Genomic DNA, 135,305 nt, shown 5'->3' with positions numbered 1-135,305 from the left:
ATAATGTTATTGTTTTGCATAGTGTTATTTTTTTGCATACTGTTATTTTTCTGCATATTGTTATTGTTCTGCATAGTGTTATTGTTCTACAGTGTTATTTTTCTGCATACTGTTATTTTTCTGCATGGTATCATTTTTCTGCATAATGTTATTTTTCTGCATAATTATTTTTCTACATAGTGTTATTTTTCTGCATAGTGTGATTTTTCTGCATAGTGTCATTTTTCTGCATAATTATTTTTCTGCAGTGTTATTTTTCTGCATACTGTCATTTTTCTGCATAGTGTCATTTTTCTGCATAGTGTTATTGTTTTGCAGTGTTATTTTTCTGCATACTGTTATTTTTCTGCATACTGTTATTTTTCTGCATAGTATCATTTTTTTGCATAATGTTATTTTTCTGCATAGTGTTATTTTTCTGCATAATGTTATTTTTCTGCAGTGTTATTTTTCTGCATACTGTTATTTTTCTGCATAGTGTCATTTTTCTGCATAGTGTCATTGTTCTGCATAGTGTCATTGTTCTGCATAGTGTTATTGTTCTGCAGTGTTATTTTTCTGCATACTGTTATTTTTCTGCATACTGTTATTTTTCTGCATAATTATTTTTCTGCATAGTGTTATTTTTCTGCATAGTGTGATTTTTCTGCATAGTGTCATTTTTTTGCATAATGTTATTTTTCTGCATAATTATTTTTCTGCAGTGTAATCTGCAGTGTTATTTTTCTGCATACTGTTATTTTTCTGCACAGTGTCATTTTTCTGCATAGTGTCATTGTTCTGCATAGTGTTATTGTTCTGCATTGTTATTTTTCTGCATACTGTTATTTTTCTGCATAGTATCATTTTTCTGCATAATTATTTTTTTGCATAGTGTTATTTTTCTGCATAGTGTCATTTTTCTGCATAATGTTATTTTTTTGCATAATTATTTTTCTGCAGTGTCATTTTTCTGCATAATGTTATTTTTCTGCATACTGTTATTTTTCTGCATAGTGTCATTTTTCTGCATAATTATTTTTCTGCATAATGTTATTTTTCTGAATTCTGCAGACATGATTTTCTGCATAGTTCTGCATTACTTTTCTGTTGTTAGCAGGGGGTTAAATACCCCTGTTTGAGATAAAGAAAGAAAAATTATTGTGATGCATGGTTCTACATTATTGTTCTGCTGTGTTTTAAATTATTGAATAACTATAAATTATGAATGGACTTTTACCAAATGAATTATTAGGTATAGAATGTCAATGTATGGTAGAAAAGGTGTTTGCTTTAGGCTACATATACTGATTTACTAAGCAAATAAGCTTTGTTCAATAGTTACAGTTGTGTTAAAAATGACCAATGATCAAGATAGTATCTAGTGTAAGTTTACAACTAAACTTGAGTTGACAAACTTACCTAAGGGTTTGTCAACTTATATACGGCTTTTTGTTGTCTCAATTTTTTGGAAACTTAGTAATATTAAACTTAGAAAATTTCAAATTCCAACGAAGGTTCACATTAAATAAAATTAGTAATGCTTAGAAATTTAGAATTACAAATTCCTACGACTAGCCTTGTAGTTGTCATAGATGCTCAACGAGATCTGCTTGAAGTTGAGAATGAATTCCTCTATCTCTAATGGAATTATGACGTTCAATGAACTGCATAAGGTTACAAGTGGGATTATGTGACACCAGTTCGGGTCCATTATCGTTGATTTGATCATAATCAAAGTCATTTGCTCCAAGGTAAGTATGTCGCTCATCTTCAACAATCATATTATGCAATATTATACATGCCATCATAATGTCCTTAAGCGTTTCAAGACGGAAAAAATGTGCAGGCCCACGCACAATTGCAAATCGCGCTTGAAGTACTCCAAATGCACGTTCGACATCCTTCCTGACCGCCTCTTGTGCGGAAGCAAAATGTTGTCTTTTACAGTCTTGTGGTGCTGGAATTGTTTTGACAAATGTTGCCCATGATGGATATATACCATCTGCAAGATAGTACCCCATCGAATAGTTATTACCATTTATCGAGTAATTAACCGGAGGAGCACGCCCTTCAGCAAGCTCAGAAAATACAGAAGACTGCTCTAGGACATTGATGTCATTGTGAGACCCCGGTAACCCAAAAAATGCATGTCATATCCAAAGGTCATACGATGCCACGATTTCCAAAATTATCGTTGGATCACGTGTATGACCAATATATTAAACCTTTCCACTTACTTGGACAATTCTTCCATTTCCAATGCATGCAGTCGATGCTCCCTAGCATTCCTAGAAATCCACGATATTGGCCAACTGCTAACAACCTTGCAATGTCATTGTTGTTTAGTGACCTCAAGTACTCTTCAGAAAATATTGAAACTACCACTTTAACAAATTTTTTTAAGCTTTTATTGCAGTGGTTTCTCCAATCCTTATGTATTCATCCATGAAATCAGCCAACACTCCATAAGCAAGCATTCTGATTGCAGCGGTCATCTTTTGAAGGGAAGATAACCCAAGTGTGTTAGCCACATTTCTTTTTTGAACAAAGTATGGTTCAGTAGCTTCAACTCTTGAAAGGATACGTAGAAAAAGAGAACGACTCATTCGAAACCTCCTTCGAAATACATTAGGAGGATACACTGGTGTTTCAACAAAATAATCATGGAAAAGCCTATCATGACCTTGCAAAGGATTACTCCAGATAAACCTGCGAGGTTGAACCGAACGACGACGTGATGTTGATGCTCCTTCATTCTTTAATTCTTCTATGGCAATAGCTAGAGTAAGTTCCGTCTCATCATCATCAAAAGATGAGTCAAATGGAGACTCATCATTTGGAAAAATAAAATCAATGTCATAATGGAAATTAGAAAGAAAATGGTCATATTTATAGAGCAAGAATGTGACTTGAGTTTGAATTTCAAAAATTTGACCTTTAGGTTTGAATTTACCATTGGGTTTAAAGTTAAAAAAAAAAATGACCTTTAGGTTTGAATTTACCATTGGGTTTAAAGTTAGGTTTGAATTTACCGTTTGAATTTCAAAATTATGACCAGTGGATATAACAATAAAAATTATGACTGTTGGGTCAAAAAAAAAAAAATGACCGTTGATCGAAGACATCGATTCAACAGCATCAATTCGGTCACCGATTCTAGTAATACGATGGTCGGAGACATCGATTCAGCGGCGGTCGTCGGAGACATCGATTCGGCAGCGGTGGTCGGAGACATCGATTCGGCGGCGGTCGTTGGAGACATCGATTTGGCAGCGGTCGTCGGAGACACTATTACAATAATCGGCCCACTGGTGATGGCGGTACAATGGTCGGAGACACCAATCCGGTGGGCCATCGGACCTCCACCACAAGTGGCTCTATTGGCCGAGCCACCGGTGTTGGTAGTTTACTTAAAATATAAGTTTAAATTAAAAAAGTATAACCATTAGGGAAAATAAAAATAAATTGATGAATAATGAATATTTTATTGAATAGTCTTGTAAAATAGATAAACTGATGTGGGTGTTTTGTAAAAGTAATGGTGTAAAATAGAAAAAATAGGTTTTTTGTGTAAAATAGACGGAATCTTTTCCACGAGCTGATGTGGTTGCTCTAATACTTGAGGGATGGATAATTCACTTGAGGGATGGATAATTCTGACTTAAGATTTGTTACAATGTGCATTCGAGTACTTCTCAAATGATATCATTCAAATCATTCAAGAAACTTTCTTATCTAAATAGTCAATGCCGCTTCAAGGTGGTCATTAAAAAATTTAAATTAAATAAAATTTAATAGAAATAAAATTTGAATATATTGACATCATAAAAAATAAATAAATAAAAAGATCACATGCAAATATATAAAGTTTTAAAATTTTATTTTACAAGTATTTCATATTTTAAAATCATTGTATGATAGCTTCATTATTAATACTGTAGGGCCACATTTTAAGTCCTAAACCCAAAAGATAAAAGGATCTAGGTCCAAAGAGCTCAATACAATGAATTTGTAGAGAGTGAGTTGGAAAATTAGGCTCTAACGAGTTGGGTAACATGTATAATAGATCTAGATAGCAAGAGAGCAAAGATATGCTAGTTTTATATAAAGAAAAACTGTCATTCACCCGATCCGAGGAGATTAGTTCTTGTATATACTTCTTGAATTTGATTAACAAGTACAGTTTTTAGTGCTACAGTATTCTTTTCTCAAATTTTCGATCTCCTTCTTTCAAGGCCTCTCTTCTATTTTATACTATCTTTTACCTTTCATCTTTACCCTCCACGTATAGGTTAGATTGTTGGTGTTGATCCTTGTCACATCAGCACCTTCTTGAAATCTTTGGGGAGTAGTTGTAAGGCTGAAAACTACTGTTCAGATATCACTTTCTCATTAATGCAATCAGAGAGTAAGCTGCAAAGCATTCAATGCGGTGGTAGCAGCTTTCCCTTAGATATTTCTCAGCTCTCATTTGTCTTGTACGATCATAATATATATCCTTATCAACAGAACTTCCTAGAATGTCACTCTGTATGACAGAACACAATTTCTGATCTCTGCTTTGTTTAGCCGAGGAGATACTCCTCCTCAGCCTACCTTCCCCAGCCCTCTCATTCGTAGCTTACTCATGGTATTCTGAGTCTTACATATTTATTATTGTTTATCTGTTCTCGGACTATCAAGCATCTTTAGATAAGGCCCAAGGCCCAACATATATTCTTGGGCCCCTTATCCCTACAAATACTATTAGCAAAATGCATTATAATAAGTAACAAAATGCATTATACTATTACAAATAATCATTATAATATTAATCTTTCATTCAAGTGCTAACATCTTACTTAAATAGGTAACAATATAAACAAAATGCATCATCATTTTTTATGATCTATTCTAACCAATTTTTGTATTTTCTAAACTAATTAGGATTAAATTGATGCAATGCTCCACTAATTTATTTTTTAGGAAAATCATGGCCAAGAGGTTGACAAAAACCTTTGTAAATATGGTTTTTTTTTTTTTTTTTTCCATCCTGATCATTAGATGAAAATATGAGACATTTTCTCATAGATGCTTAGGATCTAAAAGAAGATTATTCAAGTCAATACGATTTTTCTTAGAAGATGAATCTTGCAATACAAGTGATAGTAAAAAATAAAAATAAAGGGTAAACTATAAGTTCATTCAACATAAGCATTAATCATGCTTAATAAAATATTGATGCATTATTTTAGATTTTGCACATATGTATGTACAAGATGTATCACATAAATCCAACCAATTCAACTAAAGATTAAAGCAAGCACTTACCGACTAGCTATTTGAAAATATGCATTTAAAAAAATGATTTTAAAATATGCCTTTTGAAAACAATTAAAAATATCAAAAGTAAACATTTGATTTGGGCTTTTAGGCTAATTTATTTGTTTGGGCTATTCATTTTCCTAAGTGGAAATTTGTTATTGGTTCTAATTTACATACCACTTAAATTTATTTTTTTATCCATCAATAACAGTCTGTAACAACCTGCCATTTAAAATTTGTTGTAAAAATTTTGTAAATATAATATTTCTCACAATTTTTTTGTTCAATTTTCAACCGACCAAAATTTTGGAGAGCTCAAATTTTATTTTTTAATGGGCTCAAAATTTTTGCTTAGAATGTTCAAGTTTTTTTTTTTTTTTTTTTTTTTTTTTTTTTTTTTTTTTTAGGGTGGTCAACAACCAATATTAATTTGAAATTCATTTTTTTAAGGTATAATTTTTTTTTTCAAGTCAAAGTGGTCTTGTAGATGATTTCTTAATCCAAATCTATTGATCAAGTAAAATAAAATTTAAAAAAAGAACCTGTAGGGTTGATAGGTCCAAGAATATATGTTAGGCCTTGGGCCTTGTTCGAGGACACTTAGTGGTCCAAGGACAGATAAACAGTAATGAAGATGTGAGACTTAGAACTCCATGAGCAAGTTGCGATTGGGAAGGCTGGGGAAGATAGGTCAGGAGGAGTATCTCCTCAACTAAACGAAGCAAAGGTCAGAAAGTGTGTTCTATCATCCAGAGTGACATTCTAGGAAGTTCTATTGATAAGGATATGCATTATGAACGTATATAAATGGGATCTGAGAAATATCTAAGGGAAAGCTGTTACCATTGCATTGAATGCTCTGCAGCTAACTCTCTAGCCGCATTAATAAGGAAGTGATACCTAAACAGTAGTTTTCAGCCTTACAGCTACTCCCCAAAGACTTCAGGAATGTGCTGATGTGACAATCATCAACACCAACAATCTAATTTACACGTGGAGGGCAAAGATGAAAGAAAAAAAAAATAGTATAAAATAGAAGGGAGGTCCTGTGAGAAAGGGATCAGAAATTTGAGAAAAGAATACTGTAGTTCTAAGAACTGTACTTGTAATCAAATTCAAAAAATATATATAGAACTAATCTCATCGGATTGTGCTAAGGACGGTTTTTCTTTAGATAAAACTAGTCTATCTTTGCTTTCCTGCCATTTGGATCCCCTAGACTCACTACCCAACTCATTAGAGCCTAGTTTTCCAACCCACTCTCTACAAATTTATTGTATTGGGCTCTTTGGGCCCAAATCCTTTTTCTTTTTGGGCTTAGGACTCGAACCGTGTCCTTACAATTGGCACCGTCTATGGAAAATTTTTGTGTTCTAGTGAGCTTAACATTTAGTTATGATAGGTTCAGGTCCAAACCAGGTGGAATCCATGGGGTCCTAGCGTCAAGATCATTTCCTCAATCTTGAGTAGAGAAGGGACCGAGAAGTTAGTGTGTATATCACCCATACTAGTAGGAGCCACTCTTGAGCTGGGAGTCACATCTCTCATAAGGAAAATACTAAAGCCATGCAGCAGGAGATTAATTGTTTGAAGAGGAAGTTGCACTACAAACGGTGAAGGCAAACTCCCTCCAACTCTGATGTTTCTTCTGGTGATGAGAGGGATGGTAGCTACAGACCCAGGTTGAGAACTTCTCCTAGTGAATCCTTCTTGTGTGATGAGGATTACCACCGAGAGTGTAGGAATAGGAGCTCGTCTCACAAAGGCCTGGGAAATGACGCTATGAGCAAGACGTTAAACCAAATTTCCAGGTCCCTTTTACACGAAGGATTGAAGGAGGAAAACTTTCTCAGTGGTTTACTCAGCCAACGTTCACCATATACAATGGTCGAACAGATCCTGTGGAGTATGTAAGTCACTTCAACCAAAGAATGGTTGTCCACTCCAAGAACGAGGCCTTGATGTGCAAGATATTCTCATCCAATTTAGGGCCTATGGCCATGAGGTGGTTTGATGGCTTAGGAGCAGGTTCTATTGATTATTTTAAAGAGCTAACCCAGGCATTTGGATCTCACTTTATTACATGCAGTAGAGTTCCTCGGCCTTTAGACTCCCTATTGTCTATGACTATGCGAGAATAAGAGACCCTGAAGACGTATTCGGATAGATGCTGGGAGATGTTCAATGAAATTAATGGGGACTTTGATGATGTGGCCATGAGAACTTTCAAGGTCGGCCTACCGGCCAAGCATGGTTTGAGGAAGTCTTTGACTGGGAAACCTGTTAATAGCGTATGTCAACTCATAGACCGAATTGACAAGTATAAGCGGGTCGAGGAGGACCAGCAACAGGGGAAAGGGAAGGCTAATTTTATCCCTCAGGAAATAAGGGATTTCAGGTTGGATCAATACAATAACAACCAACCCAGGAGAGACTTTACTAGACAATCAGGGTCTACCGCTACTAAAATGGTTAACACGGTGATCTGAGAACCAATACACCAAGTCTTGGAGAAAATCAAGAGCAAGCCACTCTTCAAATGGCTAAACAAGATGGAAGGCGACCCCTTGAAGCACAATCAAAACCTTCATTATCAGTACCACCAAGATCGAAGGCATACCACAGAGGACTGTAGAACCTTGTGGAATCACCTGGAGAGCTGGTCCGAGAGGGGAGGCTAAAGCAATTTTTGTATCATCTCAGTAGGTAAGGGGGCCAGGCAGGTTTGAAGCCTCAGAGAGATGCCTCTTTAAGAGCCACTTTGGGTACAATTAATATCATCCTCGCTACCTCAGGAAGGACTGGTTTTCATCCCTTCAGAGTGATGTCTGTAACTCAGCCACCTACCGAGGACTCTAACCATGAGCCAAAGAAGGCTAGGATGGAGATTCAATCGGCATTGAGCTTCTTGGATGAGGATAAGGTTAGAACCATACAACCACATGATGACACCCTGGTGGTCACTCTTAGGATAGGGGAGTATGATATGAAAAGGGTGTTAGTGGATCAAGGTAGCGGGGCAGAAATTATGTACCCTGATTTGTACAAAGGGCTAAACTTGAAATTGGAGGATTTGACAGGTTATGATTCACCTCTGTTGGGCTTCGATAGGAAGATGGTTATTCCAAAGGGTTTAATCAGAATACCCGTGCAGGCAGGCTTAGAGGTAGTGGAGGTGGACTTTATTGTAGTGGATGCTTATTCTCCCTACACAGCCATTGTAGCATGACTATGGCTTCATGCCCTAGGGGCTTCTTCTTCCACCTTCCACTTGAAAGTAAAATATTCGTCTGGGGATCAGATTGAAGAGCTGGTTGGGAGTCAGTTCATGGTTAGGCAGTGCTTAGTAGCCGCAATTATGTATCAGCCTGAAACCGGGTCCTCAGCCCCTACTGATAGGGGTTTATAGCAATCAAGGACTCTGGTGTCACCAGTGGACGAGACAACTGAGGGGGCGAAGTGTGAGGATTTAGAAAAGGTTGTTGTAGATGATGATTCAGAAAAGTTTTTTCAAGTCGGAGCCCAGTTGCCTCATCAGGAGAAGGATGAGCTGGTCGAGTTTCTCAAGAGGAATATTGACGTGTTCGCATGGAATGCTTACGAAACTCCTGGGGTAGATCTGAACTTCATCTGTCATCATTTGAATGTTAATCCATCTGTCATACCCAAAAAGCAACCACCTCGACGCTCATCTAATGACCATTCTGATACTGTCAAGGACGAGGTGATCAAACTTAAGCAGGCTGGGGCTATTAAAGAGGTGTTTTACCCTGAGTGGCTAGCCAATACTGTGTTGGTGAAAAAGAAGAGTGGGAAGTGGCTAGTGTGTGTAGACTTCACAGATTTGAATAAGACCTATCCAAAAGACCCTTTCCCTATGCCTCAGATTGACTAGCTAGTTAATGCAACTGTAGGCCATCATCGGATGAGTTTTTTGGATGCCTTCTAGGGATACCATTAGATACTACTGGCCTTGGATGATCAGGAAAAGACAATATTTGTTACTCTTACTAGAAACTATCACTACAAGGTGATGCTTTTTGGTTTGAAGAATGCAGGGTCTACCTATCAGAGGATGATGACTAGGATGTTTGAGCCACAATTGGGCAAGAGTATTGAAGTTTATATAGATGATATGGTGGTGAAGAGTAAGGTGGAGTCCGAGCATGTGGGAGACCTTGGAGATATTTTTGAAATATTGAGGAAATACAAACTGCGCCTTAATGCTTCCAAGTGCTCTTTTGGCATGAGATCAGGCAAATTTCTGGGCTATATGGTCACTCATCGTGGAATTAAGGTTAACCTTGATCAGGTTAAGGCAATTAGTGGTCTGCAACCACCTTGGAATCCTAAAGAGGGCCAAAAGCTAACTGGAATGACTGCTGCCTTAAACCGGTTTATCTCTCGGTCAGCAGATAGGTGCAGACCCTTCTTCCAACTGTTGAATAAGTGGAAGGGATTCAAATGGACAGAGGAGTGTGCCTTGGCCTTTCAACAGCTTAAGGAATACCTTTTTCGGCCACCTGTCATGTCCAAGCCCGAGGTGGATGAGGTCTTGTTTTCCTGCATTACTGTGGCTTCTCATGCTGTAAGCTTGGTGCTGATACGAATTGACAATAGTGTGCAGAAGCTAGTTTACTATGTAAGCAAGTCTTTGCATGAAGCAGAAGTTCGTTATCTACCATTAGAAAAAGCCATTTTGGCAGTGGTGCATGCTACACGTAAACTCCCTCACTACTTTCAATCCCACACAGTTGTTATTTTAACCTAACTTTCATTTCGATCACTACTTCGAAGTGTTGACTTCACTCGGAGGATTGCCAAATAGGGTACGATCTTAGGGGCTTTTGATATCAAGTATATGCCTCGCACCTCTATCAAGGGTCAGGTCCTCGCAGATTTGGTGGCTAAATTTGCCGAATCCCCATTAGAAGAGGAGATAGAGAGGCAAGACATGGATGGAAAATTAGTTGGCGTGGTCACCTTGTAAGAACCTTTATCCTGGAAGGTATACGTTAATGGTGCAGTAAATCAAAGAGGATCCGAAGTGGGGTTGGTTTTAATATCTCCTAAGAAGATCACTATTGAGAAATCCTTAAGATTGGGCTTTTCGACCACAAATAACGAAGCTGAATATGAAATTCTATTAGTAGGGATGACAATGGTTCAGAAAATGGGAGGAAAAGCAGTGAAGATCTTCTCGGATTCAAGGTTGGTAGTAGGCCAAGTAAAAGGAGAGTTAGAGGCCAGGGATATGAGAATGCAAGGATATTTAAGTCAGGTTAGGCACTTGCGATCAAAGTTTGAGTCTTTCAACTTGCTGCAAATCCCGAGAAATGGAAACACACATGCTGATTCCCTGGCCACTCTTACAACCTCCTCAGCATAGGGCTTGCTTCGGGTTATCCTTGTTGAAGACTTGTGCAAGCCTATTGAGATGAAGAAAGAGATGGTTCAAATTCATCAAATTAGGGTGGGACCTAGCTAGATGGACTCTATAGTACTATTCCTGAAAGAGAATATCTTACTCAAGGGGAAATCCGAGGTTGATAAAGTGCGAAGAAAGGTTCCTCGATTTTGGTTGTCTGAGGACCAAATGTTGTACAAGCGTTCTTTCTCTGGGCCATATTTACTATGTGTACACCCAGAGGCATTAGAGCTACTCCTAGAGGAATTACATGAAGGGATTTATGACAGCCACACAAGAGGCAATTTTTTGTCTTATAGAGCCCTCACTCAGGGATACTGGTGGCTGAACATGCAGAGGGAAGCACAAGAGTATGTGAAGAAGTGTGACCAATGCTAAAGATTTGCACCAAAAATTCAGCAACTAGGGGGAGTCCTTAATCCTCTATCAACCCTTGGTTATTCACTCAATGGGGCTTGGATATTGTAGGACCTTTCCTTAAAACAACAAGGAATAAGAGATGATTGATGATTGGCACGGACTACTTCACCAAGTGGGTTGAAGCAGAATCATTAGCAAATATCAGGGACGTGGATGCCAAGAAATTCGTTTGGAAAAATATTGTCACTCGGTTTGGAATCCCTCATACCCTCATCTTTGACAATAGTCTTCGATTTGATAGCAAAGCCTTCAAGAGGTATTGTTATGACCTGGGAATTACGAATAGGTATTCCACCCCGGCGTATCTACAGGGGAATGGATAGGCCAATGCTATCAACAAGGTCATAGTGAATGAACTCAAGAATAGATTGGATGATGCGAAGGGAAAATGGGTGAAAGAGTTGTTGCACATCCTTTAGACATATTAGACCATCCCTCGCAGGTCAACAAAGGAGATCCCCTTTTTATGACTTATGGAGCCGAGGCGATTATTCCTTTGGAGACTGGGTTCCCAATGCTGAGAACGAGCTCTTTCACTTCAAGCAAAAATGATGGACTGTTAGGGAAGAGCTTAGACTTAATTGAAGAGCGAAGAGAGAACCCCATGGTCCAACTGACGTATTATCAACACAAGCTCAAGTAAGGGTACGATGCCAACGTGAAGCTGAGGCCATTGGTGCCTGGAAACTTTGTATTAAGAAAGGTTTTGGGTACTGCAAATAACCCAGTATAAGAAAAGCTAGGACCCAACTAGGAAGGGCCATATCGCATCACCTCAGTGGCTGGAATATGTGCATATTATCTTGAAGATCTATATAAAAATGTTGTACCACGCCCCTGGAATGTAAACAACCTGAAAATGTATTATTATTAATGAAAGTTTTCTCTGCCATATTTTGGTTCATTACATTATGTGTCCTACTATTTATTTGAATATCAAACAGAACATTGGTCATACCCGGATCCTCGGACCATATACTTTGGGTAAATTGATATTTTTAATCATTTTTCTAAGTATTAAACAGAACCTTAGTTATACCTAGCTCCTCGGACCATATGTTTTGGGTAAATTAATGCTTCATGACATTTTTCTAAGTATAAAACAGAACTTTAGTTATGTCTGGCTCCTCGGACCATGTGCTTTGGGTAAATTAATACTTCATGTCATTCCCGCTAAGTATTAAACAGAACCAGTCATGTCTGGATCCTCGAACCACATGCTTTGGGTAAATTAATACTTCATGATATTTTTCTAAATGTTAAACAGAACCTTAACTATGCTTGGTTCCTCAGATCGCATGCTTTAGGTAAATTAATACTTCATGACATTTCTCTAAATATCAAATAGAACCTTGGTCATGCCTAACTCCTTGGATCACATACCTTGAATAAATTGATATTTTAAATTATTTTTCTAAGTATTAAACAGAACCTTGGTCATGCCTGGCTCCTAGGACTGCATACCTTGGGTAAACTAACACTCTCTATCATTTATCTAAGTGTTGAGCAAAATTTGGGACATGTCAAGTTCCTTGGATCACACACGTTGAGGAAATTAACCCTTGGAAAGCTTACCCTAGGTCTTGATTAAGGATTCTAAGGATACATTAATAAGATACTTTTAAAGGGAAAAGCCTCAGACGCCCTCTTTTCCTATTAAACATTTCATTTGTCTCTTAGGACTTAGTCATTTTTCTCACCATGTACACATGTTTAATTTATTTAAGTTAACAACTAGTTATTACTACTAGCTTTTGTCAAAGTATGGGTATTCACCTTTGAAGGCAACATCAGTTTAAAGGTTTCAGCAAAGAGCAAAATAAGGATTATAGTCAACCAAAAATAAGTATTGCAAGAAAAATAAAGATTCAGAAAATAAAGTTGAAGTTTTTTCAATAAATAAAGGAAAAATACATTATAGACAATGGCAAACTGCCAATACAAAAGAAGAGCTACAAAAGGAAAATAAAATTCTAAAGCTAAGCCTTGGAATTAGGAGGAGGGTCTTCTTTGCTGTCTAACTGGGAGGCAGGAGCACCTTTGGTCTTGGGATCAGCCTCCTTGGACTTGTCCTCGGTCTCCTTGGCCTTAGCAGCGTCCTTGGCCTCTAGCGAAGGCTGGACCTCCTTACCCTTGCCCTTGCCTTTATCCTTGGCCATCTCAACCCCCTGGCCCTGGTCACCAACTTAGCTGGGCCCCTTGGGGACCTCGGGAAAGGGAAGAGAGGCCTGGGTGATAAGGGGTGACTCCATTGAGAGTGATGCAAGGGCAGTGGAAGGTGGGAGTTTGACTGGAACCTTACGAATGTCAGGAGGGTAGTAGACGTTCCTAGCCTCCTTCCACTCCAAGGTAGCAAGAAATCCTGCAAGGTTGAGGGCCTCTAGCCACACTTCCTTACAGTAGTCCCTGCAGACCTCGGCCAACTCATCAGCTAGTGAGACTTCGGTCTCCTGCACCCCAAGTTTGTAGAATGCTTACTTTGAGGCCTCCGCGGCTTTCTCGGCCATCTGAGCGGTGGCTTTAGCTTTCTTTAGATCAGTACTCAACTCCAAGACCTGTTGCTTTGTTATGGCTAGCTCTATTTCAGTATGGTATAGCCTTTTACGTTGGTCCTCAACTTGGTCCTGGGCATTCTTCAAGCCTACCTTGACACTCATATGCGTACTCTTCTCAACAATCATCTTAGTGCTTAACTCTTTATTCTTTTGCTTGGTAGCGCCTAAGGCCCTATCGGTCTCGACGCAGAGATTAGCCTCAACCTTAGTTTCATTCCGGGTATCCTTGATCCATTCCTCAGCCACAGTGACCTCCTGGATAGCCTGCATATAGGCAACAAAAGAGTACATTAAAAAAAGAAAAAAAAAAGAATGAGAAAAGAGAGAAGAAAGGGAACCACTATTGGTAAAGTATTCCGAGGAGCTCACCAAGGCTAGGTCCCTTTTTAAGGACATGAAAAGTTCTGGTTGCCTCAAGTGCTTTAAAGCATCCATATCCTTGGGGAGAAGGAGAAGACGCTCCAAAATCTCGGCCACGTGGTATGAGTGGCCTCTTTAGAACTCCCTGATGGAGGAGTTCCAAGGCACCACTGCACCATCCAACTTCAACTTGGGATTCTAAGTTGGATGGCACACGTTGGCCGCGTGCTTGGCCTCCCTGCTTTCCACCGAGGAGGCCCGCCCTTTGTCCTTAGCTATCTTTTGCTATTTGGGCTCCTTCTCGAGGACCACCTCCCCCTCATTGACAATCTTCTTCTCTTTCCTTTTCTTCTTCAAGTTTGGGATGGGGAGTAGGCCGACTGTGGAAGAAGGAGGGGGAGGGGGAAGAGCAGGAAGGGGTTGGGATCTTGAGGCATCCTTCGGGCCTACCACCTAGCCTTGAGGAGATCGCGTAACCCTTTCTTTTTATTGTCTAGCGGCATCTCGTCTTCCTCTTTAGAGTCGTTGTCTACACACGCAATGACGAGCTTGGGGGAGCAGGCAACAGAGTATCTATCTATCTCGCCCTTGGAATCCTAAAGTTGGATTACAGGTTCTCCCTGTTCCTCTCTGTCCTCTTCAAGGTAGAATTGGTCTATCTTGGCCTCAAGGGACAAGTGCAAGGAAGCAATATCTTCCCTTGGAGTCGCTGCTTCAGGTAGAGCTCGTTGGAAAGGCAGCTCAACGGGCACGACGTCTTTTCAGGTAAGGAACCCAGGTATAGAGACATCTATCCTGCGTAACCGAGGGTTGCCTACCTTGATTGCGTGGCCCACGTCCTAGAACATGTCCGATAAAGGCTCGAAGTCTAAGATGAGGTTGACCGCTCTTAGCTGCCTATCCTCGCTCACGAACACCTCAGACCTAAGGACTCTGTTGAGGTCTACAACGTTGACAAAATTGAGACTGGACACTACATGCCTTTTATCTACAAAAAGAACCGAAGAGAAAAATCACAGTCAAACCGATAAAATCCATGATAAAAAAGAAATGAAATGTTAAAGGTAAGAGTAGCAAAACTAAAGAACTAAATCTCGTGTCAAAAGACCTAACCTTAAGGCACCCCACCTGGCTCTCCCTCCCGAGTTGGGCAATGAAAACCATCATGCCATTCCCTAGAGGCGATTAGGTAGTCATCTTTCATGTTCTTGTTGGACTTGGGAAGATATGATGGTCTCAAGTGAATGACAACCGTACATATAGACGACGTCGTGCCAGGTGAGTCTCAAACCCATTTGCTCATTGAGAGCATTGATGCTGCCTAAGACTTTAAATAGATTTGGCGCGCATTGGTGAGGACACAACCTATGGGCAATTAAGTAGTCTCTAGTTACCCTACCCATGGAGAGCGTCATTCCTCCTTTTATGAAAGCTATGATGGGAATGACAACCTCCCCTTTGTTCCTATGTGTGAGCACCTAGTCTAGAGCACAATACCGTAGGGAAACTCCCTAGGGAATGTGGTACTTGGCCCTGAAGCCCTCCATACCGGCGGGAGAATCTACGAGGTGTTTGAATCTACCTATCTAAGCAAGCTAAAGGGAAGTGGGGGAAATGTTTTTGAAAAGGAGCTAAAGATTAGAAGGCTGAGGAGGTTGGCCGAGAAGAAAAGAACTTAAGAATGTAAAGACTTACAAAAATAAAAACATGTGACACTTCAGAAGCTTCTTGAGAGTTGGGAGATTTAGGAAGTCTTGAAAGCTTGAGAGTTTGAAAGGTCTTAAGATTTTGTAGATTTGTGAAGTAAAGGAAAAAGTAAACCCACCAGGCGCCTTATATAAGAGGCAAAATTAAGGCGGAGTTATCCCACTCAAAATTCAAGGAGAAATGTTAGTTGTAAGATCTACATCTCACCGTAGGATGCAGGGAATAAGACACCGCCTGGAGCATTTAATGAGATGTGCGGACTCCGAAGCGTCAAAAATAGTTATGGGACACACGAAGTAACGTTCTCACGTATGGAAATCAAAGAAACATATGGGTTTACTTATCCAGAGTCAAAACCCCATTTTTTCTCCTTGGACAAGAGGGAAAAGACCGGAGTTTTGAGGGACTATTGTAGGGTTGATAGGTCCAAGAATATATGTTGAGCCTTGGGTTTTGTCCGAAGACACTTAGTGGCCCGATGACAGATAAACAGTAATGAAGATGCGAGACTCAGAACTCCATGAGCAAGCTATGATTAGGAAGGCTAGGGAAGGTAGACCTAGGAGGAGTATCTCTTCAACTAAACGAAGCAGAGGTCAGAAAGTGTGTTTTGTCATCTAGAGTGACGTTCTAGGAAGTTCTATTGATGAGGATATGAATTGTGAACGTACATGACAAATGGGAGCTGTGAAATATCTAAGGGAGGGGCGAAATCGGGCCCGTCTACCGCTATCACCGCATTAAATGCTCTGAAACTAACTCTTTGGCCGCATTAATGAGGAAGTGATACCTGAATAGTAGTTTTCAACCTTACAGCTACCCCCCAAAGACTTCAGGAAGGTGCTGATGTGACAAGGATCAACACCAACAATCTAATTTACACGTGGAGGGTAGAGATGAAGGAGAAAAGATAATATAAAATAGAAGGGAGACCTTGAGAGAAAGGGATCGGAAATTTGAGAAAAGAATACTGTAGCACTAAGAACTGTACTTGTAATCAAATTCAAGAAATATATATAAGAACTAATCTTCTCGGATTGTGCTGATGACGGTTTTTCTTTAGATAAAACTAGTCTATCTTTGCTTTCTTGCCATCTGGATCCCCTATACTCGCTACCTAACTCGTTAGAGTTTAGTTTTTCAATCCACTCTTTACAAATTCATTGTATTAAGCTCTTTGGGCCTAAATCCTTTTTCTTTTGGGCTTAGGACTCGAACTGTGTCCTTACAGAACCAATTTTTATTGTTTTGTTAGAAGGATAAGTTTACACTTAATATAAGCCAAAAGTAATTAATACACTAATTTTTAAACATTTGTGGTAGATTTTAGCATTTTCCTTAGGACAAATCGCATTGTTTCTTCTTCCCCCCCCCCCCCCCCCACCCAACCCAAAAAAAAAAAAACTCATTGTTTGTGATGATCATATATTTCTTAAGAGAAACAAAAAAAAAAAAATTCCCCACATTGTGATTCGTAATGAAGAATTGAAGCAAATTGGATGAACTTAGTGGTCCTAACATAATCACATTTCGTATTTGTAGGGCTGATTTGTGATTTATAATCAAGAGTTTAAAAATAGTGAGTCCTGACCAAGTTGGGCCAGGCTTTTTTCAGTAATGGGCCTAATAGCCAGTACTACACTATATCACAATTCAAAGCCTTGGGCCATTCTTTTGTCTTCCCTCCACGTGGCCACTACATCATCCAAGGCCCAATAACGCTAACACTAGTTAGGTTTTGGGAGTGCCATTAACATAGTCATAGTTAGAAACTTTAAAAAAAAAAAAAAAAAAAATTTTAAAGATGGGTCATAGTTAGAAAGTAGATAATCTAATGTGAGTGTTTTTTAAAAGTAATTCTGTAATTAAAAAAAAAAAAAAGTAGATTCTTATATTAAAAAAAAAGTACGAACTAATATAAATGGCGAACTAATATAAATGGTCTAACATAGTTATTGTTGGAAACTGATGTAATTTTTGGCCATCCAATTATTTTGAAGAAAAATAAATGACCTTCAAACTAGTTTAGATGAATCTCTTTTAACTAGTTATGTAGCGATTCATAAAATCATAAAATTGTATTATTTAAATAAATAAGTCACAAAATTTATTAAAAATGTCATGTTACTTAAAGTACACAAATGAGGTTTTTAACTGGCATATAATGGGTTGGAAAATTTTCTAAAACTTTCTTCCAAACCAATTTGGAGTTGAACTCTTTTCCAAAACATGTTGGCCTTCTCTTTGAAAGATCAAGTAGATAAAAGCACTAATAATTCCACAAGCAATGTCATTTTCATGTGCACGATTTTTGTTTTGTTGTCATACAATGCTTCTATAGTTCTATTGTTTGTAACCCCATTTTGGATTCTTCTCTGTTCCATAATGTAACTCGTGAATTGCGTGATGCATTTCATTCTTAATAAATTTCAAGTTTCAGATCAACATAGTTTAGCATATCAATTACTCTTTAAAATTATTTCTCATATTTATTTTTCTCTTTTGTTGATATTGCTACAATTTGATGCATTGTTATTATTTTTACTTAAATAAATGAACTCATGCATTTAAGCAGGATCGAGCCCATTATCAAGGATGGATCATGGAATGCCATTTGGGGACTAAAATATGATGCTTTAAATAAATATTTCTATAGATAAATAAACAAATCACACTTACATTTGAAAGTGGAATAACAAAATTACAATACTCTAATGGTAACATTACATCTCAGCAGTCAAACAATAACGTTTAGACTTGAAAATAACTTAACAGCATCGTTTGAATTAGTGACTTAAGTTGGATTACTCGGATGACAATGTTTTTGGTAACTGAGATATTACTCAAGCTATGACACCATTTTGTATATAAAAAAAAGGTTGGAGGCTTACGCTCTGTTCTTCTCCTCCACACTGCAAGCCTGAGATCCAGTTAGCTTAGATATTTTCTTGTTATCACGGTTGTAAACTTGTAATCACAGAGGTATTCACTACTGTAATTATGGAGATCGTTAGAAAAATTGTTTTGGGTTAGTTAGGTTGGGAATCCAAAGCTTATAAGTTACTCTTATGAAGCTCTATAAATAGAGAATGATTGTATTGTATTTCATTTAGTGCCTTCCAATATAGAGTTATTCAGAATTTCTCTCTACTTGTTAGTTTTGCCATTTTATTTATTTATTTTCTTTGAACCTTGAGTTCTTACAACATTTGCATATAGCTTTAGTCCATGTCTTCACCCTATATTATTTAAATGATCCCTTTAAAGACTTCATTCCCATTTTTTATTACCCTTTAATAACTTTTTATAGAAAAATTTAAATTCTAGATGTCTCATTTTTCACACTAAGAAAGTGCCAAATCGAGCAATAAGATTCTCTAATAATTTTGTTTCACAACTTGTTGAAACACAAGTTACAATCGATGGATAATAAATTTAATACCATTTTTATATAAACTTATCATTATAGTTGCTTTTATTGTCCACTAACCATTATTTGTCACCTAAAAAAAAGGAAAAAGAAACTAATGCTAATTTAAATTGGGAGGAGTTAGCATAACTTACCGAGGACACATTTCCGAAGTGTGCGGTGACTTTTTTTTGTGTGGCTGAAGTGTGCAAGGACTCCATCATGAGATGTGCCCTACACAATAAATGGGTCACTGATTTGAGCATGTGATTAGGGGTGCCCTTCTGAGTGGCGCTGGGCCCTTAAGGCCATAATGTATTCTTGAGCCCGTCAAATGGATCAATGGGGTTCCCCTCGTGTAACACAGGTCAGATTGACTGCAGCCTTGTGGACCCACAATGTATTATTATTAAGCACATCAAATTGAACAAAGGGGATCCTCCTGCTAATGAATGCAAAACTTGTACTCGTAAATATAGAAAAAAGAAGTTTGTAACTTGTTAAGCTAAAAGAATGCATAGTAGTGAGCATTTCAATCTTGGTTTGTCCGGAAGGGAATTCACTTGGGGCGCTTGATACGGAAGCAAAAGCTTTTGAAGCCGACTTTCAATTGCTAAAGACATGGGTATTCATGATTTCATCTTGGAAGGTGACTCTCTCATTATCTCTCAGACTTTGAGTGAACGTTCTCTCACTCTTTCTTCAGTTGCACCCATTGCTTAAGGAATGATATTCTCTATGCATAAATTCGCTGGATTGAAATTTCCCACGTACATAAACAAGACAATTGCCCTATTCATTTGTTAGCTAAACATGCTTTAGGTATTGTTGATTTCTCTGTTTGAATTGAAGAGAGTCCTTATTTTATACAACAAGCTCTTCTCTAAGATGTATTGTTGCTTTTTATTTTGAATAAAGTTTGATGCTTTCCTTTTTTTTTTTTTTTTTTAGATAAAGACTATAATATCCATGTGCTTGTCCTTCAATCCCAAATTTTCTTTTTGGCAATATATATATATATATATATATATATATTTGTTTTTGTTTTGTTTTGATTTTCTCATTTCATTTTATTAAACTATAGTGGTATTGAAAGCAATGTAATTGTCTTTTTTTCTAGATAAATTGATATTGAGAGAGGTGGATGTGTACAAATATGTAACACCATAAAAAGATGTCATAATCAATGACACTAGGTACGTGTTTGGATTGTGTTTTGCGTCTTGCGTTTGCGTTGCAACTTTTTTTTTTTTTTTTTTTAGAATTGTGTTTTTGTGACTTTATGTCACATCAATGGGTCCTGTGTACTGTTCACAAAACCTACAAACCTCTTTTTTCTATAACTTTTTCATTAAAAATAGGTCACACGGTACTATTTACACATTTAAAAATTATTTTGTTACAGTGTTTTCAATTTTCAATTTTCAGTAAAATAAGCGGTATTTAAACGAACCCTAGGTTAGTAGGGTTGATTAGTCTACCAAAAACTTTTCTTTTGTGCTTAATTGGGTTTGCAAAGAAAGGACTACCCCAACCCCCAACCCACGGATAAGCAAAGATGGACTAAAAGTTTTGCTAAGTCAATTTCTATTCTTCCTTTAAAAAATTCTTGACAGTGTCAAAGAAGTAGTGAGGAATGAGGATAGATAAGTTTGGCCTTAACTTGACCGTTCTTCCTGGTCGTCTTGTTTTGTTTTTTTGGTTGTTTTCTTTGTTCTTTCTCCAAAAAAAAAAAAAAAAAACGAAGACCAGGACTTTGTGGGTCAATAACAAAGGATTCAATTGAGAAACTTATTTTGATTGGTCATAGGTTTAACCAAACCCAACACCAAAGCTGGCCTACTCTTTATAGCATGGCATTGTTTAGGAACCTGAAGACACTTGTTTAAGGCTAACTTGAACTTGATGTGCCATGTTGATGTAATGTCAGGGCATGCATTAACTTTACAGGACCGGCCAAAGTCCATTTTTTAATACATGTCTAGCTAAGCTGTGTGCCCATGACTTTTTCAAAACTTGACCAACAATGAGCTTTTGGACCTAAGCTTACATTATTGTTTTGTCTCTTCATTTTAAGGCAATTGCTTTGAAGATGCCAAACCCAATAATTCCATTATGCATCTAAGGTCCACCTTAATAGTTAGTGACTAAGAATTCCACCCTAAACATTGATAGTCTTTGAATTCATACCTAAGCTGTTACTATACAATTCATATTGTTTTCTTCGTTTCATACTACTTTTTTATTTTCTATGTTCTCATATTCAACAATAAGAAACTTCATTAGCCGAGCTAATTGAAACCATTTCTTGTTTCATAATTCAATGAATACAACTTATGAGAATTTTAAAGTAAGAATTAGTTAAAGAAAAAGAGGAAATTATAAAATAAGAAAGATACTTGTGAATCAAATTGGCTTTCCTTTAAGCCTTAATGGTACTTGCGTGATTGGGCAGAAGCAACATTGATAGGTACTGATAAGCAATGGCAACTAACTTAAAAAGAAGGATAAGGCAAAAGTTAAACAATGATATCTGTAGTTTCTTTGAGTTTAAGACAACTTCTAAAGATGCCATCATGAATCATGAATGAAGCTTAGGGAGAAAAAGAAAATTGATTATTTTTTTTGACAAAAGCTTAGAAGATAGCTTTAAGTAATTGTGGTCCATCATAATTCTTAACCACCCTCTTACGCATTTGGGTTCTTGTCGTTTCACAGTAACATTTCTTTTGTTATATCATAACCTACCAATCAAAATCTACTCTATCTTGAATTGATACACCACCACGGTGGTTTTTATTTATTTTTATTTCAAATAATAAGGAAATTATAGAAGGTGAAAATTGAACATGGTCTTTTTTCGTTGTTCTATTCTATTTTATGCATATTTATCAGCTAAATTATAAGTTAATTTGGGGATAAACTATATATTAAATTACAATAATGAGATAAAAGTTATAAGTTTATTGCATAAAAACCGAATTTTAATTAAATTAAATAATAAAATCTTTTATAGTCGAGTAAAAAGTTTAAGATTTATCTAAACAAAAGATATATATATATATATATATAAATCTTGATACGATGATAAAGAAAAAATGGGAAATAATTCTCTTCAATTGAATTCTCTCTCTCCCATTTTTAGTTGAATGTCCGATACCTAACATTTATACCATATGTCCATTGTCAAAATAAAAATTAAAAGGAACTGGAGGATAACTATCATCGAATTGACATTATCTTAAAAAACTAAAAAAAAAAAACTAAAAAAGTGTATGTTCCTTTCTTTGATGTCTATCCTAAACGTTACCAAATATTAAGAAAAGAAAAAGGAAAGAAACAAGTTGTAGGATGCCTTTAAAAAAAGTCCTTGACTTGTTGTAAACATGAACACACGACTACACGAGCTGTCCATTATCTATGTATATGTTATCTATGTATTATAAAATCTAGGACTATAAAAGTTTAAAGTTAGGAAATGTTATATATTATATATATTGTGCCGTTTATAGCCCGCAATCGCGAATTGCGGTGGTTGTCGTACAAAAGGTTAAAGAATGCAAAGACAAATGAGAAAAAAAAAAAAAAAAAATCCTAATTTACGAACCAAAACGTTATTAAAAATAAAAAATAAGGGGGCAATGAACTATTTGCTATCGATTTGAAGTGGTACTTCCTTGTCCCAAATGTAGGTTCATCCAGGGGATTTGTGATTGTCTCTCCCTCCCCCCCCCCCCCCCCCCCAAAAAAAAAAAAACCTCATTTGTTATATTGTGCAATATTTAAACTCAAGGAAATTTTTTTTTTAACAATATATGGATGTATATGAGAAATGCTATGTTCATAATGATTTTACAACAAATCTTAGATGACAAGTTGTTACTTACTGTTTTTGGTGAGTAAAAAAGCAATTTAAATGGTGCGTTTAAATTAAAACCTAAGATTTGTTGTGAAACTGTTGTAAAAAATTGTGGACATAATACTTCTCTACATATATTGATGCTTATTATTTTTTTAATATAAGAGGTGAAGTCAATAGTCTATGAATGATGATAATGATTGATGAATACAAGATGGCTAAATGAATGGAACCTTGGGTTAAATCTTTCGTATTATTAACAAATCTTAGATGACATTTTTTCAACAAATCTTAGATGACAAGTTGTCACTTATTGTTTTTGGTGAGTAAGAAAGTAATTTCAGCGGTGCGTTCAGATTAAAATTAGTAACAACTTATCATTTAGGATTTGTTATAAAAGTGTTGTAAAAATGTTGTGGACGAAACATTTCTTTATATATATTAATTTTTTTTTATAAAATTTTTAATGTAAGAGGTGAAGTCAATAGTGTACTAATGATGATGATGATTGATAAGTACAAGATGGCTAAATGCGTGGAACCTTGGGTTAATCTTTCGTATCATACTATTATTAATATTATTAATAAAGAGGAGCCCTTATTAGCGGCAGGCCATCAGTTCCCCTTAATCTCATTCTTTGGTTTAACAAATTATTATATTTAATTTAACAAACAAGTCTCATGAAAGAGGATTTTAATAATGTCTATTCAAATATAAATTGAATTACTATTATTATATTATTAATTAATGAGATAGGGACTGATGTGAACCCTTATTAGTGATATGATTTGAATAGCTTCTCCAAATAGATAAAATTAATTTTTGGGTCATTTTCCCTTTTTAAGAAGAAGATTTGATTACAATTAATTGTCGAAAACCACCTTGGGAGACTTTAAATTCAATATTAATGGTTTCAACTATGGGAATCCGGGTCAATCGGGAGGAGGTGGGCTCTTGGGAGATGGTAAGGGTGAATAGATCAAAGGTTTTACAAGAAATTTTGATTACCTATATAGATTTTTGGTATAAATGTGAGCGCTTAAAGATGGCCTCTTGTTTGCAAAGAATTTAAAAATTATCAATTTGATTATAGAACTTGATGCTTTTACCGTAGTTCATCATATGAAAAATTCTTCAATTAATCATTTTGTTAGAGCCTATACTCATTGATTGCGAGAACCTTTTGAAAACCTTCTCCAATTGGCTTCTTGATCACACACATCGAGAAGCCAATTGCTATGCAATGCTTGTCAAAATTTGGAAACTTTAGTGATGTCGCTTTTGTTTTATTTCTATCTCATGTAATGTATGATAATTGATATGCTTCTTTCAAGAAAAAAAAAAAAAGATTTGAAACTTGAATAGTACATGTTGAATAGTACATGAACCCAAAAAAAAAAAAAAACAACCCACAAGACACGCTTTCTCTAAGGAAAGAGAGCTGACTTCATGGGAAACTCCTTAACTATTGAGCAAAGAAATTAATGGCAGGAGATATTATTGTCTTCCTACGATGTTCCTCAACACGTGTCCCCACCATTTGATGCTCTCTAAATTCCCTTTGATGTGAAATGGAGAATTATCCAACGGTGTAAATCTAAGGATGATACAATACAGAAGTGGATCCCACCACATAGTATTTAATTGAAGAAAAGTTCAACTATGTCCGAACTAAAGCAAAGCCAAAATGGCAGACGTGGAAAAAGGGGGACAATAAACATGGAGAAAGCAATCTCAGAGAGAGAGAGAGAGAGAGAGAAAATTAAAAAAAATATGAAAAAAAAAAAGAATATAAGAAAGAGAAAGAGTCAATTTTTCGAAATCCAACCGCTCCAATTCCTCAATTGGTTTCTCACCAAATCCCACGAATTTAAAAACCCATCTCTGAAAACCATCTCTCTTCAATACCCAGATCCCATTTTCTCTGAATTTTGATCCTTTTCTTCATTCTTCACCAACTAACAAATATCCTCTGTTTCTTCAGCCAGAAATGAGGAAAAAATATCCAACCTTTTGACAAGTCTCTGCCCAAACATACATAGTTTCCTCCCCGTTTTCTTAGCTTCTTGCTTTTCTTTCGTTTTTTGTTCTCTCTTCTGGTTTGATCCTTGAAGATTACTCTTTTCCTAATTATAGTTCTTTCATAAAATTCAAATAACCCAAAAAAATCCCATAATTCTAGGAAATATAGTCATTTCTGTTCCTCAAAATCCCCTGCTGTCTCTGAACTATTTTTTTGGATTTCTGACTCAAAATTGTCTTATCCAATTCAAGTCCTAGCTGTCTCTCTGACCTTCCACTTCAAAAATCCCAGCTGGGCTTCTCAATTTTGATCGAAATTCAATCATGGGAATCCAGAAAGACAGAGTGAGATTCAATGTTGGAGGTAGAATCTTTGAAACATCTTCAACAACCCTTGCCAACGCTGGCCGAAATTCATTTTTTGGAGCGATATTTGATGAGAATTGGACTCTACAATCTGATCATTCCGATGAATACTTCATTGATCGGAACCCGGATTGCTTTGCAGTCATTCTTGATCTTCTCAGAACTGGAGAGCTTTACATTCCTGCCAATATCCCAGAAAAGCTTCTCTACAGAGAGGCTCTGTTCTATGGCCTTCTTGACCATGTACGCTCTGCGAAATGGGGTCAATTTGATGGCAATAGATTGCAGCTTTCGGAATCAATAACAGGTCAAGCACCAGGAGATGGAACGGCAATTCGAGCCGGTCCAGATGGTGGTTGCTGTGTTGCACATGGTAGCATGGTTCATGTGTATGATTGGATGCTAGAAGAGCATGCACCAATTACTCTTGATTACCAAAGAGTGAATGATGTTGGTTGGATTGACTCGGAGAACATTGTGATAAGTGTGTGTGAGAGATTAGGCCGTGGAGATGGTGGGATGGGTTTGTTTAGTTCATCAACGGGGGAGCTGAGGGACAAGTTTCAAGTCAGTCATGAGAATCAAGTTAAGAGCTTTACAGCTGGGGCTTTGAGTTTCAGTTCAGATTATAAGATATTTTCTAGTTGCAAAGGTAGGAGCAATGAGTATGGGATTGGAGTTTGGGACCAAGTAACTGGAAAACAGATTGATTTTTTCTATGAGCCACCTGGTTGGTCACTTGGTGATGCTGACAAACTACAGTGGTTACATGGGAGTAACTGTTTGTTGGTTGCAACTTTGTTTCCTAGGAAGGACAACTGTTACATTAGTTTGTTGGATTTTAGGGACAAGAAGATGGTTTGGTCTTGGTCTGATAGTGGAGCTCCTATAACTGTGGATGAGAAACGGGTTAGAGATGCAATAGCAATGGAAGAGAATAGCTCTATCTGTGTGGTGAATGAATTTGAGGATTTGGGATTCATGGATTTGAGAAGCACTGCTGGGAGCATAAGGTGGAGCTCAAGAAGCCGGTTGATGAAGGGTAATAATAATATGCCTGATGAGCCTTGTTACCCTAAGGTGGCATTACATGAAGGGCAGCTATTTTCATCAATGAATGATTGCATATCAGTGTTTTGTGGTCCTGAATGGGTATTAACATCTCGGCTACGACATCGACGAAGCTCTGGAGGTTCAATATGTGATTTTTCGATTGGGGGTGATCGCCTTTTTGCACTGCATAGTGAGGAAAATGTGTTTGATATATGGGAAACCCGACCCCCGCCGATTATATGATTCAGTTAAGGGGGGTTTGCTAGTTTTGGTGGTTGTGTTTCTTTCTTTTTGATACACATGGTTCTCCTTTTTGTTTTCTAGGATTATAGAAGATTGAGTTGCAGTAGAACCCTATAGGTTAGGACACATAGAGGTTCCAAGCTTGCTAAGCTTGATAGAGTTTGCTAATTGTTAGAGAGATGAAAGTGAATACTTAACAAAGTACAACCTCATATCTATATAACGAGTGTAAATGGGGGTTTCCCATTATTACAAAAGAAATGAAATTGATTGTTCAACTACTGCTAGATACAAATTTTGGTTTTTTTTTGGGAAGATGCAAATTGCATGTTAGTTATGCCCTACTTGCACATTTATTTTAACTGACCAGGAATGGCTCTTTCATTTTTCTCTTTTTGACAGACCCTCTTTCTCTTTTCTTCTTTTTTGACCTGTGCATTCACAAAGTTAATTCTCTGATAGTTTTGATGCATCCCAATGCTCTCAGTAGTCAGTACAGATTCCAGATTCGATAGCAAGCACACAGTCCAACACACACAGAAAGAGAGAGATGCTTTCGCATGTGAGCAGTTGTAACTGCCAAACCTGTTGACAGATTTATGAATTAAATCACTCTGGCATAAAGTTGTTAGGTGTAGGTGTAGGCGTGTAGCTTTAGTTTCGGGTGTTCCAAAAATTCTAAATTTGTAACATAGAATATATATGTACTTATGAGCTTTTCTGGTGCACCAAATTTGCTGAATGATCATACCCACTAAAGCAAATCCAGCTCCTTTAACCCTTTGTTTTTTTCCTTTGCATGCTTGAACTTAAATCCGCCATCCTTTGTTTATACTTCCCTCTGTTTTTTTTCTCAACTCTTATATCTAACTACTAATTAAAGATAATTTCCTCTGGTTCTGCTCCAGTATTAATCTCATCGATCAGCGCCCACGATAAATTTTAAACTCTTAAGTAGTATCAAATCCCAATTTAAGTGAAGACCCCAAAAGGAATTATATAATACTAATTCAGTTGACTCTCTCTCTCTCTCTCTTGATGCCCCTGCGCTAAAGACTACTTAGAGAACAAAACAAAACAGGGAAAAACATGATTTACCACTGCCCTATCCATTAATAAAAAAATAAAGTGTTATTTATGTTTAAATAATCAGTCTACTTTAGCTGTTTAGGTTTATAAATTGTAAACAATAACAAGAGCTTAATGTCAGAAAAATATCAAAAACATATATATTTATCTGAGAGATACTCTGAAGAAAGACACATGTCTGTCATTAATAAATAAATAAATAATGAGCTCCAATCAATATCATCCTGATCCTCCTGGATTTAAATTTTCACTAGCTCAGTCAGTTCTGACACATCTACCCAATCTGAGTAGAAGACAATATGAATTCAATATTGTGTTGATAGTAGAAAGGAGATTTTGATCATCCAAGGAGAATCTCACTGTTATCACTTTTACCTAATGAACCCCAATCTCTCGCCTTAAAAAAGAAGGATTTTCGCTAGATAATCCAAAAAAAAAAATGATATTATCACCCTAAATACAGTCCCATCTAGCAAAAAAAAGGGAAGTGTGAATTTCTTTGAAGCTTCCCTTCCTTCAATTAACTTTCTTTATTAATCAGAGATCTTAAAAATGTGTTGTACAACTTAAGAAATACCAAAAGATGATGAATGAAATACCAAATCTAATTTGCCCCAAAAAAGTAAAAGATAACAGATAAGAAAGAACCAAAGAGAAATGGACCCCACAAGGCAAACGATAAATTAAGCATAATCAGGCAATGCTTTCCTGAGAAATGTGATTGGCTGAGATTCTTCAGGGGCAAGTTTGTCAAAAGGAACATAATTTTGCTCCTGATCATAAACATGGCATTCGGTCAATATCGTCTTCATCAAACGCCAATTCCAAGTAGCCTCATTCAGATACTGTCGATGACATGGGAGAGAAAATGAATTAAATGGCATGAGATAATGGTCACCATGAATTGTGTGTCTGTGTGTGCGTGCATGCGCATGTGTGTATGAAGGACTTATCAATCCTACCTTTCCCCAATTTTCTTGAAGAGACTTGTGGGCTGCCCGCAGATTATAGCTTGGTATCCTTGGAGAAATATGGTGGGGGATGTGGACACTGATATCATGACAGAGAATCTCAACCCTGTCCAGGAGAGAGAGTTAGCAGATTACTTATGACAATATAGTAAATAATTAACTTTAGTTGTTCAAACACTAGAACAAATGTATTGGTTTTCTTTTTGGCAATTTTTAGTAGCAAGTCAGAAATGTATCTCAACTTCAACATTTGTTTCATCAGAAATCACTAAAAGTGGCTCCCAAACTAAATCACAGTCAACCAATGATATGAAAGATAATATCTTCAATGACTTATTAATGGCTTCGTACTAGCATGCATGTCATTCTTTCTCCCTTTAATCAGTGAATGTGAGTATTGATGAAATATTTTTCACAGGAAACATTTTTGAAACAGAAAAATATCCCTTTCTGCCCTGGCCTGAACACAATAAGGTCTGGATGCTCTTAAGAGTAACAGCACACCAAGAATGCAAACTACTTAAAAATCAAGAAAGGATCAATTAAGATGTCCCATGGCCCAGGGATACCCAAGGCAAAATCCTTGAGCAAGCTTTGGACAGATAACAAAGTAAGTGTCTACGGCAATATGAAAGCTGTCAAGTATAAGCTGCATTTTACCATCTAATTGCGTCAGATTTTGTGCCAATTAAAGAGGTTATAGATACACACACAAAGGAGAAGGAAAGAGTTGGTACCATCGAGGGTAATCACAATGAATTGTTCCATTAAGCTGGGCCTGAGCAGCATTCCACTCATTTGAATATCTGAATGGTATGTGAGGAGCTGTATGATGGACCATGGTGAAAACACTCATCTACAAATACACAAAAAACAAAAACAAAATTCTTAGACACAAATAGAATTTATAATCTAAGTAATCAGGTCAATGAATTCACAAATGATTGTCAGGGCATCATGCAAACTAAATTTGGGGATTCTAGAATTATTTAGGGCCAGTAAACAAATGATTGTCATGGTGAACAAGGCCTTGCTTGGCTACTTTCAATGTTCCTAAGTTCAATCAGAAAGCTTTTTTTTGGGTAACAATTCACTGAGAAGCATTGCATAATACTATCGTAGTATTCCTGAATAGTTTATTAATTTATTGATAAGTAAAACAAGGGATGCAACAAGAGTGCCTCCCAGCAGAGTGAATAAATTATAAATTTATGAATGAAATAATAAATTAAAATTCAGGTTGTTGGCCTTAAGGCACAGTTGATTTGAGTAGAGCACTATTCAAATAAGTAGCAATAAATCACCCATGATAAATTTTATTCATATAATTTATTGCTTTCAAATCTGTCCTAATGTGCACTACAGTAACAGAGGGAGCCCCCATTGTGTAGTGTATATCACGATCCACTAAACATTCAGGCACCAAAATCTACGGACCATCTGCCAGTATAATGGATTTTCTGGATACATACACATATAGATAGATAGAGGATATGGAAAGATGTTATCAATTTAACATGATAAACACTGGGTCCAAATACTACTGCAAGAAAACAGGAACCGGCATTACCCAAAAGTGATAGCCCAACCATGGCATCAACCAGAACTTGACCCATCCCATGATCCCCGTCTTGTAGATAATCAATGGCCATCCAATTGCGATAAAAGCAAACACACAAGCCAAGCTTATCTTCACCCTTTTCAATTCACTTGGTCTGAACTTGTTCAAATTGAAGTGCCACATCAACCTATTAGGATGCTTGTTAACGTTAAGACCAATATGTATCAAATCAAAACATATGGATTATTGCTCAAGTCATTAGTGGCAATTGTTTCACTAAGGGCTAAGGGCCAAGAAAATTTGAAATACTGAAAATTTTGTCCCATATTATTTCTAGTATTTCATAACGTACCAGTGAGCTATAGACATCCACGGTCTAAGTGGCCCATATCCAATTATAATTGCCTTGCGCAAAATAGGAGATGATTCAAATTCCTCTTTCCAAACAGGGTGCCAAGCTGTATCTTCACTCAACCTATAGATAAAAGATGGGTGAGAATAGAGATGAAATTTTAGAAAATGGAAGAAGTAAGAATGGCAACTTCATAGAGGTTGTAAACCTACCAAACCAACAAACAACAAATAAATGAAATTATATATGCATATATAAACACACATGACAAGAAGTTGTGACACAGCCATAAAGAGGATAGAGCTGCCCCTCTAACATACATATATACAAACGTACATACATATGCACACATGGATTAGGATCAAGTTACTAAAAGAAAAATCTAAAATTAAAATAAATATTTTTTTTTTCTATAAAAGAAAAATCTATAACTTTTCAAAATTGCCATATAAAATTTTAAAAAAATTAAACCCAAAATAAAATAAGGGCAGGGAGATATTGGGTGGTTAGTAAAATAATGAACATTGACTTAAATTGGACAAGGATTTTCAGATAACTAAAAATGGAATACTGGACAAACAAAACAGTACGGATGTTGTAAATGTATTAGGTATATTCCGCATATCACATGTACCATAATATATTGGTGAGAATGTATGTCTGAAGGTATATCCTATATATGTGAGATAATTCAATAAGAAAAATTAGAGGCAAAATTGTACACACATGTTTGTTTTTGCATGATGTTGATCGTGCTTAAATCTCCATGGCTCATATGGGTATATTAGCGGCAAAAAGGCCAAGGTTCCAACAATGTCTTCCACTAATTTGTTACTTGAAAATGCTTTGTGAGCACAATCATGTCCTATAACAAAGAACTTTACAAAACAAGGATAGAAAGAAATATGAGTTAGATAGCATGTACAAGTGATAATATCAGGAAAACAAAAAGTGTGGAGGAGGGAAGGACCCATAGTGAAAATTCATAAGCAATATACATATGGTAAAGATGTATATGGAACTAACCCCTGTTGCTGCAGTCCCAGTCCATGCCCAAGCCAAAGGAAGTAGATACCATGGGGCTTTTGAAATCATGAGGAGTCCCAATGCATAGGAAGTGACTGATATTAACACTGATTTCCATGCTTTCACATCATCAATCTCAAAAACCTTCAATATTTTTGGAAAAGAGAAAATTATACAGAAATATCACCAATTTTTTAATAATTATGTTTACATATCCAGCCTCAAGTGAGTTCAAAGACAGTCTTGCTCACTCAACAGACCAATGTTTGGTCCATAAATCTCCCAAATAATGTCCAAAATCTTGTTCATAAAAGACATGTTGAGCGCAAACAATACAAAAGAGATGGGATGCAAGATGCATCTGGCATGAGCATTACCTTTTTTGGAAGGGTATTAATGATATCCTTTATTTTAATATTGTCAGGAAGTGGTTCTCCAATTTGCTCAAAACCATAGCTTTCAGCTAATTGTTTTCTATACTCAGCAGTGTCTGCTGGAGATGGTACAACTGGAATTGCAACAGCTTGTATTACTCTACTCTTTCTCTTTGGAAGTAAAAATTGCTGGTGCCTGATTCCCTTCTGGATAACTCTTTCCCCCTTCAGATAACATATGCCTGTCTATCAGAATATGCAATATAAGGTGTCTACAATAGTAACTTAGGAAATACCGCATGCAATGATAGTTCAAATGAATATAAGTCTCACGTAATTTTGACAATGAATAACAATCATACATACAGAAAAAAGTGTCCTTCATAGGATCAAGAGATTGCTTGATAGTACCAGTAGAATAGACTACTTACAATTAGTGATTTTTTCCAGTTTATTGCTTGCATATTAATATAATTGGAGATAACATTTGAAAGCACATCAGTCCAACAATCTAATGTCCTTAAGAAGCACCCAGTCCTCATAAGGAATTCAAAGTTTTATTCCCTATATAAAATTATGGTTCTAGGATTGGGTGATAGCCAAAACAGGAACAATTGTTTCATCCTCTTGGCTGACAAGATATTTTTCCATTGTAGAGGAGGTTTACAATTATCAAACATGCATTTCATGGCCTTGACATAACAAAGCTCTTGTTTTTATTTGCATGCAGTATGCAAATGAGGTTCTACTCAATATAGTTAAAAGTATACAGGGGATCATGATCCAAATTCTTTAGGTTCTTCCCTAGAAAGCATCCAATTCAGGAGGTTATATGTTTTCCAATTCAGAAGTAGTGTGATTCAATAAAATGAGGAATGAGGTGGTCAAGTTTTGTATATACATTATTAGCATCTTGCTAAAATCAAAGTACAAGTTTTCACTGTCCTATGGAAGCCACAATAACTATATAGATGCTAAGAGAAAGCTTTTACTTTTTGGTTTTATCTTTGTCCTTTTTTGGGGGAGAGGGGGGGGGGGGGGTGAGTACTAGACTCTGAGAAAGATTTGTTAGTATTGGAATGAATACCAGATTAGAATGACAAAACTAGACTGGAAAATGCAAATGATATATTTCCATATAATGTGTTTTATCTGTCCTTTCTGTGTGTGTGGGAGAAGAAGGGGGGGGGGGGGGTTGGTTGGTTATGCAAGTATTACGACAAATTTATTTTAAACGCATCTTCTGGAAATTTATAGGAGACCAAGGCAGTCAACAAAAAGTTGTTCATTTGGGTCATGCAGCCATCCCAAACTTCGAGAAAGATTGTTAGTATAGGAACCAATACTAAATTTGAATGACAAAACTAGATTGGAAAATGGGAAAGATATATTCCCATATCATGTATGAAGTACATAAAATGAAAGAATCAACTCCAAGCTTCATCGAAGGTGAAGTGAATTAGTGGAAGGCAGGATGAGAATCTTGAACTCTTAATAAAGTTCAACTATCAAACATGCTCACACAGCTTGAGTTTACCTACTTCAGATGTTTTAATAGTTTATAGATGACCATGAGGTACCTATCAAAAAAAAAAATAGATGACCATGAGGTGCCAGTCAACCTGCAATATGGTTGATGCTAGCTTAGTGAGCCAAATACTGTTAACATGGTCATGATTATATGAACATTAAAGTATCTACCCGATTTTATTTTTTCTAGGTCAAAATGCGTGGGATTCATTGAACCCTGGAACTAGACCACTACAAAGGGTCCAGTTGCCACTTGGGCCGTAGGCCATTGGCAAAGTATCTACCAAATAAGATAAATATTTGATTATATAATAAGTGAGCTTTTTCCATTTTTGCTAAATCATTACAAGTGCACTTGGTAAAGCCAAAGTTACCAGTATATCAAGTGGTGCAGTTGTGACTCTCCCCATGGTTTAAGTTTGGAACTAGTGAATTCCTATGGTGGCAGTATAGTAGAGAAAGTTGCTACTTTGAGTCCATATCTTGTAACAACTTACAATACTTTACAGAAAAAGGTTGTAAGTAGGAGCTATGTAAAACTACAGAATATGCAGAACAGCTTAAGGTTTGTTCATGATGGATACACCACAGTACTGTTTGAGGTTAAGGGAAAGTTGGCGCTAGTTGATTATCTTCCTAAAACTAGATTGGTGGCTGCCATCATAAACACAACAACCACCTGATGTTTATTTTAAAGGTCTAGATGGAATATTCCCAAACAGAGAGGAAACTAAGTGCAAAATGGCATTTGATTAAAGCTGATAAAGAAGTTGATTGTGCCAATGGCTTTGGGTCTAGTGGCACTTCCACCCTCCAAAAGGATGGGATGGACGGTGAGGTCTTCGATTCAAGCCCGATGGGGTGTGTGAATTATTAACCCATTAAGAAAAAAGAAAAAAAGATAAAGAAGGGGGCTATGCAACAGAAGCCGATAGGCTTAAAGAGAGGGCTCGAGTTAACTTGCTCCTATATCACTCTCCCCTTAATTCCTTGCCTATTCTTGCACAAAACCCTTCAGTTTTCACACTCGTTTCCTAAAGATAACTAGTTTGATGCAAGCAAAGTAAGTCTTTGAAGCATTTTATAAAGCAAGTTTCAGCCTTTTCCATTTCTAAATCTAATGTGCTATATGCTAAATTAAAAAATGCAAGTCTATAATTACTCCAACATAAGAGGTGTACAATTAAATAGAACCCAAATCTCCATTTGGGCCAAATAACATGAAGCACTTAATTAAAATCAATCTGAACCAAAGTAAATAATCAAACTTTACATTAAATTTGAAGAAGCAACAACTCCAAGAAAAGACTTATCCTACAGAGTGAGAGAGAAAGAGTTACATACCTGGAGAACAATGGGCTAAAATTTTGTGACTTCCACTTGGCTTTTGATGGGGGGCCTGAATTCCAAACCAGAAAGAATGAAAACCCAAAAGAAGTATTAAAAAAAAGGCAGAAACCAAAAGGGTGTCTGAGAAAGAGAAAAGGGATAGCAATAGCATACCATGAAAAGGAACATAGAGTCAGCAACTCTGCAAGCCATTCTGAGCAGAGTTGCAGAAACTCCTATGCACAAAGGCCCCCCCTTATTGAAGCTCTGTGGGTCTTTGAGTTTGAGTGAATGAATGTGAAAAAGATAGGCTTTTTTTTTTCTTGGTATAGATAATAGAACTGGGTCCTGAAAGTCACTTGTACCTCTGCCTTTATATGACAAACTTAAGCTGCCTAATTATTTTCTGTACCTTGTTCCTAGCCGCCAAGTGTGGATATATTTTTAATGCCACCCACATTTGTGAGTGGAAGAGGAAAGAATTTCACTAGCTTTTAAGGTTTCAATTTTATTTTTTTCTAATTTATTGTTTTACAACTATAATAGAACACGGATATGTATGAAATTTACTTGGGAAGTTGTTGAGATTTATTTATTTATATATATTTATTATTATTCTTTTAAAATAGGGTTGTGTGATTTTTTTTTTTTTTTTTTTTAAAGAAACAAACACATACGGCCATGACCCAATCGCAAGTCGCAACCACCAACACCATTGCAACCACCGCTTTGGTGATCGCATCTCACCCCAGCGATTGCAACCCACCCTTCGCGAGCCCCTTGCTAGAAATTGTGTTGAGATGATTTTTTTCCATAAAAGTCAAACACCTACAAATATTTTTCGGCACATTTTCAAGAATACAACCAAATATATCTATGATTTCATACATCAAAAGTCTTGTAACTCAATTGTTTGGTACTTCCTGACGTTTCTAACAAAGACATCTATGATTCAACAATGTTGTGTTGTTTTAATCATTTTTCATTAATGACGTCACTACAAAGGTATATGATTTGAATTGGAAATTTGGAATATTACGAAAGTGTAGGTTTATGTTTAACTTGAAATGTCTAAAAGCGTGATGTTTAATTACACCTTTAAATGTAATTTACCCAAAATGTTTTGTTTTAAAATTTTGGATGATGAAGTTTTAATTGAAGTAGTATCTTAAACTTTTTAGAACTTTTTTTTTTTAACTAGATAATTTTTAGAACTTTGATAATAGGAATTCATCTCGTTATAATGCTATAGGGCCATAGGCCGCTACAAGGAACCATGGTTTTCTACAACATTTTGAACTATTTGGTATTGTAAAGCCACCAAGGTATTAAGATTACAATTAATAATAGGTCTACTCTGCTTTTATATATACTATTTCATGGATACACGTAAAATAATAATAATAATAAAGATATGGTTTCACTTTGAAATTTTGTTGCCCGTCTCTGAGGCCAAATTACCTTAATTTATTGTTTTCTCTCTTATTTGCCTTTATATTCTTCTTAATATTTTTCAAAGGAAACACATTATACAAGGTGACATAAAACTATATGCATAAAACGTAACTTGTATAATATATGTATATATGATAAGTTTTATTAATTATTAATCGTATAATTAGATATGATATATTATGTGATTACAAAGGATTATTTTTTTTGAGAAAATACAAAGGATTATATGATACTCACACTGTGATAATTGAGTAATCATGTTTTTTTTTGGACATATAATTAAGTAGTTGGAGGTAAATTTGAACCTTAACTAAAAGCGCTAACCAATTAAGTTATAAGATTTTTGACATACAAAAATTTTTAGACCCCATAAAATCTTGGCACCAGTTATATGATCACCGACAATTGATAATTCGATAGTTACAAATACAATGAGGTGGGGGAGAAGATATTTAAACCCTGAACATCTTCATTAAAAATATTAGAAGGTGGCAATTGAATTATAAGACTTTTGACAGTTGTAGAGCAGCTTGGTTGTAATTTTTTTATAATTAGTGATTTATAAATTTTTTATCTTCAAATTGTACTTTATGAGCTTTACAAAAATAGCTATTCTAAAGATGTATTCATGGATTTTTTTTTTTTGGGGGGGGGGGGGTGGGGAACCACGTAGCATTGAGTTGAGTATTGAGTAGGGTTATAAACAAGTAAAGTTGAGTATTAAAGATTCAGGTTTGTTCATTTTATTTAACTTCGAATACAAGTTAAGTTTGAGTTCATCACCAAATAAGATTACATGTTCAAACTTAATTCATTTTTTTATTAAAACAAACACGAGCTTGTTCACAAGTTACTTGATTAATTTTTTCCCCATATATAATAGAATGATGACTAAAATTTGTTACCCTTTCACAAATCTAATTGTAGTTGCACGATTTTCCTGGCCCAAGTTCTATTGATCAGGCCCTGGCCCAAAGCGCAACCCACAATAAATATTTGTAGAGGATGGGTCAAAGAACTTAGCTTCAGTGAGCCTATTCGGTTTGATACATGGCAAATCACTACATGAGGCCGAGGTGCGATACCTACCTTTAGAGAAGGTAGGTATCGCACCTCGGCCTCATGTAGTGATTTGCTCACACTATACATTTTACTATGAATATACTATTTATATTATCAATAAACCACAAATAATAATTTATTATCATCAAATGAACTTATTTTACAAATTCATATAATCCATTATTAAGTCTATATAAGTATATTTTTAAAAATGTACATATAAATATATAATATTTTTTATATATAGTTAAGTCGAGTCTTATGTTCACAAGCATATTTACTAAACATATTAATATATTATTGTATTTGAGCTTGACTTGTTAGTCTTGCTTACTAAGAAAATAACCTTAACAAATGTTTACTTGTGCCCATTTGTTTGGTAGGGTACTAAGCCCAACCCACACATGCATAGCCAAATTTGGCCGTGGGCTTGGTCTTGCTGAAGTGATCTGGAGGGTAGGTGTCGTTGTTGATCACAAGATTCATGATAAGGCGTCCATGGACAAAGTACTTGGAGGCAACTGACAGAACCCAAATCTTTCATAGTAGAATTTTGGCCTTACTTGATAATTTGGTGCTTGCTAAAGATTAAGGAATCCATTGATTACATATTGAAATAGATGCCAAGGAACTAGTTATACTTCTTAATAGTTAACAACATCCGAACAAGCTCTTATTAAATGTTGCTATTGAATGCAGGAATTTCATCTAAGCATTCCCTCGATGTTGAGTGGAACATAGCTATATGGAAACAAAGAAATGCGCAAGAAGATTTGGCGAATTTGGGGTTATCAACATAACAAAAGTTCATAACAATTTCACAACATTCTTAAATTAGCCCTTCACACACTGAGCCCACAATATTGTGAAATTTAAAATTTTGTTTAATACTCATTTGAGAATGTTGTGAAATGTTGTTGTGTCTCTAGCATGACTCAGTTTTGAATTTGTCCAATGACATGTTTAAGCATATCACTACTAATTCTATTTTCTTTTCCCAAGTTGATGAAAAGAAATTTAATTTGATAAACCATTAGTGAAAGAAATTAATCTCCATTCAACCTTAACTAAGCAAAATCAGCTTTTTATGGACTTGGCAGATCTTTCCTGTAACTTATTGGTTATGACTCATTTCACCAAAAAGAATAGGAACAACAACATTTATATCTTTTGCTCTTGGCATTTAGTTGGGCCGGCAACATGAGACAGATGATGCAAATTAAAAGATAGAATTTCAGAGAGATCCACGGATTCCACACCAAATATAATATAATTGCCAAGAATCTAATAATTGCATAGTTATGACTTATGATAGGGGTACGTAGTAATAGTTCAAAGTTCAAAATTCAAACACAAATTTTGGTCTAAATTTTGAAGGTCTAGATTGAGTCAATACCAAATCACATTGGGCCGACTTCAGACCCAGAAATACAGGAGGAAAAAGATATGCTACAGGGAAATTGACCTCTAGTGTTTGGCATTTTATTATCCTGACAAGCAAGAGCATGTTCTTTTCTTTTTATTTTGTTTTGTCTTTCATTTTTTTTATTAAATTTGTTATTTGCACAACTTTTATTAGAAACAAGGCCGGCCTAGGCCTAGGCCATTTAGGCCATGGCCTAAGGCCCCCTAACATGGAAAGGCCCCCAAATATGGGGGCAGTAAGTTTTTTTTTTTTTTTTTTTTGGAGAAACAAGAAAAATGTAAGTTAAGCATATATTAGAGTTATGCTAGTAAATTACAAGTTTTGTTATAAAGTCATATAAATTGACATGTCACCAATCACATGAAATAATTCAATACTCATTTATTATTTTGTTGAAATGTCACTTCATTGTCACATTAGTTTGTAAGCTTTTTGCAATAAAATTTATAGTAAGTTTAGCATTTTCTCCAAAAAACAATATAAATTAATAGAAATGCAACCTAATCTCCATTAAGTGAATGAAAAATGCTAAAACTAATACAAATTTTACAACAAAAATCTTACAAATTAATGTGACATTAATATAATTGGTGTCACTTAAACTTAAACGGTATAATAAATGAATGTTAGAATATATAAATATATATATATATATATATATTTTAAATTGGTGATATGCTAGTTTGTAAAACTTATATAGTAAGTATCATTAGCTCATTTTGGGTGAATTATCCATATTAATAAGTATGAATTAGTAATAACTTTGAAATAAAAAATATCATAAAAAATAAACTAAATATTGTATTATTTAAGTGATATTTAGATGTAAAAGGGCCCTTTAAAATTTTTGCCTTAGGCCTCAAATTATCTTGGGCTGGCCCTAGTTAGAGATAGTGGTTCAATTTTTTAATGAGAAATAACATTAGACTCTAGTTTGGGGGTCTCATGGGTGGCATGGAACCATGGTACGGTTAGGGTATATAAAGAAATTTCAATATACCAGATTAGGGTTTCTTTTGAAACGCAATTTAAGGTAAATCCTTCACTTTGTTATGGTGATATATATATATATATATATATTTTTTTTTCAATTGCTTGCTCTTGTGGATGTAGACACACTGAACAATGTAAATCTATGTTGATTTCTTTCTATATTTTGCAAAATTTGCTAAGATTTGAAATTTACAACAACTTTACCTGAAAAAGCAATTAGTGACAGCAATTCAAGGATGAAATTTGCTATTTGGCATTTCCAAATAAATTAGAAGTGGGTAAATGAAATTCGTTTTGGATTTCTGATTCATCTTAAAGGATTCTTTCTATTTATTGTACAAATGAATATAATATGTTGGAATTTTTATACACTCTGTCATACTCATACTATATTTAGATTGATGGGAATTAAATTTTCATTTCGAAAGACCCTTTGACAATTTGAATGGCAAATGGAGATGATCCTATGAGCATTATATTTCATCACAACAGCTTAAGTTTTTGCAAACCATATACTATGAATATGCTCTAGTGTTCTTTACTTCTTTGAGAGCTTTGAATTGGCAGCCTTATACTAATCAAATTCTCCTCTAAACTATTAAATTTTTAGGTTAAAAGCAAATAACTGAGAAAACATTTCTGTAAACATGAAACTTCAATAAAATTATATACGGTAACTATATTGACTTGTCTGACTTCACAGCTTGCCTATATTTGTATCAGTGCTTTGTCTCCTATCAATTTGAAACGAATCTATTTTATGTTTTGAACTAAATATTACATATCTAAAGATGTATTCGGTACCATGTCGTTTAAAAATTTAAATATCGTAATACTCTTTAACTGATTATATTTAGAAAATAAATTCTTAAGCATGAAATGGACTTTGAACTCTCTCCATTTCAAGTGAAATAAAGAAATTTTGTTCCATCCTAGGGTTCTGCTTGTGTCTAATTACTGTCCTAATCAGACACATCCAAATGTGGACACGTGGATACAACAGACATGTGTCCACATCTGGTTGTTTCCAGTTCCTGCGAACTGGTCATAAGCTGGATCTATTCTACATACTTTAATAATTTAAGAATTCATCTTCTAACATGCTTATAAATCATAAAATAATAATAATAATAATAAAATAATAATAATAACACCAAACCGACTCTCTTGGTGTATGTGCAAAAATCATGAGAATAGAGACTAGAAATTAATCTCATGTTTGGCCAAGTACAAAGAAGAAAACCTCAAAATCAGACCTCAAAATCACCACTAATGGCCATTCTCTATGTCTTCCTATTCATCTTCATATTCCTAAGCAATCCTCACAGGATAAATTCAAGTAAGCATGCTAAAAATCTATATATATAGCCAAAGTTAGCTCAATCTCTATCCTTAACCACTGCTTCACAGAACTTTATTCTTATGTTTCAGGAACTTGCAAATTGAATTTTAGCCAATTCCCATATGAAGCACAGAGTGAGTGCTTTGACATAGCTGCAAACTCTGTCCCATCTTCTGTAATGAAGGCATGCTGCGGCCTAGCCCTCCAATCTCTCTTCAAAGCAATGGCAATAGAAGCCAACCACTCTGGGTCTATATTCCTCCAGTTGGCTGAAGCCAAAGATTGTAGTAACACATTCCAAAATCTTCACCAGAGTTCAAATCTTGCTAAATGTGAACTCCAAGATCTAATATCTTCTTCAACAGCAGAACTATGCTCAAGTACCATTGATGCAATCATAAGTTTTCTTGGGATCGAGAGATATAATGCCTTCCGATCAAATTGTACAAACTTATATGCTAGTAATTATAGTGATGAGACATGTTTTAATTGTGTCATGTCTTATAGGCAGTCATTACAAGCTCTACGAAAAGGTGATCGTTCAAATGGCAATAGGTGTAATGAAGCTCTCCTTGTTAGTCTTGCAAGATCAGATGTGGATTCCCAGAACTGGGTGGAACTTTTTCTTGTTTATGGAATGAAATAGGTAAGATTTCCCAGTTTTCATTTATGGAACATATTCCCTTTCATTGCTTTAGTTTGAATGTTTTTGTTCCCTTGTGTTTCAGAGTTTTCATGGCCTACACAAACTCATAGAATAGGTGAGTGAACAGAAATTGAACCTAAATTTTTATTTGCTTTTCTACTTCTCTTATACAATAAAATGCACTTTAGTCTTAATTGACTGTTAAATGTGTGAAAGAAGTCAAAGAACATCTACTGGATTCCAAGGAACTCCTTGCTACAGTAATTGTGGCAGCAGTGCTTGTCATCTTAGCTCCACTTCTATATATTCTCACAAGGAGGCAAATTCAATATGCAAATGAAAAGGACCTGAAAAATCTATCAGGTGAGATACATGATAGATTAGTGGTCTTCAATACTGCATCTTTTGTGACTATCTCAATGACCTCATGCATGTTGGTTGTGGCAGCTGTGGTGTTTAAAAAAGAACCAGAGGATGAAGCCAAAAGACCCTTAAACTGCTCTGATCTCTATATATTCTCACCTGATGAAATGGCTAAAGCTACTGATTCTTTTAATAATTCAAACTTGATTGGAGAGGGAACTCTTGGTATGATGGTCATGACCACTTGATTTATTGAACTCATTAATGAGATGCAAGTTGAACTAATGAAACAAAGAAATTTGTTCAGGGAAAATGTACGTTGGAATAATGCCAAGTGGAATGAAAGCAGCAATCAAGAGACTTAATGAGGGCATTGAGCTTCACAATTTTATTGACGAGATTTTCTGGAAAGCGAAAATAAGGCATCCTAATTTGGTGAGTACTGTGGGATGTTGTGACAGAGGAGATGAGTGTCTTGTTTATGAGTACTGCGTCAATGGTGATCTTTCAAGCTGGCTTCTCGGTAAGCTTTTTTTCATGAAAATACGGGTTTTTGATTTATAGCATGCCACAAGGAAGTGCATACAAAACTCCCTCAATTCCTCTCTACAATCCTGTCACTTGCACTTCCAATTACCTCCAAATACATAGGAAAATTTCTGTTTTAATTTTCTTTCTCCAAAAAAAAAAAAAAAATAAAAAAGTTGTATGCACCTTTCAAAATTGCTGCTAACCATTAGCAAAGAACCTAAGACAAAATAATTATCTTATGTATCCGACATATGCATTATTTCTCTCATAATATTTAGAGCCCACAACTGTGAAGGATCACGTGTTGTGACTCGTGAGATAGATGAAGCATATTCCAAATGCATATAATGTCTTATTCTTTAAATAATTTCTCATGTATTATTGCCTTTTATTATAAATAAATAAATTATTCTCCAATACCATTTTCACAAACTTGCTAATAAGCAATGAATGTATCTAACAGGTGACAAAAGGACAGTAATCTTGACATGGGAGCGGCGGATGCAGATATTTATTGGCATTGCCAGGGGCTTATGGTTTCTTCATACCAATCCATTGGAAAAATTAGTTCATGGAGACATAATGGTAAAATTAATTCATTTCACCTATAGCTAATACTAAGTGTGATGGTGCTAATAACTAATACTCCAATGTGTCTCAGTTAGCAAACATATTACTGACTGAGAAACTAGAGCCTAAGATTTCAGACCCCATATTATCAAACTACAAGTTAAAGAAGACCGAAACGATGGAAACCACCGCAAATGATGTTTTCAATTTTGGGGTTGTGCTACTTCAACTTTTGACAGGAAGAAAGCCAGAATCTCTGGTTAAAGAGGTATGCTCTAATTAACATGTTGTCTCCCATATAGTCTAGCATGTTACTATTTTATTAGTTTTTTCACCTAAGATGGTAAATTCCAGCGGATTAGCTGAATATATTTCTATTGTCATTTGTCATTGATACAGGCAAGGAATGCAATAATGAAAGGAGGAAGCATAAGTGCCATGGCAGATCCATGCTTAAATGGGGCTTATATTGTAACTGAATTTCAAAATGTATTATCAATAGCTGTTCAATGTACTACTCCAAATGAACAAGAAAGACCAAACATGGAAGAAGTCTTACAGAAACTTGAAGAAACCCATATTTTAAGTCTAAACTTCAAATCCAACTGCAAGAATTTTTGAAAAAAAAAATTTGGAAGTTGGAACCAGCAATGCTAAAAAATATGTTTTATGGATTTGTAATATATATTTCTCATTATTTGTAATCTAAGGTGGGAAATCGTAATTGGTGTACAATTATAGTAACGTGAATGGTGAGCCATTTCTTATTTATTGCCTTTTTGTTGTCAAAAGATCACCTTTTCCAAGCCAATGCCAAATTTAACTCATTTTGAATACAACTTACAGAGTTACACACATTTTGAATACAACTTACACAGTTACACACATTTTCAATACAACAAATTTGATGTCGGTGGCCATTTGTTATACATGTTTTGAACAACATAAGGAATTAACATGACCTTAAAATAAAAGGCCACGAAACATAAATTTTCTTGCTCCTTTTTTCTTCAATCATTTTCTTTCTCACCCCAGAAAAAAGAGGGGGCTCTGGGACAGTTTCAACCTACCTTCCCCTCAACATCCCCTCCTCCTCCTCCAAGCCTTTTTCTATATTCCCTTCCCCTCCATCTCATCACTTGAAGATTGAAGACAGAATTCAAGGTCATTAGGTCGGTACAAGGAAAAACAAGGAAAAACTAAAAAACTAAAACTAAGTATTATCTGAAGGCAATGTTCCAAAGCAACAAGAGCTACCACAGAAGCACTGCAGACCATTAGACCTTAACCTCACTTCACCATAGCTAAAGGCAAGCTCTTCATTTTCTTTTATGTCTCTTGAAGCAAAGAAGCAAATGCAGGGCACCAAAGCTCCCGAGCTCCTTACCAGTTTTGTTTGTGTAAGTAGACACCTGCAATCATTGATTTAATTTGTTAGAAGTGGACGATATGAATTGTTCTCTGATGTAATACATTGAACTGCTAGCTAGGAATCAGATTCTAATCCCAATTCCAAGCCAATTGTAATCCATAGTACTAGTATGATACAGATATTCAATTTATATAAGAGAGAATATCGTTAGCCGACATCCCTTATCAACTCAAAGAATGTCCCCTGCACCAGCCAACATTGGAAAGAAAGGCATCATTCTTTGCATAGTATGTCACAGATTCTAACTTGCCCCCTCTTTTTTCTTTCAAACAATTAATGAGATTCGACCATATCTATTCTCAACTAGAGTATGTATCGAATAGTTAATTTACTTACACGTAAAGGAAAATGATTCCGCCCCAACAAATTAAAAGATATATACTTTGTCTCAATGCTTAAGTCATTCCTATTCCATGCTTTGCCTACGGCCTAAAAAGAATTGTGTGCCAAGTCAAGTCATGATCCATGGTGCAGCAAATCCACCTACGTACAATTTTGCTTCACTTATTTGCAATTATATATCTGCCCTCTCGGAATTGCTCTATAATAAAAAACAGCTGCTAATACTTAAAAGGCATTGATTCACTTAACCATCAAATTCCTTTCCATCCCACCACCACAAGAACATGGCTCAAAATGCATATTACATTGCAGGGAAGATCGTGGAGCTGCTTGGCTCCCTTATTTACGAGGAGCTCAGCTCAACATGGGGCGTACAAAGCGATCTGAAAAAGCTTGAGTGCACCGTGTTAGCCATTAAGGCTGTACTCTTGGATGCTGAGGAGAAGCAAGAAAGTGACCATAGGCTGAACGATTGGCTAGGACAGCTCAAAGATGTCCTTAATGATGCGGAGAATGTCCTGGATGAATTTCAATATCAAATTCTGCAGAAGGAAGTAATGAAGAGAAGCAGGAGCACTCGCAAAAAGGTCGGTTATTTCTTTTCTGGTTCTAATCCACTTGTATTCCGTTTTGAAATGGCACGTAAAATCAAGGGTATTAGGGAGAGGGTAGATGATATTTCAGATATTAAGGCTGAATTCAATCTTGCTGCACGACTTGAAGATAGGAAGACAACAATGTACCGGAGGGACATGACCCACTCCTTTATTCCTTCTCAGAATGTCATCGGTAGGGATGATGACAAAAAAAAGATAATAAATCTTTTGATGCAGCATGATGTTGACGGAAATGTCAGTGTAATTCCCATAGTTGGGATTGGAGGTTTGGGGAAGACCACAATTGCCAAGTTGGTGTATAATGATGAACAGGTGGTTAGACATTTTCAATTGAAAATGTGGGTGTGTGTGTCTGAGGATTTTGATGTTAAAAGATTGATAACAGAAATCCTCAAATCAGCAGTTGGTATTGATGAGAATTTGAGCATAGATCAGTTGCAAATTTGTTTAAGAGAACATATAAAAGATAAGAAATTTCTTCTTGTCTTAGATGATGTTTCAAATGAGGATCATATAAAATGGATTGAATTGAAAAATTTGTTACTTGGCGGTTGCAATGGAAGTAAAATCATAGTGACAACACGGAATAGCTCTGTTGCCACTATTATGAGCACTGTAGAGTCTTACAATTTAGATGGTCTATCTCAAAAGGATTGTTTGTCTTTGTTTGTGAAATTGGCATTTAAGGAAGGAGAAGAAGAACAATATCCAAACCTCTTAGAAATTGGAAAAGAAATCATCAAAAAATGTAGAGGGGTTCCATTGGCAGTGAATACTTTAGCCTGCCTACTCTATTCAAATGTTGATGAACATGAGTGGATATCTATTAGAGATAATGAGATATGGAATTTAAATCAACAGGAGAGTGGCATCTTGCCTGTATTGAAGCTCAGTTACAATCAATTGCCATTTCACTTAAAGCCATGTTTTGCACATTGTTCTATTTTCCCAAAGGATTTTGTATTCAATAATCTTCTCTTGATTCAATTTTGGATGGCACTTGGAATTCTTCAATCACCTAAGGATGAAAATCTAGAGTTGGAAGAAGTTGGCAACTTGTATATCAAGGAGTTGTTGTCGAGATCTTTTTTTCAAGATGTTGAACAAGAAAATATCTTGTATTTTACCTTTAAAATGCATGATCTTATCCATGATCTCGCACTCTCAATTACTAAAAGAGAGTGTTCAGTAGTGACCAAGAAGTCTGCCCTTGCTACAGAAGTTTGTCACCTATCATTTTTAGACAATGGGCAAGAAGTTAATGCACAATTAGAGAAGTTGAGCAAAGTCCAGACTATTATTTTCCAAACAGACCAATCCATGTCCTTACTTGAAACATGCTTCTCAAGATTTAAGTACTTGCGGGTGCTTGATCTGAAAAATTCATCCTTTGAGGTGTTGCCAAGTTCTATCGGAAGTTTGAAACATTTGAGATATCTCGACCTATCATTTAATTACATTATCAAGCAACTTCCAGATTCCATTTGCAAGCTGCATAGTTTGCAAACTTTACTGCTTGAAAATTGCCACAATCTTGAACGGTTGCCAAAAGGTATAGGAAACATAATTAGCCTCAGGCTTTTTATTGTTACAACAAAGCATACCTGCTTGTCAGAGAACGCAGTAGGTTGCTTGAGTTCTCTTCGATCTTTGTGGATATGGAGATGTGTGAATCTAAAATGTGTTTTTGAAGGGATGGAGGAAGGGCGCTTCACCTGTCTTCGAACATTGGTGGTTGGAAATTGTCCAAGTTTGACCACTTTGACACTGAGTATGAAACACCTAACTGCCCTAGAGACCCTGATAATTAGGGATTGTAAAGAGCTTAGTTTGATGGAGGTAGCAGGAGAAGAAGACAATGCAGATCTCAAGTTGAGCCTCCAAAATTTAATGTTTTTCTGTTTACCAAAGTTGGAGGTTTTTCCCCAATGGCTCCAAGGATCTGCAAACACTTTACAGCTGCTATGGATTGGAGGATGTGAAAATTTAACAGCTTTGCCGGATTGGCTACCACGTCTGAAATCACTTCAGACACTTTGGATTGACAATTGTCCTAAGTTGTCATCTCTCCCGGAGGGGATGGAGGCACTACCAGAATTGTTGATTTATGGTCGTCCTGATTTGAGTAGAAAATGTTGAGGAGATCGCTCATTTACCACAGATTGTTCTTGATGAGAGTAGCATAAATTTACCAAGAGAAGATGATGAGGTAAGGGCATATTTGTCTTCTTATTAGTATTTTTGTCCTATTATTATAGATAGTCTTTACAACTCTCTTTTTTTTTTTTTTTTTTTTGCTATGAACCCAAACCCCCTATTTCATTTATATATAAATAAAATAAATATATATAAAATAAGCTAAAGCCCTCTTTGTCCAAATTAGATTCAAATTAAATTAAAACCAAAGATATTTTTTTTGGATGAAATTGAATTTCCAAAACTAAACCAGTCTTCTAAATATTTATATTCCCCACACTGATTCCGAAGAAGAGAGAGAGAGAGAGAGAAGTAGAAGAAGAAGAAACATTTAATCCTATTTAATTCATGAAGGAATTGAATCTTGTTTCTAGAACATTGTGTTTCGAAGTTGGGGCAGCAAGATATTGACACATAAAATCTTAAATGAACATATTAAATTTTTATTTATTTATTTTTCTTTTGTATAATAATTTTTCATAGTATTATCCTCACTGCTAGTTTCCAATATACTATATAACTACAAATTTCATTTCAGGAGTTCAACACAACTCACAACCAATAGAATCTAGATGTTGCTCAATTCAAAGTCACAAGTTCCTTCCATAATTCGCAAGCATTTCTTCATTACAATTTGGATTACAAGATGTAAATAAATAAATACTTCCTTTATTTAATTTGCTTTTAAGTGATGTAAATAAATATATAAATATATAAATATGTTATTTTGCATTTTGTATTTTATGTAAAAATAAACATTTATGTCATTGTAATTCAAAGTAAGATGTGTAAATAAATAAATGTGTTACATGTATACTACCCTAACTACATTCTTGTGTATAAAGTTGAGAGATCCATGGATTAAAATTTCAAGCATTTGTTCTTTAAGATTATACTCATGTTTTTCCTTAGAATCATATCGAACCCCTTCTAGTCTCCTATTGTTCAAGTGCTTCCAATGAAGTGGAGTCCCTTGAGTATTTAAAACTGCGAGCAAGTATCGTGCAATTTGCTTCTCACCTATCACTGAATCTTTTACAGAACCTTCACATGCATTTAAGAATTTGGTAAGCTGAATCCAATTTCTTTATTGCAACCAAATCAGCTCAGGTTGAGTAGTCTATGACTTTCTTAATCGTGATTGTAGACTCACTCATTTTTAATGTTTACAACACTGATCTTTCAAGCAAGATTAGCACATCTAAAACTAAAAAAGCATGCAGGTAGCTGTGTGTATATGCTTGTGCACATTCACATGTGTACTGTAAGAAATCTAACAAGAAACTAAAGAGAAATTATTTGCAAGAGCATGATACCTGCAAGAGCCAGCTTCTGTTCTGTCTCGACGTCAGGGATACTTGGAACCAATACACCCTGAGTTTCTAGGACATATATGCTAGGCTGATGCGTAATCTGCAGCTTAACAATTCAACGTCAACATTTAAACATACATAGATGTTGAACCAAAATAATTCAACAGCAGATCAACAACAAAGGGAGAAAGGAAAAAGTAGATAGAATAAAAAATTAGATTTTAAAAAGAAAAGGAAAGAGACGAATGATTGATAATTTAGCCTGACCTTAAAAACTTGTCTTTAAATAAAGTTTATGCAGCTGATTTAGTGTCCATTTGGGAATAACTTATTAATTTTTTGCTGAATTTTTTTTTTTTTTTTGTTAAAAGTATGTTAAATATATTTGTACTTTGAAAAAGTAAAAAAAAAAAAAGTGAGGCTTTAAAAAGGTGTAAATAAAAGCTAAAAAGCAAAAAACTAGCTTGTTACAAACTTTTTAAAAAAAAAAATATATATATATATATATATATATATAAGTAATGCAATTTTGTTGATATCAAAAAAATAGTGTGGCCCAACTATACAAATGAATCTATCAAATCAAAAACAGAACATAATGGCTGACTATGCAAAGCTAACATCCAATCCAACAAGGTTCTAAAGTCAGGCATAGCTCTCTTTGTATCCTCAAAATTCCAATCATTCCTCTCTCTCCATAAGCACCACATCAAACAATGCGGGGGGAACCATCCACAAATTCCCATTCCGATGACAACAAAAACAACCAGACCAGCAAGCTAACAACTCAACAACATTCTTCAACATCACCCAACAAACTCCAAATAAACCAAACACCATAGACCACAATTTGGCAATAAAACCAGATACCTAAGCCAGATAGTTTATTTTCCTAATCATGTGAACCTACAAACGCTTGCCAGCTAAAAAAGAAAATCAAAAGTAAAAAAATAAATAAGAATTAGTAAGACAGTTAGCAAAATTGGGTTGGGGGGTGGGGACAATCAACCAATTAAGTCATAAATAAATTCCTTGCAATTAGTTTGCTTCTCATAAAAGCAACAACATCAACTGTGAAAGACACATGAAACTAGATTTTCAGTCTCTCCTTACTTTCTAAGTTAATAAACCATAAAACTCAGAATCTCTTCACCTTGTATCCAGCAATATCTTGAGTAACACCAGGCAGTGGGACGACAGTAGCACACTTCATCTTCTTCTGTACTATGAAAGAAAACGAAAGTAGTTATTGTTCAATAAAATTTAATAAACTTCCCCATAGTTCCATTTAAAGACAATGGCATTCAAACTACATAATCTAGCAAAAAATAGTAACAGTTTACCAAGAAAGCAAGACAACGCAATTTGATGGATTGAATAAATTGAAACCTACTTGGCAACGTTAGGAACTTCAACCATGAAAAATAAGTAGAGTAGCTTCCCTTGAAATCACTTCCTTCGACTTGAACTCCACTAGCTCGAGAAGCTTTTGGTACATGAACCATGATAAAACACCATCATCACCACACACATTCTAAAAAATTAGAGAGAGTGGACAAAGACACTGATTGACACTGACACAGTCATTGAAACAGGCAATATAGGACAGGACTCGAAAACACCATAACTCTTGAAAAATTAGGACAGGATTGATACAACAAAGAATTTATTAAATGAATAATATATCTTCATATTTATAGACATATTTTATGTTTAGTTTAAGTTTTAAAAATAAATAATTACTGTCAAAATTTTTAAAAACATGTCTAAAATCAAATGAATCTTTTTTAAATAAAAAAAAAAATGCTAAAGTTCAATTTTAGTCTCTTGACATTTACTTCAATTGTCAAATTAGTCCTTAAGATTTATTCTTAGTAAATTTGTGAAAATGAGTTAATAATTCGGTCCAAGTCTTTTAGCAAATTAAACAGTTTAAAAATTATATATGTTAAATTTTATTTAAAAAAGTATAATCATCAAACAATAAGATCTATGAAATGACAACGTTTTTAGTAAAATTTGTAATTTAACATGAATGTTTAAATTGCATATTGGCTAACAGATTTTGATGAAATGATCCTATTGAATTTCATGGTGAGGGAATCAATTGAATTTCAACCACCCAAAAAAAAAATATAAAAAAAAATCCCCCTAACACAAAACAAAGAGGACATGCGTGGAGTGTCCGACACGGACATGAACTCGAGGTGTCCGTGGTTGTTAATGGAGATTAAATTTTTTTGATAATTCGATAGTTACAAATACTGTGAGGGGAATGTGAGATTTAAACTCTGAACATATTCGTTAAAAATATTAGAAGGTGACAATTAAATTACAAGACTTTTGACAGTTGTGGAGCAACTTGGTTGTAAGTTTGTGCCTTGGCATGAAGATTATATAGTTATTGTCTATTAAAAAAAATCTTAAATTAGTTTCGCCTTTTCTTTTCTTCCGTTTAAGGTTGGAAAAAAAACCATTACTAATAAATAAGATAATATGTTTTTTTGGCGTCATCATATACTTAGTGTTTTATAAATTTTTTATCTTCAAATGGTACTTTATGAGCATTACAAAAATAGCTATTCTAAAGATGTATTGGATTTTTTTTTTATTTTTTATTTTGTGGGCAAACCACGTAGCATTGAGTTGAGTATTGAGTAGGGTTATAAACAAGTAAAGTTGAGTTGAGTATTAAAAATTTAGGTTTGTTCTTTAATTTAACTTTGAATACAAGTTAAATTTGAGTTCATCACAAAACAAAATTACATATTCAAACTTGATTCATTTTTTTATTAGAACAAACACGAGCTTGTTCACGAGTTACTTGATTAATTTTTTCCCCATATATAGTAAAACCATGACTAAAATTTGTTACTCTTTCACAAATCTATACATTTTACTATAAATATACTATTTACATTATCAATAAACCACAAATAATAATTTATTATCATCAAATGAACCTATTTTACAAATTCATATAATCCATTATCAAGTCTATATAAATATATTTTTAGAAAAATATACATATAAAAATATAATATTCTTTATATATAATTGAATCGAGTCTTATATTCCCGAGCATATTTACTAAACATATTATTGTATTTGAGATTGACTTATTAGTCTTGCTTACTAAGAAAATAACCTAAATAAATGTTTACTTGTGCCCATTTGTTTGGTAGGGACCGTAGGGTACTAAGCCCAACCCACGTATGCATAGCCAAATTTGGCCGTCGGCTTGGTCTTGCTGAATTGATCGGAAGGGTAGGTGTCGTTGTTGATCACAAGATTCATGATAAGACGTCCTTTGACAAAGTACTCGAAGGCAACTGACAGAACCCAAGTCTTTCAACTTACAGCTAGAAAAAGCTTGATGCAGATTGATTTAAGTTGAACATTGATAGCTCCTCATTGGGCAATCCAGGTCTTGGTGACCGAGGAGGCCTTATCAGGGACTTCAATAGTTCAATGGGCTTTGGGTGAGAGCTTTTTAGCTGGCTTTAGGTTCAGCAATTAGTTTCATAGTAGAATTTTGGCCTTACTTGATAGTTTGGTGCTTGCTAAAGATTTAGGAATCCATTGATTACACATTGAAATAGATGCCAAGGAACTAGTTATACTTCTTAATAATTAACAACATCCGAACAAGCTCTTATTAAATGTTGTTATTGAATGCAGGAATTTCATCTAAGCATTCCCTCAATGTTGAGTGGAACATAGCTATATGGAAACAAAGAAATGCGCAGGATGCTTTGGCGAATTTGGGGTTATCAACATAACAAAATTTCATAATAATTTCACAACATTCTTAAATTAGCCTACCATCTCACACACTGAACCCACTACATTGTGAAATTTAATATTTTTGTTTAATACTCATTTGAGGATGTTGTGAATTGTTGTTGTGTCCTTAACATGACTCAGTTTTGAATTTGTCTAACGATATGCGTAAGCGTATCACTACTAATTCTGTTTTCTTTTCCCAAGTTGATGAAAGAAATTTGATTTGATAGATCATTAGTGAAAGAAATTAATCTCCATTCAACCTTAACTAAGCAAAATCAGCTTTTTATGGACTTGGCAAATCTTTCCTGTAACTTATTGGTTATGACTCATTTCACCAAAAAGAATAGGAACAACAACATTTATATCTTTTGCTCTTGGCATTTAGTTGGGCCGGCAATATGAGACCAAATTAAAAGATAGAATTTCAGAAACATCCACGGATTCCACACCAAATATAATATAATTGCTAAGAATCTAATAATTGCATGGTTATGACTTATGATAGGGGTACGTAGTTCAAAGTTCAAAATTCAAACACAAATTTTGGTCTAGATTTTGAAGGTCTAGATTGAGTCAATACCAAATCACATTGGGCCGGCTTCAGACCCAGAAATACAGGAGGAAAACGATATGCTACGGGGAAATTGACCTCTAGTGTTTGGCATTTTATTATTGTGACAAGCAAGAGCATGTTCTTTTCTTTTTATTATGTTTTGTCTTTTTTTTTTTATATATTTATTAAATCTGTTATTTGCACAACTTTTTGTTGTTGTTGTTGAGAATACTAAGTTTTTTTAACATATACACAAAGAGAGGGAAGAAAGTCTTAAAAAAACTGATAGTGAGATATATTTATTTGCACAACTTTTGTTAGAGATAGTGGTTCAATTTTTTAATGAGAATTAACATTAGACTCTAGTTTGGGGGTCTCATGGGTGGCGTGGAACCGTGGTATGGTTAGGGTATATAAAGAAATTTCAATATACCAGATCAGGGTTCTTTTGAAACACAATTTAATGTAAATCCTTCACTTTGTTATGGTGATTTTTTTTTTCTATTGCTTGCTCTTGTGGATGTAGACACACTGAACAATGTAAATCTATCTTGATTTCTTTCTATATTTTGCAAAATTTGCTAAGATTTGAAATTTACAACTTTACATGAAACAGCAATTCAAGGATGAAATTTGCTACATGGCATTTCCAAAAAAATTAGAAGTGGGTATATGAAATTCGTTTTGGATTTCTGATTCATCTTAAAGGATTCTTTCTATTTATTGTACAAATGAATATAATATGTTGGAATTTTTATACACTCTGTCATACTCATACTATTTGTATATCTTTAGATTGATGAGAACTAAATTTTCATTTCGAAAGACCCTTTGATAATTTGTATGGCTAATGGAGATGATCCTATGAGCATTATATTTCATCACAACAGCTTAAGTTTTTGCAAACCATATATTATGAATATGCTCTAGTGTTCTTTGAGAGCTTTGTATTGGCAGCCTTATACTAATCAAATTCTCCTCTAAACTATTAAATTTTTAGGTTAAAAGATAACTAAGAAAACATTTCTGTAAACATGAAACTTCAATAAAATTATATTCGGTAACTATATTGACTGTCTGACTTCACAGCTTGCCTATATTTGAATCAGTGGTTTGTCTCCTATCAATTTGAAACGGATCCATTTTATGGTTAGAACTAAATATTACATATCTAAAGATGTATTCAGTACCATGTCGTTTAAAATTTTAAATATCGTAGCACTCTTTACATGATTAGATTTAGAAAATAAAATCTTAAGCATGAAATGGACTTTGAACTCTCTCCATTTCAAGTGAAATAAAGAAATTTTGTTCCATCCTAGGTAGGGTTCTGCTTGTGTCTAGTTATTGTCCTAATCAGACTCATCCAAATGTGGACACGTGGACACAACAGACACGTGTCCACATCTGGTTGTTTCTAGTTCTTGCGAACTGATCATAAGTTGGATCTATTCTACGTACTTTAATAATTTAAGAATTCATCTTGTAACATGCTTATAAATCATAAAATAATAATTATAAAAAACTAATAACACCAAACCGACTCTCTTGGTGTATGTGCATAAATCATGAGAATAAGACATTTAGAGACTAGAAATTAATCTCATGTTTGGCCAAGTACAAAGAAGAAAACCTGAAAATCAGACCTCAAAATCACCACTAATGGCCATTCTCTATGTCTTCCGATTCATCTTCATATTCCAAGTAATCCTCACAGGATAAATTCAAGTAAGCATGCTAAAAATATATATATAGCCAAAGTTAGCTCAATCTCTATCCTTAACCACTGCTTCACAGAACTTTATTCTTATGTTTCAGGTACTTGCAAATTGAATTTTAGCCAATTCCCATATGAAGCACAGAGTGAGTGCTTTGTCATAGCTGCAAACTATGTCCCATCTTCTGTAACGAAGGCATGCTGCAGCTCAGCCCTCCAATCCCTCTTCAAAGCAATGGCAATAGAAGCTAACCACTCTGGGTCCATATTCCTCCAGTTGGCTGAAGCCAAAGATTGTAGTAACACATTCCAAAATCTTCACCGGAGTTCAAATCTTGCTAAATGTGAACTCCAAGATCTAATATCTTCAACAGCAGAACTATGCTCAAGTACCATTGATTCAATCATAAGTTTTCTTGGGATCGAGAGATATAACGCCTTCCGATCAAATTGTACAAACTTATATGCTGGTAATTATAGTGATGAGACATGTTTTAATTGTGTCATGTCTTATAGGCAGTCATTACAAGCTCTAAGAAAAGGTGATAGTTCAAATGGCAATAGGTGTAATGAAGCTCTCCTTGTTAGTCTTGCAAGCTCAGATGTGGATTCCCAGAACTGGGTTCAGGGAACTTTTTCTTGTTTATGGAATGAAATAGGTAAGATTTCCCAGTTTTCATTTATGGAACATATTCCCTTTCATTGCTTAGTTTGAATGTTTTTGTTCCCTTGTGTTTCAGAGTTTTCATGACCTACACAAACTCATAGAATAGGTGAGTGAACAGAAATTGGTGAACCTTAGATTTTATTTACCTTTCTACTTCTCTTATACAATAAAATGCACTTCAGCCTTAATTGACTGTTAAATGTGTGAATGAACATCTACTGGATTCCAAGGTACTCTTTGCTACAGTAATTGTGGCAGCAGTGCTTGTCATCTTAGCTCCACTTCTATATATTCTCACAAGGAAGCAAATTCAATATGCAAGTGAAAAGGACCTGAAAAATCTATCAGGTGAGATACATGATAGATTAGTGGTCTTCAATACTGCATCTTTTGTGACTTTCTCAATGACCTCATGCATGTTGGTTGTGGCAGTTGTGGTGTTTAAAAAAGAACCAGAGGATGAAGCCAAAAGACCCTTAAACTGCTCTGATCTCTATATATTCTCACCTGATGAAATGGCTAAAGCTACTGATTCTTTTAATAATTCAAACTTGATTGGAGAGGGAACTCTTGGTATGATGGTCGTGACCACTTGATTTATTGAACTCATTAATGAGATGCAAGTTGAACTAATGAAACAAAGAAATTTGTTCAGGGAAAATGTACGTTGGAATAATGCCAAGTGGAATGAAAGCAGCAATCAAGAGACTTAATGAGGGCATTGAGCTTCACAATTTTATTGAGGAGATTTTCCGGAAAGCGAAAATAAGGCATCCTAATTTGGTGAGTACTGTGGGATGTTGTGACAGCTGAGATGAGTGTCTTGTTTATGAGTACTGCGTCAATGGTGATCTTTCAAGCTGGCTTCTCGGTAAGCTTTTTTTCATAAAAATATGGGTTCTTAATTTATAGCATGCCACAAGGAAGTGCATACAAAACTCCCTCAATTCCTCTCTACAATCCTGTCACTTGCACTTCCAATTACCTCCAAATACAAAGGAAAATTTCAGTTTTAATTTTCTTTATCCAAAAAAAAAAAGAATAAGAAAAAAAAGAAGGTTGTATGAACCTTTCAAAATTGCTGCTAACCATTAGCATATAACCTTAGATAAAATAATTATCTTATGTATCCGACATATGCATTAATCTCTCATAATATTTGGAACCCACAATTGTGAAGGATCCACATGTTGTGACTCATGAGATAGATGAAGCATATTCCAGATGCATATAATGTCTTATTCTTTAAATAATTTCTCATTTTATTATAAATAAATAAATTATTCTCCTATACCATTTTCACAAACTTGGTAATAAGCAATGAATGTATCTAACAGGTGACAAAAGGACGGTAATCTTGACATGGGAGCGGCGGATGCAGATATTTATTGGCATTGCAAGGGGCTTATGGTTTCTTCATACCAATCCCTTGGAAAAATTAGTTCATGGAGACATAAAGGTAAAATTAATTCATTTCACCTATAGCTAATGCTAAGTGTGTTGGTGCTAATAACTAATACTCCAATGTGTCTCAGTTAGCAAACATATTACTGACTGAGAAACTAGAGCCTAAGATTTCAGACCCCATGTTATCAAACTACAAGTTAAAGAAGATTGAAAGGATGGAAACCACTGCAAATAATGTTTTCAATTTTGGGGTTGTGCTACTTCAACTTTTGACAGGAAGAAAGCCAGAATCTCTGGTTAAAGATGTATGCTCTAATTAACATGTTGTCTCCCATATACTCTAGCATGTTACTATTTTATAAGTACTTTTTTAACCTAAGATGGTAAATTCCAGCAGATTAGCTGAATATATTTCTATTGTCATTTGTCACTAATACAGGCAAGGAATGCAATAATGAAAGGAGGAAGCACAAGTGCCATGGCAGATCCATGCTTAAATGGGGCTTATATTGTAACTGAATTTCAAAATGTATTTTCAATAGCTGTTCAATGTACTACTCCAAATGAACAAGAAAGACCAAACATGGAAGAAGTCTTACAGAAACTTGAAGAAACCCAAATTTTAAGTCTAAACTTCAGATCCAACTGCAAGAATTTTTGAATTTTTTTTTTTTTTTGGAAGTTGAAACCAGCAATGCTATAAAATATGTTTTATGGATTTGTAATATATATTTCTCATTATTTGTAATCTAAGGCGGGAAATCGTAATTGGTTTACAATTATAGTAACGTGAATGGTGAGCCATTTCTTATTTGTTGCCTTTTTGTTGTCAAAAGATCACCTTTTCCAAGCCAATGCCAAATTTAACTCATTTTGAATACAACTTACACAGTTACACACATTTTCAATACAACACATTTGATGTCAGTGGCCATTTGTTATACATGTTTTGAACAACATAAGGAATTAACATAACCTTAAGGCCACAAAACATAAATTTTCTTGCTCCTTTTTTCTTCAATCATTTTCTTTCTCACCCCAAAAATAATTAACATGGCCTTTAAACTAAGAGGCCATAAAACATGCATTTTCTTGCTCCTTTTTTCTTCTATCATTTTCTTTCTCACCCCAGTAAAAAGAGGGGTCTCTGGGACAGTTCCAACCTGCCTTCCCCTCAACATCCCCTTCTCCTCCTCCAAGCCTTTTTCTATATTCCCTTCCCCTCCATCTCATCACTTGAAGAGTGAAGACAGAATTCAAGGTCATTGGGTCGGTACGAGGAAAAACTAAAACTAAGTATTTTCTGAAGGCAATGTTCCAAGGCAACAAGAGCTACCACAGAAGCACTGCAGACCATTAACCCTTAACCTCACTTCACCATAACTAAAGGCAAGCTCTTCATTTTCTTTTATGTCTCTTGAAGCAAAGAAGCAAATGCGGGGCAACAAAGCTCCCGAGCTCCTTACCAGTTTTGTCACTAAATTTCCACCATCACATGAATGGTTAATGAACCGTGCCACATTTCCCATCCTTGTAGCATCAATGTTGATTCTCATACATGCCTTTCCAGATGGAAGATGCTCCCTCAAAACCAATAGAGCAGAAGAAAAATGCCCATCTGATGCAAGTTTATCATACATTTGTTGCCGATTTGTTGCCTCTTTGGTTGTTAAAAGTTCACCTTTTTCAAGCAAATGTCAAATTTAGCACATTTAATACAAATCTCACACACTGAAATCTCAAACTATCCAGTTGAGAATGTTCATATCCTTTAATTTCTAATGGCTAGAAAAAAAAAAGTTTGTACATGTTCGTTTATTTAGCGAATGAGTCAAACTCAAGCTCAGATATATGTTCGACAATTAAATGAACCAAGCTTAAATATAAATAATACGTTTGTGAACAAGTTCGACTTGATTTAACTATATATAATATCATGCGTTTATATGTACATGTATAAAAATATACTTCTACAAACTTGAGTTTAAATGGTCTGAGTTTGTAAATAAGTTCATCACATATCAAGTTATTATTTGCTATAAGCCAGTAGTTCATGTCATAATATATACAAGGTTGGTGAACAAGCTTGGCAGCAAGAAAATGAATCACAATAAATTTTGAACTTTTAATACTCCACTCAAATTATGAAGTAAAAAGTAAAACCTCTGACTACAAAGAGGTTGAAAATATCATTCAAACGTATTTTTAGTCATATGACCTATAATGGGTTGGAGCAAATTCTTGAAACTGGTTTTTACTAGGTTCCATTTTCAATTTCATGGTGGAGGGAAAAAAAAATGTACCTGCATACTCGCATACAAATTGGGCTTTCTCAATGAACTGGTCAGCGTATAAACCCCAACCTTTCCTTCTATCCCTCACAATCTTCAACCTCACCGAAACACCTCGCTGAGTCAACCGATTCTCACACTCCAACCCGCACCCACAACTCGGTCCGCACTCGTTCCCCATATCCAACTCATCCATCCCATAAAAACACGGACACCCATCTGGGTCCTCATCGTCACACCTCTCGCAATCACACCCAGACACGCTGTGCCCCAACTCGTCCACCAAACTCACCGGTTCCACACCGAGTCGACTCGCCGAGCTGCTAAAATCCAGCGAACCCCATGATTGGCGCTGGGGTTGTGAAGAAGAAGGGAAAATCTGTGAAGGGGTGTAGATGAAATGGGCATATGGGTGGTGATCTATGGTGTTGTGGAACGGGATGGGGAGGTTTTCGAAGGATCTGGAAGCGTCGGAGGATCGGCGGAGAGTGGTGGATTTGGAGAGTTGGTTTAGGGATTTGGAGGTTAGAGAAATGTTGGCTAATTCTATTGGGGTCAGCCATGGGAGGATTAGCTCGAAGCATTGGAGGGAAGGTCCAGTTGGGTTATTAGGCTCTTGTTGATGTTCATTGGTTTGGCAACGTTTTTTTGTGTCTGGTTCCCACATTTGAGCGAAGCTGCAAAAGATTTCGGATGCGACAGTGTGTATCAGTGTATGTCTTGCAAATATGCAGTCATGGGGCTTTTATATATATATATATATATATATATATATATATATATATATATATATATTTTACAAGATAGGGTTTATACTCTGGTCTAATCTAAGTGTACGTGTGTGAAACTCATTTTTAGATATTTGAACCCCAATCCTTACCTCTCACACCTCCCATAAGTACTTATATTTGTAGAGTAACCACCAAAGGTGCACAATATATTCTATTTTTTTAAATGCAAACATTTTCCTTTTTTTTGGGGGGGGGGTGAGAGAACATTTTTGCGTTAATTATGAATATTAATGTAAAATAGTTGATATAATTATGTAAATGAAGGCCTTTTGTAAGGGCTAGTATTGTCTTCTCACTTCCTCCCATCTCTCTGTCTTCTGTCTATATTATCTCAAAGCAAAAAAGAAAAAAAATTATGTAAATGAAAAATGGAATTTTTTGTCATCAATTGTTTTTTTTTTTAAGAGAGAATTTGGCATCAATTATGAATATTAATGTAAAATAATAGTTATTAAACCTTGCATATTGACCCCATTTACAAGTTGAGTGTACCAATTCAACTAGTAGATTACCAATTGAATCATAAGGTCAAATAAAAAAATTAATATATATATATGTGTGTGTGTGTGTGTGTGTGTGTTGGGGGGGGGGGGTCCCAAGCCTGCTTGTGCAGTAGTACCAAGCAAAGAATTAGGGCCCCAATTTATTTATTTATGGGTTTTCTTGCTATCCTATAGGTAGAGCTCCAAGCTTCAACTAGATTGTCCAAGCTACATCCTTCTCCAGAAAAACCTTTTTTGATCTACACACCTCACCCTTTTTGTCGTTCTTCTCACTCTTTATTTACTCACACTCCCTTCACCTTTATGTGTATTCCCTCATTTCCTTGTGTCTACCCCCTTTTTCCAATGTTTTCCCTTTGTGTTTTTCCCCAATGTTTTTCCAACCACCCACTTGTTTGCCTTTTCATCCCTTTTATAGTCTCTCATTAGCGGGGCAATCATCATTATCATTTCACAATTCATATGCATTTCCACTTTAGCCAAAATCCTAAGGAATCATCATGCCTTTTGAGGATTCTCTTCAAACTTATTCCAGACATTAAATAGCATTCGGTAGCGAGTTTCCCAAAGGCACTAACAGTGCTCAGTTACTAACCTGAATTTGATCATCCCCTCATTAGCTTCTCCTTAGGCCTTGGCTTATTAGCTAGCATTGGGCTTAACCTGGCCTAGACACAATAGGATTCCCTCAAATGCTAATCCTTAGACCCTTACACATCTATTAGTGGACTAATTCTATCCCTACAATGTTGGGCCTTGGTCACATGGGCCGTTCTTGGTCACCTAGGCCCAAACCCCTACAATATATATATAAGTTTGAGAAATCATAATATAAATCTATAAATTAAAAATAAATAGGGATATGACTAAATTAAGCTGGCAATTATAATACAAAATCAAGGTTTCACAATCATAGGGTAGTTTTTTGATGGGATAGGAGTCATGGGGGTAGATAGACGGATAGAGAAGTGATTTTTTTTTTTTTACTCTTTATTATTTCTTCCCTTTAAATTATCATATTATAACACATTAAACAGTAAAAAAAGTGATGCGGAATGTGAAAATATCAAGAAGTAGAACACGTCTATTTTTAGAAAACAAGAAATAAAACATGTATGCTTCTGAAAATAACCTCAAATCTACAAGGAGAAAGGGTTTTGGAATCCACCTGAGAAACAATAGACAAACGTTTGAATTTTTATTAATATCAATAATACTGAAAAACGTTTTATAAACTTAGTGGCCTATTTAAAGGCTCTATAAAATTTGACAAACAAGAAAATATATTCTAAAATAACTCCTAATTAATACCTAACCATAATAGGATCCAAATTTGACCTAAAAACAAGGAAATAAATTGCCTAAACCTAAAATAATGTTTTTTATATAAAAATATCAAAATTAAATTGTAGATTTTTTCCTACATCAAAAAGTCAATAAAGTAGACCTATTACAAATTTCACAAACCTAGCTGAGTTATATAAACCCATATAAGTTAACCAGAACACCACAAATGTGTTGGCTTTGACTGTGTTTGACCTAATCATATGTAAAAATAGTCTATTCAAGCACTTAGATCGGTCTAAGTGCCAGGTGACCAGATGTTTGGTCCAACCGATCAGGTCAGTCCAAGTTTAATAACTATCATCATATAAATGAATTTAAGATGATATTTTTCTTAATAAATGTCATTAAGAAAACAAAAGGAAATTACAATGGTGGAGAATAAGGGCCATCTTCATCTAAAGCCCAAGATAAAAACTTGAGATAGAAGAGTTTGGGACACTTCCCTCACTTTTACACAAAAGGGCCATTTGGCAAAATTATGGGCAACAAATTTTGCTTCCCTAAAGGCTAAAGGTATGATTTACAGACCAATCAATAAAGTTCTAACAGCAGTATTTTCTATAACCCAATGAGGAGAAGAGGGAACCTTATAGATCGATAGAATCACATTAAGGTATCATCCTCACAAGTCACAAATAAGAAACTTTTAACCCCTTTCGGCTGCTAGTAAAGGTGTGCTTTTGCTACTCATGTTAAGGGATCGTGGTCCTCTAATCAAAGTCTCCTTTATCATCTTTTCCCATTGCTGCCATACAAGCTTTTGTCTACTTCTTTAAAGGGATCCCAAAAGCTACTTCTTCTTCCCTTTTTTTTTTTTTTTTTTTTTTTTTTTTTTTGGTGGTACATGACCTGCAGATTCTCAAGACAATTAGTTGATCATTATTTTAGAGTAGGTTTTAAAAATTTTGTCAACTAAAGTTTTGTCAATATTTATTATTAAATTTGGCACTTAAAGTTTTATCAATCTTTATTATTAATTTTTGTTTGGACAGCAACATAACAGAGAGAAAAAAAGAAAAAGAAAAAGAAAATTGTTGATAAAATTGTACTTCACCTAAATAACTAGTTTTGATATTTTTAGCAATTAATTTTTGAGTATGAGCGAATTCTTCTCTTTCTAAAGAGATATTTATCTATATAATGCCTTCCAAATATATTTATGAACATTCCAAAGGAAAATTTGTAAAATAATATATATTTATTATTAAGTATTTAAACAGGTAATGTTTTGAAGTTATACTCAATCTAGCATATTTCTTATCTATATACTAGCCTTTAAGCATGCGCTCAAGCGTGTGCTCATAGGCACTTCTATTTTTTTGAATAAAGGTTAATAATTTACATCTATTATAATTTAAAAATATAAAAATAATAAATTTTAGAGATAAACAATAATTGTAATTTTTCTTTTAAATGTGAAGGGAAAAAAATTCCAAATTTTAGGAATTCTCTTTTTGAATCCAAAGTGAAATTTGTTATTTGAAATTTATGATCATATTTTTAAAAGAAGTTACCTTTCATTAATAATGGTATTTTTGAACCACATAAAAATCCAATTGAAAGAGGGGAATCCTCTTATATATAATATAAATATATATTAATAGGCAAAACTTAGAAAAAATCCAATTAAATTCTATAATTGAAGTCTAATTTCGCGCTATGTGTCCTAAATTATTTATTTTTAGAGAGAGTTTTATTTATTAATTTTGAAGTTAAATGTGGGAGTGCATCATAAATATCTATCCAAGCAAGTTATTGCATACAAAAACCAAAAAGTCTAGAATTAATGAATAGAAAAAAAAATTTTAAAAATGGATAATTTACATTTTTTTACTTAATAATATTCTTACAAGACTTTTTAAAGCATTAACAAAATATAAAAATGACTATCAATAGTATATAAATAAATAAATATATATATGAATTATACTATGCATTTTGTCGTATATCTTTAAGTGTATCTATATATATGTATAGAGTTACAAGCTAGTTTAGATAGAGTTTGACTCCAAATATCAATGGAAAATGACATGTGTCCTATTAACTCAATTAATTTTTATTTAATTTTTTGACTTGTAAATAGATTTGTTCCATCACTTTAAAAAAAAAAAAAAATATTTAATAGTTTCAACCATGGGAGAGGGGGAGGTGGATAAAGAATAAAAAATATCATTATTATTGAGTTATCACTTAAACCCCCACATTAATATTTTAATCATACTCATCTCAATATCATGAATGAAAGAGAATTGTTTTGTAATCTTAATATCTTAATTAGGGCAAACTATGCTTTAAATGGAAGAAAAGAAAAAAAGGAAGATAAGACATGATTACATATAATAATTTTTATAGATTTGGTAGTAATAATGACTAAATTCAATAAGCCTTGATTCATACCCTCAAATAATTTAGAATTAATAAATGTATGAATCTAAAAAAAGAGATAGAATCAAGAAAGGAAGTGACGAATATACCCCCCAAATCCAGGATATATCAACTTTGTAATAATTGTATAGAGACGTGGTATCCACGTCATCGACGTGCCACTTCCCCGCTAGTCGGTGCCAAAAATCCAATCCAACCAATCTTCATCGTTTCTCAATTCTCATTACCATTTCTAATTAATACCTTCACATCACATAATAAAAAAACAAAAACCCAAAAAACAAAAAATGAAAAAGATAGAAGAGAAAGCACCCATTATTGAAGCCAAGTCTCATTCACCAAACACCACCATCAACAACAACTTTTACCTGACCACAACATTCCACCATAATACGTAATTAATTTCGTTTTACCAAATTCCTTTGTTTTCATTTGTTATAGGGTCGCATTTGGTTTATTGTAAAATTCACATTCACATGCAATATATGACAAAGGGTTAAGGAATTGGAGGAGAGCGTTTGTGTTTGGTAGCACACAGAGAGAGAGAGAGAGAGAGATGGCTTTGCTACGTAAATTGTTTTTCCGGAAACCACCTGATGGGCTGCTTGAGATCTGCGAGCGAGTTTACGGTGCGTTCTTGTTCTTGTTCTTTATTTATTTGAATAATTCGTTGTTTCTGTTTGGCGGGGATTTATGAATTTGAAAATTCAAAGTTTTTTAATTTAGTTTTTGTGTGAGGTATAAGGAAATGGTTTTCCAAGTTGGAAGTAATTGGAGTGTGGAATTTTATTATATTATTTTGAATAGGCAGTATTGGTTTTTGAATTTCCAAATTTTGGCTCTGTTTGGTTGCTGAGAAAGTGTGTGGGAAAAAGAAGGAAATTGTATTATATGAATTGCTACTGTTTCATTATTTTTACTATTTATGCTTTGAGGAAGCAACGAATTCCATTCAACTCAGCCTAATTCTTTAGCTTCCTCTAGTTCAGAAAATTCAAAATGAACCCCCCCAAAAAAAAACCTATACAATTTGTAGCTTTTTAACTAATTTTTTTTTTTCTGGGTTTGCCTCTACATCTAAGTTGAAGGAAATTCAGCAATGTATATGGCAAGGAATTGAATCACTAAAGCAATTTTTTTTTTTTGGTGGGTATTAAAAATATTTACTAGAACTAGAAGTCTCAAATGGGAGTTCAATTTTGGTTTTGTCCCATTGCATTATAGTGGCAGAAAAATAGAACCCAATTTTTTATTAGTGCAATGAATAAAATGAGTTTACAAAGCATAGGTTTTGGCTTCTGCATTTAAAATATTGCAAGTGCTAACTATAAGATTCTTTTGTTTAATTAAGTTTTGGTAGAAAATTTATAGATTAGTGACTGATGGGTTTGCGATGTATGTATGCATATAGTATTTGACTGCTGCTTCACTACTGATGCTTGGAGTAAAGATAGTTATAAGGAATATATTGGTGGGATAGCCGGTCAACTTCGAGATCACTTGCCCGATTCTCAATTCTTGGTATTTCATTTTCGTGAAGGGCATGCATATAGTGAGATTACTGACATTTTGTCCGAGTATGATATGACCATAATGGACTATCCTCGGCACTTTGAGGGTTGCCCGGTGCTGACGATAGAGGTTATCCATCATTTTCTAAAATCAAGTGAAAGTTGGCTTGCATCTGGGAATGTGCTGTTGATGCACTGTGAACGTGGTGGTTGGCCGGTTTTGGCTTTCATGCTGGCTGCGCTCTTGATCTATAGGAAGTTGCATAGCGGAGAGCAGAAGACCTTAGACATGGTCTACAAGCAGGCTCCCCGTGAGCTTTTGCAATTGATGTCCCCACTGAATCCAATACCTTCTCAGCTGAGGTATTTACAGTATGTCTCGAGGAGGAATGTTGCCTTCGAATGGCCACCATTGGATAGAGCACTCACCTTGGATTGCGTCATGCTCAGATTAATTCCTAATTTTGGTGGACAGGGGGGTTGTCGTCCAATATTTCGTGTATATGGACAGGATCCTTTTCTTGTTGCTGATAAAACCCCCAAAGCTTTATACGCTCCAAAAGGAAGCAAAAGTGTCCGGGCTTACAAGCAGGTGAAACTAGTTATTTAAAAAAAAAAATCTCTTTTTTGAGGTTTACCCATATTAATTTTATTGATTTTCTTTGATTGCTTTACTTTTGACTCTTTGATGAGGTGATATTTTCATGGCTTCCCTTTCTTGGGAGCCATGCATGAATTCTGTTTATTTAAAGGCAAAGTGTGCAAGGATTAAGAAAATCGTAAGCATGATGTTAAATATTAGTTATGATATATTCCATGTTGAATATGCTTGAATATATGTGGAAGAGAGAAGCATAAAATAGAAACACAAGAACAAAAAGTTACGTGGTTCAGCCTTACGGCTTACGTTCATAGAGGAGACCTTTAAGGGTTACATCTTTATTATATAAGAGTATAGTACAAAACTTGTTTTACAATAAACTATAACATGGGTATATATAGTAGACTAAACCCTACACTAATAGACTTCTAGTACAAGTAGGAGACTTAGCTTGTATACAAAGTAGAATTAGGCTTAGGCCTATGCTAATGGGCGAATATACCTCTAACTCATAATAATCAAAATAAAATAATCTTAAAAAGTTAAAAACAGATAGAATATGAAGCCTCTGCTTTGACAGCCTTTTTTACTTTTCTGGAAGGCAAGAACTACTATGGAAACCAAACAACCAAAGGTGGTGGCTCATTGAGGTTGCTTTTAAAGACCTCCATATGACAATTTCCAGAGAACTTGCTTACCCAAGATTTCAAAAACCAGATTGTCACTCTTGTTTCTGTAAAGCACTAGAATTTTTATTAAATAGACTTTCCAGAGTTACTTATAGTTGTATTTTGTCTTATTCAATAGACTTTCCCTCAAACACATGGATAGACTTGGTACTATGGTTGTCATTTGAGGTTTAAGTTGTAGGATTGTGGTCATTTGTGGAAGTCAATCACTTGGATTGGAATGGATGCATCCGATGTTGACAAAACTACCTCTGAGTTCCTCTCAAAGTAAACTGAGTTTCTTCCTTATGTGTTCACACTGTTAAACATTTTAATTGTCTCTTATTTGGCCTATTATTAATCAAATAGGCCTTTGGACCTGTTTCAATTTTGCAGGAGGAAACATTTGGTTGGTACAGAGGATGAGAGGTTTCAAAATTTTGAATGGTCTCTTAATTAAAAACACGAGTTCAGCAAGGACACATCTTAGTGAATAATTCTATGTGTTTATTGTGTTGGTGTCAACCTGATCGTTAATCCCTTGGAGCTTCTTAAAAAATTATAGTTCCATCCTTTTGTATCAACTGTTCGAGAGAGAATAATATACATTATCCCAACTATTAAGCTGGTCAATCTGGGTTCTGGGTATCTCTTCAATTTGGGACTTTAGCAATGAGTGGCCTAGTAAAACTTTGATATGACTTTCTGGACTTGACCTGAAATCCAAAATGGCTTTGGATGGGATAATTTGAACTGAATTTGTATGTAATTTACTGAAGACCAGTAAGGATAAAACAAGGGGTAAGGAAATGTACCCCTTTCCCTCTCCCTTGTGTGTGTGTGTGTTTGTTTCTCAAAAAAAAAAGGGGTAAGGGGATGTACGGGTCAGTGTTTTGGGAGCTTGATTTGTTTGTGAGGTTGAGTCTGCTAAAGATTACTGGAAACTTGGTTGAGACCTTTCATTCTATGCTTGTATCTGTGGGGAAAGCTCTTTTAATTTTGATTATTATTAATTTTTTTTACAAAACTTGGTCTAATCTTAATATTATTATGACTGTTTGGAACCTGTATTGTGTTGCAGGCAGAATGCGAATTGGTTAAAATAGACATCAATTGCCATATTCAAGGTGATGTTGTGGTTGAGTGTGTTTGTTTGAATGATGACATGGAACGTGAAGAGATGATGTTCCGTGTCACATTTAACACAGCTTTTATTAGGTCTAATATATTGATCGTAAACCGGGATGAAATTGACATATTGTGGAATGCTAAGGATCAATTTCCTAAGGACTTCAGAGCAGAGGTATTGCACGACACATTTGTGTAGACTTAGCTTTTTTTTTTTTCTGGTGATTTTCCCTAATATGAAATTTATACACCGGTCATTCTTTGGATGAAGATTCTTTTCTCAGAGATGGATGCTGCTGCTTCCATTGTTCTGGGTGATGTCTCGTGCTTTGAGGAGGAGGGCCTTCCCATGGAGGCATTTGCAAAAGTTCAAGAGATCTTCAATTATGTGGACTGGTTAGATCCTAAGGCCGATGCAGCGCTAAATGTGCTCCAGCAGGAGCTAAGTCCTAGAAAGCTCTGGCAGAAAAAGAAGCCCACGGTTTTTGAAAATAGGGATAATAGCTCCTTATCGTCATCCCTGGATATTCAGTCCCTTAAGGTGGCTGAGCCCCATGACATTCAGATTGCACTTCAATTGCCCTCTCAATCTGACATCATGTTCCAAGGGATGCCTCAATCTTCTAAGTCAACCACAGTCTCCTGTAAATCTGTGCAAGGTACACCTGTAACCCCAACTTTTGGTATTGAATGTCAGTTACATGACTGTGCCTTATCTGAAGGTGCCAAAGTCACTCAACCTGCACCTGTTCCTCCAACTGTTCCAGAGCCCCCATTGGCAGTTTCACATGCCCCTGAATCTGTTGATACCAAAAGTGTTTCAATTGCACCCAAAACATCTCCACCTGCTCCCCCACCACCACCTCTCTTGACTGATTGTTCTACGAAAACTCTTCCTTCTCCTTCCCCACCTCCTCCATTGCCACCTCATCAACTTTCAGAACCTACGCATTCTTCACTTACCAATGATATTTATTATAAAGATCATTCATCAATGGTTAGCCCACCAGTTAGTGTTAGGCCACCTCCACCTCCACCACCACCCCCTCCTCATACTGGGCAAACTTCAGGTCCTTTAATCTCCAACAATAATCCATTAGTTAATCCTCCTTTAGCTCCTATAGTTACTTCAATAACTAGGCCACCTCCAACTCCACCACCACCTCCTCCACCAACGCCTCCTTTGAAGGAGAATATAGCTGTTAGAGCTGGACATCCTCCACCTCCAACTCCTCCACCACCTCCTCCTCCAACACCTCCTTTGAAGGAGAATATAGCTGTTAGAGCTGGACATCCTCTGCCTCCAACTCCTCCACCACCTCCTCCTCCAACACCTCATTTGAAGGAGAATATAGCTGTTAGAGCTGGACATCCTCCACCTCCACCTCCTCCCCCCCCTCATTCAGGGCAGGCTGCTGGTCCTAGAATTCCATCTTCAGTGCCACCACCTCCTCCTGCCCCCATATATTCATCCAAGCACTCTGACCCTGCATCAGTGAAATCCTCACCTGTTCCATCTGTGCCCCCTCCTCCAGCTCCCTCTGTTAAAGGAGTGCCAGGTTCGCTTTCTCTAGGTAGTATTGGGAATAGTTCTCCCAATGGTGGAAAGGGTCGAATTATTTCACGTACAATAAGTTCAAAGAGTAATCAAGCCAAAAAACTGAGGCCATTGCATTGGATGAAATTAACAAGAGCAATGTCAGGAAGTCTATGGGCTGAGGCACAAAAATCTGGTGATGCTGCCAAGTATGTACTTTTTCTCTAAAAGAGAAGTTCCATGTTAAACTATGAATCATGCTTTGATTTTTCTTCAAATATCTTATAGGCTGTTTCGTTTGTTCTCTTATAATGTAGGGCTCCAGAGATTGACATGTCAGAGCTCGAGAATCTTTTCTCAGCAGCAGTTCCAACGTCAGATCATGGCAGGAAGTCTAAGAGTGGCTCAGCGGGGCCAAAATCAGATAAAGTGCAACTGGTAATCAACGTTTTTGGTTCTCAAGTTGTACCAATCATCATTGATTTGTTTTTTTTTTTTTTATTAACTTGAAATTGTTTATATTTCATCATCAGATTTAAGTCCATTAATATTTTGTAAAAGGAGTCTCATCCCCAATTTTGTGTCCATTCGAAGAAACAAACAATTATCTTGTTTTATGGTTTAAAAATTTTTGACCTAGGAAAAAGTCAAATCAGATGTAGATTTCCTGGGTCAGGTCTGGCAGTGTTAAACAGCTTGGATTATGAGGAATTAGGGTTAGGGTTTGGTGAAAAAAATGCTGTAAAATAGTAAGGAATAAATATGGGTTTTCTGGGATTCGGATCCTCTCCATTTCAAAGGGAAATGGAGAGGGTCCAGTACATGGACAGGATCATCTTTTCATTATATCAAAGGCCAAAAACGTGCCACGTCATAACTTAACCCACTTAACCCAAACCACAGTTAACTACACTTAAACTAGAGACCCTTTAACTTAACCGGACAAACCACACTTAACTATCCACACTTAACTCTCTTTCTCACTCTCTTCTCCACCTAGTCCTCTCATGCCGCAAGCTAACAGCACAGGTGACTCAACCTACCACCGCCTCCATCATCGCCATGGCTTCTTCTTCAGAGCAAGAGTTCGTCCCACTCTACCGCGCCAGACTCAACCACTTCTCGCGCCACTGCGGCCTCTGGGACTCCAGATCCGCCGCCCACGTCGGCAACAAGCTCACCCTCCGCCTCCACGACATCCATGTCTCCGCTGTGTGCATCGATCTACAGGACGAGCTCTCTCGCCCTCTACACCTCCACCAATTGGTGCTTCCGTTGTTTGATTCCGTGCGCCGCGCAAGTGTCCTGGTTCATGGAGCTGAGAAGTTGTGGGTCACAGGGTCGGTGCTGATGTCCAGTATTAGGAATGGACGGTCAGGATTTTAAGGGAGACTAATTTTGTCTCTAGATTTTTTTTTTTTTTTTTTCACGAGTTTGAAACATAGCAACTTGTAATAATAATCCATATTTTTTTTATATAGTTTGACTTTTGTGTTATTTTGATTTATTTTGCTAAATTCTTGGTAATTAATAATTCTTGCAATTTATTTTTGCCATCTGGGTGAGGGATCGAGCTTGAATCTAGTGTATGCCTCATGAGTCATGACCCAGAAGCTTGAATCCATGAGAGCAAGGAGCTGAGTTTGTGGGTTAGAGATTTCAATCTGTGTGGTGAGCGAGGAATTGAGCGAGGAGCCAAGTTAAAAAGTCGGGGCATCGTGATGGCGGGCGAGAGAGAACCTTGGAGAAGAGAGTGATAAAGAGAGTTTGAATTTGAAATGTTCAGATGGGTAGTTAAGTGTGGTTTGTCCGGTTGAGTTAAAGACTCTCTACTTTAAGTGTAGTTAAGTGTGATTTGGGTTAAGTGGGTTAAGTCATGACGTGGCACGTTTTTGGCCCTTGATATAATGCAAAGGTGATCCTGTCCGTGAACTGGACCCTCTCCATTTCAAAGGGAAATGGAGAGGATCCGGATCCGGTTTTCTGATGGTGAAAAGGAATAGTAATATTTGGGGATGAAATAAGGGGGAAAAGCCAAAGTCCATGTTTTGGTCCTTTATAGGGTATTTGGGGCTATTTGATAGATGAGTGGTTCAGGGTTTAGAAGGTGAAGAATCAATGTGTGTAAGGGTTTAGAAGGTGAAGAATCAATGTGTGTACGAAAGGTTTTAAGTTACTAGGATTTTAAGAACGAAAAAAAAAAAAAGAATAAACTTTTATTGTTCTTCTCTCTTGAATAGAAAGCGTTAAATTCATATAAATAGATGACTAATACCTGTTCCTAGTGGAACTTGAACTTCTTGAAACCCTAATAAGAGTTGGACTCCTTTCTACTCCGCCCAAACTAAATAACTAAACTCAAACAAAACTAAAATAGGACCCAATGGACTCTTAATATAGCCCATCCCTAGAAACCAGAAAAATACAAATTTTCCCGACACTTAAACTAAAAGGAAAAACTGGAGTAGAATTACATTAAGGTCTGGGTTGGGGAAATTTTTTGTGGTTCTAATAGGTGACAGAAGGTCCTAAGGATTAATCTATGCAAAGATTAAATGAGCAAAAGCTTGCAGGAATTTGAGATACATGCTGTAAAACCTTCTGGCAGCTACTAATGTTAGGCCTTCAGGTTGTTAAGATGATGACATGAGAAGAAAAACATAAAGAGGTCCAAATTAGGGTTATGTGTTGGAAGAGTAAAGAAAGCAGTGTTGTGACTTGTGATTGCATGGCATATTAACAAGGAGAACGCCATGTGTTCATGCCTTCCAATAAACAAAACACTGAAGTTTTTTTTTTCTTTTTTTTTTCCTGGTTTCTTGAGAGCACCCCATAAATATTTTTGCATAAGTTATGCACAACAGTATGTTTCTTCAACTGCCCTGTTTACCAAAACTAATGACTATTGCAAGCTGATATACCTAGTGGACAGTTTCTTGAACATCACTATAATTTTAAACTGTCTTTATGTTCTAAAATCATTTTTTATACCTTTTCTGTTATTTTCAATTTGTCAAGTAGGGTCCTTAAAGAAGTTGCTTAACAGTTGTCCAATTTGCTGATCATGAGGAATATTTTAAAATACAAATATTCCTAATGGCTGATGTTAAAAGTTTGATGGATCCAAATTACTTTTGAATTCATGCAGCTCCAGTCAGTGACGGCCAGTGTCAGTTCTGGCCATGCAAGTGATCAAAAGTTCAAAAAATGTTAATTGGATTTCTGTCACTATCTATAGCAACATTCAGGCAACCAACTCAGAAAGAAGGATTACCGTTACTGTTTTAGTAACAATGTCTATTTTTACTCATAGGATGGGTATGGACAATCAAATGTTAACTAGCTACACTTTTACTACATGAAATATCTTAGACAGAACTGTTCAATTAAATCCATCCATGCATCCATAGTTTTATAAGTGTGAATTGGATAAAATTTGTTACCAAAGTTATCAGATTAAGTAAATTTTTGGGGATTTTTGGATTACCAATTTTTAAATCAAAAAATGGGCACCAAAATGTTAATTTATGGCAAAGAACTGAGCATCTAGCTCTCTTTGTCAATTGCATATTCTTCATTCATGCTGAGTGATTGAGAAGGTCCCATTGTATACATTTCTAGTGCGATTTTCCTCTGTATGGTCCATATAAATCTTAAGAGTTGTTGTCCAAAAGCAAAATTGAAGCTTTTTGGGATATACGGATCACTTATTATCAACTTATCTGTGCTAGAAGTCTAAATTCTATAGATTGAACTAATGTATTTTATTTACTGGGGGGAAAAAAATAACTAATGCCCTTCAAAATCCCAACCGCCCCTCCCGCCCCTCTTCCTTAAAAGAAAGGGAAAGATGTTTGTACTTTATGTTGGCCTTTTCTATTCTTTTGTATTATGGAATTGTAGAATGCTTAGGTCTATCAAGTATTAGGTACAGCATTGGAAGTGAGGTTATATGCATCCCTTTCTTGTCGCATTTATCTTGTTTGGCCAAGTTATGTTCTCATGAATATCAGATTAATATTTATTATTTGTTTAATGTTATCACGTCTTGCAGATTGACCACAGGCGGGCATATAACTGTGAAATCATGCTTTCAAAGGTGAAAGTGCCATTGCATGACTTAATGGTAAGCTTAATGCTATTTCAATTGTGTACTTCTACCAGTTCTATGGGTCATTGAAATAAAAGTTTGCTTCACATAGACTTCAAGCAGTTCAGAGCTCAACTCTGCAAATCCTTATCTAAACTATAGGAGCTCAGCTGCAGGAACTCTGTTCTGTCACCCCACTATATCTAGGGCAAAATTAAATTTTCAGTCCTATTAGTCTTGCTCTAATCTTACGCCCTTCTCTTTGACCTATCCTTCAATTTTAATCCTTACTGGTGCTGTTTTTGGTCTTATACGGTTATACCTTTTTGGTATTCCCTTTACATTTTTTTACTAATAAAAAAAAAGTATTCCCTTTACCATCAATTTCAAGAAAACTTTTTTTTTTTTTTTTGGGATAATGCTGATGATTTTTATAGCTCAAAATAATTGATACAAGCAAGAGAACACGGGTACAATACATGTTCTAAAACAGAAAAAATATGAAAACAGATACTCCCAGTAGTACAAGCCAAAATTCTTTTGAGACAACTCATCAATTTAGCACTAATGATACCAAGCCTGTTTCAAAGCTACTGAAACAGTAACCATCCTCCAAATATCTTTTGTAAACACTTCTTCCCCCCCAACCTCAATTAATTTCCAGAGCAGACCCAAGTATTCCCCAGTTGATGCACAGTACTTTATTGAGAATGGAATTGTCTAAATTACTCTTAGCTTCCATCTTGGCTTTGATGTCTCTTGTAATGCTTTTAACAATTCGCTCTTCTGTCTTGACTTCTCCTCCTTGGATTCTACAATTCCTTTGCATTCACAAATGATAAACTGTTGCTCACCATGCCACCTTCCAAAGGGAAGCTCTATATCTTTTCCCTCATAAAAAAATCCGGTGCTGCAGCTTAATATATCATCCAATTTGGGAGGAATATCATTCACCAATCAAAGCCCCATAATGTTCTTCCAAATTATTTTTGTAAAAGAGCATTCAAAGAACAGGTGACTCCTACTCTCTGTAACCGTTCTGGTGGAACAGCATGCACAATCCCCTGTGAACCCCAAATCATCATCCTTGCTCTTGTAGATAACCTGTTCTTCATGGCAAGCCAGCCGAGAACACCATCTATACTCCTAATATTGTTTTGAACACATTTCAAATGTTAAGTTTGGGTTGAACTGTACTAGAACACTTTTATTCAAAAGAATCTGTAGTTAAGCAAAGAAGTGATGTCATTGGTCTCGCTTCCTTTCCTCATAAACAAAAAATGGAGAGTGAGATCACAGGTGCATTATAAAACCTGGGAACTTTGTCTTACTGCCAGCTTATACTTCACTGCATAATGATATGTGCCAAGTGCCCACCCCTGATGTAAGCTTAAAATGGTTGACTTACAGCTTCTTCTTTGGTATGTCAAACTATCAGTAGAAAAGTTATTTCCTCTTAGAATTCAACCAATCACATTGTAGAGGGACAAGTGTAATTACATTCTTATGGTTGTCTTATGTCAACATATCTATTAAGGTATGTAGAGCGTGGGCCATGTCTTTAACTGGTCTTGAACAGGTCATGTCACTAAATTTTGGTGATTATGATCTCCCTCGTCTTCTCATTCAAAATGAAAAGAAAACACATGCCCTTTCTCTCTCTTGCTTAGGCAATCTCCTCTTTCTTTTCTTGAGGCTCTACTTCATTCTAGGAGTCATCCTATCCTCTTGGCTTTTTTCGTTGCTATAAGTATCCACTGTCCAAGCATGGTTCTCATTCATTTTTGCTAGATAGGTGGTCTTAGTTCCATTATACATTAGGGGGTTGTTTCTGACAAGTTGTCCTCGTCAATTATGGCTTCATGTGGAACATTGACAGAGTTCAGTGCTTGCCCTGGAAGATTCAGCTTTAGATGTGGATCAGGTCGAGAATCTCATAAAGTTCTGTCCAACAAAAGAGGAGATGGAACTACTTAAGGTTTGGAAAACTATTATTAAATTAACTATTATACTAAAATTGGTATATCATGTTCTATTCATTTTATATCTTCTGCAAATATATAATTGCATTTATTACATTTCTCTGTTCAGGGCTACACGGGAGAAAAGGAAAAGTTAGGGAAATGTGAACAGGTGTGTAAGATTTCATTAGTGCTGTTTGTGTGCTAACCTTTTATTTGATATTTTGATGTCTAGATTTCTCACATTTGATGAGATGCATACTGGTATTTTTTTAATTTTGCCTTTATTACTGCTTCATTATGAGGAAGTTGTGCTATGTTAGGTAGTAAGAATTCCAAACACAATGGACATTTAAGGATCCTTTAAACTGATTAATCTTATTGTAGTTCTCTGATGTAACTTATTTGCATAATTTCTTGTGAATTCTTTATTATCATTGTGCAACTGTAGTATTTCTTTGCTCTAGTTTTAATTTTCCATTGTTACTTATGAATACTAACTTGTGGTATGTTTTTTATTAGCTTAATTAGTGATACTTAACTGCGAATGTAACAATTGAACTGTTATTTTACAAGTATTTACAGTATAGAATGGTAATTGAACAACTAAATTCCTGGGAAAGGGTAGAAGAATGGGACCTAATATGGGACATACAATGCATTACAGACGTATGATCATTACTCCACCACTTCGCCTAGCAGCACGACGCTTGTAATGCTCTCCCACAACCCCGTTTTCACTTAACAAGTGTACTGCTTGATATGAACATATTATAAATGATAGGTGAAGCCTTATGGTAATTGCACTCATTAACTGAATGTACTTCTGTGGGTATCATTTCAAAGACTTCGTTTTGCTGGATAGGGCATGCATTGTATGGTGAAGGAAGAAAAATATACCTAGGTTTAATTTTTGGTGTCTGCGTGTGTACTTGTCTGAAGAAGTTCAAAATTCAAATGCTTGCTGTATCTGTGTACTTGTCTCAAGATGTCCAAAGTGCAAGTGTGTCTCTCTGTGTGTATACTTTTCTCAAGAAGTTTGAACTTTAAAATGCTTGTGTTTGTTTTGACATCTTTCAGGACCAGCATTTGAGTGTAAAAGAGTTGGTCTGATGGATTTCATTTGAAAGCTATTTTTGTGTTCACAACTAGCATTGTTACTCATAGCTTTGATAGAAAATTACCTGCTATTGGTTGGTGCATCCAAGTCAACCCTTGTGTTCAGTAGATGTATGGATGTGCTGTCTCAAACGTATTAGCATTTTTTTCTCATTACATTGACATAGGGGGTTCCATTTTATGTATATTCAATAAATTCAACTTGTTCTATGATGTTTAATGATGAAATATTGAACCCTTGATTTAAGCTGCTATAACTGCTCAATTTGGGATCATATCCTCCCTGAAGAATTTTGTGGCATCTTTTTTGGATTAATGTGCTTTGTGCATGTTCATGACAGTTCTTCTTAGAGTTAATGCAAGTACCACGTGTAGAAAGTAAGCTCAGAGTTTTTTCATTCAAGATACAGTTCCATTCCCAGGTGAGGAAAAGCTCGTCTCTCACTTGCTCAATATGCGGTGATTTTCCTATGTTAATGTGGCCTATTTATAATTCCGTTTAGGTTTCTGACCTCAGAAGCAGCCTTAGTGCTGTCTACTCTGCTGCAGAAGAGGCAAGTTATTTTTTCATATGCTTAGACTTCTTTTTTGGAAGTGATTCTGATATTCCTATCAATATTGACTTCTCACTTTCTTATACCTGATGTTCTCATCAGATCAAGGGTTCTGTCAAACTGAAGAGAATTATGCAGACAGTTCTTTCATTAGGAAATGCTTTGAACCAGGGAACTGCTAGGGGTAAGTTGATATTAAATTGTCTGGCATCTATCCTGAATGCACTATTATTATTAAAAAAACAAATTAGGCAGCAAAATACCCTATCATCATTGTTAGAAGGCATCTATGCGTTTAATAAATTGGATAATTCTAAAGAGTATGAACAAAGAAAATACTTGTACAAAAAGTTGGTCTTGGAGTGCCAAAATTTTGATGGTTGTCACTGATATTTGGTAAATGGTTCGAGTTACTGTTTCCAATTTCCAAGAGGTTGTTACTGAGAAGGAAAAAAATGGCAGTGGTTGTTAATAAGGAAATATTGGAGTATTGCAGTAGGCTAGAAAGAAATCAAGAATGCTGAGAAATTACTGTGTGAGACCGTGAGTGAGATATATGCTCGCCTCTTTATTGAGTTGGATACTAGAGAGTGTGAAGATCTGTTTTACTAATTGGCTTGAAAACAACTCATGTTATTCATCATGTAAACCTGTAATCTTTTAAGAGGGAGATAAAAAGAGCATAATTGGAGCACGTGGAATCCAAAATAACATTATAGAATTGGATTTTTTTACAAAGTTTTGCTGCAATCTAGGGACAAATACAGGCAAATCAAGGAACATAAATTTATAGTTTTGAATTTTTTTTTAGCTCTTTGGGATGTTTTAACATGCAAGTTGCATTTGAAAACTTTGAAAAAGAGCCATGAAAGAAGGAATAAAAGTAATAACTATCCCTCTTGAAGTATGTTTGTTAATTTGATCACTTAGCCAATCTTGTTTAGTAGACGTCTATGGAGAAGTATGGAAACAATGAATCTAATTATGAACATACATGTGGCATAAAGAGATACAAGTACTTGAAGTATATACTTCTAATGATGACATAAAGAGATACAACTACATACATGTGGCTCAGATTCTGACCTATTAAGGGTCTGTTTGGGATCTGCTTATTTTGTTGAAACTGAAAAATTTTTGCTGAAAGTACTGTAGATAAAAGTAAAAGTTAGTTAAAATAGTACAGTTAGACCCATGAATAGTATCAAAAAGTGCAGTGCAGCCCATGAATAGTAGCAAAAATAAGCTGAATAGTAAAATAAACTAGCAAAAATAATTTTTGCCAAACACACACTAAACAGGGATGGAACTAGACATCTAACTTTTATTTTTCGGGGGGCGGGGGGTTTGGGGGAGCATGAACTAAATTTTTTTAGAATTCAGGAATAAAAAGTATACTAAGATTTAAAACTAAATTAATACATGAAAATAAAACTAGCATTTATTTAGTGTTTAACAGAATATATACATATAAAAAAATACAAAATATTTATTCTTTGTACTTTTTTATTTTTAATTTATTTGATCAATCATCTTTCAAAATGGAACTTGACGTTCCTTTAAATCCTGAAAATTTTAATATGAACTAAAACTTCAGTAATTTTTCTTGTAATGTACAAAATCAAAGAGTCCGATGATTGAAAATTCTCATTTCATAGTAGTGGTAGAAACATTGGAAAAGTAAGCACAATTATAACCACTATGTGAATAAGTTGGTAGGCTATTGTTATTGGATCTTCAGGTCTTTTCCAACCATTTGGTAAAATTCAAGACATAAATTGATGAAAAAAAATTATTTGTGCTTTGGATTTACTACTGCCCCCATCAAAATTGTTGGGGGAAAAAACTATTATGAAATATATTGATTAAAAAAAGGAGTGCGCATATGCATATTCAAAATCAAGGAACTAACTTAATATATAAATAAAACAATAAAATTGATTGAAAGCAATTAGCTTCTTATTTCTTGGTTTGCCCTTGATTTATCTTTTTAAGGAACTTTTTTTTATTTACTAAGGGATTTTAGCTACGTGAAACACAAAAAACATAGATTTGTAAAAAAAATTTATTTAAAAAAGGTGTTTTATGTTAAAAATTCTTTTTGGAAGGAGGGCCATATGTCATGCACCAACAGACTGTCTCATTTTTGTTCAGCTATGTTTTTGGGACCAAATTTTAGATATTTATATAAATATTTATTATAAAACAGTTTTATCTTGAATGGGGGCATATATATTATATAAACAATTATAGGGATTTGTTAGAACCAGGGGGCCATTGCCCCACTTGGTCTTAACTTTAGTTCAATCCCTGCTCTTAAATCTAAGCTCACTTGGCAGTTGAGATGCTCCCTTGAACATAAAGTTATCCTACATTGTGATACTTAAATTCATAAAGCTATGAGCACCAGCACCTTGGTCCCTATTAAAATACTGGGGATTCCTGTCACATATTTTTCTATATTTTCTTGCCATGTTACCTTTTGCTCTCTCATGCTGTGGGATCAGACATATAACAGCATCACATTGTTATCCTGCTCATTGATACTCCTTGATTTTATTCTCTGCTTTTTTTTTCCTAGGATCTGCCATTGGGTTTAGGTTGGATAGCCTTCTTAAACTTACAGATACACGTGCACAGAACAAGAAGACTACTCTCATGCATTATCTTTGTAAGGTACAAGTTGGTACTTATTTCTCTGGGCTTTGTAATGATAAACTTGACTGGCCACATTGGATTTGAAACTTCTCCTGGAACATATGGTGAGGTTATCATGTGTAAATGGAAATTTTCATAACTCAATTATGTTCCTTGTGCATGCATGTGCAAACTACATCTTTGTTAATTTTAATTTACAATTGTTTTATACACTTGTGCTCATGATTAGAGAGTGGACATGCATTTTATATTGGACTCATGGCAGAGCTAATTGATTAAAGGATTTAATGGTTTGGTATTAGTGTTGATAAATTACCACTTGTCCCAAAAGTTATAGTTATTAGGAATTGGTAAATTTAATCATTTAACTATTATTTTAACACTCCCCCTCACGTGGGGTCCAACATATGGTTTTAACTTTGTAAATGGGAGATAAAGGGGAGACAAGATTCGGACTTAGGACCAGCTGTTTTGATACCATGATTAATAGCCTTTATCCTAAATGTTTAAGCTATTAGGATATAGTGAATTTAATCATTTAACCATTTTTTTTTTAAAAAAAATTTCTATCTCCAAAAGGAAACGTTTATCAGAAAAGGAAAAAAATAGCTCCTGCTATCCCCAGCAAAAGGAAACGTTTACCATATATCTTTTATTGCAATAGTTTATTTGATTTCATTTTTAATTTTTGTTCTTTAGTAGAATAATGGTGAAGTGATTAAATTCACTTTTTATGCTTTTAACACTAGTAATAACTTATCATTCCTACATATTAATTTGCTAGATGTGTCATGTAGATCCTTAGAAGGCTTTCATTAAATTGGATTTAAGTTTTCTGGCTGATTCATATATTGTACAGAGCTGTTAAGTTTTTTCAGCTTATATAGTTCAGTTTGTGATGTTTTTAGCATACTGCTTACCTTTTTTTAGTAATAAAAAAATCTGTTAAAATGATGAGAAACCTCAGATGCACAGGCTCCTTGTTCAGTCAAATGTGTCTTTCATTGTGCTAGTGAGCCCGCAAGTTTTGATTTTTCTGATTATTTGTATGCATCTACATATAAGAAGCATGTTTTGTTGTCATTAATTACAAAACTTTGTGCATTAATATGTGGTTTTTATAATAAATAAAACTATTATGTTGATCAATTATGATTTAATGTCAAGTTTTGGGTAGCTTTTGAAGTACTTGCCCATGGGGAAGTTTACCTGCATAGTACTTGGTGATGATTATGTTATGCTTGATAAGCTGTAGGTGCTTGCTGATAAATTGCCTGAAGTTCTAGATTTTTCCAAGGACCTTGCTAGCTTAGAGGCTGCATCAAAGGTATTCTTATTTGTTATGGTGAGAACCATTTTTAGAAATTTTTTATTAGAGTTGGCACTTCTTGACTGAAATGTGTGATTTCCATCCAGATACAAATGAGAATTTTGGCAGAGGAAATGCAAGCTATAAGCAAAGGATTGGAGAAAGTTGTACAGGAACTGTCCACCTCTGAAATTGATGGTCCTGTATCCGAAAATTTCCGTAAGGTATTTAAGCTATTAGTCTTTTTTTGTCATTACTAGCAGGATCTATCCAAGTCTGTCCATTCGTCACTTCTCATTGGTGCAGTTCTCTTGTAGTTAATGTGAATGAATAAACTCTTTCAGCTAACACCTGCTCATCTTGTAATATAGAAAGGGAAAGACAGATTTCACGTAGTCCTTCATTGTTGCTAGTTCTATCTTTAAATTCTCAAGAATTCTTTAATATTTCAACTTGCTAGTTATCCATCTCAACATTTTCCCTCATTTTCTTTCATGCACACATAGAGAGATCCAACTTAATTGTTGATGTGTATTGCTTGAATTTAAGAATAAACATTCACGGATTCCACCTTAATGGTACCACATGTGATCATATAACTTTAAATACTGGTCTTGTTTTGTGCAGCACTCAATATGCTGTGTCGTACTTTGAAAAGGAAATAATGGCATTAGCCTAGCCAACATGCTTATGTACCCATATATATTCAGTTTCAGGTCCTGTATTGAGACACAGTGCAAGCTTCAATGAAGTTATATAGATACACAACTCTTGGCATTTCACTTGAGAGAGTTCTCTGCCATGGCAGATTCTAGAGCCATTCTGCGGAACTAAGAGTAGTGCAAAGGATATTTTCTCTAGGCGTTGCATGTGAAAGAGAGTTTTGGGTATCTTTGGGCTTTGGGATTTTTGAGAGAGCCTTTCTGCTACTATTGTAATCTCCCAGTATTTTTAGTGGAACTTTCTCCTCATAACTGCCCTTGAATGCAGGCAATTTGCTAAACCAGGCAAATTCTTGTGTTCTCTTTATATGTGCTTGATTTATTTTTCTTTATTTTTATTGAAATGAATCCTGGGAGTGCTATTGGATGATAGTTATCTGCCCCTTGTTGGTTATCTTCTTGTCGTTGTTCACCCTCTTTTAACTTTATATTGTGCTTATTTTTTCAGCTGAAAGAGATGATTTGTTAGGGCTAGCATGTGCTGGGATGAGCAGATTGGTTTTAGGGTTCTTAAAGATTGATAGAATTAGACCTAAGATGGTGAATTTTGCATTCTAGGGTCTTTGTGGGGCTTGGATGTCCGGATACTGTTATAAAAAAGCAAAGAAGAGGGAAAATTGTAGATGCCATCAATACACCCTTTTAGTCAACAAAGTCTGACAAACTTTAAAGAGTTTCTTGTTCATAAGCCAAACATAAGGAGAACGAAATGTTTGGGTTTGGGATGATAGTGAATCTTGTATTTCATTGAGTTACTGTGAGATTATATGAAGTGCGCCAAATTTTATCTGGATAATACTGTTACAATATCAAAACAATCAAAGACCACTGTAAAGTATTTTAGTTTTGAATATTACCATTGAAATGATAATTGTGATTCTTATAGCTAAAGATTCCTCATGCTTTTAGTTTTTATTTATTAGGCTTTATGTATCTTTGTGTTTAATTTGTTATTGGCATAGAATTTATGGCTCCTTGTCTATTGTTCTGGCTTTGATTTATAGTTTCATTTTATATTTCAGATTTTAAAGGAGTTCCTTCTTTCCGCTGAAGCTGAAGTGAGGTCTTTGGCTTCATTGTATTCTGGCGTGGTAGGTCTTGCTTTGAAGAGTAGTTGGAGTGTTTATGCTTTTACAACCATAAAAATGAATACATGTTCTTTATCATCTGGAATGTCTTTCAGGGTAGAAATGTGGATGCAATGATCATTTATTTTGGAGAAGATCCATCTCGCTGCCCCTTTGAACAAGGTATTATAACTTATGATCATTGTGTAATGCAATTACAAATTTGAATACTGTTAATTAGTGATTGTCCCCAAAACTTAAGCTATTGGGATATGATAAATTTAATTATTTAACCGCATACTTCTAACACTCTCCCTCACTCATGGGCTCAAACTCCCTTTTGATAGGTGAGGTCCAACATGCAGGGTTTTAAATGGGAGGTTAAGTGGCGGCAACAAAGATCAAATTTATGACCTCCCGCTCTGATACCATATTAAATTACCAATTGTCTCAAAAGCTTAAGCTATTGGGATATGGTAAAATTAATCATCTAACCACATACTTCTAACAATTACCCTAGGGTCAAATGGAAATCTTGGCTTGTGATTTATTTATGATTTCATATATGGTATTGGTATATACTCAGAATTTGCTGCTTATGAGTTTTGTGATGAAATTTGAATCAACTGATGGTTCACCTGAATTATGAGCTCAAAAACCATTACCATATCTGATGTTTTGTTCTGAAATCTTGTAGCATGTTTTAGTAATTTCTGCAATCTCAGTTTTAAGAGATTTACTTAGTAGTCAAATTCAATAAAATCTTGGTTTTGTTAGTTATCTGTCTATTTCTAAGTTTGTCATCAGATTGGAAGCTGCATCTGATTCCTTTACTAATCACATTCATTATGATGATATATCATGTTGTGTCCCCAATCTAAATCTACACATTGTCACTGTAATGACCAGGTGTATGCCTTTTCTGAATCATTAAAGATAATATTTGTTGGTATTTATTAGGTTTTGTACTTTATAGTTTTCTAATCTTGAAGTCTAGTTGGACGGCTTCACATGCACAGCTCTTTTCAGTGTTGTTTCTGCTACCTTATTACATTTCTGAAACACATCTGCAGTTATTTCAACTCTGCGCAACTTTGTGAGAATGTTCAACCAAGCCCATGTAGAAAACTGCAGGCAGCTTGAGCTTGAAACAAAGAAAGCAGCAGAAAGTGAAAAATTAAAGATGGACGCTTCACATAAGGAGTCCAAACGGCATTTACAAACTCCAATACACACTGGGAATGTTAAATGATAAGTACGTAAATGAAATACTGCCCTTCTTGTGTAGAATCAATAAATGCTCCAGTTCAATAAGGAAAAACAATGTTGAGCATATAATAGTTCAGATGGGGATAAGAATATGTATCCAAGATATATATGAGGTCGATGCAATATGCTGCAGACTGCGATGTTGAATTTGTTCACCGAGAGGTAAGCTGTCTCCTATGTTTGGTCACTGGCCTACTTTTGTTTGAATTAATTCATATTTGCGTAACGACTCTTTACTTTTCATTATTCATAGCTATGATAATATTATTCTTATAGGGGCTGACAGAGATGGTGGAGTTTGTATGATCCTGTCTTTGCTGGGCAACCTGTATAATATGTTTTACATCGTAGTTGTAATCAATTGTTTTTGGGACTGGGAAAGTTTTTCTCCCTTCAAATTTTGTTCTGACTTCTGAGCACTGTATTTAGATTTCCACACCCTATCCTCCTGTATGTTTTACGTCGATTGTCTTGATGTACATAATTTTTGTTATATCAAGTCGTAGCTAATGTATTTAGGCAGCAATGATCTAGTCGAAGGCATTTGTTGTCTCTCCTGGGAGGTTTGCCTCCTTTTCTCTTAATATATTTTTTTGGCAAGCCTTTGGAGCTTTACTTGAGATTTTTTTTTTTTTTTTTTGCATCTGATGTTTGTGGCACAAGCAGTAGCTTGTTTGGGCTACACCATTATGTCCCATTTTTCGCATGAATAGAATCGGTGGATTACCTTCCTAATGTTACATGTAATGTGTTGGCAAGAGAGATTTTTCAACATAAATGTCCAGATTTTCCTCCATTGTTGTAACTATCTAAATTATTTATGTGTATGTGTTGATAACACAGACCAAGCCACGACTTGAATAGGGCTGAGGGGCAAGAAATGCTGCAATATTTTGATTGATTTATTTTTTTGGAGGGGTGTGGGGTGTGTTGAAAGGTTGGAGTATTCATATGTTGTGAAATTTTAAGATGGAATGCTCACAAAACATTGTTTTGGTCTGAATCCATTAGCTCCTGATGATAGCAACTTTGTATGAACGTATGAGAGGAAAATATTGCAGTTTCAGCATGGTGGTTAATCATAGCTCAGTGACGTAGTCTGATTTTTTTTTTTTTTTTTTAAATATTTTTATAAGGAGAATTAGAGTTCAAATTCCCCTCTTCACTTGAATTATCAAAATAAAAAATCTTTATAAAATTGTTAATTATAATTTTGGGAATTGAGTTGAAATATAATGATTAATGACGAAGAGTCATTATAAATGATAAAGTATAAAAACATAAAAGCAACTAAGTAATAAGAAGTCAAAGAATTCTTATTACTAATTGTTCAAGATAAGAATTTATCAGGTGCTAAAATTGGATTATATGGTGCAAGGACATTGAGACAATCAAAATGATAGAGCACTACTCTCTAGATAAGATAAAAAGTAGCAAGCTCTCATAATGCTACTTTTTTTCTTTGATCAGACATAATGCTATTTTTTTTATCTTGTAGTTGTAATACATCATGAACTTCAATGGGGTTTACTTTAATTCTGGGGCCATTATTGGCTATTGCGGATAGACCGCAAGTGCCTAAGCTTCAATATTTTAGATTATCGGTTTTTCATAGGCTTGCATGTTCCTTGTTATCATGAGCCTTCCATCTATTAGTGGATATTTGATAGTTTTTCATAGGCTTGCATGTTACTTCTTATCATGAGCCTTCCATCTATTAGTGGATATTTGATAATATAGATTTGACTAATTAGCAAAATAAACCTCCTTTATTAGGGTTTTAGGAAATGGCATTATGTCTATGAAGAATGATAATGGTGGATTAAAAAAAATTATTATTAGGATAAGAATCTCTTACAACATGCTACGTGGCGATTTATAAGACTATCCATGTGTATTATTCAAACAAGTCATATGACTCATTAATAATGTTATGACTAAAACTACAAATAGATGGTCTCTTCAATTGTCATTTAGTGGATTGGATGAAGATAGCTCAAAACTGATTTGAAACTAGCTAAATCTTTTCCCTAAAAAAATACTATAATTAAATTCATTTTGTTACATCAATTCCATTTGTGATAAATGAACGTGTTCAAAAGTTGTGCCCATAAATGAGAACGAGTGTTAGAATTACATTCATATATAACTAGGATAACACTCTTTGGTGTCTATTTTTTGTTTTGTCAATATTAATCTCACTAAATACTTAAAAAGTCTTTAAAAAAAAGGAGGATATAAGTAAATTGAGCAATATAAATTTGTCAATAACTCCATTACCAAATATGTATCTTAAAATCACTTGAATTTAGTTCATTTTTCTACTTTAATTGCCTTTATCTTTTTCCTCAACTCTTAACCGTTTACAATTTTGATATATTGTCCTTCAATTTTAATCTAATTCGATTCTACTATTGAACACGTGTAGTATATCATGATCATACACTATATATTTGACGACCCAATACTATGTCTTAAATTTAATCTTCTACATCCACCAGTTCAATTCCCATGTGAATCTTTCTTTGGTGAACTCTGCTTCCAAATGTTTTTTGGATTTTTTTTAATTATTGAATTTTGGGCTTTTTCACATGTGTGTAGTGATTTCTCTTTCAATTTTAGTTATTTTTTAATGCTTATTAATTTGGATAGTTTTTAATTTGTATTTTGAGGCTTTTTTATGTAAATATGTTGTGGTGATTGCTTGAGGCTTAAAGCACATACATTAGTGAAATTTTAATCATAATTCGCACATACTTAAAGATTGAAGATTGTCTCACATACATAGTAAAAACAAGATATATTAGTTACATATACTTTATGCAAACTCCTTTTATATTAGTTACATATCCATCAACCATTTTCAGGTCAATTAATTTTAGACAATTTTGATATTTATGCAATTTTAAATTAAAGACAATACTCGAGTGGTATAAGTTAGGGTGTCAGATATTTTTTTGTCTTTTTTGATAAGTAAGCTATAAGGTATGAAGTGTTGATACTAATTTGCTGCATGTTATTAATTTACATAGACATTTTAGAGTGTTTGATGTTGGTATTGATTTGATGCTTTGTTTCGACCTCTTGAATGAAATCAATACTAAAAAAGATGATTGAAATATCAAAGTAACTAAGAGTTATAGGATGTTTTTAATATCAAGTCAAAGAATGAACTTATTAGTGTAGATTTAGTGTTACTTGATATGAAGGTAAGTTTTGGGTTTTAAGATATTTTTTTAAAAAAATATTATTATTTTAATTTATTTGATAACCTATGTTCAGTTTTTGGTAAAAAGTTATACTTACATGATCAAAATTCGGTTTTTACAAAAAATATGTCTGAGATTAATTTGGGCTAATACCAAGTACCACTTAAACCCTTTTTTTTTAAAAAGAAAAAAGAAAAAAAAGATATGAATACATTTTGCTAATTACTTCGATACAACACTCAGGTGTAAGTTGTGCAAGAAATGAGGAAGAATTGTATGGAGCCGTCACTATAAAACATAGGAAAGGCCAACCTTTTAACTTTGCAAAACTAGAGGAGAAGCCATTGCCACTAGTGGAGCATCCACTACCATCACCACCTGCTCCTAGGCTAAGAACTTTTCAAGAACCACCACCATCTCCAGGGCAAAATCCGTAATAGGCGTTCATTGTAATTTCATGCTTTAGACATCTTTTAATGTCATCAATAAATCAAATACCAAAATTAAACTTATTTACAATAAATGTCATTTCAGGCTTTCTAGCATCAATAATTTAATAATGTATTTTTTTTTTTTTTTTGAGGGAAAATTTAATAATGTGTTAGCCAAAGATGCATGAGTCTTCTTTGCACTATGAGTTAGAAAATCTTATGGAATTTTTTTTTGGGTCAAAATATAAATAAGAAAATAGGTCAATTATGCTCCAACTCCTTTGAGATTTGGGGAAATGACACTCCACCTCAAATTTAAAAGAAAAAAAAAAACACTTTTCTCCCTTAAGGTTTGAAGAAAATAACACCCATCTCCCTTCAATTATTATCAGTAACAGAATATTTTAAATTTTAAAATGATTCTCTTTACCAAACGTTGGTGAATTAACTAATAGAATTTAGGATAAAAAGAATAAAAAAATTCTCCAAAACCAAAAGACTTGCAACAACAAATGAATTTCCAACTAAAGGAAAATTCTGCACGAACATAAAGAATTGAATATGAACGTGCATTTGATGCTAAACAAGTTATTATTATATCAACCATATAATAATAATAATAATAATATTATTATTATTATTATTATTATTATTATTATTATTATTATGTTTAGTTTAGTTTTTTTTTTTAATTTAGTTTAGTTTTTAAAATTAATTGAATGTTTAGTTTAGTTTAGTTTTTTTTAATTAATTAATTAATTTAATGAATAATACTTTTCATTTAAAAAAAAAAACAAAACAAAAAGATTACACATGAGATAAATCTTTCAGACACCAATGGGGGGATGGCCCGTATAGGGATATTATTCTCAAGATTACACAAAGAAAGCCCATTTGGCGACATTATGATTAATGTTACCTTCTCTATATTTATGATTAATAGTCCAATCAAAAAAGGAGTTCAAAATTAATTTAGTTTTAGCAGCAATGCATTGTTCATTGTAGGGTAGCCGAATGAGGAAAGACAAGGAATTTTGGGGTGGTAAGATTACATTCAGTGCATCTCCTTCACATATTACAAATTTATATCCCAAGCATACTGCTTCTCCACTGCTAGATAAGCTGTTAGATATGGATTCCGCTAACTCGAGATCTTGATCTTCTATAAGTTCAGTGAGTCCATACAAAAATGACTTCTACTTTATGGTCTCTGGCAACTGCTGCTATATATACAAGCTTTCTCATTGTTGATGGTTGCATCATCAAAGTTAAACTTTCAAAAATATGGGATTAGAGGGTCTTATACATAGTTCCTGGTAGCCTCCATACCTACATTTTCGAAGAAGTTAGATGATCAATATAAAATTTTATTAATTTGTCTAATTAAGAGTAAAGGATCAACAACTTCCCTTTTAGATTGCTTCATGATATGTTTTCTAGTCACCCACTAGTAAGGGTTTTCTTATTGATGATAATGATGATACTGACCATATATCACAATGAATTTCTTTGCTTCAACTTGTGGGAGCTTCAGCTTTACTTCTACTTAATTGTATTATCAATCTAACCTAGTCAGCTATGCACTCGAATTGCATATCAAAGAATCTAATTGGCCAGGGCAATTTGTCCAAATAATTTTTGCCATTGGGCAATTTATGAATATGTGTTCAAGTGTTTCTTCCTCGGTCTCACATAAAATGCACTCCTTTTCCTCTATATGGATCTAAGCATTTCCTAATTATTGATCTAGTTGGGATTACTTGCCAGACTAACTTCGACAATAATAGCTTAATTCTTTCTTGAATTTTCAATTTCCATAGTTTTTTTTTTCCCACTCCTTGCTATCTAGTGGGTTGTTCTCTAAGCTTCTAGCATTTTGTATTAATTGATAGGATGATCGAGTTTGTAGAAAACTTACCTGAATAATTGGGGATCCATAGTAGTAATGAGTCGTCTTGGTAGGTTTGGGCCACTTGGATTTGGAGGATTTCTCTTGTTAATTCCCTTTCAAAGGTTTCCCTAATTTTATCCTTATCTATCCCACGTAACAGGATTTTGCAAAATAAATTCACACCCAAATTGGGTTATTTGTGGAATTTACTCTTTGCTTTGGTTTAAATCATTCCAATTTCCAAATGTAAATTGCAATTCAATTTCCAATTCTCCAACAAACCAAGGGAGTCAATTTCATACCGAAACAAAATATTTCGGTACTAGTCAATATCGATGTACCTTTTCAAAATTACCGTTATAAATAAAAATATATTCATTAATTTAAGTTTTATTGATTAAATCTCATAAATATAAGTTATATAACCATATTGTCAATGACTCAATTTTTAGAGCATTTCCAGCAATTTTTTTATATTTTTGTACTGTTTGGACAGTGAACAGTGACATTTATCCTTTATCTACTTACTTTTTCAAATACATCTTTCAATAAATTCTCTATTCTTTCCTTTATCTCATTTAAATATTATTTCTTCATTCATTATTTATTCATTTTTTAATACATATATCCTCATATCCCATCCCCACTCCTTTCTTTGCTAATTTTTTATTTAGTTTTATTCTTTTGCTAATGTACACTAGCCTATCAGACTTGATGAGTTACTACTGTTCATGAGCTCAAAAAAATTCATGATTTAGAAAATCTACTGAAAACCATTTTTTTTTTTACCTTATTCTCTCTTATAAAGATTATTTTGCTTTTATCTAAACTATTGGATATATCCTTAACATGTAATTCTAAATCCAAGCCCAATAAAAAGTAATAGAGACATTTATTAAAAAATAATAACAATCAAATTAATATTATATTTTATTAAAAATAAGAACCAATCTGCAATCACGTGGGGCTTTTAAAATTTCTTGGTAGAAAATTTCAATTCATTTAACAAAAGTCAAAACATGGTAGCTGTAAAGTAACACTAACAACTATCAGTTTAAATATCCGTTTGAAGGGTGTTTAAAACATGCTAGCTGTAAACACTATTTCTTGGGCGTGCTAAATATCATTTGAGAGGTTTGAAAAACCGAGAAAGAGAGAGTCAAGACGGACAGATAGAGAGAGACAGAGAGGAGAAGAAGATGAAGTAGCAGAAGCCAAAATCAGTCCAATATGCATTTACCGGCCGAAATCCGATATTTCCTCCGGTATGGCCGAAATGACCCGGTATGGGCCCTCAACTTTGTAAAAGTTAATTACTTTCATCCCCATGAAAAACGAAACTAAAAAAAATACTATTTCAATAGAAAGAAATGATACTATTTTCGTAACTTGTTAAGTGATAAATAATAATTGGAGTTACGTCACATTTATATGTACTAATTATCATATTTATTACGCATTAAAGAGGTGTTTGGTATACATGTTTGAAAACGTGTTTTAATGTTAGAAAATATGTGTAGAAATATGTGTGGGTAAAAAAATTGTATAGAAATACATATAATGTGTTTGAGTGACTGTAGCATAATTTCTTTAAAAAAATATAAAACTGTGTGTGCCTTGTTTGGGAGTACCTAAAAAGCACATGCTCCATTAAATAATGTCATCATATTTTTTATTTATTTTTTAAGTTAAATTATACACTCACATCAAAAAAAGTATAGATAATCACAATAAATTATGCATTTAAACCAATGAATTATTGCCAAGTGTTTGTGTGTGTATATATACATATATATAAATTATTTATTATATGTTATAATTATTTGTTGAGAACTTCTTATTTCTTAACATATATTTTAGGACATTCGTTAGAAAAAATAGTTTGGTGACAATATTCTTTCTGTTTATACATGAATATAGAAATTGGACCCGCATTCCAACCATAAAACTCGTACTATGACTTGCCAACATCTAACGCAATCCCCATGTTTTATTTTTCATATAACTCAGGTCCTTCTGGTACTGGACCGAACTCTTTTCTTCAAAATCCCCATAATCAAATGAAAAATATCAATTAAGATATCGAATCTGACCAGTTCTGGTCACCAATGTTCATCTACCCATATAAAAACAATTATTTGTTACTTTCATGTCTAGTATTTTGGCCTCGAATATGTGATCACGGAGTCATGGTTTAGTTATTAGTAATAATATAAAAAGCTTATAATTATTGGTGACTGCTGATAATTTTTTTAATAAAATTTTGATGATGATTTTCGTTTTCAGATGCTAGTAGAGCTGTTGTAGAACAGTAGAAATGAAAGTGCAACGGGACACTAGTTTACTGTGACTTAATTACTTGTAATTTTTTGCGAAAAGCCTATTTGGTATTTGCTTGTTTAGTTAGTTAAAGTTCATTAAAGTATACTTATATTTAGAAAAAAGTGAAATTATTAAAGCCCATTTTTTCAAGCTCAAATATTATTAAATTCATTTATTTTTTCACATTGCATGTGGCTCAAACCCCTTTAAAATTAAGGAAAATCTTGAAGAAATATGGCTTGGAGAGTAAAAAAAGCTCTATTTTTTTAGCTTATCCATAAGTTAATTAATAGAGAGGTTTTGCAAAGTGAGCTTGTAGTACTTGCAAAACCATAAACATATGAGCAAGTTCGCATGCAAGCCATAAACGTAGGTAAATATGCTTTGATAATCCACTATATTTGTCTCATGTTAAGGCCTAATTACTTTTGCCTATTAAAAAAATTTTAAAAATACTAAGATCACAACTTGCTCATGAGGCAAGTTGTAAGTGGTAAAGTAAAAATGATGGGTTTACAATTTTACCACTCATTACTTGCCATGTAAGTAAGTTATGGTAAAAATTGTGATGGTATTACTAAAAAAACTTGTTTGCCATCATTCATTCTAATTAGCGTAAAATTCCTTTGATTTAGCAATTTCATAAGGAATCAACCATCTTAGACTGGTTTAACTAGCCAAATCACTTAAAATTGATATCAAACCAAATTGTTGCAATGTCACATTAAATCCACAGCTCAAGATTGCCATCACCTCAAAGATGTAGCAACCAAAAGCCATCTCTACTACCTAGCTAAAGACAAACTATAGATGTTCCTTAGTTTAAACCTCTATAAAGCCATTACTAAGAAAATACATAAATAAATATTTACCTACCCTTGACTAGCTAGTTTCATTTATGCTATCTTGCTTAAAATCAGTTCCTTCTTATAAGACAACATATTTAAGAGAAGATTTCCTTTGTGCGTTGTAGAACAAGTATAATCTTCTCTCTCTCTCTCTCCCCTTCACCACGTCCCTCTAAAATTCCTAACCATTCGATTCATTAGTTTAATTTACTTTCCTTTTCAAGTTCATTTTGTACCTGTTTTAATCATCAATTGTAAACAATAGTACTCATTGTGTGAGCCCTTCAAGCACGCTACTAGCTTTTAGTTTTACTACTCACGAGTGCAAAAGCGAGTAGTGGTCTCGACTCACTTTCTAAACCTGAGGTCCAAAGTTTTGAGTCCATCCACACACAACACGTGGTAAAAGAACAAAAGAGGCCTTAAAATTTTAGAAAGTTATACCTAAAAATAAATAATAATAATAATAAAATCCTTGTGTCAAACATATATCTAATCTAACGTCCCCACTCCCCAGTACAGCCACGTCGTGAAAATATATGAAGGCCTATGCTATTATTATAAACGCCCCATAATAAGCTTCATACATAATTTTGTCAAGTAGTCATCCCACATCCTTTTTCTTTTGGTTTATTGTTCCTTACGTAATACACTCATAATTGGTTCTCTTTCTGCACAGTCTCTATACTCTCTATCTAGTACATGCAACATAGGCATTGTTCATTGCAAAAGCTTATAGTAAAAGAAATGGCAGCTAGTGGGATGAAACATTGGAATCCCTTTTCCTCTGAAAAACGAGAGAGAGAGAGAGAGAGAGAGAGAGAGAGAGAGAGAGAGAGAGAGAATTGTGTTTTAAGGGATTATGTAGGGCAGTTTTTTTTCCTCACTTTTTTTACTTTTGGGGTGTCTGATTTTAGAGTAAGTAAAGATGAGTTTGGTGGGGTTGAATGATTAGAGCATTAAGGATGATAACTTTTGGTTTTGGGTTCTTATTCCCATGACTTTTGTATTGAAGAATCTTTGAGAGCACTATATCCAAGGCATCCATACATTTTTTTTTAGTTACACATGCAAACGACAACACCTAAAAGGTGGTTGTACACTTGTACTCGTAAAACATAAAATTAAAAAAAAAAAACACACACTCTAAAGTATAAGCCTAATAACCAATAGGCTATATGAGTGGAGGGAGATAGAGAGGAGCTAATATTAAAAGAAAAGTGAAGGAATAAATAAATTTACAATTTGACATATACAATTTGTAATAGAATCTCCTATGGAATAGGCTGTAGAGTGAGATATAGTTTATATACAAAGAACTCCTAAATTTTGGTAAAATCTCCTCTAAAGTTTCAAGTTGTGAATTAAATTGAATTAAAAATGAAATTACTCTCATTATTGAACATAAGGTAATATGTTTAGTTCATTTAAAGTTGTAGCAAATTGAGTAGAACTCCTAACCCTTGCTTTGGGCTTCTAAGATGATCAACTTCTTGCTAAAAACAATGTGTTATTTTTCACCTATAAAAGAGTTCGAAAAATGAATGATAGTGTGGGTCCAAAAGTACCATAATAAGCAGTCATACTCATACATGCAGGTGAGATATTGTATTTAACATTTATTGCTCTATTCTAAAAATAATTTTGATTGTTATGCCTTTAAATTTGTCAGTGCCCAACCTAAATATACATTTAATTAAACCAACAAACAATGGGTGATGCTGTTATATGTGAACTGGAGCCAAAATTAAAAGAAAATAGAAGGAATAAATAAAAATTACAATTTGTCATATATAGAAGCACCTATATGGAGTAGGTTGTAGAGTGATAATACAAAGAACTCCTAACTCCTAACATAATAACAAGCTTTCCAACCATTCAAGGACGAATCCAGGACTTGGAATTAGGGGGCGGCTCTGTTGCTCCTGTGTGCTGTGGCTTCAGCTTTTGACTATACTGTTTAACCACTACGGATTTTTATTTAAAACTTTTTGCAGGGTCATGTTGTTTGTTTTGGGTAAAATAGGTTGATTGTCAGATTAGCCTTAATTTTTTTTAGCTTTATTATTGGTAATTTTTGTTATTGGACTAAATTTTTTGGGATTGTATATATTTTGTTTTAGATTTAATCTATTAATTTTTTATGGCCTTTAAAAGGTAAAAAATGCTAAAACTATTAAAAATTTTCAAATTGCAAATGTGGTGAGTTGTTATTAGTAACTAAAAAGTGATGCAAGTGTTTGAAGTAATAAGAATTTGTTATCTCAATAGTTTGTAAAAATTTGTGGTTATAACATTACTCTTAAAAGAATTGATGACATTGTTAAGGGGGGCAAAGTATAATTTTATTAAACAAAATTGGTAAAGTTTGTACTTGTCAATATACTAAAATTAAAAAAAAAAAAAAAAAATGTCCCCCCCCCCCCCTCCCCAAGTCAACATTTAGCTCCGGCCATGTAACCATTGCTTTGGGCTTCCAAGATGATGAACTTTTTATTAAAAACAATGTGTTCATTTTCATCCATAAAATGGTCTAAATCGCCTTCGTATGGTCAATTCGAAAAATGAAAGAATAGTGGGTCCAAAACTACAATAACAAGCAGTGATGCATGTTAGTGAGATATTGTATTTGTACTTCACTTTTATTAATTGCCATCATATTTTAAAAATAAATATGATTGTTATGCCTATAAATTAACATGTCAGTGCCCAACCTATATACATTTAATTAAACCAACAGAAAATAGGTGATTCAAGTTAATGTGAAATTGAACTGATTTATCAACTTTAATAAATATATATATATATATATATATTTTATGGTCACTTTAATATATACTTTGCACCACTAATGAAGTAACCTAATAATATAATATAAGTTAGGCTAACTGGGCCTTTTGCTGAAACCTTAGTGTACTATTTCTGGGAGTGTTTGATAAGGCTGAGTGAAAACCTTTACTTTGTCAAAATGTCAAAAGGCAAATGGGGAATGTTTGGCGTATGACTTACTGATAGAATAGAATCCCACAAGATAGACAACAATTACAAACCCCACCGCTTTTTTGCTCTACCTTGTGGCCCAAATCATAACAGAGATAACGACAAAGAAAGTTTATAAGGCCACCGACGCACATGTCCTGCTAATTTTAAGTATTATATTAGGATTTCGTTTTCTTTTGATAAAGAAATTGAATTTCCTGTTGTACTTGGGAAAAAAATAATGTAGAATTGGTGTTATTGGGTACAGATTGTGTTGAAGTTAAAAGACAACAAAAATAACAGAATCTGTATGTATACTAAAGTAAATGGTGGTTTACCTACTTGTTTTCACTTTTCCTTTTAAATAAACAAGTATTTAAAAAGCATCTGTCTTTTGTCATTTTTCACCCTGAGAAGACTAAATCTCAAACTTTTGCGAAGTTTCGCTTTGCTGATTTAAAGTTGTTATAAATTCATCATAATCTTTAAGTTGATGAATGCGTTTTTTCCATTGCCAAATTAATTCATGTTCCATGTTTTTTTCTTAGCTATATACCGAAACTTACTTAAAATAATGTTTTTTTTTTTTTTATATATATATAAAAAATTGCTTCAAAAAGTGAGAGAGTATTTGCTCTAGCAGACCTTTGAAATGACCTACTCAAACGTTAGGAAAGTTTTTGTCCAAATTGGAGTATTTCTTGATCTGTTTTCATTTGAGCTTTGTTTTTGTTGTCCATATATAAGTGAGTGTAAATATTTTTAGATGTTCTTCAATTGTTTAATTCCATTACATTATGTTTCAAAAAAAAAATTTCCCTTACATTATAGAAGAAATGGTTTGAAAAGAAATTGTGGTACACTAGAAGATGAATTTGGGGGAAAAAATCAAGGCTGAATTAGTAATGATGATTATTTTGGTCGTTTAACTTAAACCAAATGTTTGATGTAATGCAAATTTAAATGTGTCTATTGAAGAAAAATGTTAGTTCAAATAGGAGGGTTAATTAGTAACGAAATATATTTTGAGAACCCTTTCATATTCACACCCCGTTTGATTCAATGGAAAACTGTGTGAAAATAATTTTTGCTTTTTTTTTGTGCTTAGTGGCATTATAAAAAATAAGTTAAAATAAAAATTATCTTTAATCAACATAAAAAATATAATTTATTTTATAAAGATAATTTTTCACTTTTTTTTTTTTGAAAAATAATTCTATCTAACAATAAAATAAAATAAAATGACGTTAGGATATTGTTTTTAAACCTATTTAAGGTTGCTACAAAATATAAAAATAAAAAAATGAAATAATTTTATAAAAAATAATTTTTAAAAAATAAATCATTCTCTAGAAAACATTAAGTTGAAACAATCAAAAGCAATTTGTAAATCCCAAAATATTATAAACACTAGGTTTTTTTTGGTTACATTGACAACACTTCGTTGAAATGAAACTATTCCCTTTTCTTTTAGCAAAAAAAGAAAAAAAGAAAAGAGAAGAAACTATGCCCTTTTCTGGGGTGGGGGTAACTGGGTAAGTGGAGTCCATGATCACAGTGGACTTTGATAGAAAAGAAATGTGGTAATAAGTAGACACAGAGTTGAGAGAATCTAATTTGTGGAGTGATGTATTGAATTGATGTCAGTTTCTTTCTTGGGATTTACATACTCTTATCAGTGTCTATTGGGATTGAAAGGGAACAGAATCACATAAGCCATTTTGTGTGAGTGTGGGGAAATATTAAAAGGGTCTAGTTAATGTGTACATTTAAGTTACATGTTAATCATTTATTTTGAAAAAAAAAATTTTGAAAGATTGAAAATATTGTCAAAATAATTAATTTTTTTTTATAATTTTTTTTAAAATAGTTGATTAATGTATGCATAAAGATATGAGTTAATAATTCTCCTATTAAATATATCAGACCCCACATTACATTTTTTACCGTTGAAGGCACGTGATTTGCACGACACACAAGACGTTCTGTGTTGGCGACTCAATGTGGACGTGTGTGGGTGTGAGTGTGAGTGTGAGTACTATTCTTCTACATCTACAACAGTATACGTGCCTACCACGACTTACTAAATATTTTGATGTAATAAATTTTTTTTTTCCTGATTTCTGAAAATATATTTTACCTTTTCAGAGTCAAGAAAATAGAAAAGAGTAGTGCTATATATTCAATTGACAAAATTTTACTAATTTTTATACAGTCCCACTAATTATATATATATATATATATTACTTATTATTAACAACCGGTTATTTTAGCCTCTGTTTATCTAGTTCAAGAGTTATTGAAAATGTAATTATTTGATTCTATCTCTTTTGGCCTTTTGCTTAGGAGAAAGCGAAATTAATAAATGTTTTCTATTGTAAAATCTAGTTTGAGATATCAAAAAATTAGATCGAGAGATCATTGATAACATAATTACCTGAGAATGTGTTTCAATAACAATAACAATAATAACAACAAAAACTTAGTTCTAAAATTTTGAAATTCCTAATTAAATTCTCGATAAACTAATCAAAATCGGATGCATTTTTCTCTTTTTATATTTTATCTACCTAAAGTCATAAGATGTTCTCTCTTTTTAGTTAACATTTTTTAATACTAATTTTGCTTGTATTTAATATTTTTAGGCATATATACACATAATATTAGTTGTCTTTTCTCCTAAAAACAATTTTTATTTACACAATTTTATGCTATGTCTTATATTTCTACTTCAATTTCCTTAAAAAATGAAAACCGTATAAAAATTATTTCAAGTTTGGACTTCTTCAAACACCTCTGCTCTTGGTCAGATTTAATTTATAACTGTTTCTCCCCCATGTGATTCTATGAATAACATATTCTCACCCAATAAAATTGGTATTTGGAAAATATGGAAGTGAAAGTTGTGAATAATCAGGAACCCCACATGATCTTAAGCTTCCTAAAATTTGGTTCAAATAAAATAGGGCATTGTTTATATAATTGGTAGGCAGTGAGTGCAAATACACACCGCCCAAAAGTCACATTTTTAGTGTCTTTTTGCTGTATGTGTAATATATTTTTCCCAACAAAATAAGTCATAGGAAAATGTTAAAAGCTTAATAGTTATGTGACTGGAAATGTAACTCATAGTTTTTAATCCTGATGGGGAATCTCATGACGTTATCATGAGACTTGTATGTACAGACGCTAATTGATTAATTAATTAAAGTGTTGAAGTTTCACTTTTCAGTGTAGTTTACAGCCAGTCACGGTCCCTACAATATTTACCTTGTAAAAGTGGCTTCCATCTCAGAACTTAGAAAAGTAATACCATAATTCTACGTATTTGCATATTCTAGATTTCCAAACAGCACCGCCCCACAGCTCCAGTAATCATTGAAAGCGAGAGTACAAAGCAAGCAATCAAAGAAATGGAAGTGGGTAGAAGAAGAAGTGTGGTGCCCGGGTCTGTGTGGGAAAGCAGAATGAAGGTAGATGAAGTGAAAGGTGGGATTAAGGTGTTCAATGGAGAAGAAAGCGCTCCTGATGAAGAAAGTGGGGCCTCTACTCCTACTGCTAGTAATGGGACAATTACAAAGCCAAAAAGAAGTCCAAATGGTGGTGTTGTAGCAAGTAGTGGAAAGAGGAAGACTTGGAAATCAGAGAGCAGCTTTGAGGGGTTTGACAAAAGCCCAATTCAGGTTAGTAAAAGAAAATCTGAGGAACTCAGTGTTTCTGCTGAGGGAATGAAGAAGAGCCCAGTTCAGAGTGTTAGGAAGTTGAGATCTGAGTCAAGCAAGGAGCTTGGTGAGAAGAGCCCAATTCCGACGAGGAAGCCAAGATCTGAGCATTCACTAGTCAAGGGGGTTAAAGCTGGTGAATCTGGTGAGGGAACTGAGAAAAAGTCTGGGCCTTTGAGGAAGGTGAAATCAGAATTGGTTAGTGGTAATGGAATTGAGACTAGTTCAAGCTCAAGTGAGTTGAGGAAGGTAAAGTCGGAGGTGAGTGAAGTTGTGGAGGAGTCAGGGAAGGGAATTGATGAAGGGTCTGTTGCAGAAACTGAGAAAAGCCCAGTTGATGAAACTGTAGAGGCTGAGGCTGAGGCTGAGGCTGAGGCTAAAGCTGAAGCTGGATCTGATGAAACTTGCAAGGAGTTTGGTGTTTGTGAAGAAAAGGTTATAACAGATAGGAGTGTGGTGAATTATGCTCCAATTCCAAAAGTGGAGGTGGTGAACAATGAAGAGAAGGAGGATGATGGTCTTGATGTTGTTGATGGAGAAGATGAATATGATGATGTTGATGATGCTGATGAAGAAGAATTGGTTGAGGAAATTGAAATTGATGTTAAGAAAATTAATGTTCCAGAAGAACCTAAGAAGATTGTCAGTGTCAATGAAGAGAAAAAGCTTCATCAAGTTAATAGACAACCTATAATCAGTGTGAAACAGCCTCTTCCAGAACCCAAGAAGATTGTCAATGTCAATGAAGAGAAAAAGCTTCATCAAGTTAATAGACAACCTACGGTCAGTGTGAAACAGACTCCTCCACTTGAGAAACATTGTACTACGTACCAAAGTCTATCAAAACCTATTTCAAGGAACCAGAATTACTCAAAACCTACTCCAAGATACCAGAATCTCTCAAAACCAACTCCAAGAAACCAAAATGTCTCAAAACCCACCTCAAGTAAGTGTCTTTAATTTATCTGCATTTAATTGTTCACACTGAATTTTGTTTATTTTTGACGGGTTTTGTACTTTTATGATCTAGGTTCATATGAATCCCATAGCAAATTACAAAGTTTTGGTAAGTTTGATTTTTAGAATTAAGTACAATGGTAAATATTCTCTAGTAAAAATCTTTCAATTTTGGCATTTAATTTGTCTATGTTAAAACTTTTCAGTGGATTTGGTAATGTGGAAAGAAGTCCCAAGATCAGCACTTGTAGTGCTAATTGGATCATTTATGATACTCTCATCTTCCTATACAAAAGATGTTAATCTCAGGTTAGAAAATACACAACAAAGAAAATTGATTTCTAGTCTGAATTATATGTATCCTCTGTGTTTGCTATAAAATCCTCTGGTTCAGAGCAGAGCCCAGAACTAAAACCTGTCTATTTATTGTATCTTCAGCTTTGTATCAGTGATTTCCTATCTGGGTCTTGTTTATCTTGCTGCCATTTTCATCTATAGATCCCTCATCTTCAGGTATTCCCTCAAAACATTTCTCAATTAACTGACAAAGATGTTACCAGTTTGGTCTATTTCTGACTCTGTTTTTATTTTTCTGAATGAATGGAATTTAGGGGAGCTATGGATATAAATGATTCAAACTATGTGCTAGGGGAAGAAGAAGCAATGTGGTTACTAAGATTGGTTCTTCCGTACGTGAATGAGTTGCTGTTAAAACTCAGAGCCCTTTTTTCTGGAGATCCTTCTACTACAATGAAGGTAATATTCTATTTTTTTACAATTTTTTTTTCTTTGGTCATTAATGAAGCTATAAAAAAAAAAAAAAAAAAAAAATCTCTTTCTTTGTGTGAATATGAAGAAGATGACAAATTGTGGAATTGTTTATGATAATGGCAGCTGGCAGTACTGCTCTTTGTTTTGGCAAGGTGTGGCAGCTGCATAACCATTTGGACCGTGGTTAAATTGGGTAGGTTTCTTCTTTTTCCTTTTTTCCCCTTTTGTGGTTTCATAATTGGTTAAAGTGACTTTTTTTTCTTTTTGAGAAAGCTGTTAAAGTGAATAGATATGACTTATGAGTATTACCGGTAGAATAGTAAATTTTTTAAGAGTAAGGTTAATGTATTTCATTAAGACATATATTAATTATTTATTTTAACAAAAATTTTATGAAAAATTATAAAAAATTGATAAATTTTTCGTTCTTCATAAAAAATTTTCTAAAATGGTTTTACTAAAGTACTAGTAAAACCCATTTTTAAAAAGATATAAGAAATTTTGATATCTACAATTTTTGTTTTTAGTTGGGGAGATTTTAGTTTATTTTTACATAGATTGTGCTGAAAATAAATTGCAGTGTCGTTAAAATCAAAAAAAAAAAAAAAGGGAGTGTCGGCATATAATTGTGTTTGCACTTTTTAGTTTTTACTGACGCACTGCTCTGTTCCTTGCCTCAGGTTTTTTGGGAGTTTTCACAGTACCAAAACTCTGCTCATTGTACTCTGCACAGTTAACTGCAATTGGTAAATTCCTCAATTTATTAGCCCTTTTATCAAATTCTGTTCCAAAAGTCTGATCCATAACTCATCAAGCTATATTTTCTACCTTTTATTGTGATTATAATCTGGTCAATACCCTATTTTTCTCTACAAGTGTGGAATGTAAACAATATACATAACGTCACATGGGTGAGCAAACAAGTTTGTGTGGGCTTGACTATGATGTAGGACCCCATGACCCATAACTCATAAGACTAAAACCTTGGGAATAAGTCAATTTACACATAAATTTCGTGACTGGTTAGGATTGATATGCAATAAAAATAATTTTAATGATGATCCTAATGAAAATAATGTTACATTAATCACAATCGACTCCCTTAATCAATTATGAAATTTATTATATTTGTGGCGTCATTATTTCAATTTTACTATGTTTCCATCGTTTTTCAAAACTCCCCGTTCCTTGATGTACGTTCCTTGATGTTTATTTTATTTTTTTTTATCGAATCTTTGTTTAATGGATTGTGCAAAAAATATAGTTTTCATGTATCCTTGGTGGAATTTGAATATATAAGGTGATGTGTTTGTTTTGTAAAATTAGTCAGTTCATTTTGAGTTCTGAAAATTAGTTTTACTCTTTTGCTATAACAACTAATTAGTAAGGAAAGTGGATACTTTGTGTTTTGCATTGAGAAACCTATTCGTGGGCATAATCTCTTTAGTCTTTTTGCCATTTAATTAGGAGCATAAATATAATGAGGAAAATTGTTATTTCTAATCATTTCTTGTACTTTTATCACAAATGAACTTTTATTGTAAATGGACTCAATTCCTGTTCATGTTAAATTAATTGACTTTCAAGAATTGGTTTCCCACATAGAGAAATTAACAGAGTTCCTGATATTGAATTGCAGCAAGATTTTGGCTAGGGCGTTTCCATGACATCTGGGACTCCTGCTCTCACAAGAAAGCTGTGGCCGCTGCCACTGTTTTTCTCATTTTGAACCTCTCATCAGCTGTTGCACGCATTTGGGAAGGTGAGAACACCTTCATAATTGTCAGTAATTTAGGATTTTCATGGCAATTAGCAAAGTTCTGACATTGGTTGCTACATTTTGTTGAACAACTGTGTTGCAGTGTTCATGTTGTATGTGGCTTTCCGTTGCTATCAGCAATCTTCAATTACAGATGAATGGGTGGAAGATGAAGCAGGAAGTGAAGAAAAATGACAAAGGACCATGATCAATTGGATAGAGAAGTACATAAGGGTCACATTTTGGCCAAATAATTTACCGGTTTACAGAAAAAGAGAAGAAAAAAAATGATAAAAAAAAAGGGAAACATATATTGTTGTTATATTTTTACTATTCCTCTACTTGTGATTGAGTTTCTAGGAAATTTTATCCAAGTTACAATGTAAAAATTAGCAAATAAAAGAAGTGGTTTTCAGAAACATGTGCTGCTCGTATGCTAGCCCATACATATTCCAAGGGGAAAAAAAAAATTACAAAAGAAGGCATCTTAAATGAAGTATTCGTCTTTTTTAAGGTAGCTCCCAAATATATTTCAAGAAAAAAAAGCGATTATTACAAAAGAAAGTAACCTATGCCGTAGAACAGATTGAGTTTGGGGAAAAAAGAAAAAAGAAAAAGAAAATGAAAGCAACTTATGATGTAGATATTTCTAGCAAAACAAAGACCTCTTAGAATTGACCATTACATCTTAGCATTTTAAAACAAAGTCCTCAAAGCTCCTAGTCATAATATTTGTCTATAAATAGAACCATAGAAAACAAAGGGCATCATTTATTCCTACTAAAACTTTTCCACTCTTGCTTCTTATCCAGCTACCATTCCTGTTGAAACACTGCCAAATTACTGTCTCACATCACTTAAATCAATCTAAAGACCATGAAATTCTTAAGAGAAAAGCCCTTCATTTCAACCTAAAAAACCAATCTTTATCCATAAAATTCACCAAAATCATTATGTTCTACAACCCACATCAAACGAATCTTTTGGCTGAATATTGTAAAAAATGAAGTTTATTTGTGATATGAGTACTGTTCAAACTTATTTGAGAAAATGAGGAAAAAAGTGAATTTCGGCAACACCATTGTCGAAATTTTGAGAAAAAGTAGGAGAGAGGAGAGAGAAATGATGTGATGGATGTGGGAGAGAGAAAAATGAATTTTGGCAATGATATTGCCAAAAAAAAAAAAAAGAATTGTGGCAATTAAATTGCCGATATTGGAGGATTAAAAAAAAAGAAAACTGAACTGTGGCAAGAGTAATGCTACGACCACACACTATTTTACCATATTTTTTACAAACTGTTGTTATAACCAATTTTTTACTGGTTCTCATTAGGGCCCACTAATAACATCGTTTTTTTATTTACCAATAATCACTCATCATATCAACAGTTTATAAAAGTTTATGTAAAAAAATTTGTATCTTTAGCATTTTGCCAAAAGTGGATGATTTAAAAAAATAAAAAATAAAAACTCAATTGTGGCAATTAAATTGCTGAAATTGAAGGAGTAAAAAAAAAAAAAAACCTTGATTGTGGTAAGATTAATGCTATAGCCACACTTTTGGAGTAAAATTATAGAGATACGCACTTTTAGTCATCCAAAAGTGTGGCTGTAGCATTAATCTTACCACAACGTAGCATTACTCTTGCCTCAATTCAATTTTCTTTTTTTTAATCCTCCAATTTCAACAATTCAATTTTACTTCTTTTTTTTGGCAATATCATTGCCGAAATTCCTTTTTCTCTCTCCCACATCCGTCACATCATTTCTCTCTTCTCTCTCCTACTTTTTCTCAAAATTTTGGCAATGGTGTTGTCGAAATTTGCTTCTCTCCTCATTTTACCAAATAAGTTTGAACAGTACCCATATCACAAATAAACTTCATTTTTGACAATATTTAACCAAAAGACTCCACATCAAACACCTAGTTCATCGAGGTACATTTTTCATCAAGTAGCATTCCAACATTGAGTATAGGCAAAGCAGAATCCCTCCATGAAAAGTCGTGAGGAAGGCTCATGAGTCAACGATTTAGGGGGTGAACATGGAGATAATCAAAGATTTTGTTTATTAGAGTGACAAAATGATGAAGAATTACCTTAATACTCATGAGAGGAGACACGCATTCAGGTAAGAAATCATTTCCCATTATGTTGTAAGTAGTGTGATAGGATTTAATTTTGAGTGTTCTTTATTGAATTAGATTTTTTTCATTTGGAGCAATAATAATAGATGATTCTATAAGTTTGTGACAAGTTTAAACTCTAAACATAAAAACAACACAAGACCTTTTTTTTTTGTCCATTGGGCTTTGGCCTTGGGCTATGGGCTTATATGATGATCAAATACCTATTGACTTATGAGAAAATATTAAAAAAGAAAATGATAAACAAAAACACAACACAAATTCGTTTTGGACTAACCCATCGCATGAGTAGTGAACGTCATCGCATGATTGTAGTTAGCCCATTACTTGGGCCCAACTTTATTCTAACTTTCTAATTTTTATTAGTTGAAAATAAATACTTGAATTTTAACTATGCCAAAATAAGTGGTAATTTCCTTCCAAAAAAAAAAAAAAGACCAAAATAAACAATTGAATTTTGATCTTGTGCCTTTTAAAGATTGAAATTATAATTTTATTATTATTTGAGATATTGTAATAGAAATTGTAGTTTTCAATTTCATATCCAATTCTAATTTTGCATAACAAATAGTTTTTAAAAAATTGCATAAAAAATCAAGTGCCTACTTGATTCAATGAGTTTAAATGATTAATATAAGGCTAAATCATACATTACACCCTTTAAATTTATCTAAAATTTGATTCAGTTTTCTAACTTTCTTTTCGTCCAATTCACTCATTTAAATTTAAATTTTATTAAATTCAGTCCTCCGTTAGTCTTTCCTTTAAAGTTTAAAGCATTTATTTGGCAAAATGAAACAAGCTTGGATTGAATAAACTTGAAAATTATATAACTTAATTGAATGAAATTGAAACTAGAGTATTAATTTAATTTTGGTCAAACTTAAAGAATAGAAAATAAAAGACCTGGATTGGGGCTCTAGCCCATGATTCGGTTCAGGCAACCTGGGCCTGTGTTTAGAAATCCTAACAAATCCCACTATTAACAACTTTATTAATGTGATAACATAAAAGAAAGCTAAACCAAATAGAGGAGATTGGTTCTCAATCCTTGTCTTAGGCTTGGTTTTGGCTGCTAGAGATTTCCACGGTAAGAAAAGATTTAAACATGTATGAATTCTCTCTCTAAAAATTAGGAAGGAGACAGAGACACTCAGAATTGAAGTTTTGATTCTTTTTTTAAAATGTCACGTTTACAATATTTTTACAATACTTTCACAATTTTTTTTTATACACTATAATAAAATATAAAGAATATTCCTATATATATATAAAACAATTAGGGTACGTTTGGTACATTGAATGTGGATTACAACAGAAATGGTAATCTTTATTACCAGGAATAAAATGTGTTGTAATTGAATAACTAAACATATTCATTAGTTTGGTTGTGAGTTGTAACATTAGAATAAAAATTATGATATATTTTAGGAAATACCTCGTTCATACAATTATATTTCCTATAAAATAATATATTTTAAATTTTAGAGAGATGAGTTATTTTTTTATGATTTTTTATTTCCATAATTGTTAGGTGAATATGGAAAGTTTATTTATTTGGAAATGTATTAATGTTAGAAATTATTACATCTACTAAGGAATAGTTATTACAACCCTTTTAGAGAGGAATAGTTATTCCTCATTTTAAAGAATAACTATTCATAAAAAAATGACTATTCCTTGTAATAAAAACATAACCAAACTATTGAATAGTTAATTCATAGAAATAGCTATTACATTACGATACCTATTACAGTCTACCAAACGTGCCCTTATATCATATGGAAACCTCACGAACATTATCATAGGCTTCACCTATCATGCTTTTTGTCTTAAACCATTAGCGAAACTTTTTAAAGGCTAAAACAATAGAATTACCAAATGAATGTATATGCCAATGGGAGGCATTTTTGTTGAGAAATTAAAAATTAGATAACTTAATTGAACAAAAGTGAAATTAGAGTACTGAATTTAATTTTAGTCAAAGTTAAAGGGTAGTAAAAAAAAAAAAAAAAAAAAACCTTGGATTTGGGCCTTTAGCCCAAAGATTCGGTTCGGGCAACCCGGGTGGGTCTGGAAATCTGGAATTCCCAATAAAACAATACCACTATTAACAGCTTCAGTTCAAATAAAAACTGAACCCAACCAAATAGAGGAGATTGGTTCTCGATCCTTGTCTTAGGCTGCTGCTACTGATTTCCACGGTAAGAAAATTCATTCATACCAGTACAGTACATGTTGGGGCTTACAGTAGCGTAGCTCTGCTAGTACTACTTTTGTTTACGGGGTTTTTAACTAGTACGAATTGTGCAGATGAGCCTTGTGAGCGATTCTCCGGTGAACTCCTCCAGCAGCGACGACTTCGCCGCGTTTCTTGATGATGCTCTCGATTCCGGCGATTCTTCCCAATCCTCACCGGACGACGACGACGAAGACAACGACAAGAGCAATCACAATGACCCGGAAGCCCAACTTCCCAATGACCTTGATACCCAAAGGTTAGTTAAGGTTTAAGCTTTTTGATTCAAAAATTAAGGGTTTCTTATAGTTCGTAACTTTTAAAACTTAAATTCAGTTCCTTTAATTGCTTTTATTTAGGTTCCCCAATTATATTTCAATAAATGGTTGCCATTGAATTTCATTATTATTACTTTAATCAAATTTTTAACTGTGTGCTTGAATTAACAATTAGATTCAACTATGTGATTTATTGACCAATGCAAAATAACACCTTAGGAATTGTACCCAAGTTTTACTTTTTACCTTTTTCTTGAAAAAGTTGTAATCTTTGGTAGCTAATTGAATTGTATGTATGTATTTAATGTTGTTGTGTTCTTCGTTAGTTGAACTATCCTTTCTTTTTGCTGAGGTAGTTGGTAACTAAATCGTAATTGTTTGATACCCATTTCACATTCTCTCATTTTCTGTTTTTTTTTTTTTTTGTGAGTCTCATTGTTCAGTTATAACTTATTTTTGAACTCCAACCTATGCGTTAACCTGCAGGGTAAAAAGGCGCAAAGTGGCGGAGGAGTTAGAAAACATAGAGGAACTTCAAGCGTCAACTTCACAATCATCCTTAGAACAAACATTAGGTAAATATTTCTGAGTTAGAGTATCCCTCTCATTGTGGTGCTTACAGTTCATTTAGTAATAACTTTTTTTTTTTTTGGATAAATCAGTAAGCTTTCATTGAGCCAAACAAATCCAGTACAACAGATTACACTTATTCCCCAATTATTCTGCTCTCTCCAACTAAGTTTCTGCAAAACATGGATTTTAATTCCCAAATAACAGCACAGAACCCTTTTTAGAATGGAATCACTACCTAATCCCCTACTTGTTTAGTAATTTTTGTTGGACCAAAATAATAATTTTTTGTTGTTATTTGAAAATTTCGAAAGCACTCCTTTTGTGGAGCCCACACATTGAAATCTCAATCAAATTTTGTTCTTATACCTGTTCTAAAGCCTAATTAGAATTGCTATTCCTAAATTCTAACGAGCTTTAATTTTAGAAAAAAAGGCTTGATGTCATCCTACTGGCAACAAATACTCTAATGATGAAGTTTTTATTTTATTTTATTTATTTATTTATTTTTATTTTGTTATTCAAATATTTTCTTCAAAACATGGCCAATGAGTTCTAACTCAAACATTACTTCCTTCTTCCATAAGAATGGGTGGAGGGTGAGATTGTTGGTTTAAAATTCATTGTATGCATTGTGTTGCTTACCAATACAAATAATCAGGTAAAAATGCCTTGTCACCTCTTGAACTCTAAGGTAGTGGCAATTACACCCCTTGAACTTTTATTTTAGTCAATTTACTCCATAAACTTCAAAGATGTGCCAAATGCCAAATAGATACTTTTGTCACTTTGCCATTAAAACTAACAGTCCATTCACTGTGAAAGGAAAAAAAACCTGGGCAGCCGATTGAGAGGGAGAGAAAGTTGGGGTTTAGTTTTTTGAGAGAAAGAAACCCCACAGATCTCTTCTTCTTTGTATGTTTGATAGTGCCCACAAACCCCACAAGCTTAGATCAAAAAACAATGAAGGCCCATATTAGATAACGGGGAATAAAGCCTAAACCAATAAGGAATTCAACAAAAATAAGTGAAAAATCGGTGCTTGCCTAAGTCAGCAAAGAGAGGATGAGAGAGAGAGAGTGGTACGACCAAGCTTCTTCTTTGTTCTCATTCTCTGATCAGATTCTAGAGTTGGATTTGTTATTTTGCTATCAGGGGTGCCACAGGGTTGCCCTTGTTTAGGCAGTACAGTTAGTGAGCTAAGATATCCTCTCTCTTTCTAAAAACTGAACCTAGTTTCTCTCTCCCTCTCAATTGGTTGCTTTGGTGATTTTTTTTCTTTTGCGTGTATGTGAGTGGACTGTTAGTTTATTTAACGGTAGAGTGACAGAAGAATCTGTTTGGCATATGTGTGAAGTTTAATAAGTAAATTGACTAAAATAAAAGTTCAAGGGGTATAATGATCAATACCTTAAAGTTTAGAGGGTGTTTGGCCATTTTTTCCAAAATAAGCATTTACATATCTACATACTATACACACATACATGTGTGTGTATGTATTTGAATATGCCTATGTGTGTGTGTTTGGAAGTGCAGTGCATGAAATTTTTTTATCGATCCTGATGCCAGGGGCAATTGCCCCCAATTGGTGTCTTGTGTATAGGGAGAGAATCTTATTTATCTTTCTCCCTATAATCTTGGTTGCACTGAAATAAAGTTGGCTGGTACTTTGTATATAAAATTGGTGGAAGAACAAGACTCCAGTTGCAACACTGCACAGAACTTACTCTTATCTCTCTCTCTCTTTTTGTGTGTGTTAGTTTCCTTATTATTTAGAAACTCTTTTTGAAAAAACGAAAAATTGGATGTCCATTATTGCAGCTGAATTGAATTATATGTAACATGTTATCTTTTTGCAGAGGCATCCAAAAAGAAGGATGAGTGTACACATCCTGGTTCTTTTGGAGAAATGTGTATACTATGTGGGCAAAGGTTGCAGGCGGAATCTGGTGTGACATTTGGATACATTCACAAGGTATACATTCTTTGAGATCACTATTTGGTGGAAGAATGAATTTTGGTTATCTTTGCTGCACAATGGAAATTAATATTTATGATACTTCTAAAATTCTCAATTTGTCAAGGCATCATCCACTTCCAATGAGCTGTGACTTGCCTTTCATGAAGAAATGATCCCCTAATATGAAATCAATTTTAAAATTAGAACTGGAGAGATGTCAACAAACTTTGAACTTATAAATCCATTCCTATCCAAGAATAGTAATGCTCTTTATTGGTTTCAAATGGTAATTTGTTTAAGCTTGAACATTATTTGCAGGGACTAAGGCTTCAGAATGATGAAATTGCCAGATTGAGAAACACAGACATGAAGAATTTATTGCGCCATAAGAAGCTTTACTTGGTTCTTGATTTAGATCATACGCTGCTTAATTCTACTGAGCTTAGAGATATGACATCAGAAGAAGAATATTTAAAGAGCCAAACAGATTCTCTGCAAGGTATTTCTGTTACCTTTATATTTGATTATACTTTGGTAGTGTACTTAACATTTCATATATCATAGTTTTTAGGTATCTTGTAACATCATCATGTTGTAGAGCTTCAACATGAATGATTACCAATTGGTTCTGAATCTGTTGATGAAGTTTTTTGTGCTATATTTGAGTGCTTTCAATTTGTCAATGGGAAGTTAGAATTTCTAACCAAGGGTATGTAAAAATTTCAAAGAAATGAAAAGGATTTAGTTTATTGCTTATGCAGTTTTATGTTGTAAAATCACCATAGCCATGAATCACCTGGAAGTTTTGAGGAATTTGCTGATGGAAGATTTTCCTGCAGAATGTCGTGGCCCTTGTGGACTTGAATTTAAGCACTGCCTTTTGTTATTCACCTTTTTGCACTTCTTTTTGCTCGCACCTCCCTTTTTTTAAAGAAAGAATGGGAGGATTTATATGTAATGCTTAAGGCAAGCTTAAATACAGTCTTTATTTATCATATCGCCATAAGAGTTTTGGTATTTAGGGGGAAAATTTTGTATCATGGTATTAATTTTGCATGGATATGTCATATGTGGTAGTAACATAGAACATTTAGCACCCATCACTTAAAAAGAATATTTATTTAAGAATAATGCCTTCCTAACTGTTTGAATCCCTGTTCCCTATAGGCCTTGCAAACTAAATAGAGGCTGTTATCAATTTGATTGATTATCAAGTTGGCTTTTGCTTTCACTTTACCTGCTCTGCTGCAGAAGATGTGTATTTATTCTTTTTGAAAATAATTACTCCCTTTGTCCCAAATTATTGGTCCTCTATTCCATTTTGGGATGTCTCAAAATGTACTTATCTTTGAAAAGTCTATAAATAAAATTCTAACTTACCCTTTACTTTATTTAAAAAGTCAATCCATTCTTTCTCTAGATTTTAAATTAACGAGGGTAATCTTGGAAAGTTTTACATTTTTAATTAAATGATGTTCCCTTAAAAAGTTGGATTTTCTAAACAAGACCAATAATTTGGGGGCGGAGGTAGTTTTATCTAATTCTTTTGGTTTTTGTTGCACTGTCTTTTCTTTGACATTCTGGGCATTTGAGTGATGCTGTGCTTGTGGCCTTATGGTGTTCAAAAATTATGAAATGGACAGATGTCTCAAAAGGCAACCTTTTCATGTTGAACTATATGCATATGATGACGAAGCTAAGGCCCTTTGCTCGCACATTTTTAAAAGAAGTAAGTGAAATGTTTGAGATGTACATTTACACAATGGGTGATCGGGCCTATGCATTGCAAATGGCTAAGCTGCTTGATCCTCAAAGAGAGTACTTCAGTTCTAGAGTGATTTCACGTGATGATGGCACCCAGAAACATCAAAAGGGTCTTGATATTGTGCTTGGGCAAGAAAGTGCTGTTCTGATTCTTGATGATACAGAACATGTAGGTACATTTGTGATCAGCTGAATATCTTTGCTTAACCAATTTATTTTCACTTTAATCTGATAGTATTTGTAATACAATAATACTTTTCATCTTACTGTTTCACCCACAAAAAGAGGAAGTCCTTTCAACATTATGAGTCCTCTTATTTGTAGGGAAGAGAGTCAGATTACAGAAAAGGGCAATTTCAACATTATTTGGAGCATGTAGTAGTTCCATTATCTAACACTGTGGTTGGATGGGATGATTATTGGAGGGATGGAAAATGGGTGGAGAGAAAAGTGGGGAGAAAATGGTATTTGGGGTTGTTTGGTATATAGGAGAAAAAGGAGGTTATTTTGGTGGGGTTAAGAGTTTTCTCCCTAGGCGCAACAAAACATAATCTCCCCGTATCGGGGAGAAATTGGAGAGAAAAGGGGAACAACTGATTTGGACGAAAATGTCCTCACCACAATGTTCCTTCTATATATATATTATGACAAATGCTCTTTTATTTATTTATGACTAACTTCCTTTTTTTGGTTTGTTTTTGTCTTTTTATTCTGATACTTCTCATTCTTTTTTTTTTTGTTCATCCGTTTTTTCTTTTTTAATGAAGTGCCCATCCATACACAGTTTTTTAATAAAAACATAATGTGTTCTATTTTTTATTTTTTTATTTTATAAATATAATAGGGTCATGAGAGTATATTTATACAAACTACATTTTTTATCCTCTCATTTATCTTCTCAACAAAACGAAAGATTTTTTCATCCCTCCACTATTCCACTCCCATGAGGAGAAGCTAAATCTTTTCTATGCCCCCACTTTTTCATCCCAAAGTTTGGTTGGAGGTGAAAAAGTGAGGGATAGAAGAGATTTAGTTTTCCCTCATGTGTGTTTGGTTGGGGGTGGAGAATTGGAGGGATGAAAAACTCTTTTGTTCGGTTGAGAAGAAAAATGAAAAGATAAAAAATATTGTTCGGATAAATTTACTCTCATGCCCGTATTACATAATTTTTTTTTTTTTAAAATTATATGGAAAAAAAAAAACACAGTTGGGGTAAAAAAAAGTAAAAACCCAACATTTAACTTAAAAGAGAAAAAGAAGAAGAAGAAGCAACCTATCAACAGTGGGGGAGGAACAGGGGGTAGATGGGTAAATTCCCATCAAACCCCCTCTCATCTCCTCAATTTGGGGGATTGGATTTTGGTGGGCCCAGAAAACAGCCGGTCCTCACCAAAATCCCCTCCCAACCAAACACCCCTCCCACCAAAAATCTCTCCTAATTTCTCCTCCTCCTTTTCCTTCCTCCAAAAGCACCCCAACCAAACATACACTAAGGTTCTTTTGTAGTTTTCATAAATTTTGTCTTTGTAGACATAAAAGCTTAAATTTGGAAGACTTGCACCTTACATAATGGTGACAAAGACTCTTTTTCCTATAAAGAATTGCTTACTTTACTAAGAAATTTCAATAAAGTGTATCATGGCACCTCATTACTTATACTACCAGAGCTAGATTTGTTGTTGTTGTTTATAGTCAATGCTACATCATTATAGAAATCAGCTGTTAGAGGATTTTAAGGGGTTGAATAGTGGTCCTTTTACACCAATGAGGTAGTATGTTTTAGTTGTAGAGGTCCTGAGAGCAATGGTTGGAGAGAATGCTGAAGTTCAGAAAGCCAACCTCAATATGCAGAATTTTGGCACAGTGGAGCACTCAAATTGAATCAGAGAGATTTTGTGGTCACAATTGTTTAGTGGAATTTTTGCTATGAGGTGTTGCACCATAATACGTCTATTTGCAGTGAAAGGCAACTAAGTCACCTGTATGATGTTTGTCACTGTATGGGTGCAGTCTCTTTAAAATCAAATTCATTTTACTTGGGTTACTAGGTGTAAAAGGGTAATGGATACAGTTAGTCATGAACTGGTGAGAAATTAAGAGTAGATCAAGATGCAGGAGCTTAGCTTTAGATGATATGTATCATTGAATTTATGTGTCCAGGTTTTGGCCTGCATTGGAACTATGGTACCCCAAATGGATTAGATATTAAATTGTATGAGTATTGAGTCCCACATCGGGAATGTTCTAGGTCAATTTGGCCATGTAAGCAATTACAAGAAGCCCAATTATAATTTTACTAGTCAATTTTGGGGTATAACACAGATTTGCAGTCAACCTCATAACATCATTGTATCCCAATTTGGGCCTTGATGAGGGTGGTAGTTATTTAAGTGGGGACATTGTGGTACCCTTAATGGATTAGATTGTGTGAGTGTTGAGTCTCACATGGAGTGTGTGTTGGGTCTATTTGAGCTACAATAACTTGACTAGGTATTTTGAGGTACAATGTAGATGCGGCTATCGCTTACTTGGGTTGTGAAAAGAATGCTCTATGCAGTCATGGTTTGCCTATCGTGCTATCATTTACTTTTGGTGAACATGTTTGAAGTGGTAATTTCAAACACTGCCAAGGCCTTGTAACTCAATTGGTTGGTACTTCCTAACGTTTCCAATTGAAACATCTAGGGTTTATATCCCTCCACCCCCAATTATTGAATTATCAAAAAACATATAGACTACGAAGTTAAAAAAGAATGAGCTAGAACTCAAAGTTTGAATTTGAAAGAAAAGGTGCCATTGTAGTTTGCATCTTTGTTTGTTCATGTTGTCTGTCATAAAACAGCAGAGTACAGGAATGTGGTTTTCTACTCAGCTGATGTGACTGATGCTCATGTCTTCAAGATAATACCAATTAGTATAGGACAACTCCTTGTGTTTCCAACAAAGACATCTAGGGTTCAAAGATCCCCACCCCCAACTATTGATGTATATAAAAAAAAAAAAAAAAAAAAAAAAAAAATAGTACAGAGTTATGTTGATGTTGCAGGTTTTGTAATCAGATGAAACATGTTGGATTTGGAATCAAGAACTTCCCAAAAGTTGTGAAGTCCTTGTCAAGTGATCTAATATATCCTGTGCATGAATTCAGCAAGCTGTCTGGCATTTTTTGAAAATCACACAAATTTTTCTATTTTGGATTTGCCAATTCCTGCCTTATAAAACGAAGATTTTTTCCAGGAAATCCCCAACGAAAAATACACACTATTCCTTCTTTTTGTTACTTCTTTTTAAAGCCAAATTTTATTTTATTCAATAACAGTTAAAACTTGCCTCCAATTAGAAATCATAAAAATAAAAGAAGCTGTTGAAGAGAAATTTGAAACTATATCTTAGTAACAGTTAAAACTTGCCTACAATTAGAAATCATAAAAATAAATGGAGCTGTTTCAAGCAGTTTCTCCTGGTGTATATGGAAGCACCTTGTATAACCATATAAATCTGTCTGAAGCTGTTGAAGGGAAATTTGAAAGTATAACTTACTACCAGCTTGCATGTGGTTCATTCTTTTATGTGTATATTTCTTTTTGTTGATAATGTGTACTTGTTCCTGCTTAAGATAAAGGTGCATAATTATACCTGTTGTTTGTTCAGATTCATTTCCATGGCCTTTGAACTTGCAATTTATCTTATAGGTTTTTGAGGCAGCAATCATCCTGTTACCATAAGCTTGATGGAAATGTTTTGCATTATTGTAGGCATGGACAAAGCACAAGGAGAATTTGATATTAATGGAAAGATACCTTTTCTTCGCTTCAAGTTGTCGTCAATTTGGCTTCAATTGTAAATCTCTTTCTGAATTGAAGAGTGATGAAAGTGACACTGATGGAGCACTTGCAACAGTTCTTGAAGTTCTCAAGCAAATCCATAAAATGTTCTTTGATGTATGTCCCTCTTTGTTTCTCTTTATTGATATTAGTTGTTAAATTTAATTTGTCATGCATAGCCTATTCCAAAAGAGGTTATGAGCGGAGGCCCGGCTACCTCAGATTAGTTAGATATTGTTTCTTCTATTTCTTTTTGATTCTCATTAGTATGGGAGGGATACGTAGTTTTTTCATTGAATCGAAGCTTTTTCAGTTGGTGGTGGAGGAAGGAGGGAATTTTTTTGCGTTACGTATTTTTGAACGGGGCAAATATTTCATGAAGTCAGTGTTTATGGGCAAAAGCGCGGCATTATGGTTGATGAAAAATATAGAACTTATGGTGATTGGGGTGAATCCCAAACAATTTTTCACGCTTAGGGAAGGAGATACTGCATATACCTTGCAACGGGGATCAAACTCTTTTGGTCAGTTTTTGGTAGTGACTGAACTCAAAACTGGTGGGCTCCGGAGGTCTGTCATAATCCCGGAAGGGAAAGAAAAATATGGTTGGAAGGTTTTTGGTTTAGAATTGAGGAAGATGTTAGAACCCAACCAATATGCCTTTGGTGGTTCAGGCCAAGTAAAGTTTATTTCTCAGGCACAGAAACGTAATCCATCTCGGTCTTTTGTTGAGACAGTTAGGGCTGTCCACGGGTCGGGCCGGGTCGGATTTGTGCCCAACCCGGACTCGACCCGCTCAGGTCGGGTGGGAGAGAATCAGACCCGCAACCGACCGCCGATCACCACGGGTCGAGTCGGATCGGATTCTGAAAAACGATCGGTCGGTTCGGTTGAAACCGACGAACGGCGCAGCGAGCGGAGGAGAACGAAACGTCGTCGGATCTAGTTGGAGGAGAACGAAACGTCACCGATCTGAGCTTAAACATCGCCGGATCTAAGCCAAAGTTACCGATCTGAGCTTACACGTCACCGATCCGAGCTTAAACGTCTCCGATCTGAGCGATTTTTTGAAAAATATTGCCGGATCCGAGCCAAAATCATCGGATCTAAGTAGACCTGAGAAAAATCGTCACTGGATCTAAGCAAAAGATGGCTAATCGTCGTCGGATCTGAACGGAGGATGGTTCATCTGAAGTGGTGGTCGGGCGGGTCGGGTGGCTGCGGTTTTAGAGGAGAAAACCCGCCACTCGACCCGCCGGGATCGGGTTTAGAGGGTTGAGACCCGCCGCCGACTGCCAGAGTCGTCGGATCGGGTGGCGAGCGGGTCGGTCCGGACGGGTTTCTCGGTTTGGTCGGGTAAACGGGTCACCTGGACACCCCTAGAGACAGTGAAGGGTCCAATGCAGGCAAAGGGTGGTATTCATCCTTTCCATAAAACCAAGGCTGTAGGACAGAATATTATAGATGATGCGATGGGGGAGAAACAGCAGAATAGGATGAAGGAAACGACGGCAGGGCCGCTGAATCAATCTCGGAAGCAGGTGGTTGCTGGTCCGGCGGGTCAGCCTGGTACAGCAGCCGTGAGGGGAGGGGAGGGGAGAGGGAGGAGCATTAATTTGGGCATTAATGTAGGTGAGAATTTACCGGTACAGAATCAAATCAGATCTCCATTAATTTTTGGTTTGAATTCAAATAAAACTGAAAAGGGGAAGGGGCGTGATTTGAGGGATACACAATGGACTGGGAAGGGATTAATAGTGGTGGTGGCTGAGAATGGGAAGAGACGGGTTTTCTGGGATAATTATAAAGAAGGAAAAACTTCCTTTAAATGGGTGCCATGGGCTGTCACAGAGAAGCTGAGTTTCGGGTTGGGCCCAAAACAGCCCGTAACCCATTCTGTGTCTAACTTAAGCCCATTGAGTACAAGCCCATGCAGTTTAGAGGCTGGAGAATGCTCCAACACTTTTTTAGGCCCACTCTCATCTAAACTTAGTCCCGATGAGACTGAAGAGAGTTCCAGGATCCTTACAACTGGGTTAGCAACGCCGGAGGTTTTGTTGAGAGACGATGAAGATGAAAGGAGTTTATCGGTCAGTCCATTGCATGTGGTTTTGCCGGTAGGGGCGACGCAGACCAAGGCAGAGGGAGTTATGCCAATTAATCAGCGTTGGGTTTCACCGGTGGAAGTGTCGGGGCGCACCGATATTCCTCTGAAAATGGGTTTCAAGCTCAGTTCTGACCGGAATAGTGTTTTGGGACATAATAAGCTGTCGGGTGGGTCGATTTCTGAAGGTAAGAGGCTGGTAACTCTCGAATTTGTGCCGAGATTGATCGGACCTTCTTTTCCCGATCAGTTTCTGGAGTTTTTGCGAGCTGGGTTAATGGGTTTTGGAGTATCAAGTCAGGAAGTTAATACTTTCTCTACTAAGGAACTTTTAAGTCTTCCTGGGGAGGTCATACTTGTGGAGAATGCAGTTGATTTTTCTGTGGGGTTTGGTGAAACTGAAGTGTCAGATTGTTTACCTCTGCAAATCATTGATCCGGGTGTGTCAACAAAGCTAGTAGAGTTGGAGGAGGGCACTGAGGTATTGAGTATTGAGAATAAGTTAGATATTTTTAGTTGGGTGAAGCACAGAATTCCTGGGTTCAGTAAATTGGTTGGGTTGTCAACGAATCGACATGAGAAGTTGTGCATTGCTCTCTTACAGAGGCTAGAAACTGAGATGGAAGTAGCCAATGTGTTACACAGGAGAGAAATGGGTAGTAAAAAACTGGCTAAGTCCAAAAATAAGGGACGTAGAGAGTTGCAAAACTTGATATGTTCGGTGAATTATGAGAGGAGATAAAGGGTGGTTTTGTGTTGGTGTCATTAGTTGGGGATAGTTTAGTGTCTATGAAGATAAAAATGATTTTGTGGAATGTTAGAGGTTTAAATGATCCTCAAAAACGACTTGTAGTGAAAAATTTGTTGCGGGAGTGGAAGTGCGATGTTGTTTGTTTACAGGAGACGAAAATTGCTAGCATGAATAGACAGTTGGTTTGTAGTTTGTGGGGTTGTCCATATGTGGATTGGGCTGTTTTGGAGGCTGATCGGACTGCTGGTGGTATCTTGCTTATGTGGGATAAAAGGGTTTTGGAGAAGGTAGAGGTTATGGTCGGCATTTACTCAGTTTCAGTTAAGTGGCAAGGGGTGGGGGACGGTTTTATATGGGCATGCTCAGGGGTTTATGGCCCAAATGATAATGTTGAGAGGGGTCACATGTGGGATGAGTTGGTGGGTATTCAGCAGTATTGGAGGTTACCATGGTGTTGCTTTGGCGATTTTAACATTGTTCGCTTTCCTAGTGAGCGTAGGGGTGAGGCACGTTTGACATTGGCTATGGAAAAATTTTCTGAATTTATTGAGGATCTTAACTTGGTAGATTTGCCTTTAGACGGAGGTAGATACACATGGTCCAGTGGCACCGATCAACCAGCGATGTCTAGGATTGATAGAGCATTGGTCACTCCGGATTGGGAGGACCACTTCCCTGATGTTCTTCAAAGGATTTTACCACGTCCTATCTCAGATCATAGTCCAATTCTTTTGGAGGCAGGGGGAATGGCAAGGGGGAAAAGTCCGTTCAGATTTGAAAATATGTGGTTGAAGACGGAGGGATTTGTGGATAGAGTTCAGTTCTGGTGGAATCGGCATTCTTTTGTGGGTACACCTAGTTTTGTGCTTGCAAAAAAATTGAAGGCTCTGAAAGAGGATATTGTGCAATGGAATCGTCGAGAGTTTGGTAATGTAGAGCGTCAGAAGAAACAATTATTGGAGGAACTAAAAAAATTAGACGCCAAGGAGGGGGGTTTTGGTCTCACTGATGGGGAGAAAGGCCATAGGGTAGCTTTGAGGTCCCAGGTGGAACATCTTCTTTCTTTGGAAGAGATTTCTTGGAGACAAAAATCTAGGATGTTATGTATCAAGGAAGGGGATAATAACACCAAGTTTTTTCACAAAATGGCTAATTCTCATAGAAGGTTTAATCATCTAAGGAGTTTGGAGGTGGATGGGGTGGTTTTTGAGGAGGAATCCGAGGTGTCTAATCAGGTAGTACAATTTTATAAAACTTTGTACAAGGAGACTGAGAGTTGGAGGCCTTTTGTGGAGGGTTTGGAATTTGATCGTATTGGGGATGTGGAGAGGGTTTGGCTTGAAAGGAAGTTTGAGAGGGAGGAGATAATTCAAGTTGTATGTGATTTGGAAGGGGACAAAGCTCCAGGTCTGGATGGGTTTACTATGGCTTTTTATCATCTCTGTTGGAGAGTAGTGGAGAAAGACGTCTTAGCGGTCTTTGAAGAGTTTTTTCAACATTGTAAGTTTGAAAAATCCCTTAATGCTACCTTCATTGCATTAATTCCTAAAAAGAATGATGCTTCTAATATTAGAGATTTCCGACCTATTAGCTTGGTGGGGAGTGTGTATAAAATCTTGTCTAAGGTTTTGGCAAATCGATTGAGAGTGGTATTAGATCAGTTGATCTCTGAGTCTCAGAATAGCTTTGTGGGTGGGAGACAAATTCTTGACTCGGTTCTTATTGCCAATGAGTGTGTGGATAGTCGAGGGAAGAGTAGGGTTCCTGGAGTCATTTGTAAACTTGATATTGAGAAAGCCTACGATCATGTGAATTGGGAGACTTTGTTGAATTTGTTGCATAGAATGGGCTTTGGAGTGAAGTGGTGTAAATGGATCCGTACTTGTATATCCACAGTTCAGTTCTCTGTTTTGATTAACGGGTCTCCAGCTGATTTCTTTGGTAGTTCAAGAGGTTTAAGACAAAGGGATCCGCTATCTCCTATGCTGTTTTTGATTATGATGGAGGTGTTTAGTAGGATGTTGAGAAGAGTGGAGGAAGCCGGTTCGATTCGTGGCTTTAAAGTTGAAGGTAGGAGGGGTGGTGGGGAATGTGTTACACATCTACTGTTTGCAGACGATACTATCCTATTTTGTGATGCGGATGTGGAGCAAATCCTTCATATTCGGTTGTTGTTACTTAGTTTGCAGGCGGTAACAGGTTTGAAGGTTAATGTGCATAAGAGTGAAATGGTTCCAATAGGGGTGGTTGATGATGTGCATGCCCTTGCTGAAATTTTGGGTTGTAAAGTCAGTCAGTTACCTATGACTTATCTTGGCATGCCTTTAGGGGCTTCACATAATTCCCCTTCAATTTGGAATCCTATTCTGGAAAAATTTGAGCGGAGATTAGCTGGGTGGAAGAAGCTGTATTTGTCTAAGGGGGGTCGGTTGATGTTACTTAAGAGTACATTATCTAGTCTTCCTACCTATTTTCTATCGCTTTTCACAATCCTACTCATGTGGCTAATAGAATTGAAAAACTACAAAGGGATTTTCTTTGGGGTGGTAGCAGAACTCATCTGGTAGGATGGGACAAAGTTTGTGCGCCTATAGCTAATGGTGGCTTGGGGATAAGGAAACTTACTACTTTCAATAAGGCCTTATTGGGGAAATGGTTGTGGCGGTTTGGGAAGGAAGAGGATCGGCTATGGAGGAGGGTGGTGGCTTCAAAATATGGGGAAGAGTGGGGGGGGTGGACCTTAAAATTGGGTAGGGGAGTTCATGGGTGTGGTTTGTGGAGAGGCATTCGCATGGGTTGGGAGGATTTTAGTAAGAATTGTCAATTTGTTGTTGGGTTGGGGAATAGAGTGAGGTTATGGCAGGATGGGTGGTGTGGGGGTCAACCTTTTCACTTGGCCTTCCCAAGGTTGTATGGTATTGCTATTGATAAGGAGATATCTGTTGAAGCCTCCTTGTCAAGGCAAGGGGAGGAGGATAGACGAACTTGGGATGTTCGTTTTACTCGAGAATTTAATGATTGGGAGATGGAGGAAGGGCTACATTTTCTTTGTATGTTGGGAGCTAATACTCCTCCTATGGATGTGGGAGACCGGATGAGGTGGAAGTTGAAGGTTAATGGGGATTTTGATATCCGGTCATATTATAACAAATTAAGGAATTCTCCTTCAATTGTTTTTCCGTGGAAAGCTATTTGGAAAGTAAAGGCCCCTAGGCGAGTTTCCTTTTTTGTTTGGTGTGTAGCTTGGAATAAGATCCTAACGGGTGATAACCTAAGATTGAGGAGACTGGTGCATTTTGTAGACTGGTGCATTATGTGTAGACATTGTGGAGAGTCGGTAGATCATTTACTTCTTCATTGTGAGATGGCTTATCGATTATGGAGCTTTGTCTTTATAACTTTTGGCTTGTCTTGGGTTGTACCTAGTTCGATCCCAGACTTGCTTTTTGGCTGGTGGAATTGGTTGGGGAAACACTCGTCTCAGATATGGAATTTAGTTCCGTTGTGCATCTTTTGGTGTATTTGGAAGGAACGGAATCGGCGGACTTTTGAGGATTTGATTAGCTCCGGTGATCAGATGCTGGCTTCTTTCAGTGGGACTCTTTTTGATTGGTCTCGGGCTTGGGGACTCACGACTAGTGATTCTCTCCCTTCTTTCATTATCTCTCTCTCTCTTTGTAATTAATTTGTGGTTTGGTTTTCTTTTTTGCTTTTTCGTTGTTTCCTCCTTGTACTTTCTGGGTTTGCTCTATGTTTTTTATGCATAGAGTAGCCATTCGTATATATAACATTCTTACTTATCAAAAAAAAAAAATATTAGTTGTTAAATTTGTTGTGTGATAAATTCTTATGTAGTGGAGCCTTCTTGCAGGAACTCAAGGACAATCTAGTTGATAGAGATGTGAGGCAGGTAATTTTTTTCTTGACAACTGAAACATGACCAGTTTATTATTCTAAGCATGGTTTCGATTGTCCGGTCTTTTGTTGTCCACACCTGGTCCTTGGTGGCAAGAACCTCTACATGAGTGTAGACCTAACATTCCCGTCACAAGAATGATTATAACTTTGACCCAATGGAACTAGAAAAACTGCATAATAAATGTTTTTTTTGTGTTAAGGTATTAAATATGGCTCATTAGTGTTCTAGATGTTTGTAAACTCTTAATTACCACTACCATCTCTCTCTCTTCCACAATTTGGCATGGGTTCTGGCCTATTGAATGCAACTTAGTCTAAAGTATGCATCCTGCTTTTGTTTCAGATTAGTAGTGAAGATCCACTCTCCGTAAAACATTACATAAGGCAGTCTGATGATTGTTATAAGCCTTGAATGGACACCATGTATTTCTCTTTGTAATCATGAATCAGTTTTTTTTTTTTTTTTTGACTTCAGTAATATATGTTTGTTGATTCCCTCATTCCTTGTGGTTAATTGTTGCCTGTTTTCCTTTTAATTCATCCTGGGAAACTTCAAAAAGAAGTTTTATGGACCCGTTGGTTTTTCTTTACGAAGATTTGTATTAATAAAAGATATTTTGTATGTTGTTTTCTGCAGGTGCTGAAAACCGTTAAGAAGGAAATTCTGAAGGGGTGTAAAATTGTCTTCAGCCGTGTGTTTCCCACCAAATATCAAGCTGAAAATCACCATCTATGGAAGATGGCGGAACAGCTGGGAGCTACTTGTGCGACAGAGCTTGATTCATCTGTGACGCATGTGGTCTCAAATGATGTTGGAACAGAGAAGTCTCGGTGGGCAGTGAAACATAATAAGTTTTTGGTCCTTCCACGGTGGATAGAGGCAGCAAATTATATGTGGCAAAAGAAACCTGAAGAGAACTTTTCTGTCAAACCCAATGAAGAGCCAATAACTCCTGTTTGTAGCAATGCTAACAGCTAACGCTCGGTAATGATACAGCAGTTTGGGAACTTGGGCTACTCTTCAGTATTGTAGGCCATTTCCTTGACTATCTTACTTACTCAGTGCCCAGAAAGGCTAAGGGCTAACCATTTTGTTATAAAACTTTGAATAGTATTTTGCTTCATAGAAAAGCTGGATGCAGGTTTGATGATTTTAAATCACTTAATAGGTTCAAAAAAATTAACTAGTGGTGGACTAATTGGAACAGTGAATGCTGGATCCTGATCTATTCTTGTTGTATATAAACTATCTAGGTGCTGTTTTAGAGAGATTCGAAGTAACTAGGCTTTATATTACTGTTGAGCAGCTACGTTCTTGTTTACAATTGGATGCCAATTGTATTAAGAAGTAATATTTGTTTTTCTTTAACTAATTTTGGACAAACCACACTTTGGTTCTTCCAACAATGTGACTAATTTTAATTTCATCCCTTTACATTTGATTGTGTCAATTTCATTCCTCAAATTATTAATTGTCAATTTTATTCCTCAACTGTTAATTATGTCTTATCTCAAAACAAAAAATGTTAATTATGTCAAATTCGTCTCACCTTTCAAAACAAGGTTAGTTTATCCTTTAGCAAGTCGACTTTTAAGGATAAATTGACTAAAATTTGAAAATTAAGGGATAAAATTGATACAATTAATAGTTGAAAGATCTTGATACAATTACAATATCCATGAAGCTGAAAATATGACAAATGTACAACAATATAATGATAACTTGGCCTTAATTTTTAAGCCCTACTTTTTAATCTATTGTAGGTTAGTGTGATCTTGTGGGTTTTCGTAGATAAGTACTTGCCTCTTGAAATGTAGTATGGGATAAAATTAGTGACACGACCCAACTCTGCTCGGTAACAAAATAAGAAAAAAAGCTTGGGGAAAAAAAGCCTTTCTAGGCTGCTTCTGCAACTGCACCTGGTTCCTTTCAAAGCCCAAAATAAATTTCGTAATAAATTATTTAAAATTCCGTAAATAAGATATTACTGGTAATTTTAAAGGACAAAGTTTAAAGCCCAAAACAAAGTTTCTAGGTATAACTGCACCTGGTTCCTTTCAAAACCCAAATAAATTCCGTAATAAATTATTTAAAAATCCATAAATAAGATATCACTGGTAATTTTAAAGGACAAAGTTTAGTTACAAAATTGGTTGTATCATTAAACTACAACTTTATTCAATATATATATATATATATATATTTTTTATTGGAGGTGAATTTAATTTGACAAATCCATTATTAGATTACATTTTCATGTTTACAAAATTTCTGAAAAATTAAAGATCAATAGCTATGTTATCAATAAATTATTTAAGTTGCAAGTTTTTGTAATTTAAAATTATGCATAAAATATAAACTTATAAATCATATAATAAATAATATCTAATTGATACAAAATTTGGCATGTGTATTAAGAACACAAAGAACATATAATTTAATGGTTAGATTTTCAAAATATGTAGTAATATTTATTTTATTGAGTAAGGTTGTAATTTTAGGCTACAATAAATTTTGTAGCTAAATTTTGCCCAATTCTAAATATATTCTATTTAAAATTAAAAGGACAAGTTATATTTTAAGTCTTATATTTTGAGGATGGTTTTAAACTTGGATCTTAGAGTTTTCTAAGTTTCAAATTAAATATCGAAATTTAAGATTGTTATAAATTATTTTTTCTTGAGAAGATTGTTATAAATTAAACCTTATAGTTTGCTAATTTCAAATTCAACCCCACAATTTTCAGGTTTGATTTAGTTTCAGGGTTTTTTTTTGTTAGGGTTCACATTGATATGATTTTAAAATGCAGAGTTTTAAAATTAAAACTAATAAAATTATATAGTTCAATATGAAGTCACCCTTAAAGTATAAGATTTACAATGTAATTTGCGCAAATTACTATAACTGGTTACCAATCCAAGACCAGAATATTTGGACTCTATTGAGAAAACAAAGAATTCTCAAGAGTAGGTTGTACTTAAGAAACATATCCTTCTTTTCTTTGGCTGGTTTGAACTCCTACTGTTTTAACATGGATTGTGCAATGGAGAGGAAAGTGATATATATCATGTCAATTTAGAAAATGCCACTAATCAATCTGTTATCTGTCAGATAGTTACAAGTTTTGAGAAAATTCTGATGAAAATTTGTTCAGACAACCTTATCTAACAGTCCCCAGAACAATATGGTTTGGAAGAAGAAGAAGAAGACTGGGGTATCAAGAGTAGTGACGTAAAGAATATTTTTCAAAAAAGGGTTTTCCAATTAGGTCAATATAATACTACGAAAGGGACTGGTTACTATAACGGTATAACCCACCAAAGAGACAAGCAAGGTGGGTAGAGGTCTGTATATGAAAAACACTTGGATCGATGCGTATAGGACTGCACTGCATCAGCTTGTCTTAATTTTTTGTGTACTTTGAAAACTCTATTTTGGTGCGCATGCAGCACATGTGCATGCTACTGTGGGAACTCAAGAGGGTGGTCATGACCAAATTCAATCTTCAAACGTAATAATTTAATAGGTATCTTATACAATTCATCTCAATATTACATTAGTGATCTTATATAGGATCGATTTGGTAGTTTGAAACCCATACAATCGTAACAAACCATCATAATGTTGTTTGCAAGGTTAGACTTACTACCCTTCTATGGTAAAAAAAAATACCTAGTGTTAAAGTGTACATGGGTAAAATTTTAGGGAGGAGACGAAACTGCAATAAGGGCTTTAAGGAGGACCAACTAGAGATGGATCTTGGCAAATTTGTCACGCCTTGCTAAGAAAGAGAAAACTCAGTTCGACCATAACCAACCCAGGGGTTGGCTAAGAAGGCTATGATTGTTAAGTAAGTGACCTAGTGGAAGAAGAAGAGAAATGAAAATGACAAAGTAATAGTGCCAAGGATTTCATACCTTAGTCAATGGGATGGAGCTGATTTTATAGAAGTGTGAAGGGCCAGTTTTGCTAGCTGGTTGTCCTCTCAGTTTGGCTGGGGAGATCGACGTGTACAAGGATAAGAGTTTCCAACCTGTTGACTTATGGGACGACAAATGGGATGTTGTTAATAGTATTAGATGTAACGATTTGTTTTGGCGCATAATAAATACTGATATGAGGAGGCTCAGTGGGCACCATTTTTAGGATTATTGTATTGTCCGATTGATCTATGTGATCAACCTAAATAAAGGCCAATAGAACTGATGTGAATGTCCTAATAAACCTTAATTTATTTGGTCTTGTCAAGACTGACCATCCTTTAATTTTACCCGTAAGGGAAAAAAAAAAAAAAAAAAAATCATTATGCCAACTAGTTAGAAAAGTAATAGGTAGACATCACATTTGACCCTCGTCTCCTACATAAAAGAATACATACTTCAAAACAGCAAAACTCCACTGTATTTTGATTTAAACATTTTTTTTTTCAAAAGTAAAAAAACATAATTTTTGCTGGAGTTTCACCAAGAATCTATAATATATATATATATATATATATATATATATAAAATAAAAAATATTTGATATAGGGGTGATAGCCCAGTGGTATATATCTATGTATATATTGAGCCGAGGGCCCAATCCAAGGATATTAAGTAGTCCGAGGACGGGTAAATACTGTCATAAGAATTCGTGTTAGTGAGTGAAGAGGTGAGGTCTGATCATGATTGTCTAAGAGGGCGATCTGAGGAGGAATGCTTCCTCGGCTGAGTAAAGCTGAGGTCAGAAGGTGCAGTCTGTCATTAAGAGCAACGTTCTGGACAATTCCATAGTTGATGATAAGTATCAGGAAGAAATAGGACAGAGGAAGGCTATAAAATATCTAAAGGAAAGCTGCTACCACTGTATTGAATGCTTTACAGTTAACTCTCTGACCGCATTAATGAGAAAGTGATACCTGAACAGTAGTTTTCAGTTTTATAGCTACTTTCCAAAGATTTCAGAAGGTTCTGATGTGACAAGGATCAATACCAACAATCTAATCTACATATGAAGGGCAGAGATGAAAGGAGGAAGAGAGTATAAAATAGAAAGGAGACCCTAAGAGAAAGGGATCAGAGAATTGAGAGAGAAATTCTGTAGTAATAAGAACTGTACTTGTAATCAATTTCAAGAATTATATACAAGAATTGATTTCCTCGGACTATGCCAATGACAATTTAGATAAGACTAGTCTATTTTTATTTTATTGTCATTTGGATCTACTATAATCGTTACCCAACTCATTAGAGGCTAGTTTTCCAGCTCACTTTCTCTATAAATTTATTGTATTGGGCTCTTTGGGCCTATATCCTTTTAATTGTTGGGTTTATGACTTAAATTGCGTCCTTACATTTGACTTTTTGTTAACATTAAAATATTTTGCAACATAAACTTTTAAAACCTCACAATTTTATACATAATTATTCTAATATATATTTTTAATTGAATTTAAATTTCATTATATATTTGAACATTTTATTAAAATCTTGGCACATCATATTTTCTTTTAATGGTAAAATATATAGTTTTATATATAAACACAATCATAAAAAATACTTATAAGTAACCATTATTGTAAGGACCTGGTCCGAACTTTTAGCCCAACAAATGTATGGACTTAAGCCCAAAAGTCCAAAGTAACAAATTTGTAGAGAATAGATTGGAAAACTGGGCGTTAGTGAATTAAGTAACCGGCTAATAGATTTTGATGCATAAAAAGAAAGACAATAGACGTTCACTAAAGAAAAAAGTCTCTGGCCAAGTCCGAGGAGACTGATTCTTAAATATTATTCTCAAAACTTTGCTACAAGTCTGGTTTTAGATTGTTACAGTGTTTCTTCTATTTTTCTTCTTTTTTTTTCCCTATTTTTAGAAGGAGGGTCTCTCACATTATATAGTCTATTTTGGGCCATCTTGATCCCACACTTGTTGATCATTTGAGCCTTTACTTAAGTACCTGTCCCATCAGACACCCACTTTGGCTTTTTGTGAGTTGCGGTTGCCAATGCAGCACTATTCAGGGGTCTTCTCCACATAAATGCAGCTAGAAAAGTAGCTGTAGTGCATTCAATACGGTGGTAGTAGCTTTGCCTTAGATATTTTCATGGGGTTTCCTTCTCTCCTGCACGTTTTTGGGGTACGTCTTTGTCACTGAGGCTTCTTGGAAGGTCGTCTTAATCATTAGGATCTGTGTTTGACCTATTCTTAGCCGGTCCGAGGAGACACTCCTCCTCAGACCACCTTCCCCCATCCATGCTCTGTTCGTAAAGTCTAACTCAAATCATTTTGTACTGCTTGCTTGTCTTTGAATTACTTACCTCCTCAGACAAGACTCAAGGCCCAATATGTGACTTGGGCCCCTAACCCCACAATTATAATTATCAAATTTCATATTTATACTGAAAAAATATATAACAAAAACTTATAATGTATTAAAAGTTTCCCATACGTTGTATTAGTAATCAACTGGTAAAGTTAAAAAAAAAAAAAAAAAAAGAAGGTATACTTAAACCACTCAAGTTCGTAATAGAGTTAAAGATCTATTTTTTATTTTTTGGAAACGTGAATGTCAATGGCTCAAGCTCTACTTTTTAGTACTTAATAACCATATTTAAATGAAAAAAACTAGCTTCACTCCAAAATAAATAAATGAATATATATATATATAGTCGCAACAGCCAGTTAGTAGGATATTAAAGAACGGATTTAGATTTTTTTTACAATATAGAAATTCTACTATAGCAAAAAATAAGTGTATATGTGTGTGAAACTTCCTCTTAGGGATTTAAAAATCTTGATCCTTTCCGCCCACACCTTATAAGTATTTATATTTATAGAGTGACCATCGCATTAAGGGTGTTGCAAATTTAGATTTTATCAATATGAAAAATTAAGGATAAAGGTAAATTGAAAATTTTAACAATTGACAGGAAGCTCATCAAATTTATTCGTTAGCTGAAATAAAAGATACATAATGAGATAACACATGTTCTAAAAAACATAGTTCCTCTGCAATCTACATAACAAAATCTTCTAAATGAGACGAGTGTTTTACTAATTTATAATAGGTTTGCCAGAGAGAGTTGCCTCCGTAACAAACTACGTACTGCAATGGAAGTTGGGATAGGTGTATTGCCCAACAAGGAATTAACCACCACTTGGGAATCACCTTCCAAAACGATTTCATTATTAAACCCAGCATCTCGTGCAAACTGAATTCCTGCTTCAAATTGGACACACCTTTCATACTTAAAATCATATTACTTTGGGGTAACAATGAGTTTTGAGATTACTCTCTTAATAATTGTAAAGAGGGTAGTTTCTATTCTGTAATTAAATAAAATATTTACTTTTATATGATGTTTTTTTCCCAACATCATTCCTGTCATAATTTACATAAACATGCAATTGTCAAAAGTCGCGTTTTTCCTAGGAAATTAAGTATGTCACAATCACATCCTTTTATTAGTTTAGCTTTTATTCATTCTATACAATTGTCAATTATAAATAAAACACTTTTTCTCTCTCATGTGTGGCTTATACATTGGTATGTCAGACTCCTGATCGAGGCAAAAAATACTCTCTACTCCTTGGCATCCCCGTGTAGCTATGGGTGATTTCGACGAGTACAAGCTTGCAATGGCTGTGGTGGGGTTGCGATTTTCTAATGCAGGTGTTGCTCTCGTCACTAGAATGGCTCTGGTACAAGGAATGAATCCCAGAGTTTATGTAGTATACAGGCGAGCCATAGCGATTTTGGTTATGTCACCAATAGCTTATTTCTCAAGGTGCTACCTTTATATATATCTAAACTCCTCTCTTTCTTTCTTACCATTTATTATTTATTATTCTGTGTAATCATTGCATACAATGTTTCTCTCACATGCATGGTTGAAGATTTCATTGACGTGAAACCTATCCTAATGAGTGAGGTGTTGTACGTACGCAATTGATACATATATAAGATACCATCTCATTTCTCATGCACCCATGAATGGAACGTATAACATGGTTTTTTGTTGCCAGGAGAGAATCCAATAACTGTTCTTTGAACTTGATGAGCTTTTCTTTGATAATTTTTGAACGCTCTTATAGGGTAGATTTCTATCTGAATTTGTAACCTTAATTTTTTTAATCTTTTTTTGCCAAATTACTTTAATTGTTTATTGGTGACTGATGAGACCTACTACGATTTTTTTTTTTCCTTTTTTTTCCCTCCCCTACTACAGTGTAACATTGAATCAGAACCTTCTTTTTTGAGGGCCTATGCTTAGCTTCATCATCAATTGGAACTGCAAAGATCAATCTTGTCCCCGCAATCACCTTTGTACTTGCATCTATTCTTGGGTGAATTTATAAACTCAATCATGTTCTTTACTTAGTCTAGGGTTGCATAGCACATGGAAATGAATTCAGTACTCTTTTATTACAGCTATTATTTGCATGCTTTGGGGCATGGACAAAATTAAAATGAGTGAAAAATATGTTAGAAACCGGTTTCTTAATGCTGGATTCTAATACGTAGACACAAATGATATGGATCGGAGTAGCTTTTCACATGCCATGCTAGTAAACTTTTGACAATTATCAAATTAAGCAACCAATAGAATAAATTCATTTCCAATAAATTTTCCAAGGCCCTAATGCTAATTCTTGGTGGTTTAGGTTTCAATTTTTGATATCTATCTATATCTTAGTTAGCTGAATTGAACTTCTGATTTCTTACCCTTACTAATTAATTAATCATTTTTCTTATCACTAGGATAGCTTAACAGATGGGAGTATATTTTGCATATGAAATAATCTCTTGCAATCATAAATGTAAACCACTAGAAGCTAGGAAGAATTTTTTTTTTTTTGGGGGTTAGATGTATTTATACTTATTCACTCTAAATTATAGGGCCATTTATAATTTCCATAAAATCTGAAAATTTGCAATTAACATCCTTGTTTGACTAATACATAGAATATATATTTCAATGTTTAAATTAGTGTCCAAATTGAGAAGGATTACTGGAATAAGATAGGTTAGATACACGTTCAAATTAATTCATAATTATAGTAGTAATTTTAATATATTAGTGAAATTCAGGGAATTCACCACCACTAATCCATTACGATTTATTTTATTTTCAGACTAAATTGGACGCAGGATGAAGCTAACAAATTAATCTTAAATTAGAGTATTGATTGCAATCTTTGTAAATTATTATTATTTATTTATTTATTTGTGAGAATGGTTATTAGAATATCTATTGAATACATGGCAACTCGAATCCCTACACCTAGCCCTCTTCCCTTTACCTCTAGGAACTTTGTGCATGGGGAGGTATCATTTGTACTAAAATGAGGTTATTATTTAGGATTAACATCTAAAATTAACCCTATTTATTTCCATAGTTTTTACTTGTTTATATTCTGTTTTTGATGATTAGTATAGAGAAGTTGAATTTTGGAAGCATGAGAACTATTGCCAAGATATTATGGACAATCTTGTGTGCCATTGGAGCTGTGTGCATGGCATTGCTTATGGGACTAAAGCTGCTAAATGCTGAATTAATCCAACCAGAAAATTGGTTGCCGGGTTGTCTATTAATATTTGGAAGTTGTTGTTGCTGGGCATTGTGGCTGATTTTACAGGTATCTATAGCTCTAAAGTTATCTTTTAAATGATCAGATAACTAGTGGATCACTAAAGCTATATTTTAAACCAGGTTCCAGCGCTTCCAGCTTCAGCAAGCTATCCTGACCACCTATCTTTATCAGCTTGGATGTGCTTCCCGGCTACAATACAATCAGCTATACTTGCAATTTTCATTGAGAAAGACCCAAATGCATGGAATATAAATTCAACTCTTGAAGTTGCATGTTATTTATTTACAGTAAGCAGGTTTTTTTTTTTTTTTTTTGCTAGCTAAGAACTTCTTTAATTAAGTACGGAGTTTGTTTCAATAAAATGTTCATTTTAATTGCTCATTTAATATGGTAATTGAATTAAACATTGATATCATATAGTAATAGTTGAAACTGGAAAATATTATGAGTAGGGATGTATAGGATCTGGGCTTACACTCTGCGTTTAAGCATGGTGTGTATCACAACGGGGTCCAATCTTTCCTGCAATGTTCAATCCTCTGTGTACAGTTATTGTGACCATATTGGCTGCTGTGTTCTTCATGAGGAGATCTATACCGGCCGGAAGGTAACACATGCAGTCTCAACTTTGCAAAACTTGGAATGTGATTTTAATTAAAATTAATTTTTATTTAACTGTAAAATCCTTATCTTCCATTTGCTTTGATTGAGATGGGACTGTAACAAAACGATTTTGTATTAAAAATTTTATTATGACAAAACTTGGATTTTTCATTCATCTTCTTGGGCAATACAATGTGCTTTTTAGGAAAATTGTTAAGGGTTTGATATGTTAACTTTTGATATCCAATAAGGTCCAATATGGCCCTTTTTTTTTTCTTTTTTTTCAGATTAATAGGTGTTGTTGTTGTGATTATTGGTTTATATGCCGTGCTATGAGGTAAGGCCAAAGATCATGCTAAATCAATGAAAACACAAATATCCAAACTAATGAGGCGAGGAATGTGAACATTTCGAAAGTTAAGGTTATGTTTGGTAACAGTTTTTGTTTTCTATTTTCAAAACTTATTTTTGGGAATATAAAGAAAAAACAATTTTCTTGTATTTTTGAAATAAAAAACATGTTTGGTTAGTTGAAATTAAAAAAAAAAAAGTTTTTTGAAGAAAAAAAATAAAAAATACTAAAAAATGCTGTTACTAGGATTTGAACTTTAATGCTAACTTATTAAATAAGATAATTTCATTAAATTAAATGTGTGTTTTCATTATTTTTTTAAAATTAGAAACTGAAAATAACATTTTACATACTTTTATTTTGTTTCATAAATTGAGTTTTGAGAACAGATTTTGTTTTCTATTTATTTTGGATTGCCAAACAAGTTTTTTAGTCTCAAAAATAGTAAATAATTTTTGAAAAAAAAAAAAACAATTACCAAACATACTTTAAGTCTTCAAAAAAAATAAGCTATAAAATTGATTTGGAGGAACCCCTTTTAGCTGCATGTAATGTTGATGAGATTACAAATATTAAATAATAAGTTCAACGGGCTTAGGCCCATTATCGTACTATTATTTCCTATTTTATTTGTATAGTATACATTGTACATACTCTGGCTACATAAAAATATAGTCTCTTGTACAATATTTCATATATTTTAATAAAATAAAATTCAGTCTTTAATAGGGTGTCAAAGTCATTGGTGATTTTGGGGTTTTCGTATCTCTTCTTGCCTCATGAAATGTAGTATGTGGATAAAATCATTAAATTAGTGACACAACTCTGCTCCGTAACCAAAAAAATAAAAAATAAAAAGCTTGAGGAAGAAAGCCTTTCTAGTTTCTAAGCTGCTTCTGCAACTGGACCAAGATCCTTTCAAAGCCCAAAATATATTTGCTTAAAGTCTAGTGGGCCACTGCATGGGCTGTACCATTAACAATATAGTGGATGAATCGCAACTGATGAGAAAGGGTAATGGATTGAGCATCTTTGGTCTAATTTGATTCTAACCCAAAAAGGACAAGGTTTAATGTGTCTATATATATATATTCATGTGTCTTATTTAAAAAAAATTACATGACTCATTTAAAAAGTCATATATATATGACTGTCATGTAGTGGATTAGAGATAAAATTTTTTCCAAAAAATAATAATTGAAAAGTGTTTTTATGCAACCTACTATGTGACGGTAAAAAAAGTCATTTACGTGTTCTTATAATTACATGACATATGAGTCATGATTTACTTAAATAATACATGTGGATGTTGTTTTACCGTCACATGGTGAGTTGCATAAAAATTCCTGTAATTCAAATCACATAAAAACCTTGCTAAAAAAAATAAAAGTAATTTGTAAAGAATGGTACAAAGTGGATATATGATGCTTATTAATCCTAACCCACTTTAAAAGTA

At 34.6% G+C, this 135,305-nt stretch overlaps 8 protein-coding genes and 2 pseudogenes across 12 annotated transcripts; 7 read left to right on the top strand and 3 right to left on the bottom strand.

The window, feature by feature from the left end:
- Nucleotides 1–24,795: 24,795 nt before the first annotated feature.
- On the top strand, nt 24,796–26,990 carry LOC115977248 (BTB/POZ domain-containing protein At2g24240). Its single transcript, XM_031098996.1, has one exon. The coding sequence runs from the start codon at nt 25,371–25,373 to the stop codon at nt 26,706–26,708; it is 1,338 nt and encodes a 445-aa protein (XP_030954856.1). The 5' UTR covers nt 24,796–25,370; the 3' UTR covers nt 26,709–26,990.
- Nucleotides 26,991–27,958: 968 nt separating this feature from the next.
- On the bottom strand, nt 27,959–35,441 carry LOC115977247 (omega-6 fatty acid desaturase, chloroplastic). The gene is made up of 10 exons (XM_031098995.1): nt 35,115–35,441; nt 34,956–35,010; nt 32,085–32,323; nt 31,708–31,851; nt 31,408–31,559; nt 30,682–30,804; nt 30,339–30,516; nt 29,506–29,624; nt 28,760–28,874; nt 27,959–28,642 (listed from the first exon to the last, which is right to left on the bottom strand). The coding sequence occupies exons 1-10, from the start codon at nt 35,151–35,153 to the stop codon at nt 28,481–28,483; spliced, it is 1,326 nt and encodes a 441-aa protein (XP_030954855.1). The 5' UTR covers nt 35,154–35,441; the 3' UTR covers nt 27,959–28,480.
- Nucleotides 35,442–42,504: 7,063 nt separating this feature from the next.
- Nucleotides 42,505–43,949, top strand: LOC115973856 (protein STRUBBELIG-RECEPTOR FAMILY 8-like). Its single transcript, XM_031094096.1, has 4 exons — nt 42,505–42,750; nt 43,222–43,343; nt 43,420–43,596; nt 43,728–43,949. The coding sequence occupies exons 1-4, from the start codon at nt 42,540–42,542 to the stop codon at nt 43,947–43,949; spliced, it is 732 nt and encodes a 243-aa protein (XP_030949956.1). The 5' UTR covers nt 42,505–42,539.
- A 1,170-nt stretch (nt 43,950–45,119) lies between these two features.
- On the top strand, nt 45,120–48,527 carry LOC115977245 (putative disease resistance protein At1g50180). 2 transcript variants are annotated; one of them, XM_031098994.1, is made up of 2 exons: nt 45,120–45,689; nt 48,454–48,527. In XM_031098994.1, the coding sequence occupies exons 1-2, from the start codon at nt 45,387–45,389 to the stop codon at nt 48,478–48,480; spliced, it is 330 nt and encodes a 109-aa protein (XP_030954854.1). In that variant the 5' UTR covers nt 45,120–45,386; the 3' UTR covers nt 48,481–48,527. The 2 variants fall into 2 exon arrangements, 1 of the variants encoding a protein (XP_030954854.1); XR_004088502.1 differs by lacking the exon at nt 45,120–45,689 and adding an exon at nt 46,928–47,928.
- Nucleotides 48,528–48,720: 193 nt separating this feature from the next.
- LOC115977715 lies at nt 48,721–50,989 on the bottom strand (annotated as a pseudogene).
- A 7,214-nt stretch (nt 50,990–58,203) lies between these two features.
- On the bottom strand, nt 58,204–60,385 carry LOC115977244 (histone-lysine N-methyltransferase SUVR3-like). The gene is made up of 2 exons (XM_031098993.1): nt 59,665–60,385; nt 58,204–59,042 (listed from the first exon to the last, which is right to left on the bottom strand). The coding sequence occupies exons 1-2, from the start codon at nt 60,317–60,319 to the stop codon at nt 58,654–58,656; spliced, it is 1,044 nt and encodes a 347-aa protein (XP_030954853.1). The 5' UTR covers nt 60,320–60,385; the 3' UTR covers nt 58,204–58,653.
- Nucleotides 60,386–64,925: 4,540 nt separating this feature from the next.
- LOC115977243 (formin-like protein 18) lies at nt 64,926–85,487 on the top strand. Of its 4 annotated transcripts, XM_031098989.1 has the most exons (18): nt 64,926–65,307; nt 66,090–66,781; nt 68,540–68,761; nt 68,858–70,332; nt 70,441–70,561; nt 74,178–74,249; nt 76,093–76,191; nt 76,305–76,346; nt 77,635–77,715; nt 77,797–77,847; nt 77,950–78,031; nt 80,429–80,523; nt 81,761–81,832; nt 81,922–82,038; nt 83,559–83,627; nt 83,720–83,786; nt 84,677–85,034; nt 85,149–85,487. In XM_031098989.1, exons 1-17 carry the CDS (start codon nt 65,235–65,237, stop codon nt 84,853–84,855), a joined length of 3,609 nt encoding a protein of 1,202 aa, XP_030954849.1. In that variant the 5' UTR covers nt 64,926–65,234; the 3' UTR covers nt 84,856–85,034; nt 85,149–85,487. The 4 variants fall into 4 exon arrangements, with proteins under 4 accessions (XP_030954849.1, XP_030954850.1, XP_030954851.1 ...); XM_031098990.1 differs by lacking the exons at nt 84,677–85,034; nt 85,149–85,487 and adding an exon at nt 83,951–84,653; XM_031098992.1 differs by lacking the exon at nt 66,090–66,781 and having other exon boundaries at nt 64,927–65,307.
- A 14,314-nt stretch (nt 85,488–99,801) lies between these two features.
- LOC115977242 (reticulon-like protein B21) lies at nt 99,802–104,274 on the top strand. Its single transcript, XM_031098988.1, has 9 exons — nt 99,802–101,220; nt 101,305–101,340; nt 101,438–101,540; nt 101,670–101,744; nt 101,843–101,987; nt 102,126–102,195; nt 102,683–102,748; nt 103,642–103,764; nt 103,865–104,274. Exons 1-9 carry the CDS (start codon nt 99,966–99,968, stop codon nt 103,954–103,956), a joined length of 1,965 nt encoding a protein of 654 aa, XP_030954848.1. The 5' UTR covers nt 99,802–99,965; the 3' UTR covers nt 103,957–104,274.
- A 3,708-nt stretch (nt 104,275–107,982) lies between these two features.
- Nucleotides 107,983–124,768, top strand: LOC115977241 (RNA polymerase II C-terminal domain phosphatase-like 4). Its single transcript, XM_031098986.1, has 9 exons — nt 107,983–108,113; nt 108,223–108,407; nt 108,913–109,001; nt 110,856–110,971; nt 111,275–111,455; nt 112,600–112,889; nt 116,476–116,661; nt 123,271–123,309; nt 123,955–124,768. Exons 2-9 carry the CDS (start codon nt 108,223–108,225, stop codon nt 124,294–124,296), a joined length of 1,428 nt encoding a protein of 475 aa, XP_030954846.1. The 5' UTR covers nt 107,983–108,113; the 3' UTR covers nt 124,297–124,768.
- Nucleotides 124,769–130,908: 6,140 nt separating this feature from the next.
- On the top strand, nt 130,909–133,902 carry LOC115973855 (annotated as a pseudogene).
- The last annotated feature ends 1,403 nt before the right edge of the window (nt 133,903–135,305 follow it).

The sequence above is a fragment of the Quercus lobata genome, chromosome 2 (assembly GCF_001633185.2).
Source record: "Quercus lobata isolate SW786 chromosome 2, ValleyOak3.0 Primary Assembly, whole genome shotgun sequence".
NCBI lineage: Eukaryota > Viridiplantae > Streptophyta > Magnoliopsida > Fagales > Fagaceae > Quercus > Quercus lobata.
Note: the sequence above shows the minus strand (reverse complement) of the source record. Positions and strands in the feature narration are given on the sequence as shown.

Coding starts and splice junctions, on each gene's coding strand:
- LOC115977248 (XM_031098996.1), top strand. CDS start 25,371: ATGGGAATCCAGAAAGACAGAGTGAGATTCAATGTTGGAGGTAGAATC.
- LOC115977247 (XM_031098995.1), bottom strand. CDS start 35,153: ATGGCTTGCAGAGTTGCTGACTCTATGTTCCTTTTCATG. Junction 35,011..35,114: donor ACTCTATGTTCCTTTTCATG/GTATGCTATTGC, acceptor TTTGGAATTCAG/GCCCCCCATCAAAAGCCAAG. Junction 30,517..30,681: donor TGGATGTCTATAGCTCACTG/GTACGTTATGAA, acceptor GCATCCTAATAG/GTTGATGTGGCACTTCAATT.
- LOC115973856 (XM_031094096.1), top strand. CDS start 42,540: ATGTACGTTGGAATAATGCCAAGTGGAATGAAAGCAGCAATCAAGAGA. Junction 42,751..43,221: donor TCTTTCAAGCTGGCTTCTCG/GTAAGCTTTTTT, acceptor TGTATCTAACAG/GTGACAAAAGGACAGTAATC. Junction 43,597..43,727: donor CAGAATCTCTGGTTAAAGAG/GTATGCTCTAAT, acceptor TCATTGATACAG/GCAAGGAATGCAATAATGAA.
- LOC115977245 (XM_031098994.1), top strand. CDS start 45,387: ATGGCTCAAAATGCATATTACATTGCAGGGAAGATCGTGGAGCTGCTT. Junction 45,690..48,453: donor GCAGGAGCACTCGCAAAAAG/GTCGGTTATTTC, acceptor ATTTCATTTCAG/GAGTTCAACACAACTCACAA.
- LOC115977244 (XM_031098993.1), bottom strand. CDS start 60,319: ATGTGGGAACCAGACACAAAAAAACGTTGCCAAACCAATGAACATCAA. Junction 59,043..59,664: donor ATTTGTATGCGAGTATGCAG/GTACATTTTTTT, acceptor TGCTTGAAAAAG/GTGAACTTTTAACAACCAAA.
- LOC115977243 (XM_031098989.1), top strand. CDS start 65,235: ATGGCTTTGCTACGTAAATTGTTTTTCCGGAAACCACCTGATGGGCTG. Junction 68,762..68,857: donor CTAAGGACTTCAGAGCAGAG/GTATTGCACGAC, acceptor CTTTGGATGAAG/ATTCTTTTCTCAGAGATGGA. Junction 78,032..80,428: donor GAACCAGGGAACTGCTAGGG/GTAAGTTGATAT, acceptor TTTTTTTCCTAG/GATCTGCCATTGGGTTTAGG.
- LOC115977242 (XM_031098988.1), top strand. CDS start 99,966: ATGGAAGTGGGTAGAAGAAGAAGTGTGGTGCCCGGGTCTGTGTGGGAA. Junction 101,341..101,437: donor TAGCAAATTACAAAGTTTTG/GTAAGTTTGATT, acceptor AAAACTTTTCAG/TGGATTTGGTAATGTGGAAA. Junction 103,765..103,864: donor TGTTGCACGCATTTGGGAAG/GTGAGAACACCT, acceptor ACTGTGTTGCAG/TGTTCATGTTGTATGTGGCT.
- LOC115977241 (XM_031098986.1), top strand. CDS start 108,223: ATGAGCCTTGTGAGCGATTCTCCGGTGAACTCCTCCAGCAGCGACGAC. Junction 108,408..108,912: donor AATGACCTTGATACCCAAAG/GTTAGTTAAGGT, acceptor GTTAACCTGCAG/GGTAAAAAGGCGCAAAGTGG. Junction 111,456..112,599: donor CCAAACAGATTCTCTGCAAG/GTATTTCTGTTA, acceptor TGAAATGGACAG/ATGTCTCAAAAGGCAACCTT.